The sequence below is a fragment of the Ictidomys tridecemlineatus genome, unplaced genomic scaffold (genome assembly GCF_052094955.1).
Source record: "Ictidomys tridecemlineatus isolate mIctTri1 unplaced genomic scaffold, mIctTri1.hap1 Scaffold_1389, whole genome shotgun sequence".
Taxonomy (NCBI): Eukaryota; Metazoa; Chordata; class Mammalia; order Rodentia; family Sciuridae; genus Ictidomys; species Ictidomys tridecemlineatus.
In genome coordinates, this window is record NW_027521237.1 from 1 (window position 1) to 106,952 (window position 106,952).

Here is a 106,952-nt window from a genome sequence, read left to right on the forward strand (position 1 = left end):
GTAAGTTTTGGGAGATTTCATGGGAGCTGTCCTTTACAATATCAATGACCTATATCTAATGGGGTGTGTGGTATTTGGTCATAGGTTCAGATTATCTGGATGGATCCATGAGGGTCTGAGTTTCTTACATAAAGGTCTATGGAGCCAGTTACTCCTTTTTCCCATTTTGTGTCTCAAGGATCATCAATCCTGAAAGTAAGTAAAGGCAGGACCCTATCATAGGGGTTTGGAGAAGTAGGGGGTTTGTCTGTTGAAAAGCAAAGGTCTGTTGGAAAGAGCCATATCTACTATCCATATAATGGTCATTGCAGGACCATTTGGAACATCCCTTCCAATCCATGTAGTTGCATGTATTGGAGTTATCAGAAGTTAACCAGAGATAGAAATGGTGATAGGAAAAGCTTGTTTGGGTGTATTTGGCCCAGTAAAACATTTGGTGATGCAGATCTGTGCAAGTTGAATGTGACAGCCCTTAATGGGACAGAAGGTAGTGATGATTGAAAGTGGAGGTTTTCTGCCCATTGCATATATCTTAAACTGCCAAGCATAACGAGTGCCAGGAGGATTCTGGGAGCCGTGAGAAGGAAGCAGAGAAGGAGGTGTAATAGGATGATCATGGCATATGGAAGAAGGAAAGGACATAGAGGAGAGAGTGAGGAAAGAGGTTAGTTTCAGTTGGGATAAAGTCAATGAAGGATCCCTGAAAATATAAGTCCTGAAGGAGCTGGAAGTGAGAGGACTTGAAGTCCTGGGTCAGAGGCCAGATCTGTCCATAGGATGAAAAGAAATTGATAGTAACAAGAAGGGGAGAGGTCCTGGAGGAATTTGGTATGGTTAGTGGGTGAGGGTTAGAGATTGTATGGGAAAGTCCCTTAGAAAAGACAGGTTAGGGGAAAGTAAGTGGTGTAGATAGTGAGGATGTAATGGGTACCTTGGGTAGTTTTGGGGATGTAGATGTCATTTGGACAGTGTCTGGGGGTGTAGAAAGAAAAATGGTGTTGGATTCTTTGTTGGGGAGGTAGAATAGAGCTGCCTGCTGGACCATTTGGTCTGGCAGGCTGTTGCCGGCTGTCATAATAGAATTATCTGTCTGATATGCTTTGCAGTGTACTCTGCCAATAGGAGAGGAAGGAGGGAGCCTTTAGGATGACAATGATGTATGAAACATTGGAGATAGAGGAGTCTTTGGTAGTCATGGGCCCCCGTTCTTTCCATATTGCTGTGTGAGCTAATAATATATGAAAGGCATATTTAGCATCTGTATAAATGTTAGAGACATACTCTTTGCTAGGATAAAGGCTTAGGTTGGAGCTATTAGTTCTGCTTGTTGATTGGTGGTGTTAGGGGGTAGGGGGTTAGCCTCTATAACTTCTATTTTTTTTTTACATAAAGGCCTGCTATTCTAAGGCCTTTATATAAAAAGGGACTCCCATCCATGAACCAGGTATATGAGGGAGTTGGCAAGAGTCCTTCCTGAGTATGGGAGGGATGGGGAGCAATTGTTCTAAGGTCTCTGTACAGGAATGGAGAGGTTGATGTGGATTGGAGTCACTAGGAGGAGGAATCAGAGTTGAGGGATGGGCAAGTTTTGAAGGTTGGAGCAGGGTCTTCAATCATTGAGATCTGAAGGGAAAGAATGTGGGAAGGGGGCAGGGTCTCAAGACCCTTACAGGAGAGTAATCCAGTTAAGGGGTGGGGAAGAGGACAGTTAGAGGTGACCCAAATGTTAGTTTCTTTGACTCCTGGATCAGGATGTCTGAGGAGGCCAGTACCCAGAGGTAAGGTGCCCGTCCCCATATTGCTGGGTCAAGACGCTCCGAGAGAAATGCTACTGCTGCACAGGATGGTCCCACCTGGTGGCCTCGAGCTCCTGGGCGAATCCTTGTTTTCTGTTACATACAGAAAAAGGGGTGAGACGGATCAGGCAAGTGAAGGCCTGAGGCCTGCAGGAAGGCTTGCTGGAGGCCGAGGGAAGTGTTGATGGGTGTGATGAGAGGCTCCACGAGGGGGCCCTTTGTGCTGACATAAAGGGGTTGAGCCATCAAAGAGTTATTGGGTATCCATGCCTGAAAGTCTTCTGTTAATTCCAGGAATGAGAGATCTTCAGCCTTGGTAGTGGGAACGGGAAGGTGAGAAATGAGTTTTTTTTCAATCCATCGTAATGGCCTTGTGGGACAGGATTAGTTGGAAGCCCAAATAAATGACTGCAGTAAGAGAGAGCTGAACCTTAGAGACGGAGACACAATATCCTTGCAAGGCCAAGAAGTTCAGTAATTTGGCTGTGTGGGTTTTACTTTGATATAGGGAGGGACTGCAGAGAAGAAGGTCATCCACATATTGGAGGAGGAATGATGGTAACAAGTATAGACAGGTGGGATTATCTCTAAATCCCTGAGGAAGGACTGTCCATGCAAGTTTAGTGGACACCTGGATGTCTGGGTCAGGCCAGGTAAGAACAAAGGGGTCTTGAGAATCTTTGTGCAAGAGAATGGAGAAGGAGGCATCCTTAAGGTCTAGAATTAAATAGTGTGCTGTGCAGGTGGTGATGGAGGACAAGAGAGTACATGGACTTGGAGCAATGGGGTTTACCTGACCACTGCTGAGTTGGTGAGGCAGAGGTCTTGGTCCGAACAGAAGGTGCCTGAGGGTTACTTGACATGGAGAATGGATGTGTTATAAGGGGCATCTGTACAAAGCGAAAGCAATAGGCCTTTGGCTAGGAGGTCATAAATTATGGGTCTGAGTCTCCTGAGCCTCTTTAGAGGTAGGGGGTATTGGGATTGGGATGAGAAAAGAGAAGGGTTTTGGGGTGTGATGAGGATGGGATCTTGGTGTGTGGCTACAGAGGGGCTGTGTATGTCCCATAACTGGGATTGACCAAGGATGGGGGCCAGGATATTGATGAGGGGGTGGTGGTAGGTGCTAGAAGGAGGAGGAGTTGGAGTGGAGGAGAGTCTGGGAGAGAGCCCCTCCTGGGAAAAGTGGAAGATCCAAATTTACTTAGGAGATGTCAACCTAGAAAGGGAATGGTGCTTGGGGAATAATGAGGAAAAAGTGGGAGAAAGGGATCTCGTGAATGGAGCATGTGAGAGGTGGGGTTAATAATAGTTGATATGGTTTGCCTTCTACCCCAACAGTGGAGGTTATGGAGGTAGAAGTGGGTCCCAAATTGGACAAGTACTGAGAATATAGCCCAGGTGTCCAAGAGGAAAGAGATGAGCCTACCTGCTACCACAATGGTTACCCTGGGTGCCTGTGATGGTAGTCTTTGGGTGCTGGGATCCTGGACCCTGTTAGTTGTCTGTAGCCAGTCCCAGAAGGTCTGCCTGTGGTGAGGTGGGGCTGTGTGACCTCCTATCTCTCTGGGCAAGAGGGCAATCAACAATGGTCCACCTGGGATATTTAGGACAGGGAGTGGGAAGTTAGCGAGAATTAGAGCAAAATTTTGCCCAGTTGCCCAACTGACCATACCTATAGAATGTTCTGGAGTGTTTTCTGTGGGTTGAAGGGGCAGTATCAGCAGCAGGAGATTGCAGAAATGCTTTGGTTAGCATTTGATATTCAACTTTGTGGGACTTTCCATCTCTGCCATTGAAGGCTTCCTCAAGTACTTGAGCCTGTGGGGTGAGGGGATCTTGCTCCAGCTTTTAAGTCTGGTTTTAATGTCAGGGAAGCTATAGGAGAAGTACGTCATGAGTAAGTTTGGACCATCAGGTGAGTTGGGATCTAAGTTGGTATATTGGAGTAAGGCTTCAGTCAGGTGGTTTAAATAGGAGGAAGTGTTTTCATTTTTATCTTGAATTACCTCTTAGAGATGATCATAACTGATTGCTTTATGAGTTCCGTGTCAGTAGGCAGGTGATGAATTGGTCCCTTCTTGTCTGACCCTCTGGAGAATTATAATCCCAATTGGTATTTTGGTTAGGGACCTACTCAGTGCTCATGGGAAGGTGTAGTTTGGTGGACTTAATCAGCATAGTTGAGGGCTTGTTTCCAGACTCATCTTTGCTCCTCTGGGAGGAGGGTGTTGGATAGGAGCATGTGCATATCATGAAAGGTGAGGTTGTAGGCTGGTGTTATGGATTGTAACTCCTTGGTATATATGTGGCAGGGTTGAAGGTCAAGGACCCTACTGCTGAGAATGAGGGTTGAATCTCACTCATCCTTGTCACAGATCCCGGGGTATGCTAGGATTTTAATATGTTTATTGAATGAAAGAATGAGTAGGTTTTCCAAACTAAATATTATTAATGTCCCTTTGGCTACAAAAACATTGATTTATTTTTTTCATATGGTTAATATTTGCCCTGTTTTATTTGCTGCATTTTCTTCAATCCTTTGATCAAATCTTTACAACCTTCCCAAGAAACTGGTTAAACATTCTTAATATAGCTTTCCAGGTGGCAGCTCTGCGGGGAGTCTGGGGGTGCCTCCCCTCTCTTGGCTTTGCTCTTGAAATTGTCTGGAGGGGTTTCTCTTCAGGATTACCACACCCTGCTGTTCTCACCTTGAAATTCTTTGCTTTTTTCTGGAAAAAAATGTATTGAATACCCTGCTTCCTGGTATTATGATTTTTTTCTCTCTTAATGGTGTACTTTGCTAGGGAATCATGAGAAATATTTTTGAGTCTTCACCAGCCTGAAAATGCTTTGATATAAAGCTAACAGCTCAGTAGTAGTCTTATTGAATATAGTTTTAGTCATTTTCACTTTTTGAAGGCGTTTCTTTATTGTTATTTATTTACATACTGTTGTTTTTAAAGAATTCCCTTTTGACATATATTTTTGTTTGTTTTCTCTCTGAAAGTTTCTAGGGTCATCTCTTTATTACTGATATTCTGAAGTTTCATTTGTCTTGGGTGGAACTTGAAAAAATTCATTTTGCAGGGCACTGTGTAATGTAAACCTTTTAATCTGGAGACAAATCCTGATTTTTCTTTTTCTTATATTATTTCTGTGGTATGTTCCTACTTTCAATTTTTTCTTCTGTAATTTGAAATCATATGAATCAGATGTTGAGCTTTTTAAATTGATCTTTTTTTATCATTTATTCTCTTTCAACTTTTTTTGTCTTTTTCTCCTACTTTCTGGATAATATCCTTAATTTATTGTTTGCATTTTGAAGTAACATTTTTGTTTCAGTAATTATATCTTTAAAAGTTAAGGAAAACATTTTTTCATACTTTCTTATTTCTAAATGTTACATTTTATTTTTATAATATTTTGATGTTGACCCTGCCAACTCTTTCAGGAGATTATTATTATTTTTTTTTTACTTTATTGTTGGTCGTTCAAAACATTACACAGTTCTTAATACATCATCTTTCACAGTTTGATTCAAGTGGGTTATGAACTCCCATCTTTACCCTGTATCAGGAGATTATTTATGGTTTTCTGAAGTTATCTTTTTCCCCATTCATTGTGTCTTTTTTTTTTCTTTTGATTTGCTGTGCTCCCTTACTTCTCTGTTAGAGATTCTCATTAGATGTGTTGACTTTTGGCCACAGATTCATATTTAAAATGAGTTCATAAAACAGTGACTGAAAGCTCTGTTTGTTGGCTAGTAACTTTCATGGTAGAGCAGTATAAAACAAACTTCACACATGCACCAAAACGTGTGGTTTTCCTTGCAATATTTGAAATGTCGCCACTGTGCTTGGACGTATGAGAAAACCCCCACCCCTGTCTCCCTCATAGCCTAGGCTTCCCTTCTGCATGTCCTGTGTTAGTATTTATTGCTTTATGCTGACAGGCACCCAGAGCCGCCATAGACTGGGGCCATGCCCTGCTTGCTGGCCCCTCCTGGTGCCCACGGCTATGGCTGTGTGTGCTGTGAATGGATGCTGCCATCCAAGAGGTGGTGCTCAGGTCTGTGTCTTGTTAGGGTGAATGTGTGAGTCCTCCCCTCACCTGTGTTGTGTGCCTCAAGGGAAGAAAACTTTGGAATTACCAAAAAAAATAATAATAATAAAATAGCAATATTAAAACATGTTACTATAAATACATTTTATAAATAAAACATATTATAAATATAAGACATTTACAAATAAAACATGTTTTATAAATAAAACAGAATAGGATTGGTGATTAAAAAGAATAATAAGAATCACAAAGGATGTGAAAGTTCTTTTATAAGTCAGGTTATTCAAAAAAACGGAACAAATGTTTGATCACCTGGGGACAAAAGAGTAACTTATATTTCTATTTCATGGCTTATTCCAAAATAAATTCCAGAGAAATTAAAATTCATTATAAATAAATGAAACAGCAAACCTACCATAATATAATATTAAATATTTGTGTGATCTGTGGCAAGACAATACTTTTTAAGAGTTGCATATCTGGTACCAAAGGCAGAAACCATGAAGGAGATTACTAATGTGTTTAGCATAAAAATGCATATGATGTAAATATCTTTAAAACTAACATTTAAAAGTTAAAGGCATGATCTTCAAAGGTGTCAGAAGTCACCTTTGTGAGAGGGAGTGACTGAGAACCACACAGATTTTAATAGACCAAGGAGACATGAGGTCTAAGTGCCATGTGTTATCCTGAACTGGATTTGGTATTAAAACAAAAAAAAGAGACATTTATGGAAAATGAATAAAATTCAAGCACTGCTATTTATTTAATAGAATTCCAACAAATTTAATATTTTAGTTTTCATCATTATTTTGTGGGTTATATAAGATGTTAACACAATGAGAAGCTGGATATACAGTAGACAGGAGTTTTCTAGATTGTTTTTCCATCTTCTATAAATCCAAAGTAAATCTTCAAATAAAACTGGAAAAAAAGAAAGATAACAAGGTGGAAAGTTATTTTTAAGTTATGACTCATGAAAGATCAATATCCTTAATTTTTGAAGATCTCCTTCAAGTCCTTATAAAAATAATGCTCTAATGAAGAAAGGATTGAGTGATACCAATAGAAATCACACACAAAAAAACAACCATAAATGGATAAAGATATATTAAAATGTTCAGTCTTAATCAAAAAACGCAAATTACTTAATTTAAAGCTTTTTTCATCTAAGAAGTTGGCAAAGATTTCTTCAAAACATTTAGTATAATCTTAGGATATGAGAAAGTGTAAACATAAAATCTAATCATCTCAATATTTTTAGTAATGTATCCAAGTTTCAATCATCTCAGTGATTTATCCTAAGGCTTTTAACTCTCAGCAGACACAAAGTTTTAGCCACAATGGAGCAGGACTAATAGTAAGAACAAACATTGTAAATAGTTTCTAAATAGATTCTAACATGAGACAGATAAAGTAAATTATAATTGTTCCATTAGTGGAATAGTATGCAATCATTTTTAAATGACATTACATGAATAGCCCAGCACAGAAGGATTTTTATATGAAAAGACCAGCACAGAGGAATTTTTAGGGCAGGGATTCTTCTCTACATGATACTGCAGTGGTGGTGTAGGTCATGCACATTTGCCCGGACCCAAGGCACATACAGAGCAATAGAAAACGCTAAGGTAAACCTTGAACTTTAGGTGATCACTGTGTGTTAATATGGATTCAGTGATTATAACAACTACACCATTCTAATGGGGCACTAGGGGAGGCTAAGCATGAGAAATACAGGGGGAAGGTGTGCCGTCTTTGTAATCTCTGCTCATTTTTTTTTCTGTGAATTTAAATCCGTTTCAAAAACTAAAATCTAGTTTTTAAAAATATCATTACAAAGAAAAAAATAGTGATAGGAAACACAATAATATTTTTGAAATGCACAAATTCTAACAGAAACCTTTTCCCTTGACTGTGTCATGCTTTTCTGTAAAAAGAAATAAGTTTTTAATTTTAGGTTTAAAATAAATAGAATGCTGTGGCAAGGAGGGCAAGAGGACACAGAAATCATAGGCAAACCAAGTTGGAAAGTGGAAATAAAACAGAAGAATGCATTCCAGGTGAGTTAAAAAAAAGACAGAATGAAGGTAGAAAGTAATTGGTTAGAGATTCAGGACTGAGTCATAACTGGAGAGTATCCACCCGAGATCCGTTGGCTCGATAAGTGATGTATATGATTTGAAACTCAGCTGAAGGATGAGTTATGCAGAGAAGAAATTAAAGGGAACTTCAGTCCAATTGTAGATTTCCCTAAGATCTCTTCATTCAGTTGACTGCAATTATTACAGAATATGAGGTCAACATTAAAATATTACTAGTATATCCATTTTACAGACGTTTAGCAAATTTCATGCAATGTAATTTATGAAGTGCTTAGCACAGTGCTTCACATAAAGTGACCAAAAATAATGAATATATTTTTTATTTATCACCTTATCATTCTTAGGATGATTATTATCAAATTGAGGCTCAAATAAGTTAACTGAATTGGGCAAGGGCACCCAACTAGAAAAGAATCTCTGCTCAGACTTGTATTCTAATCTATATAACTCTGAGAGCCATTTCTCTCTTGCCTGTTTTGAAAATTGTATGGGTGTATTATGCCAGTATTGGGATATAAAAAAAATGAAGTATTGCAACTCTACCCAGCATAGGAATGTAAAATTGCTATTCCAATGCATTTTTGTATCAATTCCATAGATGTTTAATTCTGAGAATGAAGACTCAAGGAAAGGGTGGCCAATAGAAGTGTCTTCCATTGAGTAATCATAGGTTTTAGTTAGTATTTTTTTTATTTAAAATGCTGTTAGCTTATAATATCACTAATCTGCCCAAGAAGATATATCCCACACTTATCATTTGTTCATTCAACTAATAAATGTTTTGCATCAGCATATACCGTGGTCTAGACTCTCACATTACCAAAATAAATTAGACCCATGATCCCTCCCATTACATCAATTAACCAACTAATATTCACCTTTTTCTTCTTGTCCCTCTTTCCTATGTCTACTTGCTTAGTCAAGCAATTATTCATTGCTGCAGTCCGGCTGCAGCAAAGTAACTGGGTGGTGACGAATAACTTGTGTAGATTGATACAGCAGGAGTGGGAGCCCTTTATTGTAGGACAACAGAGGTATTTATACATTCCACACAGCTTATCTTAATTAACATAAACTAGATACAGCAGTCAACCAATAAGAAATCTCCACACTTAATGGCTCGCTGGCTCCACCTCATAAACCACTCCCCCTGGCAAAATGCCAGGCACCATCCTGACTTGTTTACAGACTCCAACAATTCATTACCTGTGTGTTTAGGATTGTCACAATGCTCTTACATTATTTATAGTTAAGTTTTTATTCCTGAATTTGATAATATAAACATATTTCAATTATTTTTAAATGATGGAGGCATTCTCTTGACCATGATGTACTATTTATACAATAATTTCTCTTTCTCCTAATCAGATACACCAGTAGAGTTGGTTATCTCTGTGATGTAGGGGTGCTTAGAACTTCTGGCTTTATCAAAAGTCTTTAGAGTGTAAACCAACACTATAACAAAGAGTGTCATTATACCATTCTGTTGAATAGATAAGGCTTATTCTCTGGTAATAAGAAAATGATGTTCATGTTCAGGAACAAAACTGACAGGAGGCTTACATTGCATTGCATGTGATTGACAGTGCATAAACACATAAATATGTGGTGATAAGTGTTCCAAAATTAAAAGAAAATAAAAGAACCCTAAGTATTGATTAAAGAACAATATAGGGAGAGAGCTTGCTCTTTAAATTGAGTGGTTTGTCAAAGCCACTTTGAAAATATATTTGAACAGAAATCTTTAGTAAAGTGAGGGGGAAAATCTGATGATAACTTGAGGCCTTCCTAGAAGAACAAAATGCATGAGCTAATAGCAGACCTGGTGTGTCCAAGAAGCATCAGGGAAACCAGAGGTCTCACTGAGTAGCCTAGAAAAGAAGTTGTAATAAAAGATGATTTAGAGCAAAGGTGGGAGAACAGGTGAAGCAGAGCCTGTAAATCTGGCTCTGAGGAAGACAAGGCCTTAGAATGCTATGAGCAGGAACAGTGGCATGATCTCAGGTTTTTAAATTGTCACAATATTTGTACATACATATATTGTATGCATAGTTGACCCATGCATATGATATGTAATAATAAAATCAGTGCAATTAGCACTTCCAGATACTTAAACATTTATAATTTCTGTGAATTGGGAAAATTCAGATTCCTCTGGTTGTTTTGAAATATATAATAAATTGTTATAGACTGCAGAAATTCTTCTGTGCTATAGAATACAAAACTAGCTCCTCTTATGTGGTTGTACTGTAGTACTCATTATCAAATCTCTCTTGATCCCCTCTCTCCTCTTCTTCTTAGCCTCTAGTGGTCACTCCACTCTTCTTCTATGAGATTCGACTTTTCATCTTTTGTGAAAGAATGAGAACTTGCAATATTTTTCTTTGCCTTGCTAATTGTATCTAATAAAAGACCCTCCAGTTCCATCCATGTTTCCATGATGACAAGATTTCATCTATTTTATGGTTAAATAATATTCCTTTTAAATGACTGCCCTAATTGCTGTCTTAAAAAATAGCCTCAAAAGGAAAAGTTCTTTAGCAGGAAGATCCAGCTAGAAGTGCTGCTATAATCTAGGAAAGAGATGACAGATTTAGAAGCCACTGAAGAAGCCATGGGAAAGTGCTGGATATAATTTAGGATGTGTTTATAGATACTGTAGGAGGCTGAATAACATTTATCTAAAATATCAGCTCTTAATCCTTGAAACATGCTATATTATTTGAAAAAAAGGATCTTTTGCAGATCTGGTTGAAAATTTTGAGGAAAAAAAGATTATCTTGCTTTATTGGTGTGGGCCCTAAATGCCATCACAGTGTGATAAGAAAGGTACAGGGAGCCTCAACATGAAAACAGAAAAAGTGAAGGCAATGCCACCACCGAAGTAGAAGTTGATTCTAAGTCAGAAGTCAAGGAATGCAAGGACTCACCCGAAGAGACAAGGAACAGATTCTCCTCCAGATCCTCTGGCACCTTAATTGGTCTGTTAAACTAATTTTGGACTTCTAGACTCCAGAACTGTTAGAGAATAAATTTTAAGGCAGTAATCTTTTGAGATACCTGGTAACAGCAGGCTCACAAAACTAACAAAGGCTTGATGTCACATGTGAAAGGAAAAGAAGAGCCAGAGAAAACTGGAGGCAATTTTGTTTAAGTGAAGACATGGTGTTTCCAATTCCTGAGATGAAGACCTTTGGGACAGTAACAACGTTAGAGGAGAAAAATAAAATTATAGTTTAGACATGTTATGTTTAAGATTATTATCAGCATTTAAAGGTAGCAAATCAGAAGACTGTGAGTCTGGAATTGAAAGGACGATTCAGGGCTGGAGGTGGAGATTAGAGTTATTAACAACATCAAAAAAAGAGTCATTAGCAGTGTATAAGTGGTAATTAATGACATAGTACAGAACGAGCTCACTTAGGAAGCACTGGAGACAGGGAATGTGTTCAATGACGTAGTTCAGAAACTTCCTCATTCAGACATCAAGAAAATCAGGAGGACCTAGCAAAAGACATGGAGAGTAAACTGTGATTAATCTGTGAAAAGAACCAAGAGAAGATGGTGATCTAAATTCCAAATAAAGATGATTTATCACAATGCTGGGAGCAATTCTGTCAAATGCTGTGGAAAGAATATAGGATGGGGAAGTTTAGACAGCTAATAGAAATTTTGGGGGAGTGGAGCTATAAGTGAAAGGAAATAGGGAAAATAACAGAGTATCAGGTAGGAGTATGTTTTTAAGATGAAAATTGTCCTAGCAATAACATATGGTCTTAACAGGGTCAATGATCAGAGGATGATGAGCATATGAGCTGAGTCAAAGAGGATTATGAACATAATGTTGGGAATGTATTCTGCAATAGGGAGAATCTAGTCTTTGAAATCTAAGAAGATAAATCAAGTCTTGACATGAAAACAAGAATATATATATATATGCATATGAACACAATATCTTTATATTCTTTATTTATTTTTATGTGGTTCTGAGGATTGAACCCAGTGCCTCACACATGCAAGGCAAGCTTTCTACTCATGAGCCACAGCCACAGCCCCTAAAAGAAGTTTTTTAAAAATATATATATATTTGAGAAGGATGACATGATAACCGGTTTAACAACAATAAAAATAAAGTTAAGAAAATATATGTTTATATAATAATTTAATTTGTAAGGTCTTTCCTATGCATTATCTTTTTCTGTTCTTACAACTTCCATGTGATGTTAAGTGGTAGTAACTACATTTGATAGAAGAGTGAACTGGTTGAAGTGATTTGCACAAGACCTAGGAAGCTAGTAAGCCATGACATGAAAATGTTTAAAGAAAAACAGTTTTGAGTTAATGTAGCACATAGGTCATTAGGAGAGAATAATAAATAGAAAAAGGAAAAGAGAACGTAATAATCCAAATAGAATATATTAAAGATCCAATAAAGACAGTGGGTGCCAAAATGAGCAGAGTGTGTTTATGCATATATGTGTGCAAGTGCATGCACTTATTTTTATAGTCTCGGGCCATGGTATATTACTGGAGTGTGATTTTGCATCACCACCATCACAATAATAAACTCCCTTTCAATCTACATTTTGTTCCAAACTTCTTTCATATTTATTACTTCATTTTACAATTGTATCTAAAATGAGCTGTAGATCACTGATATCTTATTGATATGAGAATCCAATTTTCACAATGTACAACTTGACCAAAATTATGAGACTGGAATATAAATGAAAAGTTACTCAAAATTCAAATTTATAACTCTAGACCCAACCTAATGTGTTTTCTTAAAAGAGGAAAATAGAAGAAGGAAGAGAAGAATTAAATTAGACTGGAGAGGTCCAGGAGAATTACACAATAATGAATCTGGGATCATCCTTACCAATTAGGTCAAAATATTATTGGAAATAATATCCTTAAGTAGCAACTAGATGTACTTAAGTAGATCTATCCCAGAGAAAATTCCTGGATTTTTGACATATATATCCACTGTACGTGAAATGCACTGTAGCATCTTGAAATCAGCATGCCCTAAATTCCCTTCCCAATCATGCTTATCTTTTTGAATTCCCCATTGGGATAAATGTTAATCCAACAGAAGTCTGACACAGAAATCTTAGAGTTATCCCCAGCTTTCCTTTCCTTACTCTCTGTATCTAATCAATTATGAACACCTATGAAATGTATACCTCCATTTCTCTTGTCTGAATCCTCATTGCTACTCTTTATTTATAACATCTGTCTTTCTCGCTTCCTTTCTGCAGTTTCCTCCAATTTGTTCTCTTTGCTGCTGGTCTTTTTATATTACAGTAAAATCTCCACATTGATATACTTGTAATTCTAAATTGAAAATAATATCATATCACTCTCTCAACTTAAACTTTTCAGAATATTTTTTACAATCTATAGTTCAAGCTCAAACCCATCACACAATATACATAAACTTGTCATCTTACTGCTATCTACACTTCATCTCCTTTCAATTAATGTAAACATTGCATAATGTTCAAATCAGGTTAAATATATTATCACCTCATTCATCATTTTTTTATGGTAAAAAAATTCAAGTCTTTCTTCTAGTTTTTGAAATATACAGTACATTTTTGTTATCTATAGTTGCACTACTGTGCAAAAACAGCATACTAGAATTTCTTACCCTTAAGTAACTTCAACTTGGTACCCATTGATCAACCTTTCCCAAACTTCTGCTTTCCCCAGCCTCTTACAACCACCATTCTACTCTCAACTTCTATGAGATCAACTTTTAAAAAGTCTGCATATGAGTGAGATTGTGTGGTACTTGGCTTTCTGTGCATCGCTTATTTCACTTAACATGATTATCTTCAGTTCCACTTGTATTGCTTCAAATAAAAGGATTTCATTCTTTTTATGAATACTATTCCACTGTATATATACACCACCTTTTCTTTATCTATTCATCAGATGATGTTTAGATTTTTTTCATTTCTTGGCTATTGCAAACAGTGCTGTAATAATCATGGGAGCACAGGTGTCTCTTTAACATACAGATTTCATTTCATTTGATATAAGTACCCAGTGGTGGGATTATAGCTCTACTTACAATTTTTTGAGACACCCTAAGCTGTCTTTGATAAGGTTTGTACTAATTTACATTCTCACCAACAATGTACAAGAGTTCCCTTTTCTCCACCAGTTCTCATCACTACTTGCTATCTTTAGTGTTTTTGATGAAAGCCATTTTTACCAGAGTAAGGTAATATCTTATTGTGGTTTTTATTTGTAGTTCCCTGATGATTAGTTCCCTGATGATTAGGTGTTTTTTTTTTTAATATATACATGGCCTTTTTTATATCTTCTTTTGAGAAATGTCTATTTAGGTTTATTGCTCACTTAATTTTTTTTTTTTTGGCATCGAGTTTTTGTAATTCCTTATACTTTGCAGATGTCAACCATCGTCAGATATAATCCCATTTGCTTAAATATAGCAACTTTTTAAATGTTCTGTTGGGTTTGCAGTTATTGTTTTTTCTTCACCATGTTATTAAACTCCTTTAGTTCAAAGGTTCTCTTATATATCTCTCTTTGTATCTCCAGTAGGCTTGGCACACTGTATGTCCTAAAAAACTAACTGATAAAGAATGGAAAATGATATATTAATGGAATGCATTGCCTGAAGAACTGAAACTCAGAAGAATGAGATCAACTCAACTTACAGCATAAATCTGCATATCTTTCTTTTATTTTTAGACCTTGGTTTTCCTATCTTTAAAATCATGCCTCTTGACTAAATACTCTCAGAGGCCCCTTCAGCTCTCCAATGTTCCAAGCATGTCTGTTTGAAATTGGGTTATGTTAATGTAGTTCTATGTTTTCTGCAAAGTCCCAAAGCATGCCAAACCCTCTAGCTACCTGAGAAAGTCAATTGTTTTCCAAACAGTGAACAATTTATTTCCTAACCATTGGCTGAAACACTGCAATCTTTTATAAAAAAAGAAATCTTCCAGTAATATAAACATAATAGTTTGAACCCAGAGATTGAGATTTTGGAAAATATGAACAGCTCTCTCATCTCCTTTGGAAGATGAATATGATTTTGAGAGGTTTCATCTGAAGTCAGCTTGTACATGAAAATCACACTTTGGATGTAAATGGCACTTATGCTTGGATTCATTCTACTTAATCTCTAAAGTCCTTTGCTAAGTTAAAAAATATTTAGCAAAGTAAGGATTTTTTGACAGAATCTGTGTTTCTCTAATGGCATTTGGAACTAAAAATTGTTCTTGCTTATGCTTATGATACCCTGGGTGCTGTGGCTGTGTGGGGAGCTTCCCCGCAACACACAGGTTTGAGAGGCCTGCCCACTAGAGGGGGGAGTGCCCCTCTACCCTGGGTGCTTTGGCCATGTGGGGAACTCCCCAGACACCCAGGGGAGAGGGGCCTCGCCACTTGAGGGGGGAGTGCCCCTCTACCCTGGGTAAGCTGGTGGTGTGGGAAGCTACCACCAAAACCCAGGTGAGAAGGGCCTCCCCCTGCGAGGGGGAAGTGCCCCTCGACCCTGGGTGTGGTGGCAGTGTTGGTAGCTCCCCACCTACAACCAGGTGAGAGAGGCCCCCCCCTGGAGGGGGGAGTGCCCCTCTACCCTGGATGTGGTGGCAGTGTGGGGAGCTCCCCCTCATCCCTAGGTTAGAGGGACCTTTCCCTGGAGGGGGTAGTGCTCCTCTACACTGGTGCGGTGGCGGTGTGGGGAGCTCTACCCCACCACACCCAGGTTAGAGGGGCCTCCCCGCTAGATGGGGGAGTGCCCTCTACCCTGGGTGCAGTAGTGCGGTGGGGAACTCCCCACACACACCCAGGGTAGAGGGGACCCACCCTAGAGGGAGAAGAGGCCCCCTACACTGGATGCAGAGGGGAGATCCCCCAAACACTCAGGGTAGAGGTGCCTGGACTCATAGTGGGGGGGAGTGCTCCTGTACCCGGATCGCGGTGGGGAGGTCCTCCCTGACACCCAGGGTAGAGGGGCCTGAGCCCTAGAGAGGGGAGTACCCTCCTACCCTGGGTGCAGTGAGTTGTCCCCCCCCAGACACCCAGGGTAGAGGGGCCTGCCACTTAGAGGGGGGAGTGCCCCCTACCCTGAGTGCTGTGGGGAGCTCCTCCAACACCCAGGGTAGAGAGGCCTCTCCCCTAGTTAGGGGAGTGCTCCTTTAACCTGGGTGCTGTGGCGGTGTGGGGAGCTCCTCCCCTCAAACCCCGGTTAGAGGGGCCTCCCCCTAGAGGGGGGGAAAGTTCCTCTTCCCTGGGTGTGGTGGCGGTGTGGGGAGCCCCCCCCACATATTCAGGTGAGAGGGGCTTCCACTCTGAAGGGGGGAGTGCCCCTATACCAGGGGTGCAGTGGCGGTGTGGCAGTGTGGGAAGCTCCCCCCATCACCCAGGATAGAGGGGCCTCCTCCCTGGAGGAGGGATTGCCCTTCTACCCTGGGTGCAGTGGAGGTGTGGGGAGCTCCACCCCTCCACACCCAGGTTAGAGGGGCCTCCCCCCTCGAAGGGGGAGTGCCCTTCTACGCTGGGTGTGGTGGTGGTGTGGGGAGCGCCTCCCACACACACCCAGGTTTGAGAGGCCTACCCCCTCCACCAGGGAGTGCCCTCTACCCTGGGTGCAGTAGTTCTGTGGGGAGCTCTTCCCCACACCCTGGGTGTGGCGTCGGTGTGGGGAGCTCCCCCCTGACAACCAGGTGAGAGGGGCCTCTCCCTGGAGGGGGGAGTCCCCCTCGATCCTGGGTGTACTGGCGGTATGGAGAGCCCCCCGCCATGCTCAGGTGAGAGCGGCCTCCCCCTGGAGCGGGGAGTGCCCCTCTACCCTGGGTGAGATGGTGGTGTGGGGAGCTACCCCCAGACACCCAGGATAGAGGGGCCTCACCCCTCAAGCTCCACCCTGACACCCAGGTTAGAGGACCTTCCCCCCTAGAGGGGGGAGTGCACTCTACCCTGGGTGAGGAAGTGAGGTGGGGAGCTCCCCCCAACATCCAGGTTAGAGGGGCCTCCCTCATACAGCAGGGAGTGCCCTCTACCCTGCGTGAGATGGCGGTGTGGGGAGCTCCCCCTTGACACCCAGGTGAGAGGGGCCTCCCCCATAGAGGGGGGAGTGTGCCTCTTTCCTGGGTGCTGTGGTGGTGCAGGGAGCTCCCCCCACACACACACCCAGGTTCGGTTCGAGGGGCATCCCTCTGGAGGGAAAGTGCTGCTTACCTGGGTACAGTGGTGGTGTGGGGAGCTTCCCCGGACACCCGGTTAAGGTTAAAGGGGCCTCCCCACTCGAGGGGAGAGTGCCCCTCCACCATGGGTGTGGTGGGAATCTCCCCATGCCACCCAGGTACGAGGGGCCTAGGGGCGAGTGCCCCTCTGCCTTGGATGCTGCGGTGAGCTCTACCAGACACCCAGGTTCGAAAGGGCCTCCCCTCTGGATGGGGGAGTGTCCCTCTGCCCTGGGTCCGGTGGGGAGCTCTACCCAACACCCAGGTTTGAGGGGCCTCACCACTGTAGGGTGGAGTGCCCCTCTACCCTGGGTGCATTGGGGAGCTCCATCCTATACCCAGGTTGGAGGGGCATCCCCCCTAGAGGGGGGAGTGCCCTTCTGCCTTAGGTGCTTTTTGGAGCTCCTCTGGACACCTTGGTTGGAGGCTTCTCCCCGCTGGAGGCGGGAGTGCCCCCTGCCCTGCTTCCCCCTCGAGGGGGAAGACCCATCAAACCTGGGTGTTGGGGGGAGATCCCCACACCACCACTGTACCCAGGGTAGAGAGGCACTCCCCCCTCGAAGTGGGAGGCACCTCCAACCTGGGTGTCAGGGGGAGCTCCCCACAGCACCCAGGGCAGAGGGGCAGTCCCTCCTCCTTGGGGGAGGCTCATCTAACCTGGGTGTCGGGGGTGAGGAGCTCCCCACACCATCCCCCCTCCAGGGGCAGGTCCCCTCTGACATGGGTGTATTGGGGGGAGCTCCCCACATCACTACCACAAGGAAGGTAGAGGGTAGTCCCTTGCCAGTACAGAGGCCCCTGTAACCTGGGTGTCCAGAGGGAGCTCCCCACACAAGTACTGCACCCAGGCTAGAGGCCACTCCCTGCTGGGGGGGATCTCCTCTAACCTGGGTGTCAGGGGAGAGCTCCCTACCCTACTATGGCACCCCGGGTAGAGGCCACTACCCCATCTAGTGGGGAGGCCCCTCTAACCCGTGTGTGGATGGGGAGTTCCCCACACCAATAGCTCACCCATGGTAGAGACTACTCTTTCCTCTGAGGGGGGGGAGGCCCCTCTAACCTGGGTGTGGTGGGGAGATTCCCACACCACTATCCCACCCAGGGTTGAGGACACTCCCCCCTCCCCCTCGAGGGGGTAGGTCTCTCTAACCTTGGTGTTGGGGGAATCTCCACACACCAATACTGCACCAAGTGTAGAGGCCACTCGCCAGTCTAGTGGGGAGCCCCTCTAACTAGTGTGTGTGTGGGGGAATTACCCACACTAATACTGCACCCATGGTAGAGACTACTCCTTCCTCCAGGGGGAGGCCTCTCTAACCTGGGTGTGGCTGGGAGCTCCCCATCCCACTATGACACAGAGGTTAGAGGCCACTCCCCAATTAGGGGGAGGCCCCTCTAACCTGGGTGTATGGAGGAGAGCTCCCTACAAAACTAGTGCACACAGGATAGAGGCCACTCCCCCCTCCAGGGAGGGGAGCTCCCCATTCCACTACTGCACCCAGGATAGAGGACATTCCCCCCTCCAGGGGGGGCACCCCTCTAACGACTACTGCACCCAGGGTAGAGGCCACTCCCCTTCCACAGCGCAGGCCCCTCTAACCTGGGTGCTGTAGGGGAGCTCCCCACAACACTACTGCATCCAGGGTAGAGAACACTCCCCGCTCCAGGAGGGAGGCCCCTCTAACCTGTGTGTCAGGGGGAGGTTCACATATTGCTACTGCACCCAGGGTAGAGGCCACTACCCGCTACAGGGGGAGGCCCCTCTAATCTGGGCACTGGTGGGGAGCTCTCCACCTCACCCAGGACAGAGGGGGAGTCCCCCCTCCTGGGGGGAGGCTCATCTAACCTTGGTGTCCAGGGAGCTCCCCACACCACTATCACAACCAGGGTAGAGGCCACTCCCCCCTCCAGGGGTGAGGCCCCTCTAAACTGGGTGTCAGTGGGGAGTTCCCCACACCAATACTGCACCCAGGGTAGGGGACACTCTCCTCTCCAGGGTTGAGGCCCCTCTAACATGGGTGTTGGTGGGGAGATCCCCAAACCCCTAAAGCACTCATGCTTTTGGCCACTCCCCCTCAAGGAGAGAGGACCCTCTAACCTAGATGTGGAGTGGAAGCTCCCCACACCACTACCTCACCCATGATAGAGACCTCTCCCCCCTCCAGGGGGGAGGCCCCTCTAACTTGGCTGTCCAGGGGGAGCTCCCCACAGAACTACCACACCCAGGATAGAGGCCACTCTCCCGTCCATGTGGGAGGCCCCTCTAACCTTGGTGTTGTGGGGGAGCTCCCCACACCACTACTGCACCAAGGGTAGAGGCCCCTATAACCTGAGTATCAGGATGAATTCCCCCAACCACTACTGCACCCAGGGTTGAGGCCACTCCCCGCTCCAGGGGTAGGCCCCTCTAACCTGGGTGTCCAGAGAGAGCTCCCCACACCACTAAGACACCCAAGGTAGACACCACTACCCCCTCCAGGGAGATGACCCCTCTAACCTGGGTCTTGGGGTGGGGAGGAGCTCCCAACATCACTACCACAACCAGTGTAGAGGGTAGTCTTCCTGCCAGTAGAGAGCCCCTCTAACCTGGGTGTCCAGGGGAAGCTTCCCACACCACTAATGCACCCAGGGTAGAGGGCACTCCCTCCTCCGGGGGAGGCCCCTCCTAACCTGGTTGTGAAGTGGGAGTTCCCTGTACCAATACCACACCCAGGGTAGAGACCACTCCTCACTAAAGGGGAGAGGCCCCTCTAACCTGGGTGTCGGGGAGGAGCTCCCCAAACCACGACCTCACACAGGGTAGAGGACACTCCCACCTCCAGGGGGGAAGTGGAATCTTTTCTATGATGGAAGGCAAGTTTGACATTTAAAATCAATCAATTTAATCACATAAGCAAGCTAAATATGAATATCAAGTGATTACATAAAGTGAAACAGAAGGAGAATTTGATAAAATCCAACAATAATTCACGACTAAAACTCTTCATACATGTAAACAAATTGGGCTAGTTCATTAATTAAAGCATACCTACAATTATACTTAGTATCCCAGCTAATACCCTATCTAAAGCTGAGAGATTGTATACTTTCCCTTCAAGTATTGTTTTCACTACTCTGTTCACCTAGAAGTTCTAGGCCTTGCAGTAAAAGTAGGGAAAGAAATGCAAGGCATTATCAATTGGAAAGTAAAAATAAAATTATCCTCATTTACATATATGATATAATTGTCTATATGAAAAATCTTAAGGAGTCTATTTTCACAAAGACAGAATTTCCTTCTTTTTAAAGGCTATGTAGTTTTCATTGTACACACACACATATCACATTTAAAAAATGTTTATGCATTAATTGTATGCTTTAATGGGGTTCAGTGTCATATTTTAACACCTGTATACCAGAAAAACTGATCAAATCTACTTTTCTTTATCTATGCTACCCCTACAACCTTCCCAGTCTCTCATGATTACTATTGTATTTTTAAAAATCATAAAACTGTTAAGTGAGTTCAACAAAATTTCAGGGTTTACAAATAAATTACAAAAATCAACTACACTTTTATGTACTAGAAATAAAATTTGAGACACAATTAACAATAGCTTAAAAAACATAAAAGGAAACATTATTAAGCAAAAGTCTAATATAACAGAGGATTTGCATCCTACAAATTACAAAATGAGATTGGAAGAAATAGAGAACCTATATAAAGGAAGAGGCATAGAATGTTTATGGGGTATAGAACTCAATATAATAAAGATGTCAATTTTTCTCTGAATTGTTCTCTAGGTTTAATGCATCTCTTTAAAACAAAATGTGCATTGAAGATATACTTGACATTTAGGCAGTGTTAAGGTTTATATATAAAGTGTTCTCCCCAAAGCTCCTGTGTTAATACAGGAGTGCTTGGAGGTGAAATGATTGGATTGGGGGAGCTGTAACCTAATCAGTTTATCCTAGTTTGAATGGACTGACTGGGTGATAACTGAAGGCAAGTGGGGTGTCGCTGGAGGAGGTGAGTCACTGGGGGTGTGCCCTAGAATGATGCATCTTTCCCATGTGCAAGCTTCCCCTCTCTCCAGTTTTCTCTCCCCCTCTCCCTCCCCCACCCCTCTACCTCTCTTTCCTGACCTTGCCTTGTGTTGAGCAGCATTTCTCTGCTGGGCGTCTTCCCCCATGATGTACTGCCTCATCTTGGGTCCAGAGCAATGGTCAGCTACCAATGGACTGAGATCTCTGAAACCCTGAGTCCCAAATAAACTTTTCCTCCTCTAAGTTGTTCTTATCAGGTGTTTTGGTCACAGATGAAAAAGCTGAATAAAACAGACCAGCTTATATGCTGCACTTGCATTATAGAGAGTGATAAGTACTTACCTAAGTTTTCATGGTTTAGCCTTATTACCATTTAGTAAACTTCTTTATACATCTCACACAAGTTATATCTAAAAAATTTACTTTTTCTTAAATTCAAGGTTTTAATATAAATCGTCATTTGAGTTAAAGTGTTTTTTTTTTCATTTTTGATTGATTTCCAACTTATTGAATTTCTAAAAATGTTATTTAACAATACTTTTCATGTTGTAGATTCTGATATTTATTTCTTCAGCTTTTATTTAACAATATATGACAAACAAATGGCAGAAAGCAGTGATCAATGAATGAGAGGTCTTTGGCTAGGTAAGTTGGGAAGGGTCCTTGTCTCATTCTTCTCTCCTGATAGTAGATCTGGAGTTTATTGCCTTGCGATTTTTTTCCAACAAATGGAAAAAGCATTTATCTTTAAATGTTTGGAATGACCTAGTCTTCATCTGACCTTCAACATTTATATTAAGAAATCTAGGTCTTTGAAATAAAATATGTCCAAAAAGCTGCCAACAGTAAAAGATGAAATCTGAATTTAGTTTATTTGGATTATATCTCTTTACTGGATGACTATCGTCTTTAAAATTTCCCTCTATTTAAATTTAAAATACTACTAACTTTTTGGCTTGCATGAGAAAATGGTTCCTATTTACTTAACTCAATTTATTCTTACTAATGTTCTGGAATGTGAGATAATCAGTTAAGTGAGGTAATCAATTAAAGTAACATAGCAACGTTATTACTATAATAAATTTATGTGTATTATTTTTCCAAGTCCCTGAGTTCTTGAGGGCATAAATTACATGTGAGCTAATGTCTCATTTTGTGACTCAGTAAATCAGGAGATGATTTCATATTCAAGCCCATTCCAAAAAGAAAAGGAAGTTCATTATTTCACATAAGTGTTAATTCCAGGGATCTCTATGGCTTCAGGGAATATTGAATGAATGATGCCAACAGAAGTTCATCGCAGCTCTGTTGTCTTCTGTGCTGGTTCTCTACCCTAGGAAAGTTTCACCACACCTCAGCCTCTGGCAACACTGAGTTTATATTCTATAGCTCTGCAGGCCTGACAGAGAGATTGCTCCTCTTATCAAATTAATCCAGTAAAATTTCTAGGATTGAATATTAATAATGGTGCCATTTAATGATCCCTAATCCATTTACTATAAACAGAGTATGTGGCACCCTGATAAGATATACATGTATTACCCCCACCTAAATTCCTAGATGGAGTGTGATATTAGGGCAAGGGAAATGGAGAATGTATTATTTAAAAATAAAAAAGTGTTAGGCTGGCCCAGAAAAGAGGTATCCACTGCAACCTTGCAAACATAACACTTTCAATACAAATATGTTAAATGAAATAATTAAAACAAATTATTTTAAAATTAATTAGAAAACACTGGGGTTGTATTTAAAAAATCAGTATAGGTGTTACAGTTCTGCCATGTTTAAGCCCTATAGACTTCAGTGAATGACAATATCTGTGAACTTTATTTTCTGCGTTTTTAAAATTATTTTTTAAGAATGAGCAAAAATTTTATGAGCTACTGTTGAGATAATTGTGCACAAATAAAAATCCAAACATATTTTTACAAATTAGAATTTATGTAAAAGTTCCGCAAGTTATTGGGATTTATCCAAGACAATAAAATTAAACAAAACTTTATGCTTTAGCAAGAGTTCAAGACTGGATTTTGGAAAGCATTTCATCTAAAATAACATTATTGATATCAAGCATGTAGGAATAAAACTCCCATTAGTGTGTATAAAACCTACCGACAAAGTCAGGTTTATTGGTTATAATTCAAATATGATAGAATTATTTTTTTTCTGAGTTCAGTTCTATAATTTTTAAGACATGCACACAGCCATACAAGAACTGTCAAAATTAAGAGAATGAAACTTTAAAATTTATATTTTTCGTTATACATGAATCCATTTTGGCATAATTATGAAAGCATGGAATATATCTTGTTCTAATTCAGTCCCCAGTGTCTCTCCTTCCCCATCCCTCCTCCCACCCCTGTTCCCTTCCCTCTTCTGATCTTTCTGCCACTTACCCATAGTGATTTTTTTTTAAATTAATTTCTTGTGGATGTATACATAGTGAGATTCACCATGGTATTTTTCACTTATGTACATGGGAATGTTATGTCAGATTCATTCCACTTTTTCCTTTTCCCATCTCCCCTCCCTTCTCTCATTCCCCTTTGTCTACTCAACTGAATTCTATTCTTTTTTATCCCTCTACTTTTATTGTGGGTTAGCTTCCGCATATGAGAGAAAACAGAGAATGAATATTCATATCACCCCACAAATTACCACATGGTCTTTTGTAGTCAATCTACTTCCTTCACATTTAGTCCTTTGGCTAAACTGTTTTCTTATAGTTGTAACTTTTCCAGGACATAACATGAATGGAATAATACAATTTGTAGCCTTTTGAATCAGTCTTATTTTACTTAGCATGATGAATGTGCAGTTCGTCCATGAAACTGCATGAATTAGTAATTACTTGTGTTACTGCTAAACAGCATTCCAATGCATGTATTCCATAGTTTATCTAGTCAACAGTTTTTTGGCATTTGAGTTGTTTCGAGATTTTAGCCATTATAAATAAAGCTGCAATAAACTTTGCCACCCAAGTTTTTTTTTAAATAAATACATACTTCATTTCTCCACTTATATCAAATTATCAACAAAATTGCAAATAACCAAACTGATTTCTTAAATGTCTATCAATTTGTATTCCATTAATAACATATCCATATTCTAGTTGCTCTACACGCTCACAGGTACTTGATATTATCAGTCATTTTACTTTTAGCTATTTTAATAAATGCATAATGATAGCTCATTTGTTGATAATACATTACACACTCATTCACATACACTGCTAGATTATGTTTGCTTAACTTATTCAATATAGTTACATTTATGTAGACAAAACAAAGTTATTCTATAATTTTCTTACATTGTCCTTATTTCTTTTTAATATCAAGTTATACTAGACTTATAAAGTAAGCCAAACATTTTCCTCTATTTTGCTTCTCTGAAATATTCTGTCTAAATGATAGCAAATAATTTGATTGTATCAATTTATACTTTTATCTTTATAATATCCTTTCTTCTGTGTACTTTACAAAATAACTCTATGTGCATGCAGAAATACACCACAATGAATTCCAGCTATATGTATATCTATGAAGCCTCATTAAAAATAAATAAGTGAGTGGAAGGTAGATCAGTAGAATAGAGGAAGGGGAGGGAGAAGGGGATAGAAAGGAGAAGCAAGCATAGGGGACAGAAATGGAGTAAAGTCAATTTCATGCATGTATGATCATATCAAAATGAACCCAACTATTATGCACAACTACAATGCACTAATAAAAGCAAAGAATAAAAATTTTAAAAAGTAATAGCAAAGATTGGAAGCAAAATGTCTATTTAAAACACTGTATGAAAAAAATATAATTTATTTCCAAAATTAGAGATAGAGTGCTAAACAATAGTTAAGCTTAATTATAGATACCGTAAATATAATGTTGAATATAGAAATTTCCTTTTTTAAAAGGAAATGCATAGAGCAAAATAATTAAAATTTAAAACAGAGTAAACTATATTATATATTCTCAAAAGAAACATGTATATCTGGCTAAAAGGATGAAAAATTTGCCAAGTTATGATGATGTTTACTTCTGGAAGAGTAGGGAAGAGGTAAATTGTGCTGTGGTAAAAACAGAAAGGATTCTGATTTTTCCATAATCTTTAATTTTACTTTAAAAATCCATATTATGCATATGTGGGGAGCATTGATGATAATTTTATAAATTGTACAATTATAGATTATAATTTTAATTATATTTATATTATAAATTTATATTTGCATTATAAATTAGAATCTTATATAATCCTGTGCATTTACCTGTGATTTTAAAGATTTTGAACTAAAACAATATTTTCCATTTTTGTTAAGATCAAGGTAACCTAATAAAGTTAAAACTCTTCATAAAATTGCATGCATACTAAAAACATTACAACCCTTATTCGATCAAAGTTTAAACTAATGTCATGCACCCATCTCCCACAAATGGTGGCTTGATAAATGAATGAGCTTTTAAAATGCTTCAAATTTTTTCATCATGTGTCATGTCGTTGGTAATTATTAAGTGAATAACAAGCCAATGACCAACTTCAAAGTGCCAAGAAACATGACAATACTAAAATGAAGGAACCAGATGGAGGTGGGAGGGGGAATGTGCAGAAATGAATGCCTTTCCAATATTCCACACCAGGCTTAGCACACTGTCAATATTCAATAAATGTTAAACAACAATTGTAATGATGAGTACCATCTGCATGCCAAATTTAGAGTGGTAGAAACATACAGGATTGACAGCCCAAAGGCCAGACTCCACTTTCTGAATAGGCCCAGTGTGTACAACATTTTTCTTAGTGCAGTTAATAGCACAAATATTCTTTCAGTCACTCAGAAAAATAGTTCCAATTATCCCTAACTCTGCTCTCTGCATTTTCATTCACAAACCCTTTTTCAAAAATAACTGTCTTCATTTTGTCCCTCCTAAGTCATGCTTAACATTTCTGTCAATTGTTTCTATAAAAATTTCAAGTCTATGTATTATTTCATACTCAGAAAACTCTGACCATGCTATTTTATCTACAATGACAAAAACTTAATTTTTTAGTCCTATTTGTAAAATTTTGGAAGGCTTTAATTCATGTTAGCAACATAATGTTACATGATGTAAGAACTCCATTTATCTATCTATCTATCTATCTATCTGTCTGTCTTATGTCTGAACAAGGAAAAATGACAATCATATTTTTTTTTCAGTCTTTGGTTCCCATGAATAGAGACTAAATAGGCCTTGGAATTCTCTAGTTACAAGCTGTTTTCCCCATGAGAATGATTAATAGCCATTTTGTGTTTCCTATCTGCAAGCTGAAGGTTGAAACTGCTCTAAAGATATTCTCAAGATGCACAAGTTCTTTGGAAGCCTAAGATCTTTGAGAATGTAAGGACAAATTATCCAGAAGGAAACCCTGGGGACTGTACAAAAAGAAGGTAGCCCTAGAATCTGGTTTGGTGTGCTTTTCCTCAAAACTAAAAAGAGCAACCATATGGAGGGGTGACATCAGCAAGACTGCTGATTAGAGATGTCTGGTGCACTTCCCTCCAAAGCAGAAGAAAAAAACACAAATAAAAATAACACATATTCCACTGAAGCATTTGAAGGAGAGTGCCAGAGTACACTAGGAATGTGACAGAAATGCTATGGAGAACAGAGACCCAGGATAGCCTTGTAAAGAAGGGAACAAACCCAGAACATCTACCATCTTAACTGCCTAGTTGAGATAAACCCCCAAATACAAGAGATTTAATACGGGAATCCGTAATCAGGAGGTCCCCAGCAGCCTTCACTAACATAATGAGCAACTGACATATTTGCCGCTAGAGAGACCTAAAGTCCTCACAGCTCCTGCGTTCAAGTTGGGGTGCTTCTAAGGAATTCAAGCTGCTACATTACCCAAGAGAAAGGGGTCAACCTATCCTCTCCCACTAAGTTCCTGCTACATGAACAATTTTGGAATTCTACCAACACATGGTCCCAAGAAGCAGGCCAACCTGCCCCCCTATACATGGACCTAAAATGTACTGAGGGGGCTTTCTTTGAGTATCACAGCCCACAGAGGCCCTGAAAACTAGAAAACAGCCTGAATTACCTACTCACAACTGAAGGAATAACCAAGAGACCTGTGAGTGGCATAACCAAAGGCAATCAGCAAAAACAAAGGCAATCAACACAGTCCTCTGACACTGACAGGCTCCTTCTGAGCACACTGGTGAGGTTGGGTCCCTACACTGTCCTCTGACAAAGACAAATACACCATCCCCACTGTTGGGGGCACTGTTTCATGCTACCCAGGGCCATGAGAGTGATCTGGCTCCATGCAGTCCTCAGAAATCGGTGGGTACCCCATGCCCTACTACTATACACATAGTGCCAAACCCACCTGGGCCTTCCAGAACAGCCCCTCACCCATGGGTTTATTAGTAATTGACAATTTCTTGCTTCTGTTGTCACACCAGCCACATGGCACATGCCTAGGCCTACTAGAGTTGCCCCATTCCTACATGACCTACAGAAACTACAAGTACCTTTCACCTACGGCTGCAGATACTGTATCCAGAGCCACCAGAAAACCTGCCCTTCATAAGAAAGCTGAATCCCAGATCACAAAGCAATTCTGTAAACCACCCACACATCCACAAGTATCACTAGCCTGATTCTAGCTGGAAACACTACATAGAGACCAAACTGCTGTGCCCACCTAGAATTAAAGTGACAAAAAATATGAAAAACCAACATAATGTTATGCTTCTAAAGGATAAAATAATTCTAATGACAGATCTCAGGGAAAGGGAAATTAATAAATTACCTGAAAAATAAATTACCTGAAAAAATTTGAAATGGTGACTTAAAGGAAACTCAATGAGAATCAACACAAACTAGACATCTTAACAAAACTAGAAAATCAGCTCATGCTTTCAGTAAGAAAATTCAGCAGAGGTCAGAACCAAACAAAAATCTTAGAACTAAAGCAGTCAAGAAATTGCATTCAAAAATGTAGTCAAATGCCTCAACAATAGACTAGATCAAGCAGAATAACAACAACAACAAATTCTCAGCTTCAAGACACTTCTTTGAAATGTCTTCAAATATCTTTTGAAATATCTTTTTTTACTCAGATGAACAAGTTTAAAAAATAAGTAAAAAGGAATAAGGAAAGACTATGACACTTATGGGATAATACTAAGCAAATACTTGCATTATTATGTTCCAGACGAAGAGAAGAAGAAATAGTTATAGAAAGCCTACTTAACATAATAATAACTGAAATCATCAAAATTTTAAGAAAAATGTGAAAATCTAAGCCCATGTAGTCCAAAAAACCCAAACAGATTTTCCAAAATAAAAGTCTTCTTTGAGGCATAATATAGTCAAAGTGTTAGAAGTCTAGGAGAGAATTTTAAAAGCAGAAAGAGAAAAGCATCAGGACGTATATAAATGAAAAGCTGTATTCTCAGAAGAAACTGTAAAGATAAGGAAAGATTGGGATAAGGTATTTAAAGTCAAAACATAAGGAAGGGAAGAAGGCAGGCAGGCAGGCATACTAACATTTAGAATTAAAAGATAAATCTTTTCCAAGATAAGCAAAAATTGAGAAAACTTGCCACCAGACCAGTCTTAAAAGAAATGCTTACCACAATGTGGAGATTCCTTTGAAAACTTGGAATGAAACCACCATTTGACCCAGCTATTCCACTCCTTGGTCTATACCCAAAGGACTTAAAATCAGCATACTTTGTTGACACGGCCACATCAATGTTTATTTATAGCAGCTCAACTCACAATAGCTAAATTGTGGAAGCAGTCTAGATGCCCTTTAATAGATGAATAGATAAAGAAACTGTGGCATATATACACAATGGAATATTGATTACTCAGCATTAAAAGAGAATAAAATTATGGCATTTGCAGGTAAATGGATGGAGTTAAAGAATATCTTGCTAAGCGAAGTCAGCCAATCCCAAAATACCAAAGGCCAACTATTATTTCTGATAAGTGAATGCTGATCCATAATGGGAGAGGGGGTGGGCATGGGGAAAATGGAAGAACTTTGGGCAAAAGGGAGGAAGTGGTGGGGAGGGGACATGGGAGCAAGAAAGACAGTGAAATGAGATGGACATCATTACCCTAGGTACATGTATGATTACACATATGGTACAATGCTACATTGTGTACAACAAGATAAATGAAAAGTTGTGCTGAAATTGTGTACAACGAATCAAAATGCATTCTGCTGTCATATATACCTAATAATAATAAATAAATAAATTCTTATCAGAGTCCTATTTCCAGATGTGAAGGCTTTGTCATTAAAACATGTAAAACTACAAAACTCACTAGGAAAGCAGATATACAAAAGAGAAAAAGAATCACCTTATCCATACAGAAATCACCAAATCAAGGATAAATAAGAAAGTAAGGAACAAATGAAATAAAATGAAAGCAACCAGGAAAAAATTAATGATTTAATAGCAATATGTTCTTAACTATACAAAAGTTGAATGTAAATTAAAGTACCCAATTAAAAGATTAAGACTGGCAGAATGAATAATAAAACAAAATGTACTGTTATGCTGCTACAGTTCATGTGTTTTTAACTGTGCAGTAAAAACTTGTGAATTGAGGGATGAAGAAAGCTATTTCATGCAAACAGAAATTTAGGGGGTAGAAATAGCTATACTTATATTAGATAAACAGACTTTTAAAAGTAGAAATCTATTAATAGAGACAAAGATGGGCCTATAAAATGATTAAAGGACAATAATAATTATGAAAAATGAAAACATCAAAAGCTTTAAAATTTAGCATTTAAAACATAATCTTATCACCTGGGACATGCTGGCACAAACTGTAATCCCAGTGACTGAGAGACTGAGACAGAAGGATGGAAATATCAATGTCAGCCTCAGCAACTCTCATAATAAAAAATAAAAAGGGCTTTAGAAGTACCTCGGTGATAAGCACCCCTGGGTTCAGTCTCCTGTACCAAAAAATACCCTGGTACAAAAAAGATTGGAGTGTAGCTGGCCATGGTGGGGCATGCCTATAAATCCAGTGACTCTGGAGGCTGAGAAAGGAGAATCACAAGTTCAAAGCCAACCTCAGTAACTTAGGTCCTCTGCAACTAAATGAGACCCTGTCTCTAATAAAAAGTAAAAAGACCTGGGGATGAAACTCAGTGGTAAAGCATCCCTAGGTTAAACCCCTAGCACACAACCTCCTCCCCAAAAAATGTCATATAGGTGATAGTCTGATGCATTATTTGGGGAGATGACCAAGACTGACTCCAACATCATGCAGGATCTCACCTTATTGAGCACATGCTCAGGAAATGAATGCAAGATACACGTCAGACTACATCTCATCAGATCATTGCAAAAATTGACAATATTGGTAATCACACGGTTGGAGAAAAGCACTCCAGGCTCCATAATTTAGGCTAGGGTGGAAGACTTTGAAGAGTTGAAGGTTGCTAGTAGTTTACCCTGAAATTTGGAACACTGTTTTCCTAAACTAAGAATGGTTTCTTGCAGCTAACTACTATGTGTAGAAAGATTTTATATTATAAGGTGCATTCTTATGACATACCATGTAGTGAGTTTATGGAGTGATTTTCCCCCCAGTTTCTTGAATATAGTATCTTAAAGTCTTGACCCTGGTCTTAATTATTATTAAACACTAACTTGGAATAATGCCAATTATCTAGTACACTATACATTAATAGTGAAGGAAAAACTCAACATAATCATTTGATGCAGAAAAACATTTGAAAAAATCTAATACCTTTCCATACTTCAATTACACACACAAAACAAAGACAAAACAAAACTTCTTCAACATGATGAAGGGCATTTATGAAAAACCTAACATTATATTTATTAAAAGTTACAGCCAAAGAAATTAGGCAAGAAAAAAATTAAATATCTGATTGGAAAAAAAAGGAGAAAAATTATCTATTGGCAGATAGCAAGATCTTACATATAGCAAATCCTAAGCCAATTATGACACTGAATTCCTGTAAAGTCTTGGGAGGCTGTGTGGGAGGCTAAGAAAAGAGGACCACAAGTTGGAGGCCAGCCTGGTCAATTTAGTGAGACCATGTCTGAAAATAAAAAAGAGCTGGGACTGCTGTAGCTCAGTGGTACAGTGCATGCCTACCATGCAAAAGACCCTGGGTTGGATTTGATCTCCAGTACCACACATAATTGTTGAGAGCCACAGCCAAAGGGGCCCCAGCAAACTTCCAGCTGCCGGCTGATGATCCAGCTGCCAGCAAACTTCCAGTTGCCGGCTGATGATTGGCTCACAGTGGCCCCAGCAACATCTAGCTGATTGGCTCCTCTGCGGTGATGTTCATTGGGCTGTTTCCCTGCCCTTCAGACTGCCAGCTGATGATTGGCTCACAGCGGCCCCAGCAACATCTAGCTGATTGGCTCCTCCACGGAGCTGCTCATTGGGTGACTTCTTTGGCTCTGCCCACGCAACCCAGCCAATCGGCCTCAAGAGCAGGAGGATTGTGGGAGGTTGAGAGGCTGGTGTGGGGGAGGAGAGGCTTGTGGAAGCCGGTGGTGGCAGTTGGGCTCTGAGGGTTTTTTCCCTGAGGAGCTGTTTTGTTTGGCGTTTGTAGTTCTAAAAATAAAGTTAGTTTCTTTTTGACAAGTGGTTGCTGATTTGTGCCAAGCCAGACTTCGGCATTTGGTGGCTCGCACGAGGAGCAACTGAGGGTAAGTAAACTGCTCGCCCCTGAGGGCAGGGCGAGAGGATGGGTAGCCATTTTAAGTGTCCTCTTTTGTTTTGCTTTGTTTTTGTTTTAACTTTCCTGTCCCTGGAGATGAGTAAGAGGGAAGAAAAACCACTCACATCTGAGGAAAAACTATTTGCGTCTGAGGAACAGATAGGGAGAAAGGACGGATGCATATGTCAGGAGGATAGAAAGGCTGTTATAATGATTTTGTGTGGTTCCATTTTTATTGGGTTCTGTCTCGGTTTGGTTTGGTGTTATCTTGCTGGGTTGTATTATAGTAGAAATACGGGATCAGCAATTAGTAAAAAACAAACCGAAAGAGTGTTAAGTAAATTGTTAGAGGAAGGAAGCTTCCCAGTAAAATCAAGAGCAGTCAGGGCATACGTTGATGTAATACAAGAATATAGCCCATGGCTTTTTAAGGAGGAGTTGTTAGATATATCACAATGGAACCATCATGGTGAAGATTTAAAAAGAATAGAAAAGAACAACCCAGGGACTCTGCCAGTTGGCACATTGTCATTGTGGACGTTGGTATCTGGTTTGCTTAGTCCAAAGCCTTCAGTTCAGACAGAGGTAGAGGAAGAAGAAGACATATTGATTCAAGTAGAAGAGGAAGTCTCTCAAGTTAGTCAGAAAGAGGAAAAGATTCAAGTAAAAGAGAAGGTCTTTCGAGATAGTGAGACAGAGGAAGGAAGTTTAGAGCAGAAAAATCTATCAGGGGAAAAGTTAAAACAGGAGACTGCTAATAAGACCTTTTTATTAGAGAGCGTAAGTGTCCAACCAACAGCACCACCTCTACAGGAGACTGCTACTAACAGCATTCTATCACCAGAGGGCGTAAGTGTTCAACCAACAGCGCCACCTCTACTGGAGACTGCTACTAACAGCACTCTATCACCAGAGGGCATAAGTGTCCAATCAACAGCACCACCTCCATATGCTAGGAGACTCCCAACCCCCGCAGTTGATAGTTGGGATCCTGAGACAGGATCTCAAGTATGCCCTGTATTTGAGGTAGGAGGGCAGCGAACTTACCAGGGTTTAAATTTCAAATCAGTGAAGGAGCTAAAAGAGGCTGTAACAACCTATGGTCCTCAAGCACCCTTCACTGTAAGCTTGGTTGAATCCATTACCAACTTAAGCATGACGCCAGCAGATTGGGCTAGTATGTGTAAAGCTGTGCTAAATGGAGGACAATACCTGTTATGGAAGGTTGCCAATGAGGAATTTTGCAAGGAGACGGCTAGTCGAAATGCAGCAGCTGGTTATCCTCAGAGAAATCTAGATATGTTGTTAGGAAAGGGACCTTATGAGGATCGGCAGCAACAAAATGCATATGATCCTGGTGTATATTCACAAATTGCTGTAGATGCAGTTAGGGCATGGAAGACTTTACAAGAACATGGAGGTTTACAAGGTCAATTATCTAAGATAATACAAGGAGCTAATGAACCTTACGCTGAATTTGTAGATAGGCTTATTCAAACAGCTACCAGAGTTTTTGGGAATACAGAACAAGCAATGCCATTAATAAAACAACTGGCTTATGACCAAGCGAATCGTTGGTGTAGAGATATCATTAGACCATGGAAACAGGAAGATTTAAACACATATATTAAATTATGTAGAGACATTAATGAACAAGGGCAAATTGTGGCAGCTGCAGTAAAACAAGCTTTAGATGCCAGAGACATTAATGAACAAGGGCAAATTGTGGCAGCTGCAGTAAAACAGGTTTTAGATGCCAGAGACATTAATGAACAAGGGCAAATTGTGGCAGCTGCAGTAAAACAGGCTTTAGATGCCAGGCCAAGAACATGCTACAATTGTCAACAAACAGGACATTTTAAAAGGAATTGCCCCATAGGAAGAGGGTTTAACAAAACTAGGTATCAAACAAGTAGAATACCGGGTATTTGCCCACGATGCCGTAGAGGGAGACATTGGGCTAATGAATGCCGTTCTCAAACCACCATAGAGGGTACTCCATTATATTGGGCTAATGAATGCCGTCCTCAAACCACCATAGAGGGTACTCCATTATCAAAAAATGAACAAGGACAAGGTGTTTATCCACAATATCGTGGACAAAGGCATCGGGCTCCGTTGCCAAAAAATGAACAGGGGGCCCCAATGCTCCGGGGCCCCAAACCACAAATATACGGAGCACTGGAGGAACCCAGCAACCCCAGCAACCCCATCAAGGAAGTGCCCAGCACATCAGATCCCTCATCAGACAAACCAGAGGGAGCGCAGGGTTGGACATCTGCGCCTCCACCAAATCAGTACTAACTCCAGAGATGGGAGTTCAAATCATTCCCACAGGGGTAAAAGGACCTCTTCCCAAAGGAACAGTAGGCTTATTATTGGGACGCAGCTCTTCTACTCTAAAAGGACTTTTGATAAGTCTTGGGGTAATTGATTCCGATTATGAAGGTGAAATAAAAATTATACCAGTTCTCCAAAGGGTATATCACTAATTTCACCAGGAGATAGAATAGCACAGTTACTAATAATACCAAGCCTACATGATAAATTTTCCAATCATGCTGTAGAAAGAGGTTCCAAGGGATTAGGCTCCACAGGTGTAGATTGGGCTATGCTTTCTTTAAATTTAGATTCTCGCCCCATGCTAAAACTAAATATTCAAGGACATGAATTTAATGGGCTACTGGATACAGGTGCAGACCTTAGCATCATCTCTCGTCAAGAATGGCCAAAACATTGGCCATTACAACAAGCCACTCAATCGCTTCGAGGCCTAGGAGTGGCGACTAATCCCGATAGAAGTGCAATGCTATTAGATTGGAAGGATCCTGAAGGATGTGAAGGAACTATACAGCCATATGTATTGGATCATCTTCCCGTAAATTTATGGGGATGAGATGTCTTAGATCAATTAGGTTTGACATTAACAAATAATATCAATCAAAATGCACCCACTATTATGGCTAGACAAGGTTTTAGGAAAGGAAAAAGATTAGAAAGACAAGAACAATGTATAGCAGCACCAATACAAATAGATCAAGGAACAGACAGACATGGGTTGGATTTTCACAAAGGGCCACTGAGACAATAAAAATTACATGGAAATCAGAAAGACCAGTATGGGTTCCTCAGTGGCCCTTGACTAAAGAAAAGACACAAGTAGCCCATGATCTGGTCAAACAACAATTAGCGGAAGGACATATACAACCTTCTGTATCTCCCCATAATACTACCATTTTTGTCATCAAAAAGAAATCTGGTAAATGGAGATTACTGCAAGATTTAAGAGCCATTAACAATGAAATGGTCATTATGGGACCTGCTCAATCGGGGATTCCTCAATTGTCTGCTTTGCCAAAAACTTGGTATGTTTTAGTTATAGATATTAAAGATTGTTTTTTTTCAATTCCAATTCATCCTGAGGATAGTCCACGTTTTGCATTTACTATCCCTGCACTAAATCATGAAGGTCCTGATCAGAGATATGAATGGAAAGTACTCCCTCAAGGGATGGCTAACAGCCCAACTATGTGTCAAATTTATGTTAACAAAGTAATCCAGCCACTTAGAAATCAAAATCCTGAACTACAAATATTTCATTATATGGATGATGTATTATTAGCACACAAAGCTAAAAACACATTGCTAGAATGTTATGTCACACTTACAAACTTATTAAAAAATTATAATCTAGAGATAGCAATAGATAAAGTACAATTAAATTTTCCAATTAATTATTTAGGAGTTCTATTATCCTCAACCATGGTCCGTCCACCAAAAATTCAAATACGAGTAGATCAACTCAAATCACTTAATGACTTTCAAAAGTTATTAGGAGACATAAATTGGATAAGGCCTTATCTAGGTATTCCAACAGGAGAATTGGGACCTTTATTTGATATCCTAAAAGGTCCATCAGATCCAAATTCACCCCGAATGTTAACGCCTGAAGCAAGAAAGGCATTAAAAATCATTGAAACATATATGGAAAATATGCATTTGGATAGAATTGATATAAGTTTGCCTTTATTATTTATTGTACTACCAACAAAAAATATTCCTACAGGAGTATTTTGGCAAGAAGGTCCATTATTATGGATACATTTATCTTATTCTCCTAACACTATTCTTACTAGGTATCCTGAGGCTGTAGGACAATTAATACTCAAAGGAATAAAAAAAGCAAAGGCAGTGTTTGGAATTTCTCCCCATAAAATTATTACTCCATATACCATGAATCAAATTGATGAATTAGCTAATGAGTTAAATACTTGGGCAATAATAATGTGCAAATCTAATGTTTCATTTGATAACCACTTACCATCTAATCCTTTATTGTCTTTTTGGTCATTGCATCCTGTAATTTTTCCAAAAATGACAAGAAAAACACCTATCATGAATGCTCCAAATATATTCACTGATGGGTCAAATAATGGTACAACAGCAATAGTTACACCTGATCAAACTTTTACATTTTTAGTACCCAAACAATCAGCTCAAAAGGTAGAGCTTAATGCAGTATTACAAACTTTTGTGATGTTTAAAGATTCTGTATTTAATTTATTTTCTGATAGCCAGTATATAGTTAATGCTATAGTATCCCTTGAAGATGCTGGTAGGATTTCCCCTTCTTCTACTGTTTTCTCTTTGTTTTCCACTATACAAAGTTTAATCTGGGACAGAAAAGATCCATTCTTTATAGGACATATCAGGGCACATACAGGATTGCCTGGAGCCCTTAGTTTGGGCAATGATTTAGCAGATAAAACTACACATGACATACATATTTTCTCTACACTAGAAGAAGCTATAAATTTTCATGAAAGATTCCATGTCAATGCTAATACTTTACAAAAGCGTTTTAAAATAACTAAGGAACAAGCTAGACAAATCATAAAACAATGTCAAAATTGTGTGACCTTTTTACCACAAGTTAATCTTGGAGTCAATCCTAGAGGATTGATGCCTAACCATATCTGGCAGATGGACGTCATACACTTGCCAGAATTTGGAAAATTAAAATATTTGCATGTTACAGTTGATACTTCTTCTGGATTTTTGATGGGCTCCCTTCATGCCGGCAAAAAAACTAAAGATGTTATAGCTCATTGCTTACAAAATTTTGCCACTGTGGGCATTCCAAAACAGTTAAAAACAGATAATGCCCCTGGTTATACGTCTACTTCTTTTAAACAATTTTGCTCATCATTTGGCATTACTCATATAACAGGAATCCCATACAATCCACAGGGACAAGGCATAGTTGAAAGAGCTCATCAAACTATTAAAATGTACTTATTAAAGCAAAAAGATGGAATTGGGAAGGGGTATATATTCCCCAAAGATAAACTTAAAATAACCCTTTTTACTCTAAACTTTTAAAATTTGGATTCATCAGGACTTATTGCTGCAGAAAGGCATATGTGTCCAAAAAATGTACATAAGCCCAAGGTACTTTGGAAAGATATTCTAACAGGACAATGGAAAGGTCCTGACCCAGTAATTGTCTGGAATCGGGGGTCTGTTTGTGTGTTTCCACAGGAAGAACAGCAGCCGATTTGGATTCCAGAGAGATTAACCAAGGTTCTGACCCAGAACAGCAGCCGATTTGGATTCCAGAGAGATTAACCAAGGTTCTGACCCAGTGATTGTCTGGAGTCGGGGGCCTGTTTGTGTGTTTCCACAGGGAGAACAGCAGCTGATTTGGATTCCGGAGAGATTAACTAAAATCCTGACCCAGTGATTGTCTGGAGTCGGGGGTCTGTTTTTGTGTTTCCACAGGGAGAACAGCAGCTGATTTGGATTCCAGAGAGATTAACTAAAGCGATTTCTACAGACCAAAAAGAAGATGATTTAGCTCAAATCCATAATAGCTGATATCCAAAACTCCAATTTGGCTATCCTTACATCTGCGACAGAACCAGGATGCTTTTTTCAATATCTATTTTATTATTGCCCTTTCCCATATCATGAAGTTCTATTTTATTTTTTTTGAGCTCATACAGACCTAGGTTAATGTTTTGCTGATCAGTTCTAATTTTTTTTGACTATAGAGTTTTTAAACATTGCAATAGAGATTTTACATGTAAAAAGTTATAAGGCCTTTACTATTATGTTATGTGTTGTATGTATTATATTATGTGTGCACACTTGTGTTTTGTGTTATATGTTTGAATGTACGTATGTCCAATGTACGTATTTCCATATATCATATATGATGAGCGCTCATGAAAAGATGGATCCAAATATTTTTTTTTATTCACGTGATTTAAATGGTTTAATTTAAATTGGGTAAATAACTGTTAAGAATTGTTTTAATATGTAAACAAAAAAGGAGGTTAACAGATCTGTTTGTTTACTCTCACCTTTCGTTTTCATTATATTTAATAATTCTCTTCACTATAATGTAAATTGTTAAGAAAATTGTTTTCTTTTAGTGCCTTCTGGAATGTTACCTAATTTTTTCTTTAGCCATTATTGCCAGAATTTCTATCTTCAGATGAAGATAATATAAATTGTTAAGAAAATTGTTTTCTTTTAGTGTCTTCTGGAATGTTACCTAATTTTTTCTTTAGCCATTATTGCCAGAATTTCTATCTTCATCCCAGTGCCGATGAAGATAATATAAATTGTTAAGAAAATTGTTTTCTTTTAGTGTCTTCTGGAATGTTACCTAATTTTTTCTTTAGTCATTATTGCCAGAATTCCTATCTTCATCCCTGTGCTGGTGAAGACAAAGATAAAACTAATCTACAGTTTCTGCAATAGCCATCACTGAACTGCTTACAGAACTTGCACTGAACTGCTTACAGAACTATGTGTCACTTGTATGCATTGTGAACTATCTGTTGGTGCAGCGACTTGTGGTAGTGTTGGGGTATTTTTGCTGATGATATCATCGGTGGTACAATTTTCCCAAAAGGAGCCGTCAATTGACTTGGTATATCTTCCTCCCTTCTGCTTGTCATGATCATTCAGCTAAAATTTGGGGGTCAACAGAGGTGAGGCAAAGAACCTCACCCCCCCCCCACTGAGACCTCTCCACAGGTGTGGCTGTATACTGGACCGGTAGTCAATGACGGGTAAGATCCAATTACAATGGTACCAACCTAAGACAGGAGGCTGACGCCCTGAGGTCAGCTCATCCGAAGACGGGTAAGGACCATATGTAGTATTGGACAACTTAAGGCAGGCACGGTCCATAAGCCACATGCTTGTTGTTTAAACAGAGAGGGGGAGATGTTGAGAGCCACAGCCAAAGGGGCCCCAGCAAACTTCCAGCTGCCGGCTGATGATCCAGCTGCCAGCAAACTTCCAGTTGCCGGCTGATGATTGGCTCACAGTGGCCCCAGCAACATCTAGCTGATTGGCTCCTCTGTGGTGATGTTCATTGGGCTGTTTCCCTGCCCTTCAGACTGCCAGCTGATGATTGGCTCACAGCGGCCCCAGCAACATCTAGCTGATTGGCTCCTCCACGGAGCTGCTCATTGGGTGACTTCTTTGGCTCTGCCCACGCAACCCAGCCAATCGGCCTCAAGAGCAGGAGGATTGTGGGAGGTTGAGAGGCTGGTGTGGGGGAGGAGAGGCTTGTGGAAGCCGGTGGTGGCAGTTGGGCTCTGAGGGTTTTTTCCCTGAGGAGCTGTTTTGTTTGACGTTTGTAGTTCTAAAAATAAAGTTAGTTTCTTTTTGACAAGTGGCTCCTGATTTGTGCCAAGCCAGACTTTGGCACATAATGACTCTTAACACTCTCTCTCTCTCTCTCTCTCTCTCTCTCTCTCTCTCTCTCACACACACACACACACACACACACACACACACACACACACACTCCTAAAGAATACACACAATTAATACTAATAATAAGTTTTATTTCTGTGTTTGAGGTACATTTGGTATTATCCTGGATGATTGGTTTTCTCTCCTCTCATCTCCAGCCCTTGCCAGGAAGCAAGCCATGTCAGTCACTGTGATTATTACTGTCACCATATTTTAAGGATGAGAGAAATGTTAAGTGTCTTGCCCAAGGTCAAAGAGCCAGACAGTGTTGGTTCCTGAGCTTGGGTCTCCAGAGAGCTAGGATCTCCCCTTCCAGGAGGGCTCTGTCCCAGCCCCTCAGAGCCTCCCCATACCCTCAGGAAACAGGTTTCTCTGAATGTAGAATAGACAGGCAGGCCAGGGTTAAATAATATATATTATTTATGAAGGTGAAAACATCATGAGGGAGTGGGTGAGGACTCAGGACCCAGAGGCCTCCATGTGGAAAGTTGGATTGTGAGAGTTGTAGCCTACTCAGGTAGATGAATCCACTGATATGAATTAACCCAGTGATATCTGTAGAGAGATGGGTCAACTAGGGGCATGCCTTGGGGCTTGTATTTTTGTTCCTGGTGAACTGAAGTGCTTCTCTCTCTCTCTCTCTCTCTCTCTCTCTCTCTCTCTCTCTTTCTTTCCTGGCTGTCATGTTCTGAGCTTCTTTCTTCTGCCACCTTCTGCCCTCATGTTCTGACTCAGCTTGAGCCCAGCACTATGGAATCAGCTGACCATGGACTGAACCTCTATAAATGTGAGCTAAAATAAATTTTTCCTCCTCTAAATTGTTTCTTTTTGGGTATTTTGGTCACAGTGATGCAAAAGCTGACTAAAACAGTGAAATTATTCTTCAAAAGTGAAGCAGAAATAGAGTTTCTCATATAAACAAAAACAAAGGGTATTTATCACCAGCAACCTGCTCTGAGCCAACGTTCAAACAAGTTCTTCAAGGAGAAGAAAAATGATGTAACCTGGATCTACATAAAGAAAATGAGAGCACTGGCGAAGAAATAAATGTGAAATGCCATCTTTCTTTGTCTTATTCCTGATATAAAAGATAACCATGTGTTTAGAGCGGTAACAGTAACCATATATTGGGTGATTATAGCATAGGAAAAAGTGAAATTAATGAGAGCAATATCATAGAGTACCTGCCCTACACGTGAAAGGGTGGAGTATTATTTGAGGATGTTCTTATATTCTTATGATGTACATTGCAAACTCTGGGGCAACTACTAAACATCTGATAAAGGAGGATAGTTGATATTCTAAGAGAGGGAATAAATGAAATCATATAAAATGCTCATATAACCAGAGAAATGGGAAAATGCATAAAGAACAAAGGCAATATAGAGAAAGAAGTTATAAATACAATAAATACTACTCCAACTCTACCAATAATCACTCTAAATGTGACTACTCTAAATATGCCAATTAAAAGAACAAAGTGTCAAACGGAATAAGAAACAAGACTCTACCATATATTGTCTGTAAAAAAAGCCACTTTGATTAGGAAGACCCAGTTACAATTAGAGCCAAATTATGGACAGAGATGCACTATACCAACTAATCAGTGGGCATCTGCAATAGCTATATTGATTTTACATAAAGTACATTTCAGAATATGGAAAATTATCAGCAATAAAGAGGGACAAACTCCAAGAAGACATAGCAATTCTAAATATGTAAGAATTTAGCAACAGAAATCTAAATATGTGACACCAAAACTGATATAACTAAAGGAGAAATTGACAAAATTTACTACTATATAGTTGGAAACTTCCAAAAACTTCTGTCAGGGCTTGATAGATGAAGCAGGCAGAAAATCAATAAGGATATAGTTGACCAGAATGGCACTGTCAATCAACCTGATCTTATTGGAATTCTGAAATACTCTCCCCCAAAAGAATAGAGTACACATTCTTTTCAAGTTTACATAAAATTCAGAAAGGCACACTGTGTCCTGTATCATAAAATAGTCATCAATAAATTGAGGAGATTGAAAAATCAAATATATTCTTATATCACAACGAAATTAAGCTGAAAATCACCAATAGAAAAAGAACTGAAAAATCCACAAATATTTGGGAATTCAATAATACATTTGTAAATAACAAATGAGTAAAAATAGTCCCAAGGGAAATTTTTAAATATTTTGAATTCAACAAAAGAAATTACAATTTATCAAAATTAACAATTTATCCAATGAACTCTGTAAGCATTTAGTGCACTTAGTGGAATTTATAGCACTGAAGACACAGATGAGAGAAGAACAGTGGGCTAAACTCAGTAATCTAGCTTTTAAAAGCCAAAGCCAAAAGAGCAATTTAAGCCTAAAGCAAGCAAAAAGAAAAATCAATAAAATTAAAAACTATAGAAAGTTACTACAAACCACTTTATGTCCACAACTTTGATATCTCAGCTAAAATAGATGGGTTCCTTGACAAACTAAACTACTCACACTCACACAGGGAGAAATAGACAATCTGAATAGGTCTGTTTCCATTAAGGAAAATAAATAAAAAGCCCACAACCTTCTAAAAGAGAAAACATCAGGTTTCTTTGGCTTTGCTGGTGAATTCTATGAAAAATTTGAAAAACTAAATGACCTCAGTGGTGTACTATTTCTCCATCATCTCTCCAGAATATACTGGTTCATCAATTCTAATAAGTGTGCCATATTAACAAAAGGTATAATAATAAAGACAGCTGGGTGTAGAGCATAGGAGAACTATGTCTTTATATCCATGCAATTTTTCTTTAAATAAAAAACTATTCTAAGAATAGTTTAATTTTTTAAACAAGAGCTGAAAGGAAAAATTGTCAAACTAGAATTCTATATCAAGCCAAAAAAACCAAATAACTTCATAAACATGAATACACATAATGTGTGTATATATGTATATACTTTATATATGTATACACTTTGTATATTGAAATCAATATATAAAGTATTAAGAGAAAATGGAGACAATTCTGATAAAGAAAAGCTGGCAGAACCCATCACCAGCAGACCTGTACCCCAAGAAACACTAAATGAAGGTCTCTGGATGAAAGTAAAGTGGTACCAGTAGATGATCAGATCCTCAGAAAGATATGAGTGCCAGAAATGGTAACTATGTAAATTATGCAGGAGCATAGTTTCAAACTATCACATTTTCTCTTAATTCATTTAAAAAATATCCTACAGTTTAAAGAAAAATGACAGCATTGTATGGTGGGATTTATCAGGTATGGAACTGGAATTTTTCTCAGTGGCATATAATAGGAGGTTAAAATTAGTATGGACTGGGCGAGTGTGGTGGCACATGTCTGCAATCCCAGTGACTCAGGCTGAGGCAGGAGTATCAAAGCTAGCTTCAGCAACTTAGCAAGGCCATAAAAACTGTACTGAGACCCAGTCTCTAAAAATTAAAAAAAAGGGGGCTGGAGATGTGGCTCAGTGATTAAGTGCCCCTAGGTACGCCCCTGGTACCAAAAAAATAATATAAAGTAATAGTGTATGGACTTAGAAGGTTTTTACATTTTAAATAAAGACATTAATTCTAAGTTGATGGTTAAAATTTAAGACTGCAGAAAAGTAAGAACAGAAGAGCAGAGGTCAGATGGTACTAACTGGAAACAAAGAGCAAAATATGAGGCCTAAGTCCAAATATATCAGTAGTACATTGGACAGAATGAATTAAACACCTAGTTAAAAGGCAGAGATTATCAGAATGGGTTAAAAAATCAAGACTTAATCATGGCTACAAGAGATGTGCTTAAAATCTAAAGATACAGATAGATTGAAAGTTAAAAAGTCAGGAAAATAATAATGCAAAAATAAAGAACGAAAAGTTGGAACTGCTGTATTAATATAAGATAAAATAAACTGCAAAAGTATTAGCATAAATAGAAATCCTGAAGAAAGATATGACAATAATTAATGTTCTTGCACTAAGTAACAGAGCTTCAAAATATATAAAACAAAAATCAACAGAATGAAAGGGAGAAACAGTTACCAAACATTGCGGGAGATTTTGATACGTGCCTCTCAGTAAATACATTAAATGGGTAAATAGAAGGATGGAGGAACAGTATCAACTACCTCAGCCTAACTGATGTTATATAATACAACACCCAACAACTACAGAACTCCCGTTCCCTTTAAGGGCACTTCATAAATTAATTGAAACAGATCATATTCTGGGCCACAAAATGATATTCCTTACCAATGAATGGGATGGATTCAAACTCAGAAGCTTCTTCTCAGAAAAGGGAATGACCAACAATGTGAAGAGAGAGCCCACAGAGTAGCAGAACATCTTTACTACACACATATCAGATAGAGCACTAACTTCCAGGATATATAAAGATTTCAAAAATCTTAACATCCCCGAACCAAATAACCCAATCAATAAATGGTCTAAGGAACTGAGCAGACAATTCTCAGAAGATGTATGTTCATCAACAAATATGTGAAAAAATTTTCAATATCTCTAGCAATTCAAGAAATACAAATCAAAACTACTCTCAGATTTCATTTCACTTCAGTCAGAATGGCAATTATCAAGAAGACAAGCAAAAATAAATGTTGGTGAGGATGTAGGGGAAAAGACCCACTCATAGATTGCTGGTAGAACTGCAAATTGATGTAATCATCATGGAAAGCAGTATGGAGATTCCTCAGAAAACTTGGAATGAAACCACCAATTGACCCAGTTATCCCACTTCTCAGTCTATTTCCAATAGACTTAAAATCAGCATACTACAGTGATGCAGCCACATCAATGCTATAAAGTAGCTCAACTCACAAGAGTTTTACTATGGAACCAACCTGAGTGTCCTTCAACACAGGAACAGATAAAGAAAATGTGGTCAATATGCACAATGGAATATTATTCAGTTTTAAAGAAGAACAAAGTGATGGCATCTGCCAGTAAATGAGTGGAAGTTAAGAATATCATAGTAAGCAAAATAGGCCAATTCCAAAAACCACAGTTTAAATGTTTTCTCTGATATTTGACACTAATTCACAATAAGGAGCGTGGCTATGGAAGAATGAAGTTACTTTGGATTAGGCAGAGGGGAGGGAAAGGAGGGGAGCCAGGTATGGGGTGGGAAGAAGAGTAGACATTATTGCCCTAGGTGCATGTGTGACCACATGACTGATGTGATTCTACATCACGTACAACCAGAAACATGAGAAACTATACTCCATTTGTGTATGATGTGTGAAAGTGCCTTCTACTGCCATGTATAACTAATTAGAACAAATAAAAGAAAAGAAAAAAGAATGGTGGCAGCCAGGGGTGGAGGAGGAGGAATGGGAGTTCTTACTTACATGGTGGTAGAGCTTCTGTTTGGAGGGACAAAAGTGTGCTGGAAACAGAAGGTTGTACAATATTGTGAGTGTAATTAATGCCTCTGAGTTGTCCACTTAATAGGGCTAAAATGGCAAATTTAATGGTACCAGTCCTTTAAAACAATGAACCCTTTAATTATTAAAATTTTTAACATTTTCCTTTCCAGAAAATTAAAAGAGTAGGATACCATTCATAGTTTTTTTTATTGAGAACCTCCTTGGCTCCCAAGATGTAAGGCATTAACTTGTGAGCCATTTCACCATGTTCAGGAGTGGGTACTGCAAAGAGAAAATAAAAAGTGCATAATTTAGAAGCAAAACATTTTATGTACTTTCAACTAAGGCCTGAAGACTACTTATGAATACAGTTGACTTAAACAACCCATATTTTAATACCTGCCCCAAACCTCTCTTAGTCACAACCATAACTTTTATAAGCTGTTTGGAAAACAGTTGTTTTTAATTGTTCTAAATTCTGAAAGTCAACAGTTAAACAGACCATTAATACACTCATGTCAGTATCAAAAGGACACGATATTTGATTGAACCCATGGTGGCTTTACCAGTGAACTACATCCCTAAACCTTCTTTTAAATTTTTCAGATAGGGTCTACCCCACTTCTTAAGGCTGGACTTAAACTTGTGATCCTCCCTCTTTAGGCTCCCCAGTCACTGGGATCACAGGTGTACAACCATTGAGTATAGCATTTATGACATTTATAAGGTAGCTCAACAAGTTATAATATAATTTATCAAGTTACTGGAACTATTTTGAGTGTGTGTGTGTGTGTGTGTGTGTGTGTGTGTGTGTGTATGTGTGTGTGTGTGTGTGGTGTTAGAACCAAACTCCGGGCCTTGTGCATGCTGGCAAAGCACTCTACCACTGAACAACATCTCTAGCCCCTCTGCATTCTACAAAGAAAATCACTATAAATACTACAGTGAGTAAAATGAGGTTATCATTCTCTCTTCCTGCTTGAATTTTGTATCCTCCCGCCTTCCCCTTCCTTTATTGTTTCTCCTCCTCCTCCTCCTCTTCCTTCTCCTCCTCCTCTTCTTCCTCCCCCTCCTCCTCCTCCTTCAACTTCCCTCCTTTCCTCCCTCAATTCTTTCTTCACCAACTCCCCCCACCACTGCCCTTTCTTTGTAGGAGGTGGTGCAGGAACTGAACCCAGGAATATGCTAGGCAAATAAGTGCTCTCCCACTGAGCTATACACCAGCCCTCTTTTCACTTTATTTGGAGACAGGGTATCTCTAAGTGGCCCAGGCAGGCTCCAATTTGAGATCCTCCTGCCTGAGCCTCTCCAGAAGATGAGATTACAGGTGTGTGCCCCCAAGGCCTGGCAGCTTCATCTTTTCTGGGTTAAGTATAAATACAATACATTTGCTTAAAGAAAACAAAATCAACCTGGGATGCATAAAAGTATTAAGAAAAATGATGACAATCCTTCTATCAATATGGACTATCCTGTTAAAACTTCACAAGCTTTTTAAAAGTCACATTTCAAAATGATTTGGATATACTGACACTCTGTTCCTTCAAAAGCTATATGCCAGTTACATCATTCCTAAGAACTGACCATAAAATGATTCTAATGGCTAAATTGAATAGTGCCTTAATATGGGTGTTTTCATAATTTAACCAATCCCCTTTATAAAATCTTTGTATTCTTTAATTTTTGATTATTACCTTTAAGTTTCTAGAAGTGAAATTATTTCTAATTAATGGATTTTTTAGTATAAATTTTAGGTTTAAAAGTGAGCAGACAATAGGGACCCTCGCTAAGTTGCCTCTGACACAGGAAGGACACTTAAGGGATCCCGCTGACCTTCTCCAAAACTGAAAAGACAACTAGATAGCCTTGCAAATGCTTTTTCCAAAGGCATACTGGGTCTTAAAATGTGGATCCTGAAATTTTCCCATGTTGGCCCCTCATTTTCTTATTGATATCTTGCATTACAGTGCAGTATACTTACTACAATGATACCTATTGTGGATACATATCTATATATTAATACACTTTTGTTGATTTTTGGAGGTGCTGGGGCTTGAACCATGGGGACTCGTATATGTCGGGCAAGCACTCTACCACAAATGAACAAATACGAACTTACGTCTATTAATCCAAAGCTAACACTTGACATTAGAGTTCACTCTTTCTATTGGGTTATATAATTCTATGGGATTTGAAAAATGAATATCGTCCTGTGTATCTACCATTATAACATCATACTAAATAAATTCACTGCCCTAAAAACCTACTACTCATCCTCTTTACACCCCTGAATCCCTGCAATCAATGATTTTTTAAAACTCCTCATACTTGAGATGTCCTAAATTACATGCTAGGCAAGTACCCTACCATGGATTGAACACTTCTAGCCCACACGCTACACTTGGAATTGGAGAGCATCTAGCCCCTTTAGATGGAAGGGCAACACTAAGCACTATGCTCTTAAAGATCTTTCAGAGAATAATATGCCCACACCATAGGCATGTAGTCAATTATCCAAGTTATTTCTCTGTTATAAATAAAGAGATAAGATAAAATTCTTTCATGCCTTTTGGTGTTATGATATCTCAGTTTTAATCCATGAATACTATTCTACTGTATGGATGTAGCACATACATTGGATTTCTTTTGTTTATATTGTGGTGCTGGGGATGGAAGCCAGGGCCTCAGCAGGCTAGCCATGTGCTCTACCACTGAACTGCACACAGTCCTCACATTCACTTTTTGAAACACATCTTGTTCCAGATTTAGCAAATATGAATAAAGATGCTATAAAAATTTTGCACAGGTTTATGTGTGGACACATCTCAATGCATGGGGGTAAATACCTAGAAACACATTGCTGGGTTATGTGGTAAGGTCATGTTTCATTTTGTGGGAAACTGAAAAAACCCTCTTCTGGAGTGGAGCCTCCCATTAGCAATGCAGGAGTATTCCTGTTGCTCCATCTCTCATTTTTCACTTTTTTATTCTTTCTTTCCTTAGTGATTAGCTAAGACTCCATCTTATTATTGAATGTTTGCATCTTTCAGTGATCACACTCGACTATCACATGACACACCATGTCACACAGAACAAGAATCTTAGGGTGGTTGTTCTTGGCCCGGATGCTCTTATTGTCATTTTACTAATGCATACCTCCTGCCTCCACTGTTACTATTTTTATTTAAATGGTTTTATCTTTTAAAGATACTTTTATAACAGACAGACATTTATTTGTTCAGGTAGGTAGAAGTACTTTTGACTTTACTTTATTTGAGGAAGCTATTATTTAGCTTTTGGGACATACATTTCTGGGTTAGTTTTTTCTATCAGAAATTCAATACACATGATGAAAACCCTTGAAACTGTCTCACAGCTTACTGATGCTATTGCATTTAAAAGTTTTCATTTCTATCTTTATGTTTCACTGTGGTAGTTTCCACTAAAATAATCTATCATTAATCAAGTCTCAAAATATTTTAACAAATATAATGCCTACCCCTCCCTTTCACTTCAAAAAGCCAGTTATAAGGAATATAGAAAACACAGCCTTCTGTCATGAGATGGGAATCCAACGGCAGTCCTCAGAGCCACCACATCACAGTCCAGCCCCCTTACTACTTCTCTCCCTGGCTCCACCTGAGCTCATTACTGTTGAAATTCTCCTCAGCTGGGGAGGAATTTCACTCTCAACTGTCTTTAAAATGCCATCAAGGCTTTGAGAGAAATGTCAAAATGAGAAATAGAGTACATAATCTGGGGAAGAGGAAAGATCTACGTTTTAGGTAGAAGAGTTACCCACATTATGAAACAGAGAAAAAACAGAGCAATAGATGACCTCTCTGGAAAAGAGGACAAAACATGGAAAGAAAAAAGCAGTGAGTTAAGTATTCTAACTTTTAAAGAAGCCATCGATTTTTATTTTTTAAAAAAGTGGTTTTTGATGAGTACTCTTTAGGTGAAAACTTTAATTTAATCTTAAATTAATCTTCTCAGAGTAAAATATTTCAAACTTGAAGCTTTTTGAAATTATCTCTGAAAGTCAAATGCAAACAGCAGTTTTTTCAACACACATGCACAGATGTGCACACCAGGGTCATTAGTCACTCACTTGTCTTGTATGGCCATGTCATGGGACAGTGAAAGGCTGCACCTCTCCATCACCATCATCTTCCTCCATTACTATTGCTAATGTTTCCGGCACCTTGGTGTTCAGCTGTGTTCAGGAGCAAAGGAAGACAAGCCAGGAAAAGACAAAGATTAACATGTGACCAGGTCTCCTTTTATTAAACAAACTTTAAGAAGTTATTTTTCCATAGCTAATTTTTAAATGACTAAACCTCACGGGTTACAATATATTCAATTAAAAAATAAAGATGATTTTCTGAAATATGGAAAAGTAAATAAGCATATATGATAAATATTCTTGAGTGCTATTTAGAAACATTAAATATTTCTTTACTTCATTTTATTTTTTTAAATATTTTTTTAAAGTTGTTGATGAACCTTTATTTTATTTATTTGTATGTGGTGCTGAGAATCGAACCCAGAGTCCCCTGCATGCCAGGCAAGCACACTACGACTAAGCCACAACCCCAGTCCAACCTCTTATTTTAGAAATTAAAAAAAAATTAAAAACAGGTTTCTTTTGGTAACCTTAATTAAAGCAAGAACTATAAGAAATACATCATCAACTTACTGCAGGTGTTCCAGAAGGGAAGCAATCCTTCTCTGAAAATGAAAGAGAAAGGAATGTTAACAATTTACCACAGAAAACATTTCTATGACAAAAAGAAAAATAATATAAAAGAGGAGCAAGTGAAATGTGTTAAAACCGATTTCATTTTAAGCAGAATTACTTATTTAGAAATATGATAGTAATAGTAACTTAAAAATAAAATTTATATAAGACTCAGCTAATAACTCTTTAATCTTAATGAAACCTTAAAAACACATTTTGAAAAACCTGAATTGATCATTCAAATGACTGGATTTCATGGAATGTAAATTATACTTCAATCAAGTTATTAAAATGTAATGGAGTCCTGGCCTGGTAATTCCATGCCTATAATCCAAGGGGCTCAAGAGGCAGAGACAGGAGGATCTTGTGTTCCAAGCCAGCCTCAGCAATTTAGCTAGGTGCTTAGAAACTCAATGCGACCCTGCCTCTACATAAGATACAAAATAGAGCTGGGGATGTGGTTCAGGGATTGAGTGCCCCTGGGTTCAATCCCCGGTAGCCTGCCCCCACCAAAGTGTAATGAAAACCATACCCACCCAAGTTGTATTAAAATAAAACATTCCTTGTTTAAGATACTTTCTTAAGCAGTAAACGTGATTTGATAAATATTCTTGAGTACGAAGGAGCAAGGGATATAAAGCCACCAAACATGGCAACTGGGAAAAGAATTATATTTGACATGGTTTGTTTCTTTGTAAAATGCAACTTAATAGTTGACACAGAAGTTCTAGGTAAAAGTAAGATGTTTTCCTAAGGATATCAGGTAAGTTTTTTATAGAAAAAGTCAAGATCAGTATTACTTGAAAAGAAGTCTACTTCTTTTGTAAACATAGCCTTTATCTCTGTGATGATGTAAACATATTAAATACAATTAATCCAACCACATTTGATTTTTGCATACTTAAGATTATTTTTTAAAACTATATATATATGACTTTAGAGACGGAAAACATATTAAATAAAAATTATGAATCTTGGGGTTGTTATGGGCAAAATCTACCCAGAGAGAAATTGGAGAAATGATTTTGCATCTTTTAATGTATAGTACAAAGAAGTGAAAGCAGGAGAACCAGCGTGGAGAAGGAGAGTCTAACTAAATCTCCAAAGATATTCCAGGGATCAGTCAACCAACTGCACCACGTAGACTTCATTCTGATGCGGCCTTACACAAACTGTTTTTAAAAATCCAGTATACTTCAACTCTTACCCACTTAGATTCTATTTCTGAGGAATAAGTATTTCTTTGAGGTAAGGTATTTATTTTATGTATTTGAATGTAATTTTTGAATAGAAAATGATTTTATTTCAAGGTCTATGCATTTATAAACAAGAATTCCTTCTAGGCCAATGACAAAAAACATATCTCTAGCATAAACCATAAACATGTCTAGAAATCCACAATTTCTCCTTCTCAACTAAAAATCATTTAAACCCATGAGGAGGAAAAGAAAACCCCAAGTAAATGTAACAACATGGAACAATTGTGAATCCCACTATCATGTTGAATTATAATGTATAAGAAATATGGAGGAAAATGTAACAGATCCAATTCCATTTGTAACAAAATTATGAGATCAATGAAATCCTCAATCTCCAGATGATGTTCAAGAGCCTTCCCGAGAGTTGACAAAAAGCAGTATCTATGTAGGAGAAAGTAGGAACAATACAGTTTACCTTTTATTTTTCCAGAAATGATCTTTTTATCTATCAGTGCTTCACAAGTTTCCATGGGATTCAGTCTTTTACCACTGTCTGAGGTCTCACCAGTAGGAGGAAATCTGAGATTTTTCTTCTTCAAGGTGCTGGCGTTATAATACTTGTTGACACCCCGCACAGCTAGAGGATGCTCCGTTGGCTTTCCTTTGAGGACCCTGAAGGTTTGTGGCAACTGAGCCCCCTGCTCTGGCATGCCCTAACAAAGAGAAATTCAGACATGAGTTGTGGTTTGAATTGCTCTAATACCATCAATTTTCAGACACAAATATCAACATACATAAAACAAACCCATACACATAATTTTAGATTTGACTAAATTCTAAATGGTTTCCTTTTCTAAAACTCTACTTTTCCATATTTATTTTGCAAATCAACAGGAAAGGTCCAAACAGAGGAATGGGAATGGAGTGCTGGGTTTGTTTGGGGAGAGGGACAGAACTGTCAAACCTGTATTTCCCCTTGTTCATCACCCACCAGAGTAGCTCCTAATTGAAAAGCCTTAAGCCAAGAGTACAAGTCAGGGGACAGAAAACAGGAAGAAGGATGCTTGGTTATGTCTGGTTCTGCTCTAGCTTTACACAGATAGAGAACACAGGGAGGCAGGCCCATTCCAACTTCAGCAATTGGGGGAATACAAATGTAGGGATTTGAAACCAAGAACCCACTTTATACAGTTTTTAGTGTTTCAGATCTTTTTAGGTGGGAGGAGGAGGAGTACCAGGAATTGAATTCAGGGGCACTCAACCACTCAGCCATACCCTCAGCCTTTTTATTTTTTGAGACAGGGTCCCACTAAATTGCTTAGTTCCTGGCTTAGTTGCTGAGTCTGGCTTTGAACTTGCAAACCTCGTAAATCAGCCTGACTAGCTTCTGCGATTACAGTCATGCTCCACTGAACCCAGCAATACATTACATCATTTTTGTTTCCCTTAAATTCATTTCAAATAATCTTGTAGTACATTACATGGTCATGCCATATTTTTAATTAATTTACTACTAATGATATTTGAGTTGACTTTTTGCTACATTTTGCCATCAAAATAATGGGACACAAACCATAGTCTATGCTGTTCCATGGTTTCCCTAGGACACACATGCTAAAAATTACATTTCTAGGTCAAAAGGTATGTAGGTGAAAGTAACATATTCATTTGTGATTTGCAATAGATACATGAAGGGATTTTTTTTAAAGTGAGAGTGAGAGAGGAGAGAGAGAGAGGAGAGAGAGAGAAAGAGAAAGAGAGAAAGAGAGAGAGAGAGAGAGAGAGAGAGAGAGAATTTTTAATATTTATTTTTTAGTTCTCGGCGGACACAACATCTTTGTTGGTATGTGGTGCTGAGGATCGAACCCGGGCCTCACGCATGCCAGGCGAGCACGCTACCGCTTGAGCCACATCCCTAGCCCCCACATGAAGGGATTTTTAAACACATTTTTTTTTTATTTTTTCTTTTTTGTTGTTTGGTGATTGGGATTAAACCAAGGCCTTAAGGTGCTTAGTGATTAGGTAACGCTCCCTCTTATTTTTGAATGTTTGCATCTTTGAATGATCACACTCCACCATCATGTGACACCCCATGTCACACAGGACAATAATCTTAGGGTTGTTGTTCTTGGCCTGGAAGCTCTAATTGTCATTTTACAAGCATATCTCCTGCCTTCACTGTTATTATTTTTAGTTAAATGGTTTTATCTTTTAAAGATACTTTTATAAGAGACAAGACATTTACTTATTCAGGTTGGTAGAGGTGCTTTTGACTTTACTTTATTTGACGAAGCTGTTAATAGCTTTTGGGAGATAGACTTTTGGGTTGTTTTTTTCTATCAGAACTTCATTACACATCATGAAAACCCTTGAAACTGTCTCACAGCTCACTGATGCTATTGCATTTAAAAGTTGTTTTCAATTGTATCTTTATGTTTCACTGTGGTAGTTTCCACTACAATAATCTATCATTAATCCAGTCTCAAAACATATTACACAAATATATTGCCTACCTTCCCTTTCACTTCAAAGAGCCAGTTGTAAGGAATATAGAAAACACAGCCTTCTGTCATGAAATGGAAATCCAATGGCAGTCCTCAGAGCCACCACATCACAGTCCAGCCCCCTTACTACTTCTCTCCCTGGCTCCATCTGAGCTCATTATTACTGAAATTCTCCCTCATCAGGTGAGGAATTTAACTCTCAACTGTCTTTAAAATGCCATCAAGGCTTTGAGAGAAATGAGAAATAAAGTACATAATCTGGGGAAGACGAAAGATCTACATTTTAGGTAGAAGAGTTACCCACAATATGAAACACAGAAAAAACAGAGCAACAGATGATCTCTCTGGAAAACGGGACAAAACATGGAAAGAAAAAAGCAGTGAGTTAAGTATTCTAACTTTTAAAGAAGCCATTGATTTTTATTTTTCAAAAAAGTGGTTTTTGATGATTATTCTTTAGGCAAAAACTTTAATCTTAAATTAATCTTCTCAGAGTAAAATATTTCAAACTTGAAGCTTTTTGAAATTATCTCTGAAAGTCAAATTCAAACAGCTGTTTTTCGAACACAGATGTGCACACTAGGTCATTAGTCACTCACTGGTCTTGTGTGGCCATGTCCTGGGGCAGTGAAAGGCCGCACCTCTCCATCACCATCATTTTTCTCCATTATTATTACTAATGTATCTGGCACCTTGGTGTTCAGCTGTGTTCAGGAGCAAAGGAAGACAAGCCAGGAAAAGACAAAGATTAACATGTGACCAGGTCTCCTTTTATTAAACAAACTTTAAGAAGTTATTTTTTTCCATAGCTAATTTTTAAATGACTAAACCTCACTGGTTACAATATTTTCAATTAAAAAATAAAGATGATTTTCTGAAATATGGAAAAGTAAATAAGCATATATGATAAATATTCTTGAGTGCTATATAGAAACATTAAATATTTCTTTACTTCATTTTATTTTTTAAACATTTTTTTAAAGTTGTTGATGAACCTTTATTTTATTTATTTGTATGTGGTGCTGAGAATCGAACCCAGTGCCTCATGCATGCCAGGCAAGCACACTACCACTGAGCCACAACCCCAGCCCTACCTTTTATTTTAGAAATTTAAAAAAATGAAAAACAGATTTCTTTTGGTAACCTTAATCAGAGCAAGAACTATAAGAAATACATCATCAACTTACTGCAGGTGTTCCAAAAGGGAAGCAATCCTTCTCTGAAAATGAAAGGGAAAGGAATGTTAACAATTTACCACAGAAAACATTTCTATGACAAAAAGAAAAATAATATAAAAGAGGAGCATGTGAAATGTGTTAAAACCAATTTCATTTTAAGCAGAATTACTTATCTAGAAATATGATAGTAATAGTAACTTAAAAATAAAATTTATATAAGACTCAGCTACTAACTCTTTAATCTTAATGAAACCTTAAAAACACATTTTGAAAAACCTGAGTTGATCATTCAAATAACTGGATTTCATGGTATGTAAATTATACTTCAATCAAGTTATTAAAATGTAATGAGTCCTGGCCTGGTAATTCCAAGTCTATAATCCAAGGGGCTCAAGAGGCAGAGACAGGAGGATCTTGTGTTCCAAGCCAGCCTCAGCAATTTAGCTAGGTGCTTAGAAACTCAATGCGACCCTGCCTCTACATAAGATACAAAATAGAGCTGGGGATGTGGTTCAGGGATTGAGTGCCCCTGGGTTCAATCCCCGGTAGCCTGCCCCCACCAAAGTGTAATGAAAACCATACCCACCCAAGTTGTATTAAAATAAAACATTGCTTGTTTAAGATACTTTCTTAAGCAGTAAACGTGATTTGATAAATATTCTTGAGTACGAAGGAGCAAGGGATATAAAGCCACCAAACATGGCAACTGGGAAAAGAATTATATTTGACATGGTTTGTTTCTTTGTAAAATGCAACTTACTAGTTGACACAGAAGTTCTAGGTAAAAGTAAGATGTTTTCCTAAGGATACCAGGTAAGTTTTTTTATAGAAAAAGTCAAGATCAGTATTACTTGAAAAGAAGTCTACTTCTTTTGTAAACATAGCCTTTATCTCTGTGATGATGTAAACACATTAAACATAATTAATCCAACCACATATGATTTTTGCATACTTAGATTATTTTTTAAAAAGTATATATATGACTTTAGAGATGGAAAACATATTAAATAAAAATTATGAATCTTGGGGTTGTTATGGGCAAAATCTACCCAGAGAGAAATTGGAGAAATGATTTTGCATCTTTTAATATATAGTGCAAAGAAGTGAAAGCAGGAGAACCAGCGTGGAGAAGGAGAGTCTAAATCAATCTCCAAAGACATACCAGGGATCAGTCAACCAACTGCACCATGTGGACTTCATTGGGATGCTGCCTTACACAAACTGTTTTTAAAAATCCAGTATACTTCAACTCTTACCCACTTAGATTCTATTTCTGAGGAATAAGTATTTCTTTGAGGTAAGGTATTTATTTTTATGTATTTGAATGTAATTTTTGAATAGAAAATGATTTTATTTCAAGGTCTATGCATTTATAAACAAGAATTCCTTCTAGGCCAATGACAAAAAACATATCTCTAGCATAAACCATAAACATGTCTAGAAATCCACAATTTTTCTTTCTCAACTAAAAATCATTTAAACCCATGAGGAGGAAAAGAAAACCCCAAGTAAATGTAACAACATGGAACAATTGTGAATCCCACTATCATGTTGAATTATAATGTATAAGAAATATGGAGGAAAATGTAACAGATCCAATTCCATTTGTAACAAAATTATGAGATCAATGAAATCCTCAATCTCCAGATGATGTTCAAGAGCCTTCCCGAGAGTTGACAAAAAGCAGTATCTATGTAGGAGAAAGTAGGAACAATACAGTTTACCTTTTATTTTTCCAGAAATGATCTTTTTATCTATCAGTGCTTCACAAGTTTCCATGGGATTCAGTCTTTTACCACTGTCTGAGGTCTCACCAGTAGGAGGACATCTGAGATTTTTCTTCTTCAAGGTGCTGGCGTTATAATACTTGTTGACACCCCGCACAGCTAGAGGATGCTCCGTTGGCTTTCCTTTGAGGACCCTGAAGGTTTGTGGCAACTGAGCCCCCTGCTCTGGCATGCCCTAACAAAGGGAAATTCAGACATGAGTTGTGGTTTGAATTGCTCTAATACCATCAATTTTCAGACACAAATATCAACATACATAAAACAAACCCATACACATAATTTTAGATTTGACTAAATTCTAAATGGTCTCCTTTTCTAAAACTCTACTTTTCCATACTTATTTTGCAAATCAACAGGAAAGGTCCAAACAGAGGAATGGGAATGGATTGCTGGGTTTGTTTGGGGAGAGGGACAGAACTGTCAAACCTGTATTTCCCCTTGTTCATCACCCACCAGAGTAGCTCCTAATTGAAAAGGCTTAAGCCATGAGCAAAAGTCAGGAGACAGCAGACAGAAAGAAGGATCCTTTCTTATGTCTGGTTCTTCCCTAGGCTTAGACAGAGAACCCAGGACGGCATGTCCATTCCAACCTCAGCAATTCAGGGAATACAAATGTAGGGATTTGAAACCAAGAACCCACTTTATACAGTGATTACTGTTTCAGATCTTTTTTGGTGGGGAGGAGGAGGAGTACCAGGGATTGAATTCAGGGGCACTCAACCACTCAGCCATACCTTCAGCCTTTTTATTTTTTGAGACAGGGTCTCAGTAAATTGCTTAGTTCCTCGCTTAGTTGCTGAGTCTGGCTTTGAACTTGCAAACCTCCTAAATCAGTCTCACAAGCTGCTGGGATTACAATCATGCCCTACTGAACCCAGGAAAACATTACAAAATTTTTCCCCTAAATTCATTTCAAATAATCTTGTAGTACATTACATGGTCATGCCATATTTTTAACCAATTTACTACTAATGATATTTGAGTTGATTTTGAATACATTTTGCTAGCTAAATAATGGGACAAAACCCATAATATGTGCTGTTCTCTGGTTCCCCAAAGACACACATGCTAAACATTCCATTTCTGAGTCAAAATGTATGTATGTGAAAAAGTACGATATTCATTTGTGATTTGGGATATACACATAAAGGATTTTTAATTTTTTTTTTTTTTTTTGCTGTTTGGTATTTGGGATTAAACCCAGGGCATCAAGCTGGTAAGCACCTGCTAAACATTACCACAAGTTACCTGTAGTCCCAAGTTCTTAATGTTATGGAGTCAAATTGGCTTTTTTTCTCCCCCATCTGCTGGACTGGGGACTGCATCCAGGGGTGTTTTAACACTGAGCTTCATCCCCAGTCCCTCTACCCTTTTGCAAATTTGGGACAAGAGTCTTGTTAAGACACCAACACCTGCATCAAACCTGTGATCATCCTACCACTACCTGGAGCCTCTGGGATTACAAGGGTGAACCAACCAACGTGCTTGGCTACACAAGTTATTATTATGATGATTATTATTACTATTATTATTCAGGATTTACGGTCTCACCATTTTCCCCAGGCTTATCTCAAACTCATGGACTCAAGTTATCTTTTTGTATCAGTCTGCAGAGTAGCTGGAAATACAGGCATGTGCCACAAAGCCAAGCTTTCATGTTTATTTTTAATAAAAATATTAGTTGTAGATGGACACAATACCTTTATTTTATTTATTTTTATGTAGTACTAATGCTCTAACCCAGGGCTTCATGCCTGCTAGGCAAGCACTGTAACAGTGAGCCACATCCCCAGCCATAATGTTTTTATTCTTTAATTTGCTTTTGGAAGTACTAGGTATTGAAGCCAGGAGCATTATACCACTGAGCTACATTCCCAGCCCTTTTTACTTTGAGATAGGGTCTTGCTAAAACTGCCCAGGGTGGTCTCTAACTTATGATCCTTCTCCCTAAGCCTCCTGAGCTACTGGGATGATAGGCAGACATCACTATGCCCAGTCATCTTAAATTGCTCTTTTTTATTCTGGGATTCCTATCCCATGTAAAATGTCTTATCAATATGAGATTGTACAGCCAAGTGTGGTGGCATGCACCTGTAATCCCCCCTGCTCAGAAATCAGGAGCAGGAGAGTCACTGCAGCCCACAAATTTGAGACCAGTCTGAGCATCAGAGGAAGCCCCACCTCATACCACAAAAAAATGGAAAAAAAAAAGAGATAAAAGCGGGGTACTCTAATAACTAACAGTGAGAAAATAACCCAAATTTAAATGTAAGGTCTCTGGTGTGGCTCAATGGTAGAGCTCTTGCCTAGCATGCTCAAGGACATGAGTTTTCATGCTTATTCATACTAGCCCCAAAGCAGAAATCTAAAATCTCCTAATCCTCCTATATAATGAAATATATATATATCTTTATATCTATGTGTGTGTGTGTGTGCATGTGTGTGTATGTGTTTGTACACTTTCCCCCAGCACTGGGGGGTTGAGCCTAAGGACATCCTACCACTTGGCTTTATCCCTAGCTGTTCTTATTTTGAGATACAGTCTTGCTAATTGCAGAGGCTGGCCTAAAGCTGCCTGAGTTCCTGAGTTGCTGGAATCAGTCATGTGCCACCAAACCCAGTTTACAATCTCTTTTCTAGCCAGTCCAGTGGTGCACACCTGCCTTCCAGGACTCAGCACACTTACATAGGAGGTTTGCTTGAACTCAGAAGTTCAAGACTGGCCTGGCCTATATAGTGGGAACTCCACCTCAAACAAACAGAAAACCCACAAAACTGATGGTCAATTTTTCTTTCCTTTTCCGCATCTGAGGATTGAATTCAGGGGTGTGTTACCATTGACCTACATCCCCAAAACGTTTTTTTGATAAAGAACACAATTCTCTTTAAGTTACTGATCCTTGACTTGTGATCCTCCTGCCTCAGTTTCTTGAGTAGCTGAGCTTATAGATGGGCACTCCTGTGCCCAACTGTATTATCACTTTTCAAGTGTGCAGTAAATTAACTGGAACAACCTTATTGACCATTATATCTCCAAAACTTACTCATGTTTAACTGAAACTTTGTAATTTCTGACTAATCTAATAGCCTATTAGGACTCATAATAAACAAGTTCCCTTCCTATTATATGGAATCCTTTCCGGCCAAGAGTCAGGCAGTGTTGGTTCATGAGCTTGAGTCTCCAGAGAGCAAGGATCTTCCCTTCCAGGAGGGCTCTGTCCCAGCCCCTCAGAGCCTCCACCCACACTTCCCTGAACCTAGGACACATAGGCACAGCTGCCATAGGAAGCAGCACCAAACATGTGTATATAACAGACATGGGGTTCTTGGCACTCTCAACAGGGGAGTGAGGGCTCAGGAACAAGAGACCCCCACATGGGGCTCAGGAGATGAACTTCTGGTGCTTGTCCTGGCATTGCTGGGTATGAAGGGAGAATAGGAGGCCAAGCCTCCCTTGGAAGCCTCCCAATGCACCACTGGGCTGATCAGAAGGTAAACACAGAGTCAGTACATGGGGGATCTCCCTACCCTCCACCCCACAACTCACAGTCAAGTCCCTTGGTGCCAAGAGTCAGGACAAGGGAGAGGGCTGGCACCACATTACTGCAAGAGACCATGGGGGACACTGTGGGTTACCCACCCCACTGTACACCTAATGCTCCACACAAATGTTTCACATTGTATGTCAAAAATTTCCATAAATAAAGAATCTGGAGTGCTGGGGTTGTGGCTCTGGGGTAGAGTGCTTGCCTCGCATGCATGAGGAACTAGGTTCAATCCATGGCATCACATAAAAATAAACAAATAAAATAAATATATGTGTCCATCTACAACTGATATTTATACATGTACATACATACACACATGCACACATACACCACACATACACAAACACATATAAAAGAAACAGAATTTTCTTTAAAACATAAACTACTAGATTAGTCTCAGTCCTCATTAATAGATGAGGAAACTGGGGACCAAAAAAGTAAGGACTGGCACCAAGCCAACCAGAAAGTGTGTTTCAGTCTTTTCTCTTTCTCTATCCAGGGACACCTGGGTGTGCTCTGAAGCCCTGTGACCTGGACCCTGCACCCTCCAGGTCCATAATCCCACTCCTTATGCTCCAAGTGCTTCAGCTTCAGGGCCAGCCCTACATCTGGGGCTTCCCCCAACACATGTGCAACCACAGATCCTCATGATTCAAAGCACACCCGATACTCCTTTCCTTCTGTACAGGTGCAGCTTTGTCACTCCTTGGGGGGGCCTGAGTGGTGCACCTGGGCCAAAGGAGGTCTTTAAGGTGATCTTTTGGCCCCCAGTTGGTCCCCTGGTCCACCTGAATGCAGACCGCCTCGGACATGTACCTGGGAAGCAACAGGCCAAATGCAAGGAGTCACTACCCACCTTGGCCTGGACTCCCTGACCACTCTCACCCTCAGCTGGGAAAGCACAGAGCCCAGGAGCCTTATCCAGGCTGCCATTCCCCTCAAGCACATTTCTTGGGGCAAGAACCTACAACACCAAGGAGAAGTGAAATTCCCAGAAACTCCCAGAGTGCCCTGGAGAAAACCCCAAAGGAAAGGAACAGGAGTGTTAAGGCTGGGAGCTGGGGACAGGGACCAGGGAACTAGACCAAGCTTCACTCCCCCCACCAGCCCCAGGGTCCACCACTTGAGCCCTTGGTTTACCAACTTACTTAGGTCCCAAGGGTGCACAGAGTGCGATGTAACAGTTTGTTGGGCAGCCCACATTGAATGCCTTGTCATACTGGCGGGAGATAAGGAAGGGAAGAGGAGCTCAGAATCAGCAGGACTGGGTACGGTCATCTCTCAGGGACACTTGCTAAGTTGGTCAGTCAATCCAGGGCTCAACCTGGGCCTGTGGCCAGGCTCTAGGTACAGGAGTGCCCAAGAGTGACCCAGGGCCTCTTGTCTTCCCAGGCTCCCAGGAAGGGTGACCTCCCTCGACCCACTTGTGAGCAGCTGTCCCCAGACAGTGCTGACCGAGCACCCACCTCTCCTGCCTTCTCAGGGCTCTCAACCCCTAGTGCTTCCCTTTGCAGGATCCTTGCTCTGTCTCCATTGGCCTCACCTGTCCTCTCACCTCATCCTTCCAGGTACCTTTTAAGGTCTGTCTCCTGGTGTTCTGCTCAACTGATCCAAAGATCATGTCACCACCCCACTCCCACTTGACTGTCTTACCACTCGATTTTTCTAAAAATCTACCTTCATTGAGTTTCACTATCTGGGAGACCAGTGGCAGCAGGGGATGCCCAGACATATTTCCCTAGTCAAAAATCAGATTTTCCAAGAAAATCTGAGCTGAAGACCTTCAGTACACAAAGCAGGAAAGGCCAAGCTCAAAGGTCATGTCCTTCCCAGGACTCTGACTGGCTTCTCCTCTCCCTTATTCTACTTTCTCTTTCCCCTGAGTCCATCCATCAGCCTCGACCACTCCTCCTTCCAGAACAGGTTGAGTTTCACCCCAACTTCATGAGCTTTAGGTAGAAAATACTCTGTTATAGTAGAAAGTGGCCCAGCAGCACCTCTATCCACCCCAAGTCTCCAATGGCCTACACATGAAGACTTTCATCTTCAACACTCTCCTCTGCCAAAGGAAAGATGATTCCACATCAGAACAGCTCTGGAATATGTCCAAAAAAGCAACTCGAATCAATGTCCTCTATGAGGTTCTGCTTCCTTTAAGGTGTTCACAGCACATAAGAAATGAGTATACCACCAGGTACAGTGGCACACACCTGTAACCCCAGGGAATTGGGATTTTGAGGCTGGAGGATCACAAGTTCAAGGCCAGCCTCAACAACTTAGCAAGGCCCTCAACAATTTAGTGACACCCTATCTCAAAACAAAATAGAGCAAGGATTAGGGATGTAGCTTTGGTGGTAAAGCACCTGTGGGTTCAATCCCTAGTACCAGAAGAAATAAACTAATAGCAGAGCATTAAAAAATTACAGAATCTTTAAACTTTGAGAAAGAATATTTGATTAGATATATATCATGTGTAGAAAATATTGATTGTACATAAAGTATAGAAAATGTTTAAGGAATGATAGTAAATTTGTAAGAACTGAGCAGTAAATGTGAATACCGTCCTCCCCCCACATGGGACCCTATCACACACAACTGGAATCCAACATCTCTGAGGCACCCAGACCAGCCTCTCTCACTGGCTCCACTCTTGGGGCTCCTGTTCCAATTCTGTGTCTCAAACACCCTCACACTCCACAGGACCAAAATTCAGCAGCATCTTCTTCTTGCCCCATCTTCTGCCCAACTTCCTGTTGTCTCTCCTTCTTCTCCTTATCCTGGGGGGTCAGGACACAATTCTTCTCTCTGTTCCTTTCCTCTTTCCTTCTATCCCCAAATGTTGGTTCTTCTGTTTGATGGTTCACTCATTGATTCAGATGACTTTTCTCTGTGTGCTGGGGATTGAAGAATTCAGGGCCTTGCACATGCTAAGCACACACTCTACCACGGAGATGCACCCCCATCAGAAATATTTCAGGGCATCAAAAATGCTTGGGTCCAACCAGGAAGGGTGGCACACACCTGTAATCCCAGTGATTTGGGAAACTAAGGCAGGTTTGAGACCAGCCTCAGCAACTTAGTGAGACCCTGATTCATAATAAAAAGTAGCAGGGACTGGGAATGTAGCTCAGTGGTAAAGTGCCCCTGGGTTTAATACCGAGTAGCAAAAAAACAAAGCCCCGTCTCTGTACTGGGGATGGAAAGCACACCTCAAACAGCATGGCCAGCCTACTTTCAGTGGGTGAGGGCAGCTGCAACCTGAGGCCCTGTGCACCAAGGGGAGTGGAAAGGGTAGAGCATAGAGAGAGTATCATGGGAACCATGTAGGCAACCCAGCTCACACCACCCAGGTACATGCAGAGGAGAAGCCCAGAGAGTTAAGTGCTGAGACAGCGACTTCTGGTTTCAGAGGCTGTGTCTAGACCAGAAAGAGTAGTCTGAAAATGTCTGCTGAATTTGGCCATTAATGAGAGCATCATCCTGACAGCAAGGGCTGGGCTGAGCTGGGCCAGAAAGTGAAGGGGGAGCTAGTGAACAAGATCAACTCTTTCAGGAAATAAGGCCCAGAAGGTACAACAGGTGGAGTGGAGGCCTGGGATGTTAAGGCTGGGACTTGTATGACTTTTAAGATGAGCACAAACATGTGTAGATGACCATGGGAAGGAATGGTAGTGATGTAACAGCAGCACACAGGGCACTCTCTGGTGCCATCCACTCTTCTATGAGGTTTACATGAATTAACCCACAATTCCCTGTTTTACAGATAGGGAAATTGAGTGACCAGGAGCTGAGTAGCATACCCCAGGTCTCCCTGCTGCTCAGTTCTAGAGCTCCGATTTGAACTTATGTGGTCTTCACCAGAGTCTTTGCCACCAACCACCAAGCAAGTGAGTCTAGGAGGAGTTTCAGTCAGGGAATGGAGTATGCTGGGAGTGAAAGTTGGAGCATGAAATCAGTGCCTGAAATTAGTGCTGCCATTAATAGAAAGGAGCCCTGTCTGGTGAATCTTAGAGGGCAGACCACATTTAGGTCCCTTGAGACTTGGGGATCCTGGACATGGAAGGCCTCACTCTGAGCAGAGGAGGAAGAGCAATGGACTAAGGCCTGACCTAGGGCAGGAAAAACCACAGGATGGAGGAATGGAACAGGCTGCCAGGAAAAGTCAATGATGATACTAGAAGCTGGAGAGAGGAGAAGACAGGCAGACCACAGGGCTGAGGAATAAGGGCCAAGCACAGGAGTCACAGCTGGGAGGGAACCACATATGGCAGTGGTGGATGGGAGGTGATGAGCAGACAGGCTCCTCTGTCTGTTCAGCTATCTCAGGGTCTGAAGCTTCCCCTCCCCCACTGATGCCGCCCACCAGTCTTCCTGAAAGAGCCTTTAGTTAAGTGATTGCCATACTAAAGGAATCCCAGGGCAAAGATGCCCACTATATCATTCCTAGTGGATGCTCAAAGAAAAAGCAATAAAGACACAGATGGGGAAGAAAGCAAAGAAACTGCTCCACAGGACATGAGGTTCCTTTTAGAGTGAACAACAACGAATGCTGGGGAAGAAGCTCAGTGATCGAGCACCCCTGGTTCGATCCTCAGTGCTGGAAAAACATCAACACTAAGGACTCCTGCTCTTTGGAAGATGCAATGAAGAAAATAAAATGTCAAGACATGAATTGCAAGAAAAGATTTGCAACACATACATCTGAATCCAGTATAGAGAACTCCTGAAACTCAATAAGAAAACAACAGTTTTTTTTAAAAATGGGCAAAGTTTGGAGCAAACACTTCACCATCAATATACCCATGGCTTATAAGACACAAAAATATGCTCAACACCATTAGTCATTAGGAAAATACAGAGTGGAGCCCTAGTGATATACCACTACTCATTTATTAGACAGGCTACAATTTGAAAACAAAAAAGAATAGTAACCAATGACAGTATCAAATGCTAGTGAGGATGTGGAGCAACTGGAATTCTCATTCATTGCTGGTACAAAATAGAAACATTAGAGTTGTTTTCTAAAATGTCCCATAAGTTTATCTCATGACTCAGCAATGCCACCCTTAACAATTTACCCAACAGAAATGAAAACTTATGTCCACATGTCTATGCATCAATGGTTGTTGTAGCAGCTTTATTTATAACTGCCTGAAACTGGCTGGGCACAGTTCCCCATGACTTTAATGGCTTGGGAGGCTAAGGCAAGTGGGTGACAAGTTCAAAGCCTCAGTAACTTAGGAAGGCCTTAAGCAACTTAGTAAGACCCTTTCTCAAAATTTTAAAAATTTTTCAAAAAGAAAACATAAGGGTGCTGGTTGTGGGGTGGGTGAGGCTGGGATTGTTGCTCAGTGGTTAAGCACCTCTGGGTTCAATCCCTGGTACAAAAACAAAACAAAAATTCTGCCAAAACCTAGATGCAAAGTAAAAATACTTCAATTGGTGAATGTACAAATAGTCTGTAGGGAAATAAATACTACAAGAAACAAAAGAAAATAAACTACTGATGTGAGCAACTACATAGATGAATCTCAAATGCATCGTGCTCAGTGAATGAAGCCAGACTAGAAAGCCCAAAACACCATTGATGCATGATTCCGGAAAGAGAAAAACCACAAGGACTCAGGGAGAGAAAATGACAACAAGAGATGAAAGGATTTTCTGGGGTAGTGAAACTGGTTAACCTTGATCTTGATGGAGAGTACACAATGTCATTTGTCAAAATCCCTAACTATAGATGAAAAAGGGTGAATTTACTGTTTCTAATTACCCCTCAATGAATGACATTTTCACAAAATTTTTCATGGCTCCCAGGTTTCCAGTTCTTCCAAACAAAATTCCAAGCTTGGCTTTCTGGGCCTTTCTAATCTTGACCCCCATAGGGTCAACCTCATTGCCCATGTCACCTTGTCCTTGAACTAGGATCCATTTCTTCATCATTCTGTTAACACCCTACTTTCAGATTTCTGTGCCTTTCTACAAAATTGTACCTCTCACAGTCAATGCCCTCCTGTCTGCCTCTCCAAAAGCACACCTAGGACACAAAGAGTGGCATGTTCTCCTCTACAGCCTGGGCTTCGCCAAACTCCCAGTCTCTTCCAGTTGGCTACACCACTCAGGACTGACCCCTTGCTCAGAGTGTTCCTGGTGTCTCCCAGTGTTATTCTGATGGCAGGTTGCTTATCAACACAAGTGCATGATGTACTTACTCACCCCTACACCCATCCCTCAAATAACTACCACCTAGAACACCCAGCACACAGTAGGCTTTCTTTTTTTTTAAGAATTTTTTAATATTTACTTTTTAGTTCTTGGCAGACACAACATCTTTGTTTGTATGTGGTGCTGAGGATTGAACCCTGGCCGCACGCATGCTAGGCGAGCGCACTACCACTTGAGCCACATCCCCAGCCCACACAGTAGGCTTTCAATGCAATGCACCCAGGAGGCAAAATGGCCCCAAGCTCCAGGGTATAGAAATATCTGAGCTGCATCTTCAGAGGTGGGTCTGGAAGGACTCATGAGGCATCATCAAGGCCAAGGGCAGTGGAGAAAGTGCACAAAGTGTCTAATTGAAGAGGTGCAAGATGCCTCCACACAGCCAAGGGCACACACACTCACCACTTACCTTCTCCTCATAGGGTCGCCTTGCGGTGCCCACCGCCACTGCCTTGATGAACAATTGCAGGATGAGTGGGACCAGGAGGGCCCCAGTGGGTACAGCCACTAGGATGCTGTGCACAGGCTAAGAATGGAAGCCATGGAAGAGCTCCTCCCTGGCCCGCTTTCGACCCCACTGCTCCCTCCTTACCTCCCACCCCAGGTAGCACTGCCCATGGCTCTCCCTCCATGGACTGGACAGTTAGTCCAGTACAACCAAGGGAAACCTCCCTCCACCACACTGTCCTCCCACCTGTCCCTTTTCAACTTTCATTACCCTACTCTGAGGGCCCCTAGATTCTTAACTCCACAGGCATCCTATCTCGTCCATGTTCCTGACTCCACTGGCCTTCCAAATGTCCTTCACAGGTCCTGCCAAGTGACTTCTCCCTCTAGCCCCGCCCACGTCAGCCCCTCCCCTGTCACCCTGACCCTACTGGGCTGTTTGCCCCTCCCTCCCCACCACATCAGCACTTCCCAGTGTGCGCCCTTGGGAGTGTGTGGATACGTCATGATTTTGTCCAAAAACGCCACGTTCCTCCTGCATATGATGAAAACCACGCAGGTGGCCAGCACGGTACCCAGATAGAGGCACAGGGACACGAGGAGTAGCAGGTAGAGCCGGATGTTTCGGCGCCCCACGCAGTTATTCACCCACCTGCAATGGTGGTCGAACTCCTAGGGGAGAGGAGACAGGTCTGAGGGTCCTTCTGGAATGGCCTCCATCACTCCCTAATCCTGGGGACTCCCCTAACGCAGACCTCTAGGCCGCCTGCTCTTGACCTTACATAAGGGTTCCCATCTCAGTGAGAGCACAGTTAGGACCCCATGGCTCATCAAGTCACCTGTCCTGAGTGAGGTCTTTAGAGACAAGACCTGCCTGGTGTCACGTGGACCAGGACATGAAAACTCTGGGCCTCCATTTCCTCAAGTACTGGAAAAGGATGAAAAAAATGCCCTTCCACTACCGGCTGTCTGCTCTTGTGAACCATGTTCCCAGAGTGCCACATGAAGCACTCTGGGAATATGGTCTGATACCCCCACCTGGCCTACTCATGATGTGAGGTTCCTGGTCCTGGCCAGGTGCAAGGAGATAGGTTGGTGAGTGGACAGGGAGGAGGAGCACTCACCTCCACACAGATGTCACACCTTTTGCAGTGGAAGGTTCGGGGCAGGCGGTGAAAATAACACGTGGGACACCACGGCATGTGGTACAACCTGCCATTCACTCGTGCCATGTATACAGTCTCAGGGTCCTGCTTGAAGGCGCCTGGCAGGGAGAGAGGTGTGGGAATGGAGGAGGCCCTTGTATTACTCTGATGCTCAGGGCAGCCCCATAGCATCACTGGGCATCAAGAAGGTGGGGAGGAGGAGGGCAGGGGAACCCCAGTCCCTGTTGTGCAAGCTGACCACTCAGATGGGTGGCAGTCAGAGAGAAGGGCTGTCCAGCACAGGAACTCTACATGGAGCTCCCCCTGTGGAATAGTGATCAGTGCTTGGAGTTGGGTGTGAAATGGGAAGGAGGAAGGGGGAACTGCGTGGTTGGAAGAGCCTGCTGCCTCTCTTGGCCCGTCCTCCCTTCTAAAGCAACTGGAAAACCTCCAGGATTCTGTTTTTCACACTTCAGTGGCTTGGGAAATGAAGTGCCAGGGCCCAAGTAATAGTGACAGGGTAAGAAGGGATCCTGAGGCCACAGGTGGGGTCAGCCCTTTACAAATGACCCCTGTAGGCACCAGCCTTGGGGTGCCACCTCCCTCTCCCAGGAGTCCGAGGCCTTACCTCTGTTCAAGATTCCTGGGTCTGAAAAATTCATGCCAATGAGGCTATACAAACTCAGGAGGCAGAAAAGTCCGGAGACCACTGGGTAGGCCCACTCTCCATTTTGCGCCAGTGCTCGGCCTCTGAAATCAGAGCCAGACTCCGTTCTAGTCGGGGGCAACCCGGAGCCCCCATGAGGCCCGGCTCACCTGAGGTCAGACCCACACACCTTAAGGACAGATCTGAATATCCAGGCTAGAGACAGACCCCATTCCCTCCACCAAATGTCACCAGCATTACCAGCCTCCAACAGTCCCCCCAAATCCTCAGGCTCCCCACATCTCTGTGCTTCCCACTAAATATCCTCCTTCCCCTCTTGGCCTCCCTCCACCTCCCTGCCTCTGCACTCTCACTGTCTATTTCCCTTCTGTCTCTTTTTGAGAACCCACAGCTGGCCCGGAGACTCACGGAAATATAAAGAACACAGCACTTAGATACACCAGGGCTGCCACAGTGAAACAAGCCCAGAGGCTTGAGAATAGCCAGGATCTGGCTGGGGGTCGGGGTGGGGACAATAAATCGTTTGATACAGTCATGCTGCGATGCCTGCTCTCAAACAAATGAGAGCCAACTGCTCCTTCTCCTGGCTTGGCACCCAGAGTACCATGACTACAAATGTGACATCAGAGAGGTTCCGGAATGGGGGCTCTGGCTGCTTCCTGTGCCCACTGATATCAACCTTCCCCTGGCCTCAGATACACACTTCTGGACGGGGACATCCTGCTCTTACAATGTGGCTTTGTTGGAGCTTGTGAGGATGGATGTAGTTTATCCCCCAAAGGTTCTTAGGCTGGAGGCTAGGTCCTCGGTGTGGCAGTGTTGAGGGGGTAGAACCTGCAAGAGGTAAGGCCTAGTGGGAGGTAATTTGGCCACTGGGGATGAGGCCCTTGGAAGGGAGTAATGAACTTCTCATGGGTCCCTGTTAGTTCCTGTGAGAGGGGGTGTTATAAAATGAACAAGATTCATCCTCCCCAGTTTCTGGCCATTCAGTCTCGACCCCTTGCATGTCTTCCCACCATGATGCCATTCACCATGTTGTAATCACTCTCACCAAAGATCAGTCTCAGGGGCTACCAAATGTTGCATTCTGGGCTAAATAAACCTCATCTCTTTATAAAGTACCCATTCTTGGGTATTTTGTTAGAGCAACAGAAAGCATCTAATACAGAGACCATGTCATATGGTTTATGGGGAGAAGTTTGGTGATGGTTAGTTATCCCCCTTTCAGGCCCAGTGCTAATGGAAGTAGGCATAAGTGCTCCTTGCTTATCCTAGTGCCACTTCTTCCTTTCTGTTGTAACAAAGCTCCATTTTGGGGAGGAGGTAGCAAGCTACCAACTAAATATCTTCCCAGTTTCCTTCACTTCCAGGGTGGGTTTTATGACATACTTCTGTCTCAACATAAAACATAAAATGGGCTGGGGACGTGACTCAATGGTTAAGCAACCCTCCGTACAATCCCTGATGATGATGATGATGATAACATAATGATAATAATTTGTACATATTTATGGCATAAAACATATTTTGAAACATGTATACATATACATTATTTCATATTCTTTTTTGTGTTGAGAACCCTTGAAATCTATTCTCTGAGTCATTTTCCAGTATATATAACATTATCAACTGTACTCATTCTGTTGTATGTTATTATTAACTGTAGTCATCTTATTGTACAATAGATCCCTTAAACTCATCCCCCTCATCTAAGTGAAATTTGGCTTCCTGGGACCAGCATCTCCCCCATCCACAGCCCAGCCACTCCTGGGCCCCTGGCAGTCACCATTCTGCTCTCTGTTTCTATGAGTTCAACTTTTATAGATTCCACATGTAGGTGAGATCATGTGATAGTTGTCCTATGCCTGGCTTATTTCCCCCAGTAAAATGTCCTTTGGCCTCCCTCATCCAATGCCACAAGTGACAGGACTTCCTAATTTTATTTAAAGACTAAATAGTGTCCCCTTATATTACTAAACCACATTTTTTATATCAACTCACCCACTGATAGACACAGCTTTTCCCATTTCTAGGTTCTGAGAATATTACTGCAATGAACATGGGGTGCAGATATCTATTAATACACTGATGCCATTTCCTTTGGATATATACCAAGTAGTTGGATGTCTGGACTGTAGGGTAATTTTTTTTTTTTTTGGTGCTAATGAACCCAGGGTGGATTGAACCCAGGGCCTTGTCCATGCATGGCAAGCACTCTACCAACTGAGCTCTATTTTCGATTTTTAAAGAAACTTCCCATATTGATTTTCCTAATGACTAGACTAATTTAAATTCCACCAAACATTCTACAAGAATTCTAGTTTCTCCCTATCCAGACCAGTACTTAATATCTTTTGTCTTTCTTTTTCTTTTATTTATACTCAAGTTGAACCCAGGGGTACATTACCCAGATACACAACTGCAGACCTTTTTAAGTTTTATTCTGAGATCAGGTCTCACTAAGTTGCTGAGGTTTACCTTGAATTTATAATCCTCCCACCTCAGCCTCTTGAGTTACTGGTATTAAGGCATGTGCCGCTGGTTCTTTGGTCTTTTTGATAATAGTCATTCTAATAGGTGTGGGAGGGTATCTCATTATGATTCTAACTTGCATTTCTCTAAGGATTAGTAATGTTGAACATTTTTTTCAGCTTTCTCTTGGTCAATTGTGTTTCTACTGAGAATGCAATGATGTTTGAGTCACAGTCTACCTTCAAATTTTATGTCGATTTCTGTTTTAGCACAAGAAGGGATGACATGCATTGGGTCATGGAAAAAGGTCAGGAGTGGTTCTAGAATCATAAATACCAGGTCTATTGAGCTTTGTAGCAGACCATGCTAGCCTTAGGTTTTCTTTTTTTGTTTGTTTTTTGGTTTTTTAAATTAGTTATATATAACAGCACAATGCATTTTATTTCATTGTACACAACTGTAGCGCATCTTTACATTTCTATGCTTGTACCTGATGTAGCATCACACCATATGTGCATTCATACATGTACTTAGGGTAATGATGTCCATCTCATTCCACCATCTTTCCTATCCCCATGCCCCATCCTCACCTCTGCCTCCCCTTTGCCTCATCAAAGTTCCTCCATTTTTTTCTTATCAGAGAGAACATTCAGCCTTTGGTTTTTGAGGATTGGCTTACTTCAATTAACATGATATTCTCTAACTCCATTCATTTACCTGCACATAATTTTATTTTCTTTTAATGCTGAGTAGTAATATTCCATTAGGTATATATATACCACAGTTTCTCTATCCATTCATCTATTCACAGGCATCCAGGCTGTTTCCACAGTTTAGTTATTGTGAACTGAGCTTCTATAAACATGGATGTGGCTGTGTCTATGTAATATGCTGATTTTAAGTCATTTGGAAATAGACCTAGGAGAGGGATAGTTGGGTCAAATGGTGGTTCCATTTAAAGTTTTCTAAGGAATCTCCATACTGCTTTCCAGATTGGTTACACCAATTTGCAGTCCCACCAGCAGTGTATGAGTGTACCTTTCCCCCCACATCCTCATCCACCAACATTTATTGTGGTCTGTATTCAACACACAGGGCACTTTCTGGTACAGCCACTGTTCTATGTGGTTTACATGAATTATACCACAATCTCTGTTTTACAGATAGGGAAGTTGACTGACCAGGGGCTAAGTAGTTACCTAAGGTCTCCCTGCTGGTTAGTTCTAGAGCTGTGATTTGGACTTATGAGGTCTGGCTCGAGAGACCTTGCCACCAACCACCAAGCAAGGGACTCCAGGAGGAGTTGCAGTCAGGGGGCAGAGTAGAAAGGGAGTGAAGTTGGAGCATGGGATCAATGCCTGAGATGGGTGCTTCCAATAATAGAAAGGAACCCTGACTGGGGAATCCCAGAGGGCAGACCACATTTAGGTCCCTTGAGAATAGTGATCCTGGACATGGAGGGCCTCATTCTGAGCAGAGGAGGAAGGGCCTATGGCCTGACCTGGGGCTGGAAGAACCACAGGATGGAGGAAGGGAAAAGGCTGCCAGGCAAACTCAATGATGGAGTGAAGCTAGACAGAGGAGAAGACAGGCAGACCACAGGGCTGAGGAAAAAGGGCCAAGCTCAAGAGTCACAGGTGGGAGGGAACCACATATGGCAGTGGTGGGGTGCTGAATAAAAGGATGGGAGGTGATGAGCAGACAGGATCCTCTGTCTTTTCAGTTGTCTCAGAGTCTGCAGCTTCACCTCCCCCCACTGATGCTGCCCACCAGTCTTCCTGAAAGAGCCTTTAATCAAGCGATTGCCATACTAAAGGAATCTCATGGCAGAGATGCCCACTCCTATCATTCCTAGTCAACACTAAGAAGAAAAAAAAATAAAAACACACATGTTGGAAAGAAGAAAATAAAACTGTTCCTCACAGAGGACATGATTTTCCAAGTAGAATAAATAACAACACTCAGTGGCAGAGCACCTCGATTCAATCTCCAGAACTGGAAAAACAACACCACTAAGAACTTCTGTTCTTCGAAAGATGCTATGAAGAAAACTGAATGAAAAGCCACAGATTGCAAGAAAAATTTGGAAAACATAGATCTCAACCCAGTGTACACAACTCTTATAACTTAGTAAGGAAAGAAAACAATATATTTTAAAAGAGAAGTAGATTGGAGCCAACACTTTGCCAAAGACCTACCAATGGACAAGAAGACATAAAAATAAGCTCAACATCATTGCTCATTAGGAAAACATAACCTGGAGCTTAAATGAGATGTCACTACTCATTTATTAGAAATGCTTCAATAAAAAGAGAAAACAAAACAAGAACAAATGACAGTGTGAAATGTTGGTAAAGATGTGGAGCAACTGGAATTTTCACACTTTGCTGGTAGAAATTAGGAATGGTACAGTGATTTTGAAAGAAAAATGGCAATTTTCTACAGAGTTCCACCTACAGTTACCTTATGACTCAGCAATGCCACCCCTAAGAATTGACCCAACAGAAATGAAAACTTAGGTTCGCATGCCTGTACACCAATGTTTGTAGCAGCTTTCTTTATAGCTGTGAAAAACTAGCTAGGCACAGTGGCGTGTGCCTAAGTTCTAGCCACTTGGGAGGCTAAGACTGAAGGATTGCAAGTTCAAAGCCAGCCTCAGCAAATTAGCAAGGTTCTAAGCAATTCAATGAGACCCTGACTCAAAAGAAAAAAAAAAAACCTTTAAGAAAAATAAAGGGGGCAGATGGATCAGAGATGCAGCTCAGTGGTTAAGCACCCCTGGGTTCAATCCCTGGTACAAACAAAAGAAAATTAAAACACTGTGGAAAAACTAGATACAATGAACAATCCTTCAATTGGTGAATGTATAAATACTCTATAGGAATGCTATTCCCAGTGTGGGCCCTTGGGACTGTGTGGCTAGCCATGGCTTTGTCCAAGGATAATGACATCACCGTGGTGGCCACAAGGAAGACGATGCACATCACCAGAAGGGCACCCAGGTACAGGCAAAGGGACACAAGTAGCAGCAGGAAATGCCAGATGTTCAGATACCTCAAGCTGTTGATCACCTGCCCACAGTGGTGGTCCAACTCCTAGGGGAGAGGAGGCAGACCTCAAGGGTCTATCTGACCGGACTTCCATCACCCCCAAATGCTCAGGTCTTCCCCAACTCAGCCCCCTAGGCTGCCTGCTCTTGGCCCTACACACAGGTTTTCATCTCAAGGACAACCTGGCATTTCCATGGTTAGGGCACAGTTAGCCCCATAGCACATCAGATCACCTGTTCTGAGCGAGATTTTTAGAGACAAGATCCGCCTGGTGTCACTTGGAGCAGGACATAAAAACTCTGGGCCTCTGTTTTCTCAGATACTGGATGAGGATGAAAAAAACACCCTTGCCCAACCAGCCGTCTGCACTTGTGAACCCGAGCAGGGTGGGCACATCAGACAAACACACTCAGAACCAGGAAACCCTACAACTAGGACACCCAGACCAAGACATGCAATGATCCCCAGGACCAGGCAGCAGTCAGCAAAAAAGGCTGAGAATCTAGTATCAGCAAGCCAGGGGAGGGCACAGTCACTGCCTTTCCTCCCCCTGACTCCACCAGGCTCAGCACAGAGGGGATGCCCTTTGCATGTCAGCACCTGTGCAAGCAAGGCCAGCCTCCCAGGACAGGTGCAGAACTGGAGGCAATAACAGATGGAAGTGAGCAAGAGTAGCAGGGAGCCACTTTTAGCAGACTGGGAAGATGGTCTCATACCCACCTGTGGCCCACTTATGCTGTGAGTTTCCTGGTCCTGACCAGGTGTCCAGGGATGGGTTGGTGAGCGGACAGGGAGGTGGAACACTATGTCCACAAAGATGTTACAACAGGGACAGTGGAAGGTCTTGGGTGGGCAGTGGGAGGAGCAATGTGGGCACCAGGGCATTTGAAAGGTCCTTCGATACATCCAGGCCACATATGCTGCCCTCAGGGTTCTGTTTGATGGAGCCTGGCATGGGAAAAGTTTTGGGCAGTGACAAGATCCCCTTCTATCACTCTGCCGCTCAGGGCAGCACCATAGCTGGAATGCAGGCATTATCTTCTTCTAGGATTATCTTCTATGTTGAAATATATATATATATATATATATATATATATATATATATATATATATATATATATATATATATATATATATATATATATATTGTTAGAGAGGGACCTACCTTTGCTACTGAAATTTATTTCTTCATACTGTGCCTGGTCTTACCATGAAACCATGATATTAGTAGCAGGAAGAACTCTGGTAGCTCTTGTGCTATTTAGCTCCAACATAAGTGTAAAGAGTTTTGAGAACATTTGATTTTTAATTGATATTCTTCCCAGGGTAAATAAACCCTTTCTAGTCAGTGCCACAGAGATGTTGTCAAGAGTAAAATTATACAATTTGATGTTGTCTGGGATGGACTGTTGAAATATATATATTTACATTGCTATAAAGAAGCTCAAATGAAAACAATGAAATAATGAAATTGAGGGAAGAATTCACAACCCTGGGTACTGGCCTCCAAATACTTCACCACTTTGAAGATGGAAGAAAATATTCTTAGTAACATACTGACTTTTCCAGGTGAAACTGGACTATACAAACAAAATTTGAATGTGTGATTTCACTTAAAATGTTTGTCCTGTCTCAGAGACCTGATACAAAACCAACCAATTCAATCAAATGCATAATCCTTCTCTTGGATTGCTTTACGAATAAGAGAGGACAGATTTTTTAATAGAACAAGAATTTTATGCAAAATCTGAGCTTTACTATTCTTCATTGAGTGGGAGGAAAGGAGTGGAGGGAGTTTAGAAGGCTCTTTGAAGGAGAAGCCAAGTTATTAGAGCAAGCTCCAGGTTCTTTGAGACTCGTCTTCCTGTCTTTCACTGGGCACAGTCAGTACTTCCACAGCCTGTGCACCTGGGAGGAAGGCAAAGCATGGAGAGATGGCAGAGGGGGGAGACAGGCAACTGAGCATTTGAACATATGTGCTTGCTCTGAGTGCATGGGTGTATGATTGGCAAATGGGGAATAGCCTGATAACATTTGACTTTGAAAATGACTTTGAGCCCTGCTACACTAAAACTTGCTTTACCAGCTTGGAAGACAAATATGCCCGCATCTGTTTGTAAAGTTCTAACTAATCACTGTGCCACCCCACAAGCAAGTTCACAGGAAATGTTGTTTCCTTCAGGACTTCCCACTGGGTTTGCCCAAGAATTCTCTCCAGCTGTCTTTGCCTTTAGGAGCTTGGTGCTGGCAAAAGAGGGGAAGGAAGAAACCCATAGGGTCCTGCCTGAGGAGACTCCCTGCTTCCCCTCAGTCTTTCACACCAACCAGTGCAGGGAGCCCACACTTGGGGAAGACTGGGGTCCTTTTGTTTTCTGACTGCATATGCTGCTTCTCCTGGCCTCTCCATGGGAGCTTGTAGGGAGGTGGAAGGAGCTACTTGGAGTGCTTTCCTGCCAGCTGACCCCACACTTGGTCATCTCAGCCCACCAGAGAACTTCCAACATGTGAATTTTCAAAAGGAAGAAATCAGGATTGCTTTTGACCTCCCTGACTTCTGCAAATTTGCCAGCCCTGTCCCTCAGGTAGGGCAGTGGGGTGCAGGAGGGACACACACCTGGCTAAGAAAATCTCCATGTGGTAAACAATCCTAGGTATAACTCTTCTCCTTGGCTATGGAGAATTCTGTCTGTGGTACAAAGCTTCCACAAGACATAGTGGACATGTGATGTTTCACTGTTTTACTTCCCAAAGATTTTTGAGGCTTGAGGCAAGGGCTAGTAAGAGGCAAAGCAATTTACCTTGACCTCAGAGCACTGCCCCAAGTAGAAGAGCCATCTGGTAGAAGCAAAGTTAGTTTTAGAATCTGTGTGCTTAGGTAGGTGCAACTAACTCAGACTATGTAGAACTTTGTCTAACACTGCTTTTTTTCCCATTAAAATGCTATTTTAAAATGTTTAATCCTATAGGAAAGTTTCAAGAACAGTAAAATAATGTGCACCATAATCTGTATACTTTTCTATATGTAAATGAGGTTAAGCAAAAATGAAGATTAGCATGACACCAATATGTATTCAGCTAAATTCATCAATTTTAATATTTTGGTATGTATAGGAAAATTTTCTTGTACCACCATACTAATATCACTTTGAGGAAATTTGATATTGATATGAAACTACTATCAAGGTATATATTCCATATTCAAATTTTCCTAAATCCATTATAGCTGGATTTTTTAAATATACAGGATATGATCAAGGATCACATGTTGCATTTTGTTGTCATTTTTCTTTAGAATCCTGTAATCTATAATGGTTTTCTGACATTTTTTATACAGCACTGACATTGTGGAAGTGTCCTGAACAGTTGTTCTGCAGAATTTGAATGTTTCTGATTGCCTCCTCATGATCTGTTTTAGGCAAAACATTTCTACAAGAATTGGACAGATGATACTTATTTCATGAAGTAGGGGGTGGGAAACTTAACATCTGTTGTCAAGTACAGTTAATGTTGAACTTTGATCATTCAGCATGATGCTGTTTGATTGAGAAGGTAAAGTGTTGTCATTCTGGTTTCTCCTAACTTACTGCATATGCAAAAATAAATGTTGGTGAGGATGTGGGGGAAAAGACACACTCATAGATTGCTGGTTGGACTGCAAATTGATGTAATCATCATGGAAAGCAGTATGGAGATTCCTCAGAAAACTTGGAATGAAACCATCATTTGACCCAGCTATCCCACTTCTCAGTCTATTTCCAATAGACTTAAAATCAGCAAACTACAGTGATGCAGCCACATCAATGCTATAAAGTAGCTCAACTCACAAAAGAGTTTTACTATGGAACCAACCTAGGTGTCCTTCAACAGACGAACAGATAAAGAAAATGTGGTCAATATGCACAATGGAATATTACTCAGTTTTAAAGAAGAACAAAGTGATGACATATGCCAGTAAATGAGTGGAAGTTAAGAATATCAGACAAAAACAACTGATAATTAAATTTCCATGAAGCTTGAGTAAGACACACTGGACAAAATACACATCAAAGTATTTCAGAATGAAATTCTTTGCACAGCAAAAAGGGAAATGCCAATGGATGAGTAATTGTACTTACTGGGAAATAGTGAACTAAAAAGCAAAGTAAATGAGGACTTACAAAAATGGTTTCCATAAAAATGATTGATTTAAAATATGAAAGTCATTGATATATAAACAATGAATCATTACAAATCACCTAATTGTAATAAAATAAAAGGTACAAGAAAAACACATAAATTATATGTACAGACTGTAGAGAATAGACTTACACTGAAAACTTGTAATTTACTCTTTTGGGGGGACAAACAAAAGAAAACACTGGCAGATAAAGTTTAGAACACAGCTTTTAAAATGATACACCATATGCACAACTTTAAAAATGATACATGCATACTCCCATTTAAACCAGGTGTTCCTCTTTCTCCCTTCAACATCCCCCCATTCAGGTTAGCCCCCAACCAAAGTTTCCCTTCACACTTACTCCCCCAACAAGGCCCCACTATTGAAGCCAGGTACCAGCCCTAAAACCTCTACCACACAAACTCAGCTGCCTCCAGGAGCACCCAGGAACAGCACCCAAGTGCCTCTGCCCCACTGCCCTGCAACCTCTGCCACACCCACTCAGCTCATGTCAAGAGCACCCAGGAACAGCACACTAACTCCTATGCCACACTTCCCCACCTCAACAGGCCTTAGCACTAATGCCCCCTCCAGGCACTCACTCAGAGCAGGCAGCCACTACCCCACATAGCTGCCAGTCTCTCTGCACCTCTCCAGCCAGGGTGGTGCCCCCAGAGGCCTCACGACGTGTGTCTGCTCCAGTCATCACCTTGCAGCCACAGGCACTGAGTGCCCCCTCCCCACACCCTACCCCACCTAGCCTCTGGTCCCAGGACACCTCTCCTGCAAGGGTCCAACCCCCACAGGCCTCAGAAAGAGGCCCCTCTCAAGGGGCCAGCACAGCATGCCCCCTCCACACACACTACCCCACCCAGCTCTAACTCATCTAGCTCCAATCCCCAATGCCTCTCCAGCCAGGGCTGCGCGCCCCCTCCAGACCTCAGCATGAGCGCCCCCTCAAGTAACTGCCTCGCAGAGACAGGCACAGTGTGCCCCATCACCACACATTACCCACCAAACTCCTTCACCACCCAGCTCCGGTCCCCTAAAACCTCTCCACCCAGGGCCATATGCCACATACCACTGGGGACACTGGAGTCCTCCCTACCTGAGACTGTCCTCATAAGTCCACAAGGACCAACAGGAGGTGGTGGTGAGGGCCATGCTGCCCCTGTGGGAGGCCCAACATCCTCACCAGGAACCATAAATGAGAAAGGACAGCAAGGACACCTTCCCAGAGGGTGACATAGTCTAGGGGCAAGACTGGAGCAGCCCAGGCAGCCATCAGTAGAAAGGATCTCTGTGATTTGAAGGCCCTAGCTTCTCCACAATCTGCAGTATACTTTTAGGCTGCCCAGAAATCCACTGTGCAGATGCAGTTTGGAATAAGTTCCTGCATGAATCAGTGAATGTGTGCAAACTGCATGCACATGTGTGTCAAGGGCGGGGGTATGTGCTGGGATGTTCCCAGGCCCTACCTCACAGTTATAAAAACAGTTCAGCCCTCCCAAGGTACTACCTCACCCAGCTCTGGTCCCCTAAGACCTCTCCAGCCAGGGTTGTGCCCCTACAAACCTCAGGAAAACTGCCCCCTCCAGCTAACCCCTAGCAAGAACAGGCACAGTGCACCTCTCCCCACAAAAGTTCCTACCCCACCAAGCTCCACCCCATTCACTCTGGTCTCCCAATAACTCTCCAGCCAGGACTGCACCCCCACAAGCCTCAGCACAAGCACCCACTGTAGGCATTGCATTGCAGTGACAGGCTCAGCAAGTACCCTCCCCATGTACTACCCCATCCAGTTCCTGGTGCCCTAACACCTCCCCAGTGAGGGCCTTGTACCCACAGGCCTCAGCAAGAGCGCCCCCTCCAGGCATCTCCTCACAGGTACAAACACAGTGTGCCCCTCCCCACCAACTACCTCACCCAGCTCCGTTCCCCTGAAGCCTCTTCAGCCAGGGCGGTGCCCCCAAAGGCCTCAGCATGAGCTTCCTCTCCAGGCAACACTTTACAGAAACAGTGTGCCCCCTCGTCACACACTACCACACCTAGCACCTACCCCATCCAGTCTGGTCCCCCAACACCTCTCCAGCCAGGGCCATACACAACACATTGCTGAGGACACTGGAGGTCTCCCTACCTTGGCTCTGCTCCCAGTTTCAGCAGGAAGGATCTCAGGTACTTGAGGAACATGCTTCTCCACTGTCTACTGGCCACTTCTGGATGCCTGGAAACTCAGAGCACAGAAACAGCTTGCAATATGCCCGCCCAAGCTTGTGTGCCTCACGCACTCGCCTGTGTGTTGAGGGTGGGACTTTGCCCAGGAATGTTACAAGGTAATGTCTAGCAACAACAGGCACAGTGCGCCTTCTCCCCAGACACTACCCCACCCAGCTCGGGTCCCCTAAGATCTCCAGCCAGGACCCTTCCCCCACAAGCCTCAGCATGGTCACCCCTTCAGTCACTGCCTCCCATGGATAGCACAGAGCACACCCTCCCCTGCACTATCCCACCCAGCTCCTACCCCACGGAGCTCCTACCTCACCCACCTCTACCCCTCCCACCTCGTACCCCACCCTGCTTCTGGTTCCCTAAGAACTATCCAGCAAGGTTCCTATCCCAAATAGGACTCAGCAGGGTCCACACATCCATGAACCACCTTACAGGGAGAGAGACACACACTGCCTCCTCCTCATGCATTACTTACCCAGCTCTGGTCCCATGACGCCGCTCCAGCCAGTGCTGCACCCCACAAACTGCTGGACACACTGGTGCCCTCTCTACCTGAGGCTCTCCACTGGGATGCACAATGTCCAACAGGAGCACAGTGGTGAGTGCCAGGCTGCCTTTGTGGGAAGCCTCACATCCTCACCAGGAACCGCAAAGTTGAAAGCTAGAAGGGACTTCATCCCAGAGGGCGACAAAGCTTCTTGGCCAGGAGCAGAGCAGGCCAGGCAGCCTTGCAAAGGTAGGTCCTCAGCTACTTGAAGACACGCGCTTCTCCACCATCTGCCTGAAACTTCTAGGCCGCAGGAAACCCACTGCACAGAAGTAGTTAGCAGTGCGTCTGTGCATACGTGCGTGCGTGTGTGTGTGCATGCATGTGCGCGTGGAGCATGACCGCGTCTTGCATTCGTTCGTGTGCGCATCATGCATTCAATTATGAGTTGAGGGCAGGGCTGTGCCCAACAATATAGGGGTGGGGCCACATGATGTGCAGGGAGGGCGAGCGGGAAGTAGAGTTCCCGGGAAGATGGGGAGGATGGCTTGTGTTGCAGGAGGGGGCGCTGCAGAACTTGCCCAGGAGGTGGCGTAGGGTGCCGGTTCCTTGTCTGGGCCACAGTATAGGAGGCAGTGCAGGAATGTTGTGTCGTACCTCCGCTCCCCTGCAGTAGCGCTTGAGGTTGGGGTCCATGCACAACTTTTGCTGTTTGGAGCCAAGGTAGTTCTCACAGCCCTCCTGGCTTCAACTTCTGGGAGGACTGGAGTTCTGGCCAATGCGGTGCTCAGCACTAAATAACTCTGGCCAAACATGGAAACCTGCCGGTGCCAATCCAGGGACCTGGTAGTGATGATGCAATTGCTTGGCTGCACAAGACTGCTGAGGTCTCCTGTCATATATATATATGTATATATACATACACACACGTACATATCTGAACCAGTAAGCACAGCTAGCACTCACAGGTACATATACACCTGATCACATGGATTTATGTAAAATTGGTTAATATGTAGAGGTAAGGTTAGGGTTAATATGAAATTTTGGTTTGAGTTAGTGGTAGGGTTAAAGATTAACATGTGTATGTGAAAATATGAACAGTCCTAAGTATTTACATTAAAAATGTACTGAAACATATATAAACATACATGTTATAACACAGAGAAGAATACAATATGAGTAATGTGATTATACATGTTGTATATAAGTGGAGGTGAGGATATAACCTATAAATTACATATATTAGTACAGATGCAGATTTATCATTAAACAATTAAAATAGAAGTCAAAATACAATTTAAAATTTATTGGACTACATGGATTCAAGTCAAACTGGATTTAGATAGAAAGGTAATGTAAAGATAATAAAAAATTTGGTTTGAGTTAGGATTAGGGTTAAAGAATGGACATGTATACTGGGAAATATCTGTATTCATAAGATGAATGTGTGAAAATATGTTAAAAATACATAAAAAACATGCATGGTATGACATTAGGGAGACTGTTATATGAATCATATGATGAGACATTTTGTAAATAGGGAGTTTCAAGGATATACCCTATAAATTATATACAGTGATATGTATGTGAATTTAATATTGATCATTGAAAATAAAAGTCAAAATACACTTTAAAATTCTTATTGGTGTACAAGGATTGAAGTAAAATTTGCCTTTCTTATAGAAGTAACATAAAGGTCAATATAAAATTTTGGATTGTGTTAGGGTTTTAGTGTAAGAATGAATATGTGAATTGGGAAATATCAATATTCATAAGAATATACTGTGAAATTATGTATGAAAGCATATATAAAACCACATATTGATACAGGCATAAGTAAAATGTGAGTCATGTGATTACAAATTTGGTAAACATGGGGATGAAGAATATATCCTATAAACAATATATACCAGTATATATGCAAATTTAATATTGATAATTGAACATATAAGTCAAAATGCACATAAAATTTTATCATAGTGCACATGCTTTTAATAAAATTTAGTTCAGTTACTTATTTGAGGAGAACTGATAATGCAAGTTATATAATAGAAAGTATTTTCAGGGTAACAAATTTTTACCATGACAGTAGGATACCTGGTCATTGAATCCATACCTAGAAGCATTGCTTAAAAAACTATGCTTATATTTTAATGTAAATTTTTTTCCCAAAACATACTAAACGTTTCTAACTATGATGTGTCAGTACTCTTGGGAAGGAGGTTAACAAATGTCAACCTGACATTGAATAAGGAAAAACAAGAGACCAAACAGGGAAAGTCCTCCAGGTATAATTCCAGAACTGAAATGTTGATTTTGTGCCAGTTTTAGACTCTAATCCCTACTCCTGGGGGGAGTAAGGGAAGGAGAATTCATTTCATGAAATAAATTTGGGAAATGAGGTCAAAGAATCTGATCTCTTTCATAGAGCATTCTAATTAAATCTATTCCTCAACTGTCATGGAAATTCTTTTTCAGTACTGACACAGAGTGGAGTCAAGGTGTCATACCTGGGCTGGATGGCCCCTCAGGAGAGCTTGTTTCCAAAGCACTGTCTGGAGGAATCCCATCTACTAACTGCAGGGCTGAAAGGAACAACACGATTTATAAACAAGCCTCATACATAAAGCACCTTTACAGCTTCACTGTAGCTTTTTTATATATAATCCAGAAAGAATTGAGCCTTGACCTTGCTAAAAGTCATTTTACTACCCAACTGTGAAATGACAAAATTCCACTTAGATTCATTTCTCTCACTATATAAGTCAATCCTGGAGTGGCAATGTTTTCTAAATAAGTTTACAAATTACAATCTGCTCATTTTCGGATAATGAAGCCATATAATTTTGTCATTTTATTTTGTGTTGCAGATTCATAGAAAGTAGTCAAGTGAGAATAATCAGGGACTATTTATAAATCCTAAATATCATTATTTAATAAAAAGACAAACATATCATTTCTGTTTGTATTAAGCAGAACATAATACAAATGAAAGTGTTAATGGGAAAAGTAACATTACCAGTCACTCGGCCATTTCCATCACTTGAATGCTGAGCTGCTTTGGAGGGTGGGGAAGGTGCTTTTCACTTTGTTCTCCTCAAAGATGAAGTTCCCCAATGGAGGAGCTACTGAGCCGCAGAGAGCCTGTTCTCACTATGCTTGCTTCACAGGGACTCTGTAAAAAACAAAACCACCAAACACAATCCTATGAATAGAAATTAATTGCAAACCTTATGAAGACACTGATCTTTAAAACAAATCCATCATCTACCAAAATGAAGCACAATAGTAATTTATTAAAAAAATAGTTATGGAACAAAGAAAATCTGTGCAGAAGTAAGGTAAAATATAAGGAAAAATAAAATATATCCCTCCCCAATTAACTTAGACTAGGACAGGGGACAAATATGAAAATAACAAATTGAAATGTAAAAGGCTTTTGAGAAATACAGTTAAAAACTAACTTTTACAGAAGAATCAGAGAAATTATTGAATGTAAAGTAAGGTTTTAAAAGGAGAAGAGTACTGGTACACTAATAGCTGTCTTAGTTAATCTATCTCTTTTTAGCACCAGTGTATCAGTGGAAAATGTTTCAAGAATTTATATTTGCCCAAGATAAGGTCCTTGAGGTCACAGACTACAAGTGGCTACTGCTCACATTCCTGGCAGGTGAATGTCTGCAGAACCTAGGACTATCCTGCCTCCTCAGGCAGATTGATGCCTCCTGGCCAACTGCCACACCATCTTTGCTCTTTGACTTATAACAAAACTTAGAATTGTTCATACTTTATTTCTGCAATTTCTCTTTTCCCACTTGAGTTTCCCAATTAAACTTTTACCAACCCTTGACCCATTAACACTTTTCCTATCAAAATCACCAATGACCTTGACCACAAATAAATCAGTGGTCATTTCTCTCAGAACTCTTTTTTTTTGGACCTGTTAGCAGCAATAAACACACATGACCTCCCTTCTGCAGTGCTTTTTCTTACCCAGAACACCACATTTCTCACTCTCAACAGATCCATACTCTGGTTGCTCTGCTTTTTTGGTGCATTAGTTTTCATCTTCTGACCAACATTGGTGTCACCAGAACTCTGGCCATATTCTTGTTAATATCTATACTCACACTTTCTTGATGATTTGTTACCTGTAAGTTTTATATACATGCTGATGATTGTAAACTCATGTCTACTCCATCTGATGACCTGTTTTGGTCTCCATGGCAAGGACACTTCAACTTAGCACGTCTAAACCTGAAATCTTAGCAGTCATTCCTTTTCTTCCTTCTACCCAAACCCTGTACTTCTCATGGTCTTTATCTCAGCAAAGAGCAAGTCATTTTTCTATTTGCTGTCATTTCCTCTCTCATCATCCATAACAAATCTACCCTGTTGGCTCCTCCCTTAAAAGACACTGAGCATCAGCTTGACTTCTACCATAGAGTCTGAATCATTGACAACACTCTAACAGGGCTCTGCTTGTACACTGAATGCCTACTGTCTTTCCTCAACATAGCAGGAAGAAAAGATCCTGTTAAAGTGTGTAAGTTACTTTAGGATGTTTTGTTCAAAACCTTCTAGTATTTTCCCAATTGGCACAGAAAATCTAAGTCCTTTTAATTGATGTCCTGGTTCCTATATGTCTCTGACCATCTGCAAGGACAGAATAGCTCACTCCAGTCACAATGGCTTTTTTGCTGCCTCTCATGGTGCCTGGAGAGTTCCTGGGATGGCTACCCTGGCTGTTCCTATACCTAGAACATTCTTCCTTCTGATAGCTTAATGTTTCTCTCCCTCATTTCCTTCTGGTTATTTCTCACATGTCACTTTCAATGCCTTCCTCCCTGACTCCAAAATTTTCTATCCCATTTCCAAGCTTTACTTTTTTACTATAAGCCTTTAACAGCTTTTGGCTTATTTACTGGTTTATTATCTGCTTCCACTGAAATTGGCTATAAGGGCAGGAACTTGTTTTTCTATTTTGCTCATTGCTGTAATTCTGGTACAATTGTTTGGCATACAGAAGTTTCTCAATAAATATTTAAGTGAGTGGAAAATGAATTCTGTATTTTCTTCTTCATGGGTAAGAAGTCTTGATAAACGTGGACTAGATGTTTGTGTAAATTTGGGTCATTCCACTCTTACAGGACCATGTAAGTACATCCAAGCAAAATAGTCCAATACATAAGAAGTTCCCTGTCTTTGTGCTTTGCTACACATCCAGAAAAAAGTGACGAATTTACTATTTCATAACTTTCTAATACTTCTGCCAGAGGAAAAAAACCTGCCCCAAAAGAAAAAAAAATGATTTAAAAACTATCATCATTGCCAACTGTGTGAGATACTAAAGACAACGATGGATCACTACAGAGACAGAAACACAAGCCTACATGGCAGATTCTATACTATACAAACCCCTCATTCATAATTCCTCTTAAGGAAGGAGAGATAAGGTGGCTGGTGATCTCATCATCCCCCCAAATATTAAACTTCTACCATATCAGTTGATATATAGTTATAGCTAGCCCTTGCCATCATATTACGCTGTTCCTTCTTTCAGAACTCAAACCTCTAATAATCTAACAAGAAAAGAAAACCTGCCACTCAAACTCATATTTTGATTCTGAACCACTAAAGTCAATTCTAATTAACTATCGTGATCATCCCCCACTGGGAGGTCATGGGATGGATCCCCAACAGACCTCTAAAATAATTCAAGAGAAGGATCCTCAGTAATAAAGAGATGATATAGAACATAGTGAGGAATTAGCAGTAAATACTGATTTGAGTAGATTATAATGCCTCTGTGGTCTGAAACTTTCACTTGATCTCTCATAGTATTAGCAAATTCAGAGAAACTCAAGGAGTGGTTAAATGCTAAAAGAACATTTTAAAATATTTCTCTAAAAATCTAAAGATGTTATTTCTTGAGAAACTGACTTCAGTTTAGCCTTATTCAAGCATCACTATCACTGCAGACCTGGTTTATTAGTAACAATGCAGTAAAAGCACACCAAGGAATGACATCTTTGATCTTCCTCCTTAGTTTCATCTTTCTCATGTTTTGACTGATTGCTTTCATGAGGTATATAATAAAAATACTTCCACCTTAGGCCATATTCTCAATCACTGTCACTTATGAATCTCACCTATTACATGCTAAAAGCAGTCATGATATGAACTTCACAGACAATAGTGTTTAAGAGCTAAAGACTTTCATAATACAGTAAAGCAGACAGCATAGAAATTTTAAAAATAGAGGAATTTTTATACTCACAAATTCATGTAAACATATCCATAACTCAAATACAGAATACCCACATATTCATATATTTATCAGTCTGGAGATCCTAAAATAAGCTAGCATTTTTGTACAGAATATGTATATTTCTATGAACAAGGAATTTAAAACTTGTCAGAATAAATAAATAGCATTTATGAAGACAATTGATGGAATGCAAAGCTATGGATACCTTGGGAAGCATATATGGTATAGTCATTCTACAAAACACTGGTACAAATGGGCGTACATTTCTAGAGTTGCAGTTTGAACCACAGACCCTCAGAACAAGGACATTAGGAGAGACATGATTCTTACTAATTGATATGAGGTAGAACTTGTGCCTGTCATAACTAGATTCCATCTTATAATTAATAGTGAAAACTTGCTAAATAAAGAGACAAAATATAAATGTAACAATTAGTATAAGATGATCCAAAAGCAGGAGTTCTGAATTAATAAGAATTGTGAGATTAGTTAATCAACACAAGATTAATAATAGAAATGTAAATTTTGAGATGTAACACCAGTAATAGCATTTAAAAAATAGCTTTATATTTTCAGTCGTCCTATGGGATACAGAAGAGGTTAGTTGTTTTTATAAAAAGAGACTCTCAGAAAAGAGCTTCAGTCAGCCAAGGTAACAGCCAAACAAAGTTACTAAAAGTCAAATTTGAAGTTTTTTGAGGTTGACTAAAATATCACTACTAAGAAAACCTAGAGGAGTACTTGGTCTTGAGGAAAAGATGGTCTGTATCTACTGAACATATCCTCTTCTTGGGTGAAAGTCTGCAGGAAAAATGGAGTATTTACATTAAAACCCTTTAGTACTTCTTGGTTAGATTGTAGCCAAGAAAGCAGACTTCCTAAATTACGACAGTTCTTTAAGTAATACACAAGTTTCCATTTAGAATATATTCTCCTGTGTCCTTCAGGATGTGCTCCCAATAGTCTCCAAGTAACTGTACTTTTGCACTGATCAGAATTCAATCACCTAGTGTGAACCAGAGGGAGGTTCATAGAAGTTTTTTTTTATGTTGGAAAATAGCTCACCATAATGGTGATCCCCAAAATGGACTATGGGGTCAACACTAGGGGGAGAACCAAGAAATGTGTCATTTACTGTCTCTGTGACCTTCAGTCTCCTCATCTATAAAAAGTAACCATATCTATGTTAAAAGGTGCTGTGATCCTTAAATGATCTCAGCATATATAAAATGGTGCCTAGTACACAGTACATGTTCCATATTTATCAGCTGTTATTACATGACATGTGAAGGTATTCCGTAAACAAAGTAAAAACATGATAGTTATTAAGGTTAAAGTGAAAAGTATGGATATTTAAAAAAGGAAATATTTATGACTGCCTTTCTCTTTGGTGAAAGTGAAATTGGGGGTCCTATTGGAATCAATCTCAGTTATGATCAACTTTAAAACCCAACAGTGTTCAATATTCAGGAACCTGTGCTTAGTCTGCTGCATAAGCCGAATTCGCTGTTCTAAAATTCTCCACCTTTAATCACCTCAAGTTATTTCATCATACCATGAAGGACTTTAATAAAAGTTAAATAATTAACACTAGTTTGTTAAATGCTGGTGATGAGTACGTGAATATGCATTAGAGTATATAAATCTGAACAATCTAACAGGTGAAGTTTACATGAAGAATTAAATAAAGAATAATTTATAAATGTTTACCTTTTATAACCAGGATACATTTCCTTTGGTCAAATTATATATGTGTGTGTATATATATACACACACATACATACATACATATATATTTAACAGTGGTTAAAATTTAATTATTTTAAGTCTAAAGGGTTTACAATATGAGAAAATAGGTTTCTATTTACCAGGAGAAACTGTTATGGTTAATCATTAGAGATATTCAATTATTTAATTTAGTTAAAGCTACTGATAAGTCTGTCTGCCATTAGTGACCACTGCACCTGTAATAGAAACACACATCACCAAACCGTGTGCTCTGTGAAAAGGGAAACACTACAAGGAAAAAACAGAATCCTCTAGCAAAAAGGGCAACGTCAGGTTGAAAACCAGGCCAGATCGTTAATGTCCCACAATTCTCATCCAAATCAAAATTCACTGGTTCAAATGAAACTAAATAAAAGTTGAAAACAGAATTAAATAATGTTCAAAAGACTGATGACTAGCTGAGGACTAGCTTTGCACTAGTTACTAGGTCACTTATTAATCATTAGGTGAATCATAAGATGTGGGTCACTGGAATCAATGCATTCTAGAAAAGAACACAAAAAGAAAAAAATCAATTAAGGCATATAAACAGTAGCCTAATTTTAATAATGTTATTTAATGTATCTATTAGGAGTTTTTTAAATTATCTGTTTACAATATTATTTTCACATGTGGGGAGGATCGGGGTAAATAGAGAGAACCTAAGAAATCCTGTAAAATTATTATAAATTATATATATATATATATATATATATATATATATATATATTTTAAGGTACAGATCAACATTATTCTTTGCCAGCTATATATTCCTTGTAAATACTATGAGATAGTATGAAATATTAAAGTTCATTAACTTGAATATCTAAGCAACTTCATTAACTTGAACACATCTTCATGAAACTAAGTCTTTGAGCACTTTTTAGTGATACCCACGTGGTCCTTCAGGAGTCCAGGGAGAAAGATGTCCATTATTCAATGTCTTAAGTTGTTTCTGTAGTTTAGGTTTCATAAATCCTCACAGAGTTGAAGTAGGCATCACCATCTCATTACCACTGATCAAAGCTTCCCACAACAAAGCCCTTTCATCCAATTTTAAAAGACAATAAAAGGATCAAAATAATTTTACAATACTAGAGCTGGAAGACACTTTGATGAACACAGTTACAAAACCTTATTCTACAGAGAAGAAAACCAAGCCACAGAGAAATTCAATGAAGATGATGATGGAAAAGAAAATGACAAGGACAAAAAAAAATCATAGGCCCAAGAATAGAATGTAACCATACTCCAAACCACGACAATTCCTGTTCTGCCACAATATACTTCTTTTTTCCAGCCCTTCTCTATGCAAAGAAGAAATAAATTACAAATTTTTCAACTTGTGTTATGACCTGAAAATGTTTTTACACTTCTCTTGAAGCAACATGCACTTTCATTTCATAAGCCCTACAATTTTGTGTGATAGCATACAACCAATTCTTGTTATTGAGAAAACTTTGCTTATTACATTTTGTTAAAGACCAAAGATGAGGGCCTCTCTCAATAGTATATCTTGTGGGGAAAAGACAGGATGAACCAGAAGAGCGCAGAACCCATGATCAAGCTTAAAGATAGGGAATGGTGTTAACTCTAGTCTTCTGTTATCATTTTAGCAGAAGTCTTTCTAGGGACAGGGTAGGGGAATATGCAACACCAACAGGTAAACAAACTGGGGCCAATTCAGTTGATTCCAAAAAATGCACCAAAGATGTATAGCTGGCTTCATTCCAGACAGTGCCCCACCTCTATAAGCTTATCACCATCATTCTAGGAAAGATGCCCACTTCTCTCTGCCCTGGCCTCTGTTATCACAAACCAATTACCACTGAAAGGTGAATCTCTCCCATGGCAGACAGGCTAAGCGAACTTTGAACCACAAGGATTGGTCAAGAAAGCCTCCTAACACTGATGGTTTTCAATATGGTTTTATGAATATCTTGTGCAATTTTAGAGAGAAACAACTTTTTTGCATATTAATAGATAAGGAAGAGAAATCCACATTAATCCCACAACCCATTGTTCTTTGAATAATATTTTTATTTAAAATTTAAATTTATAATAAGCATAGTTTTTTTTTTACATTTCGGTCAGAAGTAAACTGGGCAGAAAACTAAAAAGTAGTGATACAGAGGGTTATTGTGGACATTAACTGGGTAATATTCTTTAAACTTGATATGTAATATTAATAGTCAATAATATAAGCATTCACCATTGCTTTTGTTATTCTGACCCTTGAAATGAACCTTATGAAAACCACAATAACAAAATATGCTTTATATCTGGGAAAGATTAAATATATTGTGCCAGTGCATTTCTCTACTGAAACCAGCCATATTTTTGGAAGTACAGACAGCTGTATTTGATGTATCAAACTGCAAATGCCATGGTAACCACTGTTCCCAGGCAATTGTAGAATGATGTGTGTGGTCCACTTTCCATATGATAAGAGGAGAGTGGAGGGGAAAATAAAATGTTACCCGATGATCTGGATTAAAAAACAGTATATTTCTTAAAGACTACAAATACAAACTTTATATATAGAAGAGTACAACCTTAATTACTCTGTTGAAAAGTAGGATTAAAATCAATTAAGTAAAATGAAAACAAATATATACCTACTCATACAAGCAGATACATCATCTGCTTGTAAGCCATTGATATAAAAGTGAGTAAAAGATGAAGACAGCACATATTTTGAAAAAATTAAGTTACTTATTAAAAATGAATACTCTAGGTATTAAATTTCACTTGCATAATACTAGATGTCAAAAGTCTCAACTGCTCAATCTTTGAGTGTTTGTAGCAGAATGCAAAAGGAGACAAAATGAAATATCCACTAGAGATTATTCCAACTGTGTTTTCAGTCACAACTCAATATCCCAAGAAAATGGCATATCATGTTAGTGGTCAGTGGAAAAGCTGTTGGGTGTTGTGTACACATAGCTCTAAGCCGCAAAGACACACCAAATATGTCAAATGAAAAATTCTCCCAAAGGTTCTATGAATTCTGAGTCAAGATTATCCACAAATTCAACTTTTTTACCTCTTCTTCTAATGTAATAAATCTAGTTTCTGCACATACAGTGCAGAAACTAGATTTCTGAACTTAGTTTTAGTTCCAGAATTATAAGTCACTTTCAATTTAAGTCAAGTCACTGCATTTCTGACTTCCTGTTTCACACATGTTGGTCTTACTATATACAACTGTATATATTTTCTATACTAATGCATGGGATATGGTTTGCATAAATAAGAGAATGAGTCAAATATTTTATATTTTGTCACAGAATTGACATTTTGAATCATTAGAAGCACAAAATGCTCCAAAAGTTCCATTAAAAACTGCCAGAAAAATTCTAATTGGAAAGTTTTTCTTTTCAAATGAACATTTTTGTAGATAGGAATATCTCCACCTTTATAGGGAAAATGACATGAAGCCTGAAATAATGGGAAAAAAGTACAGAAAAATTTAAGGACATGAAATTGACAGTGAAATATATATTCTATAAAATACAGTCTTAAATGGGGAAAATTTTAGGTACAGACCTATTCCAAGAAAAATTTAGACTATTTTACTAATTTTAAACTTTTATGAATTCTTTTTGGAAACTGCACAATCAGTTTCCAAAATCAGCTCAGAAAATCAACAGCCTGTAATGTGAATAATTTCAGTACAATTTCTAAAAACACAATCCAAATATCTTAATTTGTCGATATTGAGAAATGTCTTAGAGGAATTAGGCAAATTATTAAATACGGGCAGCCAAAAAAATATATAAGAGATATGTTTGACAATTTTTTTCAAGATACAGTTGAACTAACTTATTGGTAAGCCTTGATTGTGGGAAACATAGTATTAGTGACTTTAAAAGAACACTAAAATGAACTCAAAGCTCAAAATGGATAAAACTGCTAATTATAAATCACTGTCAGACATTACTGGTATTTATCTCTCTTACTTATTTTCTGTCACTTTACTCATACAAAGTAAGCATTTGTATTTCTAATATCACATAAATATTTCCAATATTTGCTTTCTGCTTTAGTATAGTTTGGAAGAAAAAAAAATGGAAAATATTGCAACACTGTACTTCTGTTAAACAGTGCACCCTTGTAGCTTATTTTGCATCACAGACAATGAAAATCATAGGACATAAGTGTATCTAAAATTCTCTGCATACTTAAGAACAGATTTGTACAAATATTTTTTCTTCCAGTTACATTTTCCCCAACATGCCTGTACTTTCAATCACATAAAATAGTGACTTTTTAAAATTCAAAGTTCAGCCAGGAGTGGTGGCATCTGTAATCCTAGTAACTCAGGGGGCTGAGGCAGGAGAATTGCAAGTTTAAGACCAGCCTCAGCAAGTAATCAGTAAACTAAGTAATTGATATGCTTTGCTGAATTTTCTGAATGTCTGTATATAAGTAATGTCAATCCAATGGTTAATTATATTTATATGCACAGTGTAATACATAATATAATGTTTTAGGTGTTCATCCTTGATTTTTAAATATAAGGTTGTCAAAATTCTGGATTTTCTATAAAAGCCTAAGAAAACATTTCTAAAAGCCACGTGGTCCAGTTACCATAAAACTAAATATAAGCAACCTATGTTATCCAAGTGTTTCAGAAAATTCAACAAATACAAAACTGAAATATATACTAAAATTTTGTGATATGACAAATTCTCATTGTATATAATATACTTGGATATGTGGAAGCTCTACTTATTAATGTTTGTCAATTCTCTGTACTATACCACCAATTCTCTTGAATACCTACAGTGTTATAGGATTTTGCTGGAGAATACAATTCCTGCCCTATAGCTGGAAGAGGACAAAAGGAAAATTTAACAGAGCTTTACGCTTTAAACAATAACAATTTAACCCTAATATTTATCTTTAGATGACAGGGTAAGTAAATCCTGTTATATCCATCAATGTAATATTATTCAATCTTTAAACAAGGGAAGCCCTCTATGTTCTAATAAGGATATCCAAAATGAATCATTAAGTACCAAAAGTGAGGAATAACATGGTATAGGTAGCACATGACCATGGGAAAAGAACAATAGGTAGTATGAGTATTGACTTGAATTTGCATACATTCATTAGCTCTTGAAAGGGACTTGAACTGTCAATATTGGTTGCCTTGGGCAGAAGAATTTAGTTGAGGACAAAGCAGAAAATGATGATTCTCACTGTATTCCCCTTTTTATCTTTAGCATTATGTAATATATGAACATGCTACCTAAACATATACATAAAAAAATAAAAAGGCACAGGGAGACATGTTAAGAGAAAGTAAAAAGTATTCTATGATAAAATCTGAAAAAAAAATTCTTCATTAAGTTAAAAAAAAAAACAGGATCCACTGAATGGGATAGTAGGAATGAATGTAAGGAAAAGACACTAAGATGCCTAGGCAACCAAGAATTCATGTGTGTGCATACATGCACTTTTGTACCTGCAATCGGGCCATTCAATTATGAAAGGAAAGGAAGCAGGATTTCACATGAGAGACAGTAAGTCAAATCTTGTGGTCAGAGTTAAAAGCATCCTGAAAATGATGAGGATTAAAAGTTTAAAAGTTATGATCAGTCTGTAAAGAAACTTGAGACCCAGAAAATCAATCACAGCAAACTGAGGTTTCTGAACTGGGAAATGATAATTAACAAATAGAAATGTGGCAGCTTGCTCCATTTAGAGCATCCTGAGGATAAGTTCAATACTATTTCTCACCTTACTCTGCCTGTATTTTCCTAGGAATGACTTCAGCAAAGGAAATGGAGGACATTATGAAGGGTGACTATGTGAAGAATTGGTTTCTAAGTAGATGTGAAAGAATAAGGAAAAAACTAAAAAATGATCTTTAGCTTTTCAGTCTAGGAGGGAAAAAATGATTTTGGTTTTAAATATGTTGATTTATTCGTGTAATGAGTCACTAAGTAACAGTGAGGTCAAGGTACAACCAGAAGAATACCAGGATTGGAGTTACAATTGGAGTTACTGATATATTGGTTTCCTATAACTGCTATAACAAATTACCATGACTGAGTAGCTTAGATCAACCCAAAGTTCTTCTTTCATGGTTTCTAAGGCCAGAAATCTGAAATCAAGGAAATCAAGGTGTTGGAAAGGCCATGATCCCATGGCTTCTGCTGGCTGCTGGTGCTCCTTAGCTGCATGCAGCAGCATGACATCACCTTTGCTTTGTCTTCACCTTATGTGCCCTCTCTGTGGACTCATCATTGGCATACTCACCTGTGGATTTGGGTCTAACTTAAAATTAAGATGCTCTCATCTCTACACCCATAAGTACATCCACAAAACACTAGTTTTAAATATGACTTCATTTATTTAAGACCTGGACCTAGGGGGACACTATTAAAATCACATAGTGAAAATTATCAGCCCAGGGATTTAACAAAAGAACAGATGTGCTGCCTCTTAAAGAGTAGAGTGAACATAGTGAATCATGAATTCAGGTATCTCCAATTCAGACAATGGGTAAAAGAGTGACAACAAGGAAAATAAAAACAGGATGTGGTTAAAGTATAAGAAGTTGGTTCCTAGCAGGGTACCATGGTATACACCTGTAATCCCAGGGACTCAGGCAGGAAGACTGCAAGTCCAAAGCCAGCCTCAACAACTTAGCGAGACTCTGTCTCAAAATTAAAAATAAAAGACCTTTTGATGTTGCTCAGTGATAAAGCATCACTGGTTCAATCCCCATCTAAAAAAAAACAACAACAACAAAAACTGACTCCTCCTGGATCTGTGCAAGGTACGGAGGTACACAGTGAGATGCAGCAGAAGATAAAAAATCAGGACCAAAGGGTGACTATTCACATCAAATATGGCCAGGAATGTAAGGAAAAGGCACTAAGATGCCTAGGCAAACCAAGAATTCACGTGTGTGCATACATGCACTTTTGTAATGAATAAATAAAAAATGGTTCTTCAGCTTCTCTAGGGAAAAACAAATAAAATTCTGGGTTCTGCTGAACAATACACCAAAGAACTATCCAGATGTCCAGATCAAAAGAAAAAATAATCAAAAATTGTATAAAGATGTGTAGTTTGCCAAAGGCAACATACTAAAAAAAGATTACTTAACAGAGGGCACCAAGTGGTCATAGAGCAGAGGGCGAGAATCAAAAGAAATAGCTTTCAGTAAGGTCACTGGTAGCACAGTCCAGAATTTTAAGAGACAACCTAGACCTCCTGGGGATCCAAGTACAAAGGAACTTCACTGGAATGGATTAAATGAGGAAATCCAGAAGAAAGATTTATAAGCAGGGGCTATGATGATTTCTATATACAGAAAAAGATGCTTTGGTAACTACTTGAGAGTATAATAACTTATACACTTAGGATGTAATTTCAGGGTAAATACAAGTATAAAAAAACCCTGAAAATGCTTTTGCTATGAAGAAATGCAAAGAAGCTACAAGCACAAAATGAAGTCTCTGACCCTAACTTGGTTCTAGATTTCCTTGCTGGTTCAATCTGATCCTTGCACACACCCAGGCAAGCTATTGTATTCAGGAACTGAATCTCTGGACAGGGTCCTCCACCTGACCGATGGACTCCCACACTCATTTCAAGACTGAACTCAATGATCACCTTTTTTGCAAAGCTTCACTCAACTACCAAGCAGTAACTCTGGAAAAGTTTGTCAGAAAAATGACTCCATCACAGAAAAAAATTCTTGACTTATGAGATTTTACACCACAAACATTAAATTAGACGTCTTAATAGAAATAAGAGAGTTGATTTTCTAAGTAACAACTTCATTAAGCATTTCTTTAAAGATGTGTTTCTATTCAAATTGCTATGTTCTAAAGACACACATGATAGTTTACAAAAAAAACTATAATCAAGTTGCTGGGTTTTTTTTTTAAATTAAGAAAGTACCCAAATGCATATTAGGTGATGGGAAGAGTTCATTTCTTGAGGCTAGAATTTACTAAATTTCTGAGGAGGAAATAAAATCCTTCAACCATATATGAGAAGACCACCTGTTGTATTGAATACTTCAAAATAAAAATTGCTCTCAAAGTCATTAAAATCATTGTGTGATTACAAGCAACATAATACATCATCTTATGTTCAATCACATTTACTTGAAAAATCATCTACCTTCCACATGAATAAAGCAAGAATGTTCAGATTGCTTAGTCATAAAAAGCTGTTTGCTAATAGATTCCCAAATTTAGGATTAAAGGGAACCAATAATAATTGGGGGAGTAAAAATAAGACAATAAAGAAAAAGAATAAAAATAAAATTTAAAGGAAAAGGTACACATAGAACAATGCTTTGAACATAAGAACACATAAAGGTAATCACAATATGTTCTATTAAAAGGCTCATTTTAGAAAATAGAGTATTGATTTTAGGTACACACCAGTATTTCCTCTGCAGAATCTCAAAATTAGGTAAAGAAGACATACAAATTAGAAGCCCATGAATTAGCACAAAGACTGTTGTTTAAAAACATTTTCATTTGAAAATTAGCATTTTCATCTGTAATATATGCATTAAGTAAGACTTAATGTTTATAGACCAGCTATTTGCTTGAAAAAAAAAGCTCCTTAAAATACAAACTTATTCTTCATTGCATCAAACTACATATAATCTTTTCCCAGTACCAATTTTAGTTAAGTACTTATTCATGTTATTACATATTAATAACTGTTACTAACTTTCTTGGGGGTCTAAGTTATGTAACCTTGTCTCATCCTGTAAAACAAAACAAATCTACCCACCTTATCAGTCTCCTCCACACTTGTGGATTTCAGCACACAAGAAGCTGGCCTCTCCTGTATGTTTGTAAGATCCTGAGGGGCACTCTGAGATGCTGCCATTGGAGGCAATGGAGCACACCTCCTCTTGGGTGCATCCGATGGCAGGATGTTTGAAACATGTGGTTTGGAAATAGCATTGGACCTCAAAAAAGTTGGGTGGTGCTTATTTATTAGAGGGGTTGCAGGAGCACTTGCAGTCTTATAAGAAAAAGACAGTGTCTATATGCAATTTCAAAATAAAAACCACTTATTTTATACAAGAATAGAAAGGATCAATTAAACTAAAAGGTGGTTCTTTGAAAAGATAAACAAAATTGACAAATACTTAGCTACTAAAAAACCAAAAAAAAAAAAAACCAAACAAATAAAGAGATGAAAAAAGGATAATATGACACATATCACTGAAATTCATAGGATCATTAGCAATATTGAGTAAAACTATATACCAATACACTGGAAATTCTAGAAAAAATTAACAAATTTCTGGGCCCAGATGACCCACCATAATCGAACCAATAGGACATAAAAAAATCTAAATAGATCAATAATAAGCAATGAGATTGAAGCAGTAATAAATAGTTTCCCAACAAAAAAGTATAAGAACCAGACAGATTCATTGATGAATTTTTACCAGATTTTTAAAGAACGACCACCAATGCTCCTCAAACTATTCCATGAATTAAAATGGAAAGAAACCCTTTCAAACTCATTCTGCAATATATCACCCAGTTACCAAAACTTGATGAGGATACAACAACAACAAAAAAAAACTATAGACCAATGTCCCTGATGAACATAGATAATATATGTCCTCAATAAAATACTTTCAAATGGAATTCAACAGCACATTAAAAAGAGCATATATCATGATCAAGTTGGTTTCATTCCTAGGATGCAATGATGGCTCAATATATATGAATCAATAAATGTAATACAGCATACAGCACATAAATAGAATCAAGAATAAACATCACATGATCATCTCAATAGATGCAGAAAAAGTCCTTGGTAAAATTCAACAGTCCTTCATGATTAAGTTCTGAATAATTAGATATAGAAAGAAGATACCTTATTATGATAAAAGCTATATATGATAAAACTATATCCATCATCATTCTGAATGGGGAAAAACTGAAAGCATTTCCTCTAAAATCAGGAAATAGAGTATCTATTCTCAACCTTTTCATTCAGTACATTGCTTGAAATTTTAGCCAGAGCAATTAGGTAAGAAAAATATTTAAAGTGACATAAATATGAGAGGAGGAAGTTGAATTATCCCTATTTGCAGATAATACAATTATATTCTGAGAAAATCCTGAAGATTCCACCAAAGGACTCAAAACTGATAAATAAATTCAGCAAAGTAGTAGGGATACAATATCAATATACAAAAATCAATAGCTTTTCTATATATCAGTAATGAATGGACTGAGAAAGAAATCAGTGTTTCTTGAACAAGGAGTCGAAAGATTACTACAGTGAAAATTGGAAAGTAGTGAAGAAAGAGATTAGAGAGTAGAAGATGTAAAGATCCTCCATGTTCATGGATTGGAAGAATTAATATTGTTAAGACAGCCATAGTACTGAAAGTGATCTATGGATTCAATGCAATCACAATCAAAATACCAATGACATCTTTCACAGTTCTTCACAGAAATAGAAAACAAATCCTAAAATTCATCTGGAATGAACAAAGACCACAAATAATCAAAATCATTCTGAGCAAAAGGACTAAGGATGTAGGCATTGTAATCCTTTATTTTAAAATATACTATAGAGACCCTCATCAGTATACAAAATATGAGATGTGAATTTGGTGTCAACATACCTTATATACAATCAAAAATATGATAAATTATGGTATAAAGGTGTATTAAGAATTGTAATGCTAAAATTAAATAAACAAATGACTAAACAAGCAAATAAATAAAGTATACTACAGAGCTATTTAATTAAAAAAAACCTGGTATAGACATAAAAACAGATATCCATGGATACAAAAAAAAAGAATATAAAGGGGCTGGAGTTATGGCTTAGCAGCAAAGTACTTGCCTAGCCCAAATGTGAGGCCCTGGGTTTGATCCTCACTACCACATTAAAATAAAGGTATTATGTAAAACTACAACTAAAAAAATAAATATTAAAAAAAGAATATAAACATAAATAAGATATATCTCCCTATTTACAGATAATACAATTTTCATTACAATCTCTCTCTCTCTCTCTCTCTCTCTCTATATATATATATATATATATATATATATATATATATATATATATATATATAATGAATTGAGGACCCAGAAATAAACCCATGTATCTTCAGACAGCTGATCTCAATAAAGTTCCAAAAGTCATATACTGGAGAAAAGCCTTTTCAACAAATGGTACTAAGACAACTGGATATCCACATGCAGATGACTGAAACTAGATTTCAATCACCCTGAAGAAAAATCAACTCAAAATGGATCAAAATCTTAATTTAAGACTTTGAAACTACTGGAAGAAAACATATAGGAAACACTTCAAAATACTGGAACATGCAATGATTTCCTGAATAGTACTTTGATATCTCAGGAAACAAAAGCAACAATTGACAAATAGGATTACAATAAATCAAAACTCTGCTGCACAGCAAAGGAAACCACCAAGAGAGTGAAGAGAAAATCTATAGAATGGGGAAAAATCTTTGCCAGCTATTCATCTGACAGAGAATTAATCTTCAGAAAGAACAAATATTCCAATCAGTAACTGGACCAATGATCTGAACAGACATTTCTCAAAAGAATACAAATACAAGACAACAAATATATGTAAAAATAATATCTTTAGCCTTAATAAATCACAAAAAACTACATGGAGATTCCTGTCACCCTATTCAGAATGGCTCTTGTCATATAAATAAACAAACCAAAGCAAAAGCAAAAAATAAAATAACAAATGCTAGTTGAAATGTGGAAAAAATATGAATCTGTATAAACTGCTGATGAAAATGTAAATTAGTATAGCTGGTATGGAAAACCGTTTACAGATTCTTCAAAAAACTAAAAATAGATTTACCATAAAATCCAACTAGAGCTGGGCATAGTGGTGCATACCTGTAATCCCAGCAGTTTGGGAGGCTGAAGTAGGAGCACCAAAAGTTCAAGGCCAGCCTCAGCAACTAAGCAAGGCCCTATCAACTGAGTGAGACCCTGTCTCAAAGTAAAAATAAATAGGGGATGTCAATGGCTAAGTACCCCTGGCTTCAATCCCTAGTTCCCCCCTCCCCACCACCACCACCAAAAAAAAAAAATCCAAATAGACCATTCCTTAGTGTTTTTTCAAAGGGTAAAAAGTGGGAAGGAGATGAATTGAAGTAGAAAAAAAATTATTGGGAAGGGGGAAGGATACTGGGGGGTGGGCAAAGAGCAAGAGAAAGTAGAATGGAGGGTAGACATGATCAAAATATGATACATGTATATATGGAAATGTCAGAGTAAAACCCAATACTTTTTATAATATATATTGATAATAATAATAGTAATAAAAATGCACAAGATGATCTTGAAACAATTAAGAAAACTATGAAAATATATTGGAGTTTATGTTAGAAGGACTCAGGATGGTTTCTAATGCAAAAATCTGAACAAATTTGGTGTCATGATTCCATAATTGAAACAATCACATAAGTTTCATTCTGTGCTTTCATAATGATACTAAGAAAAGAACGCTTCATCATGTTCATGCTAGAGAACAAGTCCATTATTTAAAAAAAAAAACATCCAGTAAAGAGAAAGAAATTATCCCATTTTCATATGACCTCTTCTGACTGAATTTGATCTGGGGAGTCAAATTGCTGATATGAGTGCGTTTGTTTTATAGAAATATCTCAACAAACAGTTAAAAGTAATGTTTACATACACTCTTGTCCTTTATCAATTACTGTTTAAGATGCAGACAATAATTGTTGATGGCTAACATTAGAAAAGATGATAACATGTTACTGTCAGTTAATGGTAACACAAAAATAATACCTATGAAGTTTTCTTTCTTTTTTCTCTATTTTTTTGGAGGCAGAGTCTCCCTGTATTGTACAGGCTGACTCCTGGGCTCAACCAATCCTCGTACCTCAGCGTCCAGCATAGCTGAAACTACAGGCAAGTTACACCATGCCTGGCTACTATATTCTTGCCAGAGATGTGTCACTAAAACCTGATTAAGGCTCTAGATTTAATAGTCAAATTTCAGGAAATAGAGGGGACAAAGAAACATGTGACAAGGATACATTACCAAAATTTTGAGTAAGACAAACTATAAAACAAATGACCTGGTTTTGTCAACAAACCAATTGCAAATAAAAAAAAATTAGGACAGGAATAAATTTCAAAAGCATTCTTTTACAAAAAACAAGGGTTTTATAGAAAATCACAATGTAATTTCAATGACATTGAAAACAAAGCACTGTGTGTCAAAATTTGATATAGCTAAAGCAGAGCATAGCAAATATACATTCTTAAATGTTTATTTAAAATAAATGTTCAATAAATTGAATAAATCATGATAATGTAGGGACTTCTCTAGGAAGGGAAAGATAGTACCAATAAATATTAATGCAATATGTCTTGATAGCATTAAAGAAAAACTATATTCCACAAATTAAAACTCATATCTGATAATCCAAATATTAATTAAGTAGCATGCATTCTGCATGAAAAGCCTAACAATAGTAACAATTAATAATGATGAACAGGTGGATAGGACTTTATGTTTAAAGAATTTTTCATAGGCCCATTTTACTTCTTGGAACATCTTTTTGAAGGAGTTATCAACAGTTATAATTCTAAGCCCTTCTTATTTGAGTAATGCCAGAATTTACTCTATAGATATAAAGAAATATAAGCAATGTTATCACTCGAATTCACATCCAAGGAGCCAGGTGATCAGAGATTTGAATAAATTGCACAAAGATACACAGGTTATACATGGTAAAACTAAAACCAATATCTATTTAAAGACTTTCTGTAATACTTGTGGTTTTTCCTTTTTATGCCGCTATTTCATTTTAAGATAGAATCCCCTAATAGATAAATATATAAACATACACACAATTAAGTTTAGTTAGAAGAACAGGTGGAAAATTCATATGGCAGCACAATAAATAATATAACCAGAGTGCCAAGCATGGTGGCACATGCCTGCAATCCTAGCTATGGAGGAGGCTGAGGCAGGAGGATCACAAATTCAAGGCCAACTTGGGCAATGTAGCAAGACCATGCCTCAAAATAAAGCAATTCTTACAAGGGCTGGGGATGTAGCTCAGTGAAGAGCACCCTTAAGTTCAATCCCTAATACTGGGAGAATATTTATTTATTTATCTGGAGAGTATTTCAAATAATGATTTTTCCAGACATCTTGTCATCCTCTGCACTAGTTAACCCATCTTCCCTAAAGTTCTAAGTAGGTATCACTACAAGTCAAAGTGAAACACTAAGACAAGTGAAAATTTGAGCCTATTTTAAAAAACAACTCCATACTATAGTTTTCAATGATACCAAACAACCTAAGAGCTGAGGACACTTACAGCACTTTGGATTGACCTGTAGACACTGTAAAAAAAAAAAAAAAAAAAAAAGCTTTCTTAATCTTATTCAGAGCATTCAGTCATCTGTAAAATCACATACTTCCACTGCTGGAAGGTGTAGTAGCAATCTATACATTCAACACCTTTAAAATGAGGTACAGGGGCTGGGGATGTGGCTCAAGCGGTAGTGCGCTCGCCTAGCATGCGTGCGGCCCGGGGTTCGATCCTCAGCAGCACCACATACCAACAAAGATGTTGTGTCCGCCAAGAACTAAGAAAAAAATAAATAAATGTTAAAATTCTCTCTCTCTCTCTCTGTCCCCCTCTCTCACTCTCTCTTTAAAAAAAATAAAATAAAATGAGGTACAAAAGATTATGAAGTTTGCTTAGGGTTAAATACATACAGAGTAGCAAAGTTAGGAGCAGAAGCCAAGTGCAAGTAACAGTGCTGTTTCTGGAAGGAACACAGAAACCATTTTTTTCCAATTTTTGTGCGTAAAGGCAGACGTGGGGGAGGGGGCACTTACCTCCAGCCCTTCAAAAGGGACAAAGCTGGTCCTGGCAAACCCATCGATGATGTCCTCTTTGGCCAAGGTGGACTCGCTCCGCTTCCTCCGCGGGGGTCTGGGCAGGACCAGGCGGAGGACAGGGGCTTCCCATTGTCTTCCTCCTAGGAGCCCGACGACAAAGCCAGCGAGGGCGCCGGAGTCCAGCCGGCCCCACCGCCCGACGAGCCAACCCCCAGACGGACCCAGGAGCGCATCTCCCGGTCTCGCTGCGACTGTGACGACAGCTTTTTGCAGAGTCCAAGGCCCCGATCCGGTCCATCCATGGCTCTGCCACGCTGGGGTCCCCGCGCTCACCGCCCACGCGCCACAGACTCCGGCCGCGTTTGGTGTCAGAAAAAAATTGACACGGAGCTCTCCCTCCCGCAGCACGGCGTCCCTCCGCCCCGCGCAGACGCTTACCGACCGCACCCGCCGGCGAGCCCGCAAAGGTCGCAGCAAAGTGGGGGCGCGGAACGTCGCCCGCCCCTGCGCGGGAGAACGCCCCCGCCGCTGCTCACGCAGGAAACTCACCGCCCGGCCGCAAGAGGTCCAAGCGGCAAAGCCAGTGGCGGCTGGGACCTGACAGCAGCCAACAGGATCACAGGGGCGGCTGGGGGCCAGCAGCGCTCCCAAGCCCAGGGCATGCGCGCTGGGGCGGCTGGGCCTGCGCAATGGGGGTAGCGGGGCGCCCCGCGGGGGGGGGGGGGGCGGGGGCCGCGCGGGGGGGGGGGGGGCGGGGGGAGCGGGGGGGGCGAGAGCCGCGCGGGGGGGGGGCGGGGGGAGCGGGGGGGGGCGGGGGGAGCGGGGGGCGAGGGCCGCGCGTGGGGGGGGCGGGGGGAGCGAGGGGCGAGGGGCGAGGGCCGCGCGGGGGGGGGGGGGGGGCGAGGGCCGCGCGGGGGGGGGGCGGGGGGGCGAGGGCCGCGCGGGGGGGGGGGTCGGGGGAGGGGCGAGGGCCGCGCGGAGGGGGGGGGTGAGGGGGCGGGGGCCAGGGCCACGCGGGGCCTGCCCTCCGGAGCGCCCCGCCATGCGCCCCGACCCTCCGCACTAACCGTGGGTCTTCCTGGGACCCTTGCTCCTCCACCCGCCTGAGGAGCCCCAAGGTGTTTCCCCCAGGCGACCCTTTGGGGTCGGAGGAGGAGGAGGCTCCGGGCCAGGACGCCGCCGGGCGCTCTGGCCTGGGCATGACCAGGCGCCGCAGAGGGAGCGGGCGTCAGGTCGCGCGAGGCCCGGCAGCGCTCCTGCAAACTTTTCCTCTCATGGCGCCACTGAGCGAGGCCGAGCCTCCACTTACAAATTAATCATACTCTTTCATGGGCTCCAGATGCTTTCTAAGTGTTGGCTTTGCTAAATACCCAATGAACTTAGCCTTTAGGATATTTACAATGGCTCTTAATGAACTTGTATTCCAAGTAAGCCTTTTCTCTATTTTTTTTCTTTTGAAGCGACAGCACATTCACAGAAAAGTTGCATAAATAACACATAAACTCCTATATATTTGGTCAGTAATTTGTTTTTAACATTTTGCCACAAACTTCATCATTCTTGTGCACCATTTTACTCCTTTTAAGAGTAGTTTTTGACACTTTCCAGTTCCTTGGAGAAGAACAGGAAATATTTCTGATTGCTTTTGAGATCATTTTTGGAATACATGAAAAAACCAAATGTATCACAAATTTTCAAATATTTGATATTTGATATTGACTCCTTTAATATTTCAGTGGTATATTTTAGAATAAGTATTTTCTTTCTTTCTTTTCTTCCTTCCTTACTTTCTTTTATCTTTTTTTTTTTTTTTTGCAGAAGCTCAGTACAGTGATACATTTCAGGAAATTAGATATTGATAAAATCTATTACCTAATCTACATTTCATATTCCAGTTCTGTCAGTATTCCCAGTAACATTTTTAGGATATTTTTCCCCATTATAAGATCTAGTCAGAATTTTACTACATTCTCCCATTTCAATTTGCAATATAAATAGTTCTTCAGTATTTATCTTTCATGACTTATTCAAATAACTAAGGTCAAACACACTTAACTAGGTAAATCATTATTCATCCAACAAATTCACATGAATTTTTATCTGATTGCTCTATGCAGATTTAGTGAGATCTACCATGGTGGTCTCATAATATTACTTGTATTAACCACTTATATTGTAATTCAGTGTTCTTCATTAAAATGTAAACACCTTAAAATATAGTTTTTCTATTGATTTCTACTAGAGTTCCTACACATGGGAAGTACCCCCCCAAAAAAAAAACCTGGCAGAATTTACTAAAATAAATGACATATTTTATAAACACTTAAAAATTAGATATTAAACCAAAGAAAGATTACTATTTTGTATTTCTCTGTCCATGTTCTCTCATGTATTATCTTATTAATCTTTATGACATCCCTGTAAGATAAGCCTTTTTATCATAAACATGGCACAAATAAAGAAAGTAAAGCACAGAGAAGTGAAGAATGTGCCTAAAAGGTTTAGGAGGTGTAACAATACACCTTCCCCTGAAGCTTTAAACTAGAGACCTCCTAAAAAAAGGAAACAATACTTTCTCTAAATTTGCTGAAGTCAGAGAGTACATATGTCTTTAGCAATGAAGGACAGAATGATATTTTCATGTGAATGTAAAATTATATCATAAAGAATTTGTGAATTGGGAAATGAGATTATTTTCTTCTTCCTATTAATGATTGAAGAATGTTTTAAAAACTAAAATTCATCTTTATAAAGAGTAGTTCATATGAATTAATATGAGGAAAAAATGAAAAACAAGATTTATAATCAACCATGTGAGGGGACCGATTTGTAAAGAGCAAAAAAGAAAAATGTTTTCTACAAAAAGAACTTTAAAATACTGCTATCACTAACAGCAATTCAGCAATATATTTGAAAATAAATTTTAGGCAACTGTGTATGTATGATATCTAACAATTTCTCATTATATAAATGTTTTTCCATCTGACCATATAATGTATGTGCTTTGGGGAAACAAAATTCAAAAACTATTTAAATACTAAGTTCACAAATAGATTTTTCTTGTCACTGAAG

The 106,952-nt window shown here is 39.8% G+C and overlaps 1 protein-coding gene across 7 annotated transcripts; it reads right to left on the reverse strand.

The window, feature by feature from the left end:
• Window positions 1-6,603: 6,603 nt before the first annotated feature.
• Window positions 6,604-104,519, reverse strand: LOC120884417 (uncharacterized). Of its 7 annotated transcripts, XR_013432590.1 has the most exons (18): window positions 103,878-104,519; window positions 83,952-84,107; window positions 83,443-83,517; window positions 80,918-81,821; window positions 80,351-80,444; window positions 68,491-68,612; window positions 67,842-67,981; window positions 67,220-67,389; window positions 66,680-66,785; window positions 56,441-56,678; window positions 54,726-54,757; window positions 54,138-54,242; window positions 51,510-51,747; window positions 49,794-49,825; window positions 49,206-49,310; window positions 45,286-45,376; window positions 45,077-45,114; window positions 6,604-6,785 (listed from the first exon to the last, which is right to left on the reverse strand). XR_013432590.1 is itself a non-coding variant. In XM_078035957.1 (17 exons), the coding sequence occupies exons 5-16, from the start codon at window positions 80,931-80,933 to the stop codon at window positions 49,224-49,226; spliced, it is 1,380 nt and encodes a 459-aa protein (XP_077892083.1). In that variant the 5' UTR covers window positions 80,934-81,821; window positions 83,443-83,517; window positions 83,952-84,107; window positions 103,878-104,020; window positions 104,319-104,519; the 3' UTR covers window positions 45,212-45,376; window positions 49,206-49,223. The 7 variants fall into 7 exon arrangements, 5 of the variants coding, with proteins under 5 accessions (XP_077892083.1, XP_077892085.1, XP_077892084.1 ...); XR_013432589.1 differs by lacking the exon at window positions 6,604-6,785 and having other exon boundaries at window positions 39,792-45,114; XM_078035957.1 differs by lacking the exons at window positions 6,604-6,785; window positions 45,077-45,114 and having other exon boundaries at window positions 45,212-45,376; window positions 103,878-104,020; window positions 104,319-104,519.
• Between the last annotated feature and the right edge of the window lie 2,433 nt (window positions 104,520-106,952).

Coding starts and splice junctions, on each gene's coding strand:
- LOC120884417 (XM_078035957.1), bottom strand. Junction 67,390..67,841: donor GGTGTGACATCTGTGTGGAG/GTGAGTGCTCCT, acceptor CCTCTCCCCTAG/GAGTTCGACCACCATTGCAG. Junction 54,243..54,725: donor TCCCTTTTGGAACACCTGCA/GTAAGTTGATGA, acceptor TCCTGAACACAG/CTGAACACCAAGGTGCCAGA.